This window comes from Ylistrum balloti, unplaced genomic scaffold (assembly GCF_031769215.1).
Source record: "Ylistrum balloti isolate Yb309-2 unplaced genomic scaffold, AGI_CSIRO_Ybal_v1 Utg370792, whole genome shotgun sequence".
Classification (NCBI taxonomy): Eukaryota; Metazoa; Mollusca; class Bivalvia; order Pectinida; family Pectinidae; genus Ylistrum; species Ylistrum balloti.
Genome location: NW_026782462.1, coordinates 262,004 through 406,182, shown reverse-complemented (window position 1 = coordinate 406,182; position 144,179 = coordinate 262,004). Strand labels below are relative to the sequence as shown.

At 36.2% G+C, this 144,179-nt stretch overlaps 1 protein-coding gene across 1 annotated transcript; it reads left to right on the top strand.

The window, feature by feature from the left end:
• The first annotated feature begins 86,411 nt into the window (after positions 1-86,411).
• On the top strand, positions 86,412-131,860 carry LOC132558497 (growth hormone secretagogue receptor type 1-like). Its single transcript, XM_060223062.1, has 2 exons — positions 86,412-86,455; positions 130,312-131,860. The coding sequence occupies exon 2, from the start codon at positions 130,316-130,318 to the stop codon at positions 131,450-131,452; it is 1,137 nt and encodes a 378-aa protein (XP_060079045.1). The 5' UTR covers positions 86,412-86,455; positions 130,312-130,315; the 3' UTR covers positions 131,453-131,860.
• Positions 131,861-144,179: the final 12,319 nt, after the last annotated feature.

Here is a 144,179-nt window from a genome sequence, read left to right as displayed (position 1 = left end):
TCGGGTTCAAAATGTTTGCCGAGCTGGCCTGGTACGGAAAAGTCTTTGCTAGAGGCTATTTAGTGCGACTTCATACCACATGTTAACAGTATTTCAGACATATTCAGGCCCTTGTCTAGCCTCATTGTTACATAATCAATCTGTTTCCCATTTCTGATTTTTTGCAGTTTTCTAGTAGAAGCCTTATAAAGCCCCTAGTCAGCCAGAACAGACTCCGGAAGTTCAGATTCCGAATTAATCAGTAGGACGCTATGAAAACACGCAGACTATTTTTCCGGAAAGCTTTATAGGTTGGCCATCATTTATCGGTATGGCTTGGAAATTAATTACTAAAATTGTCCATTCTACGGCGCACATTGATACTTTTTTCGCATATGAATTGGTATATCAATTAATCTGTAATATTTAGATTTACGCACATCCGGGAAGTCTCGTTATCGCCGGTCGCCGTGACAGGTTCCGTGTCGCTGTGTGTGGTACAAAATGTAAGACGAGACCAGTGCTAATTAACATGTCAATATTTCAATAGAAATTGAGGACTTGAATGTTACCAGTGATGACATTTAGTCTTTGACGAATCCGCTGATTTTGCAGTGTCAACCAAGGTTAAACTATGTTAAATGAGTCATTTGTTTGTTTTTTGTATTCTGTAAGTGACGTTTATCATTCATTCCATATCTGGTTTGCACGTTAGGATATTGTCAGCTGCTGTGAATTCTGCAATTTACGCAAAGATGAAACCATCGACCAAAATTCCATCATCTTCATGTTGAATGATTGCAATTCTTATTTGTAAATAAAAATTGTAGCATTTTCTCTTTCTTTCTCTGTGATGAAATGCAGGTCATTACTTCTAGGGAAAGACAAACCTTTGTTTGGTCATTAAAAAGTAAAATGTAAACTCTGACAAACAAGTTACATAAATAACACGAAAATACCAACATGCGAACAAATCATAATCAAAACTTAAATCAAATAAAAATAAAAACAGCAAAATATGGAAAAGGAAAGATTTACGTGGAGACTTTAGCACCAGGTGTTTCGGAAGAGTAAGCGTCATTTGCTTCATCGACGACACCAATCATGTAACTCTTGGTCAAGCCAAGTAAGTAATCTCATGTTTTCAAATAAAAACAAATTATTTAACAACGGAACCAACGGGCAAACTGACGAACATCAAATAAAATCCTACATAGCGAATAGGCTTTTGAATATTGAATAAACAGCGACATATAAACACCACAGGTTTGGAATGGATAAATGTTGCTATCAAGAAATAAAACAAATCACAACAGAGAATTTTGAAATCATGACGCTTAACATACATCGCAATGGAAAGCTGTCCATGTTGTCATTGTAGGAAAGTATTGAGATTAACGAATGATGTAGTAGTTCGTGTCCTTGATTTACAAACACATGTTTAAACGAAAGCAAAACAGAGGCCTTAATTACGTTGACGGATTTCAAAGGCTTTACTGAAAGACAGTTACATTAAAAACTATGCTAAAATATATGTCGGCAGTCTATAAGAGTTGGATCATATATGGCCAGTGTGTAACACATGGTATGATTTTTATATTGCGTGCTTCTAGATATTCCATTGCTATCTCATCTTAAAGTAATTAAACAGGCTTCCTTGTTATGGTTGTGTATAAAATGAATTGGTTTTGAGAAAAAAACATACAGACATTGCTCTCTAGAGGGACAATATGTAATGCCACAGATATAGAATATATTACACTTGCATAACGGTTGTTATCGATGAAGCAGGAGACGCTTACTTTTTGGAACACCTGGTCTTATCCTTGAACGTTTAAGGAGTCTCCGTGTAAAATCTTTTTTATGATATTTCCCTAGTTTTATTGACGCTGATCTTAAATTGACAATATATATGAAAGATGATACATTTTGACTTTTCCGTTAATCAGTTTGGGACATAGCAGTACTGACGAATCCTAGAAGGGTGAAACAGCTGTGTGATGTACCATCACTGACGAGTCCTAGAAGGGTGAAACATATGTATGTTGTACCGTCACTGCCAAGTCCTAGATGGGTGAAACAGATGTATGATGTAACATCACTGACGAGTCCTAGAAGAACGAAACAGTTGTATGATGTAGCATCACTGACGAGTCCTAGAAGGACGAAACAGCTGTATGATGTAACATCACTGACAAGTCCTAGAAGGACGAAACAGTTCTATGGTGCAGTTTAATTCATTGTTTGTCCGCTGTATTAACCTATCAAGTTGTATAAAAAGATTCTATTCACTCGTGTGTCTTTTTACAATCATTTGATAGTTACGACGAAGAAATGATGTTATATATATGCTATCTTGATCTCTTCCTATCTGCTCGGGGCCGCTAAATCACACGAACTCGCCTCTTGTCCTCATTTCTGTTTGTTGTTATTGCTGAAGAACTGGAGTAATATAAAGGAAATGCTTTCCATCTTCCAGCAGGGGCAGACGAAAATAGATATATAAAAATCCAATAAAAGTTTGTATGTATGTTTTCTCTTGACGCTGAAGGTGATTCTAGCCTTTGGTAGAAATTTCCTTATTGGTTTAATTGATTTGAAGTTATCTGTTTTAAAAAATGTGAAAAAAAACACTGTGAATAGAAACTAAAAACCCGCGAATTATTATCAATGATTTCTGCTCTTCGCACTCTGCCAGCGAAATTCCATACTCCTTTGTCAAATCCATTTTAATTCGCGTGAACTGGGGACAACATAGTGAAAGATCCCTATCAAAAAAAACCCAACACTCTTGACAGAAATCAAAGCAACTACTATTTATAATCGATTTGTATTTAACTCAAACAGGAAGGCTGTCAAATGTGTTCTGGTTAAAGAATGAATTATTTGACCTAGAAGTATTTTAACTAATGCGCAGAATCCAAACATACAGACACAACTCTCCATAGGGACAACATGTAATGACACAGATAAAGAATATATCCCATTAACATAACGATTGTTGTCGATGAAGCAGAAAACGCTTACTTTTTGGAACACCTGGTCTTATCCTCCTTGAACTTTTTATGAGTCTCCGGTAAAATCTTTTTATGATATTTTCCCTAGTTTTATAACATATCGCAGTGTATTGATACGGAAAGCTGTGGTTCTGTCTGGGGGTTCTATAACTTGAGCAACTTTCGAACCTGCGGCTCGGCACCAATAAAAAAGTTGTAAGTGGTTATTTTTAACTTGGTAAACTATGATGTTGTTTGCCCAATCAACTCTAACTGTGTGGTTTCTGGTATAATTGGTCACATCTGTGTTCACTTATTCTTGAAAGTGATATATGCACCGCAAAATACACACTGCTATTAAGGGGTCTGTTTTGGTGATATTGTTAACATAATGTGCAGTATCTCTAACCTATATTTTTCTTTGATATAATACAAAATCTTTTCAAATTCACAAGTCAAAAGTGTTACTGAACAAGTAGTTAACACATGACAGAGAACCGCACAGGGATGATAGCAAACTACAGAAACATTGTTAGTTGAACTGCGTTGCGATAATGATTGAGAGCAGGAGTATGCCTACCTCGTGTAACCAAGCTGTTTGTGTTTGTGCTATCTTTGTAATATTAGGTATAGCCTTTTTGACACATTAATTAGTAACTATATTCAGACGCGGGCTGTAGATTGAGGACGACGACCGACTCTACTTCGCATTATTTTTACATTTTTATATACAAAACATCTTTATGAAGCACCTATTTACACTTAAATTCATAAAAAAACGTCTCTATATTTCAACAGCTGCAGAACATCTTGAAAATAGGGATATTGTGAAACACAAGTATATTGTGGTCTCGAGAGGAATCTTGGAAATCAAATTGAAAAGTAGATATAAAATGTTTGTAAACAGTGTCAAATTTCTAATAATACGCAATTCATTATTTTTTTATATCTTTTTATCCCCTTTTACGTGTTATAGGTATGGCTGTTCTACACTTACTCCACACTACGTCTGTAGTAGTGTTTATAGAAAAACAAAGTACATCTAAACTAACAAGAAGTGATTCATCATCATACATGTCACATTGTACTAGTACGCATAAAGCTTTACAAAAGGCAACATTATTCCTTCGTCAGATGTTCTTTTGAATGCATTAGTTGAAGGAAGACTGAGCAGAAATACCAAAAGAATGTTATTTTAAGTGAAAAATAGTGCAATTATTGATAGGACTATTTCTTTGTGAATGTTTGTATTATCAGTGGTTATGTTTACAAACAGCACCCGGCCCTGATGATACTCGACCGTTAATCAATAGTATATAGGCCGGATAACATCGGAAGTGGCCAAGCCGTCAAAGGAGCGCAATATTTCATGCCATATATATCACTTTCCATTCCTGCTTTTGATATCGTAAAAAGCACTTTCACTTTTAACGAAGCTAAAAGTCATAATTCACCTTTGTGTTTAATCGAGCATTAAATATGATTTTCTGATTGACTGCAAACGGTGTATATAAATAGCAGAACAAACACAATTGTTGTTTTCCTTTATTGACCTGCCAGCCCGAGAAACAATCGGCTCGTGTTCTGTCTGTCCCACAGACCACAATTAGTATTATGAGCTAAAGTAGTGACCCGTTATCTGCTGCCAAGACTTGGGGTAAGTCTTTATATTTCAATACTTTATATTCGATATTACTTGGGTTGTCTTTCCTAACATCCTCTTTTATTTTCCTTACGCATGAGTTTAGATATTGACCGACACATGTTGAATAGACACAGGTAATGCACGTTTATTTGAGAAATACCAAATCTATTGATGCTGTTTTGAAATTCTTAAATCTTGATTTTTTAATCGTGACTTTTCACTCCTAAATCATTCCTATATGTTTGTATACCGTAGTGTTTTCTTTTTTGTACTCATTTTCTGTTTGTAAAGTAGTAATGCCCGACAGCTCAGAGTCACAAATGAAACCATGTTATAACTAATGTTGTTTTGTTTTATATAAGTGTTTTCGATGTAAATAATCGTCAATTTAAGTTAGTGAGATATTGCAATTTCATGTTTCATCGTAACCGGTGTATTGTTAAAAAGATATATATATATATATATACATGTAAATACTGCTTTAAGTAATCAAGTTTTATCGTTTTTATCAATGATTTACCAATGTACACATCATGCTTACTGAAACTAACCATAATTGAAACAGAGTTCTTAACTTCGCTAAAAATCTATAATCTAAGAACTACACTTGTAATTTAAGAACTACTTTATAATTGTAGAATTCTTAACTTCGCTACAAGTTTGTAATTTAAGAACTACTTTTGTAGTTTAAGAACTACTTTAGAATGGTAAAGATTTCTTAACTTCGCTAAAAATTTGAAATTTAAGAACTACATTTGTAATTTAAGAACTACTTTAGAATAGAGTTCTTAAATCCGCTCTAGATATCTACACACTGTGGCTATTGCAATTTTATAATACACGAAGACTTGCTTTATACAAGCTGTTGATCTTCACGTTTTGTAAACATGCTTCAATTTACGATCGCTGCCGCAGCCGGAACAACCTTTAGACGTTCATTGAGAGGTTGGTTTATCTATTTTGATATCCCCACAAAGAGCTTCATAATAGATCCTGCACGGCATAAGTTTGTTTAAATCTAACCTTTGCATAATAACCAAGTGGAAGCATTCTCAGAAATATTCAGAAGCTCGTAAATTTGCCTTACAATGCGTATATTGGGGCTTTGAATCCGCTCCAGATAACTACACAGCCTGGTTATTGCAAATTCTGAATCTATAATCGTGGAAATTTGTCCAAATCTTTTAGGAATATTTTCCTGCCTATACGTCTTTTTATGCAGTAAACAGGGAAAGACAAGGCTGGAAGATACCTTTATTAGGAAACAATTAATTCAAACTGTGTAATTCTCAAACTACGATATCAGTTCAAATGAATAATCTGAAGATAACAATGAGTTTATACATTGTATTTATTGACAATATTACTATGTTAAATGCATTTAGCTCAAATGATAGATTTTCCCCGAAACAAATTTCTGATAAATTACTGGTATGGATTAGTATCAAGTCGTTTTACATAACAACGACGATGTTATAAAGTCAACCCTTTCTAGAAGTTATTCATGATAAACGACAGATGTATATGGTGTTATAGACAAATTCAGGAATCCCTGTAGCAATGCTTGGTCGCATTTGCTCTTTAAGATAGCAACTTGAATATATAATGCTTATTTACCGTACTTCCCACAGATCCCTGTGATCAATGACTACCAAAATAGCAACTGTTATTTAAAATTAACTTTATATCATACAAACATTCCGTTGCCTTCTTCCTGATAACACTGTTATGTATCAAATGCTTTGTAATACCACTGCTTCTTATCAGTACATATTTGTCTCAAGAAAACAAGTTCTCACACCTCAGACAGGGATATCCCACGTAGAACCCAATTCTAGATCTAGATCTAGATTTTTTTTTCGTGGATTTTTTACGCATCGGTGTATTCATCCGCGTGTAGGCGTACATGGCACCTACACCCGTGCATTTCAACAAAACACGTAGGCTTTGGTTTGGGTTTAAATTTTAACGATATTCTATTTAAATAATCATATCTAAATTGAAGTAGAAAATCTTCCCTGTAAAATGTGTTGTATTTTGTGAAACTGCGGCCTACATTGTTTACGCGGCACTATCCAAACGTTGTTTAAAAGTGACGAGAATGTATGGGTAGTTTGAGGCTCGGCCGGGATATGCCAAACTCTGATGAAATATTGAATAATTCTCAGAGTGGTAAGTGCGAGAAAAAAATATTACCTGTAACTGAGCGAGATCGGGGTATCTCATTCTCGGGCTAGGATCCTGTAAAACATTCCCAACCGAAGCGTTATCATCCCATTTTTCAGAGACCTGTTTTCTGTTCTTCAGATCACTAAAGCCTTACAATGCTTCTAAGTCAATACAAATGTGCGGATAGTGCTTTCATCTACAGGCGGGGTATTTGCTATAAGAACAAGGTGGTTACTGTTTCATGTTACGGTAATATGTATATGATATATTACAGATATTGCAGTGATGTAGATTCACTTAAGTATTAGTTGTAGCTGAATCCAAAGGTATGCATCTTTAATGTATATTTTAACATAATATTAATGTAAACTACTGTGAACACATTTTGTGAATAATATACAAAGGTGTCCGGAGAAGTTTATATATACGCTTCCATGAAAGTGGTATTAAAATTCACGAGTCCCTACATGGGAAATAATGTAACAGAGGTCATTATCCATTTCAATGTCTCTGCTAGGATTCGAGTCAGGGACCTCTGGTGGACTAGTCTGATCCACAACCGATCGCGCTAAAAGTTCGCAAACAGAGCGGTTTATTGGGGCTGGAATTTACCACGGTTACATACTCAACCTTGAGGGAAAACTCGTCCTGAGTTTCCATGAGTTACTGCGATGTCTGCGGGACATTGCTAAGTATCATTCCCGAGTCCCTACATGGGCGACAATGTAACAGAAGTCATTATCCTTTTCGATGCCTCCGCTAGGATTCGAACCCGGGACCTCTCGTTAAATAGTCTGACGCTTAACCGTTCTTTCAAGTCAAGCGTGTTAATTGCGGCTGGTATTTATCAGGGTTACATGGATTACAATTATAACAAATATACCTTGCCCTGAACAGATGTATCAGTAATGTTGTATTAATGACCGGCCCACCCGCTACACAAACAATCCCATCGTTTGTAATATTCTGTGCAATGACCAGCTATCGTGATCTGTAGTATGCATGATTACACCAGAACTGGCTTCCCGACATTCATATTGAATAAACAATATTATTTCAAGTGAATAGCAAATACATTCACTTTTTTTGGAAATATGATAAGTTGTGTTTTCATTAATATAAATACACGTACAAGCATTCATTACAGGCCAAGGTAGGTTGTTTACTTCTCATCCCGACGACCCACGGAGTGTTATTGAGGTCTACTGCAGTACATATACAGTATGCAATTTTGTAACTGAAGTATATGCCTTTATCAGTAAACATATAACATAGCATATATATGTATTAAGACATATGTCTATTATTTCATTTAATATGAGATGAATCTAGATACCAATGTGCTAGTTGTAGCCATGGAAATAACACATTGCAACCGTAATCACGTTATATCACTTGTAAAGGGAGAGAGACCGGGGTCAAAGGTTAGATCATATTAAGACTCACTTGCTGCATCTGATGACAGTAAATGTGAGGCAAAATTAACAAAAAAAATCTTTTTTCAGTTTATTTTGAGTTTATATCAATTTCTGATGAACGGGAGGCGCAGTGGTAGCGCTTCTGCCTTTCACCCAGGCAACCAGTGTTCGATTCCTTATAATCAAAACTTGTTAAAGTTAAATGGAGAAGCAATCCTCTCACTCTTCCGATCTCTGTGTGTGTTTAGATGTTAAACAGGAAACACTGAATAATGCTACCAGTATCGTATCAATCAGTCAAGAATACCTCCAGATACATGTACATGACACGTTGGCCAGTAATACTAAAGGTGTTTTTGACAGAACCAGATGGTCAGGTTGTAAGCAAGTCATCAGCTATATAACCATAGGGCCTATACGTCTTATATACTGATGAGGAATATATTTACAAGCCTTTTTTTCAAATAAATCAATTACTTAAAATTGACATAACAATGGCTGATCCCTTTCCTTATATTTCATTAGTTACCTATCAGACATCAAGGGGCTTTCCTTCCTCCGTAAAATCCCTTTCGCATCTCAATTTGGGCAGTTTATTTCAAAATTCAGTATGATAATCGCTAATACATGTCTGTTTTCGTATCCACCATTACCTCTTCAGCTAATCTAGATTTACTTGAAGAGCCTGACATGCTATAAGTTACAACACGATCGCACTAACTAACAAACACGTGTACGTTATGGTAATGAGCTCTTACAGGAAGTTGTCCGTTCTCCACTTACTATCACAACATGCACAGCTTTAATTTAAATCTATTTACAAAGTTTCCAACTGCATTTAAACAGTTTGTTATTGCTCAGGGTTTTATTGAGCCATGCATTCAGATCGTTACCCAGTAATTTGAGTATTATTGTAAGGAGTGTAAAAAATAGCCTTCAAAGGTTTTGGACCATTTGTTTACAAGACCGCTTAAACTTGTTTGTGGTTATAAAGTTTGATTTATGCAACTCATTTGGATGAATTCAATCGATACAATAATGCACAAAGCAGCTGGTTCCAATTTAAATACAAAACTAAAGTCATGCCGGGTAGTTAGTGTCGTCCATGGCTCCTCACTCGATACATCATCCTAAGTAATTTCTGATGTTATTTTACCAGGAATATAAATTAATGTTAATCCATACAGTTTGATTGTTCAACAGTAATTTAGCTTTGTACTATTACACGTGTTTATAAGATATATTTATTTATACCTACTGGTCAGTGTTTACTCATACAATATGATTAATCTAATTATGGTTAAGTCATTAGTACACGAAACACAATATTTGTTTTGTTTGATTGATACTTGTAACTAGGCAATTATTTTTAGAGAAAATACTACTTGGCAACAGAAGTATAAAGGACTACATAAACTGTGATATTTGTCATTTTCTACGTCTGTAATTTGTTTTTAGGACTTATTTCGTATTTTGCTTGATAGGTATGTTCTGTAATATTTTGCTGTACCTTAATATTTTTTACGTTTTCATTAAGGATCGGATTGCATTGAACAAACTGTCGTAATTAGATGTAAAAATGTCCTCTTTATTAATTTCATTCCGATGGTATTTTACGTGACAAAAACCAAACAAGCGTATAGAAATTGATGTTGTTTATTTCGATAAGCTATTTGTCATTGTAATGTCATTACGCCATTTAACATGGCCACAGTTGGCAGCATCATAGTACTATAGAAATGACACATACATGATGTATAGATTCATGTTAAAACATTTAAATTTGTTGCGAATTTTACTTATCCTTTAGTAATGCGAATTTTCTCCAACTTCCTTGATTCCTTAGCATTTTAAAACAGTTGCGATCTAAGGAAATTCGTGTTTTGTTCTGGATGGTAAATGGTTGAGGAACTCATCTGAAACATGTCTTTACCTGTATGTTTATGTCATTATTGAAACATTGTTTTGCTATAAACATTCATTATTTCCATGTGCAGCTACGGAACATTTGATGATTCCGATCGCCTATCGTTGATGCAGTTGATTATATTACTGTACCGAATACTCTACTACCTAGACACCTATTACCACCACAGGTCCTGAGAAGTAGCTAATGAATCACTTTTACAGAAACTGGGGGTTTCGTGCATATCTTCTGGACAATAAAACGATTACGTTGTATATACAGGACTGTTGCTACAATTGCGCAGAAGAACCTCTATCGTTCTTTCATTCCGCTTACGATGTGTCTTCCCCCTCCCTATAAAGCACGTCTTTCTGTTACTTCTTACGTCTATTACAATACATGCATCAGCAACTGATATCTACATTGGAAACTCAATTACGACTAGAGAAAACCAGAATTCACATCTAGTGTTGATATATATCTAGTGTTAACAACAAATATATTGCAACTGTTTCCAATTCGAAAGTTGTAACATGTAATGAAACAATTTAATCTTTTAATTAGCATTGTTCAAAGTTTCTTCATACTATTCTTAAATAGCTAGTGAATAAAATAATTTGTTTCCTTAAAATTTCAATTGATTTCTCCTTTAAAGATATCACGTTAGATAATGACATATTTCTCCTTTAACGATAACACGTTAGATAATGATATTTACCTGATGATACTAGAACAGACTCGTCATAATGTGGTGAACGTTTACCATGTTATTGGTTCCTTTACCACACCATATCTGTTAAACATATTGATGAGTATATGTAATGGTGTTTTATAAAATAAGTAAATAGTATACCTGTGCGAGTCTAATAATAGTAATTCTCTAAGGAATGTGATCTAAGTTGCTATTTAGAAGCTACTTCCTGTTTGATTAACAATAGTTCGTTATATTTGTACTTGTCAATACCCTCCCACTTAAATAAGTAATTAATTAACATAGAAATGTTAATGTAAACACGAGATGGCCTGACATTATGCTGTCAAAAACGAAAAACGCGACGTATCAGAGACACGAATGTGTACAGGTCAGTGTTAATGATAAGTTGGTTTAGGACGACATGTCGATACAACTGGATGTAGCTGTTGTGTTTTTTAGACAGATCGATGGTACCTGGAATATTATGTAGGAAGACGCACACACTCAAATCAACGTTAATGATTTTGAAATGACACGTTTCAGAAAGGATCAGGTCCGGTGACGTTTCCTTCTGTCTTTCTTTTCTTGTAAAGTTTCCCTTCGTGTATCTAATGGTAGTGAAAGTCTATGACGTCACTAAGGGGTCTTTGATGGTTGGACATATAGGGTTCTGTTACAATTGTAAGCTTTACACCTGTGTGTCTTAACACAGTCCTTATACCCTTTAGATTTGATATCCGATTTACACGCTATTAGAACAAAGTTTTGTATATAAAACCATCAATAATTAACTTCATGATCTGGTGTGATGAATAGCCGCAGTGTCTTAAATCTTAATTATTTGTCACTATGTTTAATGAAAATATGTTGTGATGGATATGTGTTAATTTGGTAATGAAATGGTGGACATAAAATATGTCTAAATAGATATACAGATTGGTGTTGGTGACATACCTTATCATTATCACTTATGTCTGTTAAATACCAACCCAACAGTAATTTCTTCTAAACGGAATGTATCACTCCCGTAGTGCAAATATATTGTTACTGTATTTGGCATTGTCACAAAGCAGCTGTAAGTTTTTGAACAACAAGGAGATTAAATTGTTCGTAAATGAATGTAAGAGTGAGATTGTTTGTCCATGGAGACACATTACTAAACGTCACGTGACAAACTTTAGTGTTCGACGCCAACTTCAGTTTAATTTGATACACAAAGTATTTTCAAGTTTTTTCTATAATTTTTTCAGGAGAAATGCAATACACTGTCAACATTGTGCATACTAGGACGACTACAGCTGATTTTCAATTCTTCATGTGCATACTCACATGTTTGTTCCACCAACCCACATGTAACATTCACACTGGAGTACGTGAAATATTCACGTCCAGTGTATATCTTGTTTCGGAACGATTTGTTTCAGGTTAGAAATAACAATTCCCTAATCATTGAAATATCACACTTAAATCTTCCACAGGCTGTTATAAAATCTCCCATATACAGCTTGGTTTATTGACAACGCTCAGTAACATCACGTTACATTGTCTGATACGTATTTACTTTGAATAGTTTGATGAAGCAGTTAGTTATGTATGTCACACGATATACAAACAAGGCTTGGACACACACACGACGAAAACATTCAAGACGTATTGTAACGTTATGCAACCAAAGACAAACTAATGGCATTTACTGGTCGTTTCAGTGAAAAACCAGAATGTACACCCCATGCCTCTCATGTAACTAATTCCTTCAGAACTCCATAATACAAATCTTGTATCTTATCGTTTGTATAATGGTTAACGTTTCACCATCATTCGGAACGTTCACATCTATTCTCGGTTTGTTTGAACTGAACAGTTCTAATTCATTAACATGTATCGGTATTTTACATTTTAACAAAAATAACCCTCATCCACTGTAAAGGAAAAAAGAACTGGCATTCAATAATAAATGGAAATTTACTGGCGTGAGATTTGTCTGTTCGGAAACGCCATTTCTCGGCGCTTTGAATTCCCGATAAGGTCTCCTTCAAAGTCGAACGATTGGAATCATTAAATGCGGTGTGTTTTCTGGTGACAGCCCTTCTATGAGTTATATTAGAGTTACTGAGTTGTATTTTTGTATAAGCGAAAGCAGGAATCGCCGAGAGCACGGATGTAGGTAAGGCAATAGCCGGAACTTTATGGCTGCACTGCGTCGGATACACGTAGTGAAGGAGTTGTATTGTTCCAAGGCCATATGATAAAGAATAGCTTTTAGAAAACAATTCAGTAAATCTCTTAATATCTTACGTCCGTCCACGAACTCAACAGAATAGCTGGTATCAAAGGCTTGCCCCTGAAAATGTATAATCTACGTTATAACGTTTGTAATATTTAAACGCGATGTGTGGCCGATCTGGCAGGGAATCATTCCTTAGCACATCAATTATGTACATAACCTTAATGTTTCTTGCTTCCTATCTCTGTTGTTTTGCCGCCATTGTAAATAAATATTAAGAGAAATGGTGAGGCAGAATACCTTTTTACCATTATTCTATCTGATTGGTTATAAACGAAAACTAAAGCGGCTTTGTTCTAAAATTTTGAATTATTTTAGCATTGTTATCACAAAGAATGTAATTACCGTTATCTATTATTCCAATTATACGAGGACTGAAATCAACAGACGGGAAAACAAGAAATGCTGCCAAAACATAGACTAGGTCTTCAAGCCAAAATAATTACCTGTACATACTACAACAAAAACCCGTAAATAATTATTAGATATCATTTATCAGGTTCTTTATCTCATCATTGTGAAGTAAGAAATAATATCTCGAATATATTTCGTTAAACAGACGATTCCACTGGCCGTGTATTAAATTACAGTGATATCGTAGTGATGTCCGAGTATCCACTATTTCTGGTTGATTTTCTGTTTTACCATACAGTTAGTTGTTTGAATCTTGAATCAAACTTACAACCAATTTTTATTCCGTTACAAACGAAGTTATTTTCATACTTGTTTAATGATAGAGTTAGTTGTTTGAATCAAGATTCAAACTTACAACAATTCCGTTACAAACGGAGTTATTTTCATACTTGTTTTATGATAGAGTTAGTTGTTTGAATCTTGAATCAAACTTACAACAATTCCGTTACAAACGGAGTTATTTTAATTGATAAGATCATTTCATGATAGTCATGTATCTTATCTAAGCAACTTTCCTGGTAATGTGTCTTGATAATGAAGAATCGCGACCATAGTCCGAATAGAAAGTCTCACAACCAAATCGGCGTTGATCAGATGAACTAAAACTGTGAATTGCAATGTATTTTCTAAGATCTGCTCCAATATTCTTAGTTGTTGGGTTTGTATGTTTGTGATAATGAGAATTAGCTGACACGACACATTATGGATCAATATCCTCAGATATTAATGCATTCCAGTTTAATACCACTGCGTCAATAAAATTGACTCAACTGTCAAATTCTTTGACACGGAGTTCTGCGTCTACGGAATATTAAAATCAAGAGAAGGAATATTAAAAACAACAGCTGTTGGCGCAATAACGAACCTTAGTATATAATTAAAATCATCATTCGGAATCAGAATGAATGGTTTAACATCTTCCTGTATGTTTGTGTTCTTGTATAAGCTCCTATGGATGACTTTCTTAACACAATTTATACTTAAGCAAAATACGTCATTCTGGTATTGTTGTTGAGGCTTGAATATGAATGACGTATCTGACACTTTTATATGTATAACTAAATAACACAATAATTCGGCTATATGTATAAATAACACAATAATTCGGCTATATGTATAAATAACACAATAATTCTGCTATATGTATAAATAACACAATAATTCGGCTATGTGTATTAATAACACAGTAATTCAGCTATATGTATAAATAACACAATAATTCGGCTAGGTGTATAAATAACACAATAATTCGGCTATGTGTATAAATAACACAGTAATTCAGCTATATGTATAAATAACACCATAATTCTACTATATGTATAAATAACACAATAATTCGGCTATATGTATAGATAACACAGTAATTCGGCTATATGTATAAATAACACAATAATTCGGCTATATGTATAAATAACACAATCATTCGGCTATGTGTATAAATAACACAATAATTCGGCTATATGTATAAATAACACAATAATTCTGCTATATGTATAAATAACACAATAATTCGGCTATATGTATAAATAACACACTAATTCTACTATATGTATAAATAACACAATAATTCGGCTATGTGTATAGATAACACAATGATTCGGCTATATGTATAAATAACACAATAATTCTGCTATATGTATAAATAACACAATAATTCGGCTATGTGTATAAATAACACAGTAATTCAGCTATATGTATAAATAACACAATAATTCGGCTACGTGTATAAATAACACAATAATTCGGCTATGTGTATAAATAACACAGTAATTCAGCTATATGTATAAATAACACCATAATTCTACTATATGTATAAATAACACAATAATTCGGCTATATGTATAGATAACACAGTAATTCGGCTATATGTATAAATAACACAATAATTCGGCTATATGTATAAATAACACAATAATTCTGCTATATGTATAAATAACACAAAAATTCGGCTATATGTATAAATAACACAGTAATTCTACTATATGTATAAATAACACAATAATTCGGCTAAGTGTATAGATAACACAATGATAAGGCTATATGTATAAATAACACAATAATCCGGCTATATGTATAAATAACACAATAATTCGGCTATGTTTATAGATAATACAATGATTCGGCTATATGTATAAATAACACAATAATTCGGCTATATGTATAAATAACACAATCATTCGGCTATGTGTATAAATAACACAATAATTCGGCTATGTGTATAAATAACACAGTAATTCAGCTATATGTATAGATAACACAATAATTCGGCTATGTGTATAGATAACACAATGATTCGGCTATATGTATAAATAACACAATAATTCGGCTATATGTATAAATAACACAATCATTCGGCTATGTGTATAAATAACACCATAATTCGGCTATATGTATAAATAACACAATAATTCGGCTATATGTATAAATAACACAATAATTCGGCTATATGTATAGATAACACAATGATTCGGCTATATGTATAAATAACACAATAATTCGGCTATATGTATAAATAACACAATAATTCGGCTATATGTATAAATAACACCATAATTCTGCTATATGTATAAATAACACAATAATTCGGCTATGTGTATAAATAACACAGTAATTCAGCTATATGTATAAATAACACAATAATTCGGCTAGGTGTATAAATAACACAATAATTCGGCTATGTGTATAAATAACATAGTAATTCAGCTATATGTATAAATAACACCATAATTCTACTATATGTATAAATAACACAATAATTCGGCTATATGTATAGATAACACAGTAATTCGGCTATATGTATAAATAACACAATAATTCTGCTATATGTATAAATAACACAATAATTCTACTATACTATATGTATAAATAACACAATAATTCGGCTATGTGTATAGATAACACAATGATTCGGCTATATGTATAAATAACACAATAATTCTGCTATATGTATAAATAACACAATAATTCGGCTATGTGTATAAATAACACAGTAATTCAGCTATATGTATAAATAACACAATAATTCGGCTACGTGTATAAATAACACAATAATTCGGCTATGTGTATAAATAACACCATAATTCTACTATATGTATAAATAACACAATAATTCGGCTATATGTATAGATAACACAGTAATTCGGCTATATGTATAAATAACACAATAATTCGGCTATATGTATAAATAACACAATGATTCGGTTATATGTATAAATAACACAATAATTCGGCTATATGTCTAAATAACACAATCATTCGGCTATATATATAAATAACACAATGATTCGGCTATATGTATAAATAACACCATAATTCTGCTATATGTATAGATAACACGATAATTCGGCTATATGTATAAATAACACCATAATTCTGCTATATGTATAAATAACACAATAATTCGGCTATATGTATAAATAACACAATAATTCGGCTATGTATATATAAATAACACAATAATTCGGCTGTATTCGGTATGAGGACGAGTACTGTATATTTTATTTTGATTTTTGCTAAAGATACAATTAATTTAGTGCTAATTATGCTACAAATTTACAACAGTCTTAGCTAATTCTTTTTATACGTTTATTGACGTGATCGTAGAATCATGAAAATCCTCTATATTTATATCATATATATATGGCTGCTTAAATATGGTTATCCCTTTAACTCGTGCCTCTTGGATGATATATAAGCTTGGCGCTTACATGTTAACAGGAGTCAGAGATCACACAAGCGCTATGGTGATTAATTCCTTAAAATGCATTGCTAGAGAACCTCTCCAACGTTATATCGAGATGGAAAATGTGATTACTGCCTCATGTTACAATGAATATTGCTTCATTTTCTAGGAAGAGGAAGTGAAGCATAGGCCCCAATTCATGGATTTAGACCGGTCAATTGGCTATTTGTCATGAAGTCTATACCCACGGTCATAGCTTACAAAAAGGAAAAGAATTGATCATGTTTGTTTCTTTCCTAAAGAAAAACTATCGATTTTTTATTGTTCCCTGTGCCGACTTTATCAACATAACCAGCCATATATGTAAATAGTATTGTAGAACCCATCAAATACTTGAGTACTCTACTGATATTATACACCAGTTTCAATTTCCTTGAGAAGATTGTCTCTCGGAATACCAATGAAAGATGAAAATGCCCACTGTTTGGTAACTAATTTGAAGACTATGATTTCTATTACTAAATAAGCAATCATGATGTGGTGGCAAGGACAAAGTTAGTTCCCATGAAATCTTAGGTATTACCTAGAGATCTAAGGACCAGCATGACAAAACTGTATACATATTGTCGTTAATGTGGATCAATTAAAATACTCGTCGTTATTTTGTATTTATATATAAACAGTATACGGGTGATGATTCGGGACAGGTACCTTTATATTCAGGGCAGCATTTTGACGTCATTGTCAGAATTAAGTCGACTGGTAAACACCAGATCATGAAGTTGATGTTTGTATTATAGCACCTTTGTTTAAAAGATTAATAATGGAATCGTTTCAAAACACAGTATGTATTTTCATATCTTATAATGTGATTGTAGGTTGGAATTACAAACCTTTATTTCATTAACCTACTTGTGTTAGCAATTTTTAATTGAATTGTTCCACAAGTGTGTATGAATTGGTCTATGGGAATAGTTATCAAATAAAAGTTTGGTCATTGTCCCCAAGGTTTCACGAACGAATTGCAATATTGCTTTCACGCGCTGAAATATCAGCGACGGATATAAAGTTTGTAAATCAATATCGTCAATCACGTCTTAGGTCTTTAACTTAAAATCAAGATGCATAATCATAAATAGACTAATGTTGGTAACATAAGTTAGGGTCATTGGTTACTAAGTGACAGTTCAAATTAAAAAACAAATCCAACAAGAACGCCCTTAATCAGCCACCGTAAAATACGGTCGGGTGTTAATTGGGCAGGGCCTTTCGTTCTCTGTTTTCAATGAACTTCAACGAATAGCATCGAAAGGTATTGGAAGACAGTGCAACTATTTAGCTCATAGGCCATACAAGGAGACACCAATTACGAAAAGTGTATCATTTTTGAAGATGTAAGATGACATTTCAAATATCAAATTTAGTTTAATTTTTGTTGAAACATTATATTATGTTATGCAATCAGGATTCATTCCTCTTCAAATATATTCTCTGTTTATTCAATATAAAGTACATGTATAGTCAAAGACTTATTTTCCAACTGATTCCTATTTTTCCCGTTGGTATTCGTCAGCATGACCTACACTGTTCGACAGTTTCATACTATCGGAAATAAAATAGAAACAAATGATGTTATGAGTGTTAATCACATGATTGTTATCCACATGATTGCTATCCACATGATTGCTATCCACATTTGTCTGTAACGTGTACCTTTTATCACATCATCCTCATGCTATCTAGTGAATTCGCCATTGTAATATTTTTGCTTGTTTCAGTCGTAATATAACCTGCAGCGTTTTTCATCTGCTACGCCAGCCAACAATCGACTGTGATGTCGTAATATGAACGAAGACGTTACGTTATGAATCAGAAAAGGCATAACACCATGACCGTTCCGATCGATTTTGTCCTTCACATTTTCACCTTTAACTTGTCAAATTCCAACTTTCCTTAAGTATGTGATAGAGAAATTAGAAATTTATTTTTCTCCCCCAGAAAACCATCTTACAAACTTACGTCTATACTGTTCGCCTGTTTGGTGATTTTTTATACGAATAATCCCCGACTACAATTATTTATTTATCTCATTTCTAATTTGGTTTAAATTATTAAAAAAACAGTCGATCATGCAGTTCTGATGTCTGAATTCTAAATATAGTTGGCCTCTCCATATCCATAGCAACACAGTTGTCTTAACTTTAGCCTGAACACAACACGAGTGGTCAATGGCGATAAATCATTGCCAAGAACAATAACTCAATCGGAATGGGTTACATGATAATACTGATTAATAACAACCTTAAAATAAACCGAGGTTCATAACATTTATCAAAGTCAGCTGACTTAATCTGCTAATGAACATTATCTGACTAACGCATGAATTGATTACCAATCGATATATTACAAGTACTTATGTACTTCCGGTCGTGGAAACTTTCCCTGCCCCGTTTATCTGCTTATCCTACAAAGCAGCATTTTATCAATTAACTAGTCATAGAAGTTAAGTAGCCTTCAGTGGGGTTTCAAATACACTATACTTTGTATGTAATGCTTTTTGTTGTACTTTTTTCACAATTTCCTGTGTGAATATTGGAGTTTGCCTTTGTTTAAAGACATTTCCGACACTTTGACAGAGTGTCATGGGTTTACCACTGCTGGTTTCCACGCATATTGTTCTAAAATTCTATAGCAGGAAATTGATATAGGCAAGTAGAATTCCCAAATGCAGCCACTGTGTCAAGTCTGAGCTCTGTAAGGTTTGTAATCTGTATGTTGGTTTCTGATCCAATACTTTTACTGTTACAAATGAACAACTGCTGCATAGAACATTAATTTACCAGAGGAAAAAACAAGGATATTTGGGAGTGTCTGAAAGGGGTTTCGCATTATATAGATGTTGAAGCCGTTTTAGTGATAACAAGCAATTAAACGTTTCAAAGTCCACAAACGAACTATAATGTGCTAAAAACAACTGATCAGTAGACATAGTGCACTCAAATTAAGAATTCAACTGTATGATATGACTACGTATTATTCATATTTGGGATAGATTTGCAAGAACATCAACTACATTGGTACATGCACATTTTACCAGTACCACTATATGAATGAATCCAACGCATACTACCATTTACGAGGATTAATGTTCCACCAGCAGTGTCTGGCACCTATAATCAATTGTACAAACGACACACAAGTAAATATCACCTTAAAAGACAAAATAATTAGAGTTAACTACAACTAAATAATGAATTGCATTAAGTGACAGAAGAATGTATCTTATTGAGCAATGTTATCAATATACAATTTTTTTCTAAAATATACCCAGCATTCATTTGTGAATGGACCAACAAATATTTCTGGATGTATGTGTTGTCTTTAATGTTTACTTACATCGAAAACAGATTATACATTTATTTTTTTTCAATTTCAAATAGTTTAGATGACGTGGCAGATGAACAATATATGATTACTACATGAATTAATTACAATATGGCAGCGATGAAATCGCTATAGAAATGATTGAAGCTGCATGTTGAGATATTTTTAGAAATGACATTTTCTTTAGTTGCAGTCACGCAATTCACGTGACCGTTTTGTTGGTACAGAGATCTGTTCGGTCTGAATAGTCACGGTCTGAATTAAAGCACATTATAGATGTCCAAAACTTGTTCTGAAGTATAACAGCTGTAATGACATTACGTTATAGTGACAACATTGTATGATGACATGTCAAACCAAATTTTCTGACATCCTCTCGAAATAAAACACAAAGATACGAGACAATTCTTGCACGCAAGTCTTCATTCTCTTTGACCACATAAAATGCAAAAATATAAAAACAATTATCGGGAAAAAGACGTATAGCATCAATTCCCTATATAGTTAGGTACAATGTGTATATATATTGACATAAAAATGTATTTTTGTTAACATATTCATAGACTGAAGCTTGCTTTGATGTAACAGTTGTATTTACAAAAAACCCATTAAAATGATATTTGTTCGAAGATCATTTATTAATGACATGTTAATTCAATCATGAAAAAGAGATAAACAAAGGATTGATATTTTCCAATTTTTCCCAATATTACCGTACTGGATGACGATAACTAACAATTATGCCGTACAACACAGGGCTTTGAGAGATGCAGGTATATGCAGTCAATGAGACAGATTAATTATCGTTGGCAAGATCTCCTTGGAAAATATTGTATTTCCGTGTGCGGTATGAAGTAAGATGTGTTCGTTAATCTTACGTTTACGTCCATTCGTGTAAGTCTAGTTATTTACCATGTTAAACAAGTAGAACCCGGCAACATATGGATAGAACAGGATTTACGTGATAGAAAATTTCGTTGAAGCAATAAATGTATACCCTTGTTGTTCGGACAACATTCTTAAAATTGATACATTTATTTGTTTAACCCCAACCCCACCCCATCCCGTAACAAGTTGATTATATAATACCAATGATAGTGTTATGAAATAGAATTAATTTTTTTCACAAATGAAGCACTTCCTTGAAAGACTTCTTTAAAACATGGTTCGTTTTTATACGTCATTATTTCTTTCCTTGATGCTGATATTCATATTGATTTTACAAACCATTACATATACAAACAGATATACTGTTGATAATGAAATGGTGTGATTCATGTTTTCTTTTAGACCTAGTTTTTCCCAGACAAATGGGAAGAACATAGCATGGTATCAAGCTATGTCGACATCTTAGGATGAACTGATTGGTAGAGTCACCATTAGACTGGCAAATGCTTTTAGAATTACACTGATAAAACCTCCATTAAACACCCCGATGATCTGGATGTCTCGATTTCTTTATTATTTCTGTAAAAGACGTAGTATCTTAATATTAATCTAGTTGGTTACCTTCACGTAATACAGTGCTGCGATTAAACTATTATTTCCTGTCGGGAACCACTACTATCGATATATTACATTCATTGCAAAGACGGAAAAATGCCACGTTCATTGGCTATGCTTGAGGCTATCTATGTACACAGTCACACGATCAAACATTACCAGTACGTAATGTCTCTTCCATGGTCTCAGTAACGCCTACTATTTTGGACAAGAAAAGTTTTCTTATTATAGTCGTTGGATGAGTAATATATATTTCACACTATAATTGTTGCATCTATTAAGTCTAAATATGTATTTTAGCTCAAACTGTGACGTATGTTACACAATACCACGTGATTGTCTCGTAAGTCGTAAGAAACTATGACAAAGTTATATATGCACGTCCAATCCAAACATTTACACTTCACTCTCGGAAAATATTTTTAAACTTTCTTTACAAAGGTATTTACATAAAGAAAAATACATCCCTGTTAGAAATGCAGTCAATTGGCGGAACAGATGTTTCGCGAGAATGTCAGACTGTTGTCTTGTCGAATTGACAAAACAGGCTGTAAAATGGACACCGATATACAATGATAATATATTGTATTGGAAGTATTCCCAAGTTTAATAACGAACATGTGTAATAAATATATCGCAACCTGTTACTTTATTTTTTCAAAATTGAAATATCATTAGCATAAGAAATGAGACTTACTGATGCCATTTGTGACAAGCAATCTGTATATCATTACACAAGTCGAATAATTCATGATTTCCTTATTAGGAAATAACAATTTGTTTCGCAAGTTCATACCTGCGGCGTTTACTGCAAATGTCATTATTTCCATGTAAAGGTGTATCCTATAATGACAAACGACTGAATTGCGTGACGATACATAGAAAATTAAAACCTTGTCAGTAACCAGACATCATTGATGTATGATATAAGTATGCAACATTAATATTTCAGTTTTCAGCTGCCCTTCAGGTGTGTTGTAAGAATCTTATCAGCTCCTCCATTGTATGACCGTAAGAGGCGACTTAACTTTGGATCTTTATGCTTCATTCCTACAGATCTCTTATGTTAGCAAAGTTCTATGTTGTAGAGTGTCCTACAACATCATAATTTATCAAATTCCATAAAACAAAATAAGAAAAAATAAAGGATTTACACTCCATCAACAACACCCGCCGTGTAAACATTGGTCAATCCAAGTAAGTAATGCCACGATCTCAAATGAGAGCAAGGTATACAACAACGGAACCAACAGACAAACTAGCGACCATCCAATACGTCCAGCTTCATGTCGCACAGAGAAATAGAATATTTCTCAATGAGATCACTATGGAGACCGTAAGACTTCCCATTAATTTTGATCAACCTGCATATCTAATAGACCTCTAGCACATACATGTGTAAATCGTGATTATGGAGACTGGTACTTGAATATCGAATCAACTGTGAATGAATATTGCTATCCAGAAATGGAAAATTGGCAAAAGGAAAATTGAAATCATCACATTTATCATACAGCTTGATGGAACGTTTCCGTGTTGGTTTTGTTGTAAGAAAATATCGACATAAATAGTTGATATAGAAGAAATACGCCTTCAGAAAACATGCGCTCAACACATACACTCACCTCGCATGCACTGAGAGGCCGTCATGAAACAACCTTAGGTTAACGCATTCGTCTTTCACCCAGGCGTCGCGGGTTGGATTCCTCAAATAGACATGAAACGGTATAAGGTCACTATCCTGCCATCTTCGCTTTCCTGTAGTACTCTTGTTTCTGCCCATAATCAGACCGTTCTCGCCATTATGAGTGAATAGTATAAGCTGCAAATACCTTTTTCGCAATTGTTGCAAAACAATTTAAGCTTAAAATATCACAATATTAGAATAAACTACACGCGATCAGATGATTTTGTGTTCCTATACAACGCGATAGCGTGAGTTCTAAAAACAGATTGAATCACGAGTCCAGGGATTCAGTTACAGTCAGTCCAAAATATCCACTGATTATATTTCATGGAAGTTTGAAACATGATACTACAGCGACGTAGTTCAATATTCAATCATTAAACCCTTTTTGTCATTCTTATACATTTTCAGCAGTATCTCTGTAAATCTTTTCTCCCTATTTTGCTTTTGTGTAAGATTGAATCTGGGTTTTGATTATGATGATGTTGACGTGTTTTCTTGTTGTTTACATTACGCTACTTTATACATTTCTGATATGACTCTTGTGGTTGATTAAATCAAACCAATAAATCACATGTATTACATCTTATTCTACTCCTGTATTCAAATGGGTATTGCCTAGATATTCGGTAACTTTCGAGTACTTTAGTGTCAACCCGTTACACTCTTTTTGCCATGAGTACAGAAAAACGATGAACGGCTGTTTGATATGAGAGCTGCATTGTACGTTCGAGTACAGAGCTATTTAAAAAGAGTGCTAAAAATGAACATTTGTATCCGAGGGCGAACATGCTATCGTATAGGTACGTCTTTTAAAACGTTGTGTATTTTTGCTTAAGTATTTTGTTTCCTAGTTAAACTGCACAATTACGATGAACTTTTGAATATAGAATATGATACATGTAAGTGACACTTCTAGGTGAAAGGGTACATTTTTCAGACCCTTAAAAGAAGATGAATCATACATTTACATTGGTTCAAAAAGTTAATCCAGATATCGCATGCCAACTTCAGTGTAATAACACTAATAACAATTCAACCCTGTGAACAGTGAAATAACACCCGTTACATAACTACCCTGTTATCAGTGTAATAACACCCATTACATAATTTTTATGATATTCATTCAATGTGACCTAAGGAAGCTGTGATAGACGTCAGGTTCTCATTGTTGTCATTTTTGACGTCATAAATCCATGACGTCTTATAATTGTGATACCAACGAAGATACATGTGGGAGAATCTCGTCTTTGATTTTGCGCTAGTCTGATTAAATGTATTTTAACGAAGATATGTGTTAAACCGAATTTCACAACTGTTTTTATTTCAGATGCGATATGTGACCTTCGTCAAGAGGTTACTTTGTGCCTGCCCAGAGGCTTGGCGACTGATAAAAGAAACTAATTTCGTTGTATCAATCTGACATAAATGGAAAAACAGGTGCCTCGTCATATCAAACAACCTGTGTGGAGACTTGTTAAATAATGCAACACTATGTAATCACGTCATCTTGATATCATGATGTTCATGAAAATGCATGTTACACTAATTACAGCTGATATTGACCTATTGTTATTTCAACTGCAACTAACAACTACCGTGTTCTCGCTCATACATTTTTGCTGTTGTATATATATTTGAACAAGAAGGTAACTTGAAATAACTTCTACTGTTAACACTTTAAAATAATGCTGTTTCAGTCTTCCTGTTTGATTCCCTACATTCTTACCCTATCTGTCGACAATCAGAAATCACTTACTTCACCGTGCCATTATTAGGGATTAAAAATGATCCTGACCCGTTTCATATCCTGTTTCGATTTTATCGTTCTCGGCATTGTAGTCCTCACGAATGCTACTATATTTAGAAAATTGTTTCGACGGTCGAGATACTTTGCCTTGAACATAACCAAGATATTACCTGATACCAGTATACCAATCGGCCGCATCGAATAAGCTAAATGCCCATAATATATTTCAGCTTTCATGAAACAAACCACTACAAATTCTAAATCGAAGCTGGGTGTAACGGATGTGACTAATATATCTTAACATGGAGTCAAAACATGGTAATTAAATGTCGGTAACACTGTAACCAGTTAACAAAATCATTTTATATCAACATGAAATGTTTACATATCAGTTTTATTGCTGCTAATACAGCCTAAGCGTTTATGCTACACTGAATAAGAAATGGGAAAGCCAAAACAACATCAATCTTATCAATCTTCATCTCACATAGAAAAGAATATGTAAGAGATGTGCAATTGTACAAATGAAAATAGATTTACAGAATATTTTGTAAAACGACAATGTTTGCTTATAATCAATGTACCCCCTTTGCTGTTGGTAGTATTATCATATTCCATGTTACAATTAATTTAAAGATAATTAGAACGCTAAATACGTCGGTGATCACTACAAGTTTCATTACATAAAAAACCAAATACCTTTATTCCATATTTATTTGTAATCAAGAAAATCACTCGAAGATTACCATCCTCCGGTCTAAATCTCTTTGTCTCGTTTGACATCACCAATGTTATCAATATTTTGACTTTCGTGATATCTTTATTGATTGATCAGTTATACAATACTACCTATTCAGTATAAGAAGGAACACTTATTTATTTATATTGATATATGCAAGTTATGGTATCTATATCATCATTACAAATATTAGCGGTCTATCGCTGAACTGAATGAGTAATGATTTCTAATATTCGATATGATTTTTTCCATTTCTTGATAGTAAAGATTCTTGTTCTTCCACCGTTTACACAAAGTATACTGATTTCATGTGAAGGGTTTGGTCCAAACATCAGGATATTTGTAATATATATTGAATGTTGACTACAGGAATACCACGCAGAAATTCGACTTATACATGTTGGAGTCTATAGAGAAACGTCGCTAGTTTTTTTATTGTTTTCTTTTGTTTTTTTATCACCGTATGCAGGGACGGTGTCAATGTTTCAATTACTTCGTTTTCTGTACATGATAATTACCAAGCAGTTTCAAAGATAGTTTTTTGGAAGAACTCTCAAAACAATTTAATTATCTTGGACAAAATTCATTTTAAAAATCTAAATGAGATGGGTATTCCTTTATTTCACAGAAGATTAAAATCATTCAATTTGTATCATCAAACGAAGGCTGAAAGCGGAATTATGGGGGATTTTGTTCCTGTGGTAGTGCCCCGCAGAGGGACAACTCGCCTTGAAGTCATGATTAACAACAGAAGTTTGTGAAGCAGTAGCTGACGTTGACACTGTGATGCAGTGGGTGGTCCACACTTTCTTGGTATCCACAATCTAGCACGAGTGTTCCCAAGGAGTGATTACAACCAACTATCATTCCTTCATATCACTTTCCACTTATGACATTTTTAAGCTATATATACACTATTCATAAAAGTTACAAACCCTGTCAATATCATACCAAGGAAGCTTGACGTACAATCAAGACTATTTTGGGGCACAATATGTACACGTATCTATATAACTTTGTGAGGCACAAAATCTGGCCTTTGTATTCGTGTAACTAATATCTAGTTTAAAAATTCAGCTTAACTGACAATATGATTACACGGGTATAGTATCTAGTCCGTGAGCCATGGTGAAGTCTAACGAATGTAAAAGTGGGTAAGCGGTGCGATAAACATTGTAAAGGGTTCCTTCTCCTTGACAGTACCACTTCGGAGCCATGACGTCTTAAGGTGGATAGACGTAACCACGAAGAGAAAACCTCCTAGAGTTTATGATGATTGGCCATAAATTATAATAAGGAAATACAAAGTTTATCTTTGTAGCAGTGTTTTCATCCCAACGTAAACAGACCTCGCTGAATCCCTTTACCGTAGAAAGAGTTTACAGGACAGATATTGGTTAATAGGTGGCTGTTCTTTGGAACGATGGTTATATGACTTGTGTTCCTGCTGTTGGAATCTGAGAGAGGATAAATATCGGCGCTACAATATAGTGACAACATTATCATACTCTGACATGCGATGGACTTGCTTTAAAAGTGTGTGGACCTTGAAGAACTAAACATCGTATACCTTAATGATCAGTATAGTTCCATCGTGTCAGAGGTGAGTTGGATTTTGTTGTTCTATTTTGTGTTGTTCAAATTGATTTTAACTAGTGTATTTATCATGCAGCCTAGAGCAGATGTATTTACAGCTTACATGTTTAGACAGTGATAAAAAAAGGTTAGGATTGATTTAATTAATACCACATCATATGTATACTCTAAAAAAGAACAGCCAGAGCGAAATAATGTCATTGTAGGAAGTGGAATATGCTTTCTTCAGGTGCTATCAATGTTAACACAGGATATGAGTAGTCTTTCATAGCTGCAATATCGGTTAGGGAAGCGACTGTGACTACCTGAAGGCAAATACATGATTTAACAGGAGTGTCAATGACAACAAGACTTCCTGTTCATGACAGAGATCTTAGTCGATAATTAGATGATCAGGAGGAGACACAATAAGCAGCCTTTACGTTAGTAACTTAAACAATATAATACCTTCACGGCCTACATTTCTCCTGCATTAGCATGTTCAGCGGTTATCTTAATTATCATCAGTCGTCATCCTGACCCCTATGAATAGCAAATAACACTTCTGTAAAGGCCTGGTATATTATTTATATCATGTTTTTTTCTCCCAAGAACAAAATAAACATAATGAATAAACGAAGAAAATCCTTTGAGCTTGATTTCTCCAGGTCAACACAGTGAGTGATAAACCTGTTCGACGTAATTACAAAAATGTCGGAGTTACCAACACTGGTTTGAAAGATTTAAACGAGAAGGACAACGATCATTGAATTGATACTGTATTGGTAAACAATTTATCCCTTTTTGCTAGTTTTATATAATCAAAGAGATTCAAGAAAAAAAACTATTGCAGGAGCCAATGATGAAGGGGAGGAAGTCTACTTTTCAGGAACACCTGGTCTTATTTTCCTTTCACTTTTCAGTGAGATTTCATGTAAATATATTTTGTTCATACTATATTTTGCAGTACTTTGCTTAAATTTTGAATTGAATTAAGATCCCGTTGAGATCTCATTTATTCTTCTTGTTGATAGTTTTTTAGGTTAGATGTGATGTACGAATACTAACTTTCAAATTAACAAATGTGATTTTTCAATTAAACATTATGATATATATATATTATTACCTTATTTCAAATTAACACTACCAGCGAGTGCAAAGAGAATTCGTCAATGCCAGCCTACAATATTACCTCTTTTGAACTCTGATATTAAACATTCTATATATATATATATATATATATATATATATATATATATATGATCATAATAATGCATTGATCTGGTGTGAAACAGTTGGTAATAGTAAGATGATAAATAAAATGTCATACGTAATACAATTTTTAATTAACACAGAATGATAATTATTTTTTTAATTGTTAAAAACTTATCATCAGTGAGCGGTTGTATCTCTCGTATTTTCATCAGTTCTGTTGGTCCTTACTGGTGGCAGTGATACAATGTATTTTACTTAGGCACTTAACTGTTACTAGATGGTACATAAAGTATAGTGTTGATATGAATCCAGTTTGTGTGACAGAAAAATAGAATATAGCCCATTAACAATTTAAACCTTATATTCCTTATATCTATGTAGATACTGAAAAATAATGCATTATGTCAGCTAAAAGTTCTCGTATATATAACGATTGTCTGTACACTTAGATTGGTTACCTGAGGCACTTTGTAAACAAATACTCTAGATTAAAAAGCATATATTTATTCAATCTATATAGCAGTTATTTCGCTATTTTTACACACAGTACCACATTTGATGATTCATCACGATAATTGGTGTTTCTGATATCTGAAACCAAACTATTCCAGTTCTCATTGATGTTATAAATTTACCCCCAGTTCAACAATTCATGATGCTATAAATTAAGTAATGCCACTAGAATTGTAATTTAGTTTATCTGATTAAATATATCGGACATTCGGTCATGATTTTACAGGTTATATATACTCTGTCTGCTGGTCTTCGACAGGACATGCTCAAAAAGATGTTTCATATATAATATATAATTTAGATTGAATATATACAGGGTGCGGGGAAATGTGAGAACTGCTGGTTTTGTTGGCCTTATTTACAGCATATATACAGATATACAGCTAATATCTGTATCATATTTTTACTTCTAAGTACAGGCATTGTAATAGCTGATATGTACATTTAAAAATGAGCCCAACATCGCACTATATCATTTACATGCAAATCTATAATACTTTGGGTATACACAACATCACAGGTATCCACTCCACGATCGTTGTTGCCCAAGTGTAGCCACCCATCGTGTTATGTGGTTGTGCTGTATGTATGGAGCCAGTCTAGGCCGGGCACTGCTGTCTTTCATACCGCTCCACTTGGTCCTAACTTTGCTGTTATATTTCTGATAATAAGTATACTTCTCTACAAAAGACGTCTACTAAACAACTAATGTATATTTTAATGGATTGTGTGGACCATCGACCAAGGCGCTGCCGTGGAGAAAGGCAGGCTACAAGTCTGTGAACCTTGCTTGATAGTATGGAATGTCCATTATATTGTAAAACCTGATAATACTCGCTATTGATTGCATGTATTACTTACACCTGACATCTGAAGGAGTATTCTGATAACACACTCAACTCCAAAGCTTTAGATACTTAATGGAAGACAAAGCTGTACAGATATATCTGTTTATTTTTATTTGATATACGTTTACAATAGATGCATTATTTTCTAAATGCACATAAATATATACGCCAAAAATGTTAAGTATTTATGAATTACTTTGATTTGATTTAAATCTATTTCCGTTGTTTTGTTCTACCAAAATAGTTGGTGACGCATATCACATTTAAATTACCCGGTATGTTCATTGTAAACATATATTGTTGATCTGTTCGCGCCAATCTGATTACTTGTATAATCACCAGTAACTTTATTAGTAATTACGATTCCAGTGTTCCTTTGAGGTGTCGTGCTAATAAAATATTCAATCATTTCTATTCGTATTATTATAGTTTTATTTTCTATAAATAGTAACATTCCATTTATGATTAAGATGAATGGCTGAAACACTAACGCCCCTTTCCTTTGAAACAGTCTCCTTCCATTACTGTTTTATATGATATACACCACCTAATTCCCTTCACCTGCTAGACGTAGTTATCTACTCTGTCTTTCGTAAACAACAGATGATGTATTTTGTGATGGCAGAGATACGGTAAAAATGACAATATTGTCAGTGTGAACTACAAATTACAATGTTTAACCTGCCTCATGTTAGATCACAGTCGCTGACAGGTCACACATGTATATCAGCTTGTTGACATCTGGACGGAAGATGTATTCCGTGTACATAAACATGTTTGGTCAGTAACTTTTGGTTATAAGTGTACATAGACATGTTTGGTCAGTAAAGTTTGGTTATAAGTGTACATAAACATGTTTGGTCAGTAAAGTTTGGTTATAAGGGTACATAAACATGTTTGGTCAGTAAAGTTTGGTTATAAGTGTACATAAACATGTTTGGTCAGTAACTTTTGGTTATAAGTGTACATAAACATGTTTGGTCAGTAAAGTTTGGTTATAAGTGTACATAAACATGTTTGGTCAGTAACTTTTGGTTATAAGTGTACATAGACATGTTTGGTCAGTAAAGTTTGGTTATAAGTGTACATAAACATGTTTGGTCAGTAAAGTTTGGTTATAAGTGTACATAAACATGTTTGGTCAGTAACTTTTGGTTATAAGTGTACATAAACATGTTTGGTCAGTAACTTTTGGTTATAAGTGTACATTAACATGTTTGGTCAGTAACTTTTGGTTATAAGTGTACATAAACATGTTTGGTCAGTAACTTTTGGTTATAAGTGTACACAGACATGTTTGGTCAGTAACATTTGGTTATAAGTGTATATTAACATGTTTGGTCAGTAACTTGTGGTTATAAGTGTACACAGACATGTTTGGTCAGTAACTTTTGGTTATAAGTGTACATAAACATGTTTGGTCAGTAAAGTTTGGTTATAAGTGTACATAAACATGTTTGGTCAGTAACTTTTGGTTATAAGTGTACATAAACATGTTTGGTCAGTAACGGTTGGTTATAAGTGTACACAGACATGTTTGGTCAGTAACTTTTGGTTATAAGTGTACATAAACATGTTTGGTCAGTAACTTTTGGTTATAAGTGTACATAAACATGTTTGGTCAGTAACCTTTGGTTATAAGTGTACATAAACATGTTTGGTCAGTAAAGTTTGGTTATAAGTGTACATAAACATGTTTGGTCAGTAACTTTTGGTTATAAGTGTACATAAACATGTTTGGTCAGTAACCTTTGGTTATAAGTGTACATAAACATGTTTGGTCAGTAACTTTTGGTTATAAGTGTACATAAATTGTTAACAATACAATGGAAACCTAGGATGTAACTATCCATGTGTTCAGGTGTGTACAAACTAGAACGTTATGCTTTTCAATTTTATATATACCTTCAACTACAATTGTGAAATATCACAAATAGAAAAGTCCTGTGGCTGAGGAGACGAAAAACAAAGGGAGATAATACCTGGGGCTAAGATCACATATACCGGTGTACGGTCATGTGTTGCCTTATGTTTTGTTTATCTTAAGCATCATTTTTTTATTAGTGATTTGAAACTGTAGTGCAATTCTTGTTTCTTTCTTGCACAGACACATGTACGCAGATTAAAAAGTTCGATATTCCTTGGTGCAGAGGGGGTGCGACGATGTTACGGAGTTGGTGTAATGAAGTGTTAAGATGTGTTAAGTTGTGATGTGTAGATGAAATTGGTAAGAGGTTAACTAGTTATAGGTAAAGCATATATTGATGAGGTATATTGCAGATGTTTCATAAAGTATGCAAAAGAAATATTTATAATCAGCAAAATAAGATAAATATGTTCTTCTCATTTGACTAACACACTACTATTTCACTTTTTGTGTATCGATTGCCGGCAGCGAACGGTAATAATTTTCATTTCGGGGTTTCAAATGATGCAAATCACGATCCCGTATATTTTTATGGACCATCGCTCGGTTTTTTGTTCAAAATTTCCAACAAGACGGTAGCTTTTATTGTCTGCCTTATAAACTTACAGCTCAACTCTTGTAATAAAAGTCACAGCCAGAATTCCGCGCTCTTTAAGTGTCTACCAGGCGCTGTGATGTGGTCATCAATCTGTTAGAGTCGTTCCACTTCATTTGAAGCGCGTGCTCTACCGTGCGCAAGTTACCGACTCCAACCTCTAAAACAAATAACTCATGGAACATCTCTGGCTGCTCCGTACACTACGTGATATATTTCTACAATCATATTACCAAGACAAAATGTGGATGTGATGCGTAATATGTTGAGCGGAATCTCGCCAAATTGCAATCGCGAGCAAACTGTATTTCGAGAATTGGGTGGCAATGTAACAATTTAGACTTGTGTAGACGCCATAAAATTGTTTTTTTAACATTTTTTTCACGGCGGTGATTCATTCGGATGATATTAAACTCTGAATTCGCTCGACCATTATGGCAATGGTCATGCCTAAAATCGAATAAACATTTGTAAATCGGCGTCGTGATGACGGTATACTTTATGGTCGGTGGAAGATATATAGTCATGATACTGTATTGTCTAAAAAGACGATCACCAGCTAAATAAATTCCCAGCCAAAACATCGCTAATGAAGCCGATTTGTAAATATGTTTTCAATGGCGTACATTACTTACCAGGAGGGCACAAAAACTTTCAAACATCTCTACTTTTATACAGTTATGCATTAAAACCATACAATTCCTTACTGTCTAAAATCTGCAAATTTGTCATAGAAAACGTAGTACTGCTATTGAAATAATATTGGGAACAAATCTATCTAATCATTGACGACATTTTGAAATTGAAAAATATAACATTCCGAATAGGCAAGTCCGTCCCGTCTATGTTGACTTCTGTGAGTTTAGATGTTAGATCCAAAGTTGTTCGCCTTAAAGAATAATGTACCAGATGCATAAAACACCCCAATAATGTCTTACCTGCGAGCCCACCACTGATTTGGCAGTCTATTTGTTATAGTGTTCTATTTTATAAATCCCAGCCTCTTGTAAAACGTACAACAATGCTATCTTTTGCAGGGACTCGTTTAGATTTTTCTCCGTGGAAAGCTATGAGTCCTATAGAAATGTCTTGATAAAATGTTGCTTACCCAGGAATCCTGCCTTCCCATGTTAACTCAGATTGAGGTAAAGGGATATTCCACATAAGTTTGGATTTCACGGGATGCTTTTGGAGAATACTGTACAAAATCATCCACTTATATTCTTATTGAAATCGTACACCTCAGTTTACCACTTAAACAAGGACGTCATATTTAATCTGTGGAAATTCTTTATCGATCCAGCTACATCGATTAACAAACGTTCGTGCAGTCCTGATTGTGCCATAACAGGTCTAGATATATAATGATGCAATATTTGTGTAAATTACAAAATCAACATTAAGTAAGCCAAATGAAGTAATGAAATGTCAGCAAATTACTTTAGTGAACATCATATACACTTGTGTATTTACAAAATACTCTGCATGAAAGCTATGATCCGGTGACCTTTCAGTTCCGGATTTCCCGATGCACTATATTTAGGCGGGGTATTGCCACTAATTTCACCTGTCTGAACTGACCACAGGAGAGATATTTTGATGTTAATCATAGTTTTAAAAGTCACTGGAATGACTTTTTTAAAACGTACAGAACAATCGGAGGTTTTTTTTTTTTTTTTTTTTACAAATTGTGTACATCTCAGAACCTCAGATATCCTTTTGTTCGATCGGTCTGTTAAAAAATAGATTTTTTTTTTCAAGAAACCTTTTCAATTCTTTAAATATATATATAGTGCGTTTACTACTTACCTTTCATTATTATCAGAGTAATTAAACTATAAAGTTTTCGCATACTCCGACTATTGATCCGACAGATCACGATATAAGCAGAAGCACAACTAGTGCCATGTTTCGATTCATTCATTAATTCACCTCCCAAGGTTAAATATCAACAGTGCTTTTGATCAATCTATTTTCATCCAACGCCTCCTAGGCACCACCATTTAGGTCCTAAGCATCACTGACGAAACCTAAAACAATCGTATGACGCAGTTTTATCAATTGATTGGCTTTACTGTATCTGCAGTTTAATCCTAATTTGTATTGTTATTCAACTTTTACACGATCCTCGATAGACCAAACTTACTTCACTCTGACGTAGGACAAAACAGCTGTATGATGCAGTTTTCTACAGTGTAATTCTAACCTAGTCCTTGTTTGCAAACATTCCTAGATTTCATGTATTAAAAAGAACTCGGCTTGCTTAAAAACGAAGGAAACCCCACCTATACATTATGCAATCTTTCAAAAGACGAAAATCATGCTTCGGTATTACAATCATTTAGAATGCCCTTTGATGATGGTGGTGATACGGACCTCTTCCGTTTATACTGGATTTCTAAACTTTACCAGAATCCATTGAAGAAACGTTTTATAGCTGGCTCGTCAATCTGTTCAACCAAGCCTTTTTCTAACCGCCAAGTACTATGAAATCTGGGTTACAATCTTTCTGCTATCCTGTTTACTCAAGAGGTTGAATCGATAGTATGTGGCTTTTAAAGAATTCTAATGAGCTTTTGACCAATCTTTAACACATTAAAAAAATTTCTTCTATCAGAAATTTGATTTTCCACCCCATTCTAAACTGAAGGAAAGCCTTCGTTCTCTTGTTATGAGAGCTTTCCTCTCCAAGAAAGATGAACGGCGGTATAAATATATAGCTGTGAACTATACTGAAGCGTATTCCGTTAAATTTGCGTATAAAACAAAGAAGAAGTATACAGAGGGCGAAACATGAAAATGATCGAGCATAAGTTTTACAACATCGGGTTTGGTTGTAAGATCTTTCAACCGACTATTAGCATACATTTGGGAACATATTGCGCCCCTCTGTTGGCTGACTTGTTTTCATGCGAGGCTGAATTTATTGAAAGCCTTATCAAAACACAAAAAACTTTACAAAGTTCATTAATTTCACCGTTAAATAAATTGATGACGTTTTCTTTTAAAATAAAAACGAAATTTATTGACCATCGTATAACAGAGATACGACAGACTCTACTACATCAGCTGATTATCTTGATATTTTCCTCCAACTACACCAACATGGACAACATTCCATCTCATTGTATGATAAACGTGATGATTTCCATATCCCTATTGTTAATTTTCCATTTCTGGATAGCAATACCCTGCATCTCCATCCTATGGTATTTACATATTATAGTGATCTCATTTCATGCGACATGAAGCTGGACGTGTTTAACGCTTGCTAGTTTCCATGTTGATTTCATTGTTGAATACATTTCTCTCCTTTGGGAACGTGACATTACTTCATTGGATTGACCAAAGTTTACATGGCGGGTATCGTCGATGAAGCAGAAGACGCTTACTATTCCGAAGCACTTGGTCTTACTCTGTTTGTACTTTTCAGGAGTCTCTATGTGTTTTCTTTTGTTTGTATTTTGCCCTAGTTTTATGGAATTTAAGTTTGAATTGAGGAGTGCTTTTCACTTGTGTGTCTTTTGTACGGTTCTCCATAGACCAAACTACTTGCACTCTATTGTTGTGTTTTTTTTATTATGTTTTATTTACTTTCAGTTGACAATATGTAATAAAATACAATGTGTTGATTTGACCCAGTATTGTAGGAGAGATGTCGTTGCCAGCTCATCATATATATTATATGGTTCTGGATTGTCTGCATTAATCAAGGCAGAGAAGCGGGACACACACACCTATGGTATACGTAATTGACAAAATTCGCTTTGGTATGCATATTTCTAATTACTTTTTACGATAAAGTTACATTAGCGAACTCGTATGCTGGAGTATATTGCTGAGTGTTCAACCTAATTCGCCATGTGTGAAAGTCTGTGCTTCGGAAAACACCTTGGAATATATTAGAAAGAAACATTCTCTTGCGTAAACTTAACGTTTTCAAACTTATATATCTCCATTACTTCACTCGAAAAAACATCGGAATTCAATTTAATTGTAATGAAGTTGATCCTGCGTGATTCTTTATCTTTGTATATATGATACGGACATAGTCTACGCTGGGAAATCTTAGATGTGTGGCACTGTGCTGATACTACTGCTTTTAACTTCAGATAAGTTTATGGTATCTAAAAAGAGTTTAACAACATCTTATGGGAATCCGATAGCCTCTTTTTTCTTAATGGGTTTTACCATTCTTTATCGATCTTAAGACAGACCTGAAATGGACATAATTCCCTAGTAGCTCCTCTCCTGTCTACTACCGCCAACATTTAAGTACTTCGAACACGGAACATGAAATATACATGCCTAAAGATATACTTCGTTAGAGTGTTATCTGTCATTTCCAATAATTTGAATATTTCGGTTATAAGCGTACAATCTTTCTATATAGTGAATGTTTCTAATGATGTCTCCTGACGTTAACATCATCCTAACGGCCTGATGTAGTGTAACAGTTTATGTATCGGAACGATTCGGTGGTCATGTTAAAGGTTAAAGGTTAACTCGAGGAAAATGTGGATGGTTCGTAGCGATATCAGTGGTATCCGATAAGTGAGATCAACAAGCGAAACGTTTTTCTGACAAAGTTACTTAGCAGTGATAATGTTTGATTTCTTTTTCAATATCATTTCATTTGGTACTGATCTTCTGCAAACGGCCTTTGATTTGATAGGACTCTTATCCTGATTCTGATAATTGCTTTTTGGTCTCCTGTAAGTCAATCTAATAATTTCCCATGTGTTTATCAATTAAGAGAACTCCAAGTTATTCGAGGCAAATATGTATGATTTGTCTTTAATGTATAAAGCAGTACCTTGCAATTCTTTGAGTAAAAGATGGGATATGACATTCCAGCAACATCTGTAAATGTTTATTTACATTTATATTAACGAAATGTTATCAGCGTTTCAAGGAAATAAGGGAATTGATTCTTTTTAATTCCAGAATCACAAGTACATTCGAAAAAGTATTTTAAATGGACTTTTGTAAGACGTTTTCACCAATCCATTATCATAAAGTTTCGTGAAGTATTGCGTGAGACTGGTCTAATGTTTTATTATATAGTAACTGCAACTGCATTACATGTATAAAATATATTACTCAAAGTGTGGTTATATATATATATATATATATATATATATATATATATGTATTTCTGTCTTTAAATACTTAATCCCACAGTACAACAGCTTATCTGACGACCGGTAATGGCCAGCTGCCAGTCAGGAGATGGGATAACAAAGACAGGACATACGAATAACTCACAGAAATAGCGCTCCATTAGCAGAGAGTAGATGATCCAATCAGTCTATAGAAGGATGTAATGTACATGTGCCCTTGTACAACAATTTGTATACACGGTCCTGTATCTGAAATAGGAATACTAATGGGGATGCATGTTATATATTGGTATGTAACGTGTGCTTCTATCATACAATATCAGCTACAATAAATATGATATTTTATTTATGTATACTGTTATCTGGGAGTTATATAAAGTTATGACATCGTATTTTATGATGTTGTATAGTATTTCTTGGTTTGATCACAAGATTTACACTGTATATGTTCGTTTTTTTATGGGGTCTCCATGTTGTAACTTGTGGCCGACTCATTGACAGATAAACAGTGGTCTTATCGAATGTCATACAAAACGATTAAGGTAAAGTGTCTTTACTCATGGACGCAACCATGACAGCAAAGACCAATTTGTTTTAAGCTTCTTGTGAAACACGAACCGCCACGGGTGATGAGTATTAAACAGCATACCTCGGATCTTCACCAAAGGTTACGTAAATAACGAGCACAACGAAAAAACTATTGCGTCTCTATCGTATCACGTGTGTCAAATATATTCCTTTATTGATTTAAAGAGGTATTTTTCCCTCACCAATGTAAAGAATATTTAAGATAACAAAGTGACGGACAAACTCGTGACGCAGTGTTGTACAATATGCAGGTTGATGAAAAATCTTACGGTAGTCATGGTGATCTCATTAAAAAATCTATTTTTCATGCGATTTAAAGCTGGACGTGTTTGATTGTTGTTAGTTTGCATGTTGGTTCCGTTATGGTATACATTGTTCTCATTCGGGAGTGTGACATTGTGACATTACTTACTTGGATTGACCAATTTACATGGCGGGTGTCATCGATGAAGCAGAAGACGCTTACTCTTCCGGAATAACTGGTCTTATTATCTGTATACTTTTCCAGGAATCTCCGTGTAAATCATTCTTTTGCTCCTATTTTTAGTCCCAGTTTTATTGAGTTTGGGTTTTTATTGTGATTATTTTGCCGCGTTCATGTTTTCGTCTTATTTGTATGTATACACTTTCAACGCTCTGTTAACAGCAAGGTGTGTGTTTTGCCAAACGGAGAATAAAAAGTAAATTGATTAACAATTTATTTTGCAGGTTTTGGTCTTTTTGCACTCAAGATACACATGTGAAACATATCTTAGACTTATTGGAGATGAATTAGTTTGACAATTATATTAGTATTGTTCTTTAAATTTAAGACTATATTTCAGCAATGCCTCAAGACAGGTGCTATTTGACCATGCTCACTAATGTGTCTCGTGTTCTTCTGTTCACTCCTTGACACGTAAATGACGGGCGCCAACGATGAAGACACTTATCCTTTAGACGCATGTGATCGCATTATCCTTGTACCATTGAATGAACACGTTGTGTATTCATTATTGTTAATATTTTTCGCCCTTGACATCGGGTTTGAGCTTGAATTTCTTTTTCTTTTTTAATAATTTACGTCTTTTATAACGTAGGTTCAACCATTGTAAGCATAACTAAATAGTGAGCAAAACGTACCTAAACTGAGGTATATGATCAAAGTATACTATGTCACAGACTGCTGAACATTTCCTGGCCTACATATGAGACACTGGTAACTCGTTCATATCAAAGTAGGTAAACATTTTAACTTTGACTAATGATCTGACACACAAAAAAAACAGTGGCATCGATCTGGCTAGAAAAATATGTACACGAGGTTGGTTAAGAAATAGTTGTTTCGCAACATTGAAACAACAGCCTGTTTTATTTTTCTGCATTTTTCTTAAAACAGTAATGGCAATTAATCTTCTTGATTCGGTTTCTTTAGGTGACACTGGTGACCTAGTAAAGTTAACACATTCATTTTGTTTAATACTATCTCCTAGTTACACCGTCCATCTCTTTGATTAACCTATTAAGGCTTGGAAGCTATGCATGTCCTTCGAGACATCATACTGCACCCCATTCCTTGTACTGCTTAGACGACAAGAATGAGTGTTAACATTATAATGAAATGATGCCCCATGAGCTTTCGAAGGCACAGATTTCCGCTCGAGTCGCCGATCTGTGCTTTATCACAGCTGATTGTTTGCATCTCATCCAATCTCATCACACTAACAATAGTGCAGGCATTCATCTTTTCAATGTTCCGTAAATTCATAACGTGTTTAAGTACAGCACGTTCGTTTTTGAAACTGGTATCAAACTTTAGCTGAGTGTGCATGATGCCAGATGAAGTGTTGTTATTTGGTCATTATTTTTTTAACTGAAGAAATTGTTCGCATTTCATGCCTGCTTTATCGTAAAAGATAATGAAATATATATCCAGGACGTGTTAATAAACATATTTATCTTCATTAATAACAAAGGATAAAAACGTTACTAACTTTTTGTTGTGTTAACCTTGTTCTTGTGTGAAACTGGTCTTTGTATAGCTTCCTTGTTGTCTATCAAACAGATAATTAGTGGTTTTATATCATGGTTACTTAAACCTGAGTCCGTGTCTTTTTATAAAGAGTAATTGTTGTCTATCAAACAGACAAATAGTTGTTTTATCTTAAGGTAACTTAGGCCTGATGCCGTGTCTTTATCTTACCAGGTATTTGTTATATATCAAACAGGTAATTAGTTATTTTGTATTATGGTTACTTAGGCCTGATTCCGTGTCTTTATTTTACCAAGTAATTGTTGATATGTGTATATTTTCTATAAGTTTATCGTATACCTCGACCTTGTTGCCATATGATATTATCTAATATTATAATACATGCATTTCCTTTGTGCCATTTCATTTTAGTTTAGGTAATGAAGTAATTTAAGCAGCCATACGTGCGTTTACATATCCAGTCTTACAAACCACTTCAACTATGTAATGGAGACACTGCGTTTTACATTAACCTTCTGCCGTTCAGTAAGTTACAAGCGTTTATTAAGAGTAAATTGTACTCTGAGAGGCGCATTGTTAGATCACTCAATCTATAATAGGATGACAAAACTAGTGTATCCTATTTCTTTTAGGTAAGGTGCAATATACGTTGTAAGAGCCCTTATCTTAGTATATCAAAAGTGTGTAGGAGATATGGCATTACCAAGATAATTTCCACTTCATGATTATAGAGACCAACGCCGGAAATTGAAGCAGAAAAATATCATTATCCCCAAAGTATTATCGACGTTAAGAACATGAAGTGATTAAAGTTGACATCACCAGCCTTTTCGCCATGTTCTGAAGATACTAAAATGAAAATATTAATACGAAAATTGCACAGGGAACAATTACGTAAAACCTCCTCGCTGATCGATTATTTTCTAGATAGCCCGGTCACCATGAGTACAAATGGTGGTAGGTTAGAACGTTAAATGATACAATATTGATATAACCTTGGTCAATCCAACTAAGTTAATGTCACGTTTTTAAATGAGTTATATATACAACAACGGAACCAACAGACAAACTATCGAGCACCAAACACGTCCAGCTTCATATCGTACAACGGAACCAACAGACAGACTAACGAGCGCCCAACACGCCCAGCTTCATATCGTACAACGGAACCAACAGACAAACTAACGAGCATCAAACACGTCCAGCTACATATCGTACAACGGAACCAACAGACAAACTAACGAGCATCAAACACGTCCAGATTCATATCGTACAACGGAACCAACAAGTAAACTAACGAGCATCAAACACGTCCAGCTACATATCGTACAACGGAACCAACAGACAAACTAACGAGCATCAAACACGTCCAGCTTCATATCGTACAACGGAACCAACAGACAAACTTACGAGCATCATACACGTCCACCTTCATATCGTACAACGGAACCAACAAGTAAACTAACGAGCATCACAGACATCCATCTTCATATCGTACAACGGAACCAAGAGACAAACTAACGAGCGTCAAACATGTCCACCTTCATGTCGTACAACGGAACCAACAGACAAACTAACGAGCATCAGACACGTCCAGCTTTATGTCGTACAACGGAACCAACAAGTAAACTAACGAGCACCAAACACGTCCAGCTTCATATCGTACAACGGAACCAACAGACAAACTTACGAGCATCAGACACGTCCAGCTTCATATCGTACAACGGAACCAACAGACAAACTAACGAGCATCAGACACGTCCAGCTTCATATGGTACAACGGAACCAACAGACAAACTAACGAGCACCAAACCCGTTCAGCTTCATATCGTACAACGGAACCAACAGACAAACTAACGAGCATCACAGACATCCAGCTTTACATCACATACAGGATATATTCCAATGATATCACTATGTCGCTACCGTAAAACTTCCACAACATTTTTATCACCCTTATTGAAAACCCTGCGTTACCAGTCTTTCCGTCAATTGACGACACCTTGCACGAAATTCGTGATAAGAAACAAGCCCGTAAATTTCGAATCAACTGCTACATGTTAACAAATAGAATGGAGATGCAGTGATGTTGCTATCAAATAATGGAAAACATGATGTTTACTATACAGCTTGGCAGGAAGTTGTCCGTATTTGTTTCTTTGTCGAGTAAGTTGTTCCGTAATACATGTATATAATACATCTTGTATATGTATCGATGTGTTTTCGAAAGCAAACGTAACGGTCCAGTGGACATGATGATGACGGGGTTGGTTGTAATGTTTTATTGTATCTATGGTAAGTAGACCATGCTTATTAGCTAATAAATGACTTGTTGAAAAAGTAGATATTAGTTGTCGGAAAGAGGGGGAGGAGGGACAGAAAACATTCCATTAGGCAGAAACTATTCACGTTGATCATGTACGCTACATCCACTGTCCCAGAACTCTTTTAATTATATATCAAATTGATCTAGTCGAATTTATATCATTTGTTTTGTTATTCAAGCAAACAGAATCTTCTAACTAGTTTAGACAATTAGAATCCTTCCGTCTGCTATGACTTTTATAGCCCTATTTAATAGCCTTTCTGACTAACCAAAACACCACTCCTTCATCCGACATCATAACAAAAAACATACGCTGATTGGTATAGTCCATTAAGCACAGTCGGAGACAGAGCCGAGTTGCTGTGTCATTTGTTTGTTTCACGTCTCCTAGAAAATACTTAACATTCGATTTGTAAAGCCTACAAGGGAGAATTATATGCATACAACTATATATGTTACACCATGCTTTATATTGTACGTTTGTTTATTACGTTCAATGCTACACCATGCCATATATTGTACTTTTGTTTATTACGTTCAATGCTACACCATGCCATATATTGTACTTTTGTTTATTACGTTCACTGCTACACCATGCCATATATTGTACTTTTATTTATTACGTTCAATGCTACACCATGCCATATATTGTACTTTTGTTTATTACGTTCAATGCTACACCATGCCATATATTGTACGTTTGTTTATTACGTTCAATGCTACACCATGCCATATATTGTACTTTTGTTTATTACGTTCAATGCTACACCATGCCATATATTGTACTTTTGTTTATTACGTTCAATGCTACACCATGCCATATATTGTACGTTTATGTATTTAACGTTCAATGCTACACCATACCATATATTGTACGTTTGTGTATTTTACGTTCAATGCTACACCATGCCATATATTGTACGTTTATGTATTTAACGTTCAATGCTACACCATGCCATATATTGTACGTTTGTGTATTTAACGTTCAATGCTACACCATGCCATATATTGTACGTTTGTGTATTTAACGTTCAATGCTACACCATGCCATATATTGTACGTTTGTGTATTTTACGTTCAATGCTACACCATGCCATATATTGTACGTTTGTGTATTTAACGTTCAATGCTACACCATACCATATATGGTACGTTTGTGTATTTAACGTTCAATGCTACACCATGCTATATATATATTGTACGTTTGTGTATTACGTTCAATGCTACACCATACCATATATTTGTGTATTTAACGTTCAATGCGTTTGTGTATTTAACGTTCAATGCTACACCATGCCATATATTTGTACGTTTGTGTATTTTACGTTCAATGCTACACCATATATTGCCATATATATATTGTACGTTTGTGTATTTAACGTTCAATGCTACACCATGCTATATATATATATTTGTGTACGTTTGTGTATTTGTGTATTTAACGTTCAATGCTACACCATGCCATATATTGTACGTTTGTGTATTTTACGTTCAATGCTACACCATGCCATATATTGTACGTTTGTGTATTACGTTCAATGCTACACCATGCCATATATTGTACGTTTGTGTATTTAACGTTCAATGCTACACCATGCTATATATATATTGTACGTTTGTGTATTACGTTCAATGCTACACCATGCCATATATTGTACGTTTGTGTATTTAACGTTCAATGCTACACCATGCCATATATTGTACGTTTGTGTATTTAACGTTCAATGCTACACCATGCTATATATATATTGTACGTTTGTGTATTACGTTCAATGCTACACCATACCATATATGGTACGTTTGTGTATTTAACGTTCAATGCTACACCATGCTATATATATATTGTACGTTTGTGTATTACGTTCAATGCTACACCATGCCATATATTGTACGTTTGTGTATTTTACGTTCAATGCTACACCATACCATATATTGTACGTTTGTGTATTTAACGTTCAATGCTACACCATACCATATATGGTACGTTTGTGTATTTAACGTTCAATGCTACACCATGCCATATATTGTACGTTTGTGTATTTAACGTTCAATGCTACACCATGCTATATATATATTGTACGTTTGTGTATTTAACGTTCAATGCTACACCATACCATATATTGTACGTTTGTGTATTTAACGTTCAATGCTACACCATGCCATATATTGTACGTTTATGTATTTAACGTTCAATGCTACACCATGCTATATATATATTGTACGTTTGTGTATTTAACGTTCAATGCTACACCATGCTATATATATATTGTACGTTTGTGTATTTAACGTTCAATGCTTCCTTAAAAAATAAAATTGTTAAAACCCCTATCATACAATGCATGTTAAATGTCTGGAAAGTTGACACATTTTATTTACATTCCATCTTCTTATACAAATTATCTACTTTATCATTTCATCTTCTCTCGTGTAATCTTGGATCCTGTCACGGACGTTTAGTGGTGTAATGGGTGTTCGAGACTAAGGAATAATTATGTAATATTTACCTCAAACGACATGTCACTTTACAAAAAGCCTTCCATCACCATTTGGCCATCACATACTCCATTATAATTCTGGCTGATGTTAGTGAAATTAAATGTACAGCTGTCTCACTTTACACGTAAAGGACAACACATGACACTAATTTGTTATATCCCTAGTGCTTTTGAAATTTAACCGATTCTTTCGTTTGAATTACCATGCATCGCTGAAAATAATCTTCAAGCCGTTTCCTCAAAGTTTGTTTTTTGTCTCTGCTCACCACACCTTCTTTGTATTTTGTGACATGTGTCATCCACTACGGTGAAATATATTTCAATGGATCAATTTATAACGGGGGTCTCTATCTAAAGTCAAGGTATTATCAGATAGATCACCCTATGCGAGATGTTTCTGATACATATCGGCCGATTATATACGTTAGAATACACATAATGCTGTTCTGTTAGAAGTCTACAACTGTTCATTGTTTACTGGTGGCACTGAAAGTGGAGAATCTTGATTAATTATTCTAACACAACTTTCATTTAATTTGTTTCATCTGATAGATACTCGAAGACAAATATCATAGTTTTAATGTGCATCCTAAGTTTTAAGTTTTGAAAATTCATAATAAAGGGAAGTCACTTGGGTTTTTCTAACAGTAAGTGATGATAAGATATCCGTGGTTTTTTTCAATATTTCATTTCTGGTATTTTGACCTAGCAAGCTGACATTAAAAAGCAATACGTAGCAACAACCTCAGCATTCACACCATTTTGTAGATTTCGGAAAATGTTGATGCTAACTTCCGTTCTGATCTATAAACGTTAACAGTATTTGTTCCGTTATGGTTTTGAGTTTGGTCACCTCGATTATTATACTATAACTGTTTTGATATGGTTTTGATAAAGATACTAAGACATTTGCATATTCAAGGTGTAATACCTTTGCACAGTGAAATGTTCGAACACTTCTTCCATTCAAGCTACAAAGACAACTTACAAATTAAGACACTACACACTTCTCTTCTTATCTACAGAAAGACAGTAATATGCTGTCATTACTGAAGTATGTTACAAACGTGACGGTTTTAATTCCTTCAGCTATGATTTTTCTTATTTTAGACAGAGTTAACGTGCCGCCCTCCCCCGCATGCCTAATTTGTCCTTTATTGCCGATTCCCGAATCCGGAATTTGTTCTGAAAATAGGCATTTTCTATATACATGTCTTTCAAACATGTACACTTAAGCAACACAATGAAGACTTTTATCTACCTTGTAATAATGGTCGACATTAAGGGGAAATGTAAATATACGACAGATGTACATAAGTAATAGAACGAGAGCCAAATGTGATGATGATATCCTTTTCCTTCTCAGACATTGGATTGCATTCACCATTTACCCTTTTAGTCTACGGTTTGTACTGGGGCCCCTTTCTTCTCCTTTATATTTCAATAATTTGTTTCCTTGGGGGCCGAGAGGTTAAGGCGTCTGATCGCTTTTATCACTTGTCCCTCACTTCTAGGTCTGGGTTGGAGGCCTACGCCGGGCAGTCGCCAAGCTTTGGCCGTTTGTCGGGTGTCTCCAGTAAGTCTGGCTTTCCTCTATGACCCAACCCGCCACTTCCTTAGATGGACGTCATGGCTGGACGTAAAGAACGTGAAGCAAGCAATAAACTTGTTTGTTGACATCATCATTAAAGTTAAATCTAATTATACATGTGTCATTCATTGTAAGACACATTTCAATATATGGAGATTAAATGTACCAGAGGAAATGGAATATGAAAACTCATCCATTTTTATTCCCACTCATTCATACATTAGATCAAAGCATATCTATTCTACTTAACTTTAATACATAATAACTCTTAGTGCCTACGTGGAGTGGAACTCGGAAAATAGGTGTAATCTAAATATAAATATAATAAGCGAGTATTATTACATTTACAGCGTCGTTCATTAAGTAATATAATTTTTAATGTTGGCAGAATATCAGTGTGAGCGCGCATTATATATGTATTGCCTATATAGATGATGGACAGACGGAAAGACCCTGTGTGTTACGGCGGAAATGAAAAAACATGAGTTAACTATATGTCTTCGTAAAACTATTTAATTGTTGTCATATTCAAATTTCATAAATAAGAAACCATAAAGTTACTTTGAAAAAAGGAACATGACGATGTGTTACATTATAACTATGGCTATCAATGTGCAATCTAGTCATTTTTAAAGGCAGTAGTGTAAAACTAGGTGGTATATCTGTACAGTATAAAACTAGGAGGTATATCTGTACAGTGTAACACTAGGAGGTATATCTGTACAGTGTAACACTAGGAGGTATATCTGTACAGTGTAAAACTAGGAGGTATATCTGTACAGTGTTAAACTAGGTCGTATATCTGTACGGTGTAACACTAGGAGGTATGTCTGTACAGTGTAACACTAGGTCATATATCTGTACAGTGTAACACTAGGAGGTATATATGTACAGTGTAACACTAGGAGGTATATCTGTACAGTGTAAAACTAGGAGGTATATCTGTATAGTGTAAAACTAGGAGGTATATCTGTACAGTGTAAAACTAGGAAGTATATCTGTATAGTGTAAAACTAGGAGGTATATCTGTACAGTGTAACACTAGGAGGTATGTCTGTACAGTGAAAAACAAGGAGGTATATCTGTACAGTGTAAAACTAGGAGGTATATCTGTACAGTGTTACACTAGGAGTTATCTCTGTACAGTGTAACACTAGAAGGTATGTCTGTACAGTGTAACACTAGAAGGTATATCTGTACAGTGTAACACTAGGTCATATATCTGTACAGTATAAAACTAGGAGTTATATCTGTACAGTGTAACACTAGGAAGTATATCTGTACAGTGTAACACTATATCTGTACAGTGTAACACTAGGAGGTATGTCTGTACAGTGAAAAACAAGGAGGTATATCTGTACAGTGTAAAACTAGGAGGTATATCTGTACAGTGTAACACTAGGAGGTATATCTGTACAGTGTAAAACTAGGAGGTATATCTGTACAGTGTTAAACTAGGTCGTATATCTGTACGGTGTAACACTAGGAGGTATGTCTGTACAGTGTAACACTAGATCATATATCTGTACAGTGTAACACTAGGAGGTATATATGTACAGTGTAACACTAGGAGGTATATCTGTACAGTGTAAAACTAGGAGGTATATCTGTATAGTGTAAAACTAGGAGGTATATCTGTACAGTGTAAAACTAGGAGGTATATCTGTACAGTGTAACACTAGGAGTTATCTCTGTACAGTGTAACACTAGAAGGTATGTCTGTACAGTGTAACACTAGAAGGTATATCTGTACAGTGTAACACTAGGTCATATATCTGTACAGTATAAAACTAGGAGTTATATCTGTACAGTGTAACACTAGGAAGTATATCTGTACAGTGTAACACTATATCTGTACAGTGTAAAACTAGGATGTAAATCTGTACAGTGTCAAACTAGGATGGATATCTGTACAGTGTAAAACTAGGTCGTATATCTGTACAGTGTAAAACTAGATCGTATATCTGTACAGTGTAAAACTAGGAGGTATGTCTGTACAGTGTAAATCTAGGAGGTATATCTGTACAGTGTAAAACTAGGATGTAAATCTGTACAGTGTCAAACTAGGATGGATATCTGTACAGTGTAAAACTAGGTCGTATATCTGTACAGTGTAAAACTAGGTCGTATATCTGTACAGTGTAACACTAGGTCGTATATCTGTACAGTGTAAAACTAGGTCGTATATCTGTACAGTGTAATACTAGGACGTATATCTACAGTGTAACACTAGGAGGTATATCTGTACAGAGTAAAACTAGGTCGTATATCTGTACAGTGTAACATTAGGAGGTATATCTGTACAGTGTAACACTAGGAGGTATATATGTACAGTGCAACACTAGGAGGTATATCTGTACAGAGTAAAACTAGGTCGTATATCTGTACAGTGTAACACTAGGAGGTATATCTGTACAGTGTAAAACTAGGAGGTATATCTGTACACAGTAAAACTAGGTCGTATATCTGTACAGTGTAATACTAGGAGGTATATCTGTACAGTGTAACACTAGGAGGTATATCTGTACAGAGTAAAACTAGGTCGTATATCTGTACAGTGTAACATTAGGAGGTATATATGTACAGTGTAACACTAGGAGGTATATCTGTACAGAGTAAAACTAGGTCGTATATCTGTACAGTGTAACACTAGGAGGTATATCTGTACAGTGTAAAACTAGGAGGTATATCTGTACACAGTAAAACTAGGTCATATATCTGTACAGTGTAACACTAGGAGGTATGTCTGTACAGTGTAACACTAGGTCATATATCTGTACAGTGTAACACTAGGAGGTATATATGTACAGTGTAACACTAGGAGGTATATCTGTACAGTGTAACACTAGGTCGTATTTCTGTATTATATACAGCAGGTATAAAGAGGTTACACAAAGAGTTGCCGCGGGACAAGCTTTCGTGACCTGTTCCTGTCACAATAGAAAAAGCTATTCCGAAGCTGAGTTGACCTGTTCCTGTCACAATAGAAAAAGCTATTCCGAAGCTGAGTTGACCTGTTCCTGTCACAATAGAAAAAGCTATTCCGAAGCTGAGTTGACCTGTTCCTGTCACAATGGGAAAAGCTATTCCGAAGCTGAGTTGACCTGTTCCTGTCACAATGGAAAAAGCTATTCCGAAGCTGAGTTGACCTGTTCCTGTCACAATGGGAAAAGCTATTCCGAAGCTGAGTTGACCTGTTCCTGTCACAATAGAAAAAGCTATTCCGAAGCTGAGTTGACCTGTTCCTGTCACAATAGAAAAAGCTATTCCGAAGCTGAGTTGACCTGTTCCTGTCACAATAGAAAAAGCTATTCCGAAGCTGAGTTGACCTGTTCCTGTCACAATAGAAAAAGCTATTCCGAAGCTGAGTTGACCTGTTCCTGTCACAATAGAAAAAGCTATTCCGAAGCTGAGTTGACCTGTTCCTGTCACAATAGAAAAAGCTATTCCGAAGCTGAGTTGACCTGTTCCTGTCACAATAGAAAAAGCTATTCCGAAGCTGAGTTGACCTGTTCCTGTCACAATAGAAAAAGCTATTCCGAAGCTAAGTTGACCTGTTCCTGTCACAATAGAAAAAGCTATTCCGAAGCTGAGTTGACCTGTTCCTGTCACAATAGAAAAAGCTATTCCGAAGCTGAGTTGACCTGTTCCTGTCACAATGGGAAAAGCTATTCCGAAGCTGAGTTGACCTGTTCCTGTCACAATGGGAAAAGCTATTCCGAAGCTGAGTTTACCTGTTCCTGTCAAAATGGAAAAAGCTATTCCGAAGCTGAGTTGACCTGTTCTATATTCACATGCGAAGAAATCGCTTACCCCTCTTTAACATTTGGTCTTATTCTCCCTGTACGTTCAGAAATCTTCGTGTATATCTTTTTTTCTTTCGTTTTTCGTATATTTTGCCCTATATTTATTGTTCTTTACGGTTCGCTTGGTCATTTTTACCATACAAGAATGTGGCTCAACCAAAATGAAGCTTTTAAAAAAACGTTTTATATAATTTTGAAACTATCGGAAAATGACGAAGATATGAAATCATCATTTTGATCACCGTGTCATGATGCCTCAAGTAAGAGCACAATGTTGTTGATTATGAATGAAAAACACTACAAACTGTTGTTCAACAGTAAAGACAACCAGAGCTAACACAGTCGAACACAAAGCAGATACAGAAACGTGTGAAAAGATTTGAAGATATTAACTCGGCATGTTTCCAGCAGAATGATGTAGCTCTGCACACGACAACTGCTGCCCTAGCATGATTGGCAGAAACGTTTTGACGTCGCCTCATCTCCCTCAAAACTCGCAATGAACGGCCGACGTACTCCCCAGCCCAGAAAGCACAGGACTTTTCATTTTCTTTCGAGGATATCTCCAGCAAATACTGATGAGCTGAAAGTTTTCATTAGGAAAGAAATCAGTTCCATTAGCAAAGAAACATGTGCAAATGTTATCAATTCATTTAGAGAATTGACGTTGCCAAGGTGCAAAGAAGACGTTAAGCGTAGGCAGGGAATGTTTTAGAAACAAACTACTGGCTGATGTTGAATATTTCTTTTATTACACCCTCAACTTCTACGTCTTCATTTTCCTGCATCATTTTAACCATGAACCTTACGGGCCACTGTTATAGAACAGCCCTATATTTAGTGTAAAGAAGCTTACAATCAGAGTTGATAAAATTGTTGTAAAAAATGGTAGTATTCGTAAAGTCTTGAAGCGCGATCATCGACTATGTTCAACTACAATAAACCACAATACCAATATGTCAACATAATCAAGATCGAACTCAAATTAAAAAAAACGAGGGCAAAGCATGAACAAAATCAAGGTTTACACGGAGGCTCCAGAAAAAAAGAACCAGGAGACCATGTGTTCGTAAGAGATAGCATGGGAAACCTAAAAAGAACTAAAAATTGAATCAACCGGATCACAAAAAAAAACTTGTCATTGTATTGTGTTGATCTGATATTGTTTAATTTCCAGGTGCCATAGTTAGATAGTAGCCCGAACATGTTATAAAGTTCAAACAACTACGTACATTTACAGCAGTATCTGGCGATTCCTCAATACCAGTGGTTTCCAAAAATAGCACTCCGTCTTCTGTGCATTGTACAATGTCACACTTATTAGATTAAAGTAGAAGAGTACATGTCTCAGTGGAGTGAAATCTAATCTATTTTATCATTATCTATTGAAACAGTTTACGTGTTCCAGGATTTGGTGAGAAAATCCCATATCAGTACTCTCTCACCTTCTAACACCATAATTAACACAAAAGGAGTACTTATACTATAAACATTTCTGTGTAAAACACAACCTACCAATAGCTAGGCTTTCTTTTTCTAATTATTGTTTTTTGTTGTTTTTTTAGATCTGAATAATTTTATGTATTACCAGGAAACGTAGACAACAACGGCGGAAAACTCTAAAATATGTGCATTTCGCTGATTCTAGTGTGATCTAAGTTCAATATTAGGACATTATCAGCACAATATTCCCTTAGGTATCCCTAATATTCTTGGGTTTTTATTCATCCTATCAAAAAGATGAGATCACATATTCTTAATGGCGCTGTTAATGATGATTTTATTGGTTTAACCTCGTCATTGAGTAAACATTGAATCACACCTCGATTCTCGATAGCTCTGTATTCACTGTTAATTTACAGGCTAATTGGTGCAGCTGCTCGCAAGCATGGTATATAGATTCAATGTCACGCTATAACTGGTTTCGTTTGAAGGCAACACTTACATTTGAAAGAAGGAAAATTAACTTTCTCCCGAAACATAATTTACATGTAAAATACTTTAGAAAAAAATCGATGTCAATTAAGATTAATTAACTTGCTTATAAGTAGTCAATACACCACGAGAACATCATGGTTAACATACCATTACATTTTACATCCACTTTACGCTACAGATATATACTGTATATATACACATAAGATTATCCACAGAAAACGTGCAATATTAACTACATGTGCTGACTTACTTATGATTTACTTGGGAGTATCGGGAGTCTTACTTTGTAAATAGATATTTACTGAATTGATTATTCAGATCTTACAGAGAGATATAATGATACATATCTATTTCCTTACTTTCGGCGTTAAGTAGATTTGTTATCACGATGGTTTTAATCAAGTTCCTTTAGATAATACCTAAAACAGTGAAGAGTACGTAAGACGTCGATTGTACTGTCTCTCTTACCAATACACCCCATACCTGACATTTAGCCACTGTGACGGGTTTAACACAAGGAAGTTTTCTGCCTATATGCTACTCACGTCGACCTATCCAATCAAACTGTACTGTGCGGTATACATGTATGACAGCGAGACGTACAGTTTCTGCACACAAGCTCTCGTGAGCGCGTGGGATGCACACGGGCATGTCTTGTCATCGGGCATGATAGAAAGGGTGCTTGGAATATATATATATATATCTTGAGCTTCTTAAAATGACGGATTTAAGTGATGTCTAAAGTGTCAGATTCCAGTTAATATCAGCTTATCACTGCGTAAGTATTACAACTTTTTTCTCCAACAACGGTTCCTTCTACTCGGTATTTGTTTTGATGCCTTGTTGTATTGATTTAAATCATTATTTGATATAGACACAAGGCGTCCTAACTATTTTTCGGACATTTTAGTTTTCATGAAGATGAACTAGTCATGTTTACAATTTTGAGTGAGTCACGTGTGTATATGACTGAACTTTCCCGTAGCCCTTTACCTGATACTTGATAGAAAGTCCATCAGTGATGATTCTGACGTACTCTTAACAGCATGTTTTAACTGAATATAGTGCCTCAATAATCATCATGTTATATCTTTGTAACCGACAGAAAGTTTGTGCGAAATTTTGGTTTTCACTTTCGGTTGTTGGTTTAATTCTGATCTGTTTCGGGTTGAACTAACTCCGATAACAAATAAACAAATATTTCGTTGTTGAAGCTGCAAGTTTCAAAAATGCCTTTCCTGTCTGCAATTGTGCAATTCGATAATGTATATATATTTACTTTTACAAAACACGAGTATGAGTTTCAAACTTGGCTTTATAAAAGCGATTTGTATTTCGTCTTCCATCTATTAAACGACAGCGGCATTACATATTCATGGTTTCTATAATACTTAAAGTTGTATATGCTTGATGAACGATCGTGATAGCAAATCCGTTTTCTCTTTCTCGCTTTCTCTCTGCAATCATTTACAAAATCTTAAATTGAAATCTTCAACAGTTAGGTCTCCTCTTAGTTGTGTGTGTTATGTAGCTAACATAAAAACTATCATTAGACTTGTGTGCAGTTGACAGATCATTAAATGTTCTTTGATGTTGGCGTTCATTGTTGAATATATACGAATATAACAAAACCATGGTATCAAGAGCTAGAGTCAGTCTCTCGGTGAAATGTAACCATGTGTAACATGTTAAAAACGTGTCAAAATACTTTACAATACTAACACGTTTTTGTCAATGGTACAGCCAAGTGCCCGATTTTGTCATAGAGGTGTGTCTGTCATCCGTGTATCGTTTACTGAACATATATGTGTGCGATCAATAGTGATGGTTATTGAAACAGATTTCCAAGTGTTTATGATTCAAATAAACACATGTCTCCATTGTGAAACCAGCATATACGGAGCTTTTAATTAACATAACATTAGTCTTGCACTGCATGTATTCGCGATGTTACAGGCGGCAGCAGCAAGATAAAAATCAACATGAAAGTGAAATGTATCTATGAGCGATTAAGATATCGAAATATGACCGAAATTGGTTTATACTTCAATTCATCTTAACAGAACATACCTTTGGCGAATTCTGAAGCATGTGTGATGCTAATTCAGAACATTTAAAGAAACAATAATCACCTGATCTTTTCCTGTTAAGTTCGTTGTTGATATACTATCTCACAGAGCTAATAATTAGACAGGGATTTGAGACATCGGGGTCATGAAGGACATATCATTATATCCCTAAGACATAGGAACATTTCTTTTCTCCGTGCAATATTAAGCTAGACGTGTTTCATACTCGTTAGTTTACATGATGATTTTGTTGTTACATACTTGTTCTTATTAGAGAAAGTGACATTACTTACTCAGATTGCCACAAATTTACATGGCGGATGTCAGCTATGAAGCAGAAGACGCTTACTCTTCCAGAACACCCGGTCTTATTTTCCTGTACTTTTGAATCTCCTTACAAATCTTTCTTTTGTTCCTATTTTGCGCTAGTTTTATTGAATTTAAGTTTGGATTATGATTACGTTGTTAGTATTTCCTTATTGTATTTTAGATGTGTTTGGTATCCACTAACACATGCTCTTATTCTATTTTTAGGGGTATTCGTTCGTATCGTTATCAGTAAAATTTGAAACGATAATGAGTATACATTATTGCATAACGGAATGATGTATGTAATATCTTTAACGGTGCTCTTGTAAATAATTTAAAACACACATATGTGATACTTATGATCGAAACAGATCATGTGTAAATCATATCATTACAAATGAAATGTTTGTAAATGAGATTAGAACGTATAAAAACAACACAGTGTCGAGGTCTCGTGTTGAATTATCTAAAGATGGCAAAAGAAAACAAAGGAAAGAAGGTTTGAATGCATCTTTGATTCAATAAATGCAGCAATCACCCCACCACTTCCACGCTGATTGTATATGACATACTCCGGTTTACTATTATATTTTATTGGGAAAACAATATTTACACAAAACGTATTTGGTTCCCTTTATACAGACCTTGCAAACAGTTGAACATATGTCTTTGTCCTCGTGGCAAGTCGCGACTACATGTTAAAGAATCACACATATTGTTACAACAAAAGACATGCAAAACAGAATCCCGTTTTTTATCATGCAAGGTCACGATGTGGCTCTTCGTTCTTTCTTGCTCTAACCTCTTTTCGATTTTGATTCAAATGGCATGCTTTCTCAGAACGTCTCCGGGTAAATCGAGGACTCTTCAATTATGAACATCAGTTACTTCAAACAGATAAATTATGCTTTGGTTTGCCGTGTGAAATGTTCTCCCCCAGCGAATTTCAGTCACTGTAAATTAGATTTTATATGATCAGATTTTGTCTCTGTGACATCAAATGCGCATTTTTTCATTTTCAATTCCACATTACATTACATAACTTCTCAGACGATCCAAAAAGAGTGAAAAAAAAGACTACCTCTTTGTGTCTGTAGAGGGAGCATGTCTCCTGGTTTGTTCTTTATGTCATGGTAACAAGCAATTTCTGTGGGATTCTTCTATACATCATACTATGGTGAGGAACAACTGTCGGAATTACAAAGATTATACAGTCAATTACAAAGGTTAGTGTAAATACATATATTTAGGTATATTCCTGTTAAAGTGACATGTTTAGGGATATTCCTGTTAAAGTGACATGTTTCGGGACATTTCTGTTTAAGTAACATGTTTACGTATATTCCTGTTTAATTAACATGTTTAGGTATATTTCTGTTAAAGTGTCATGTTTAGGTATATTTCTGTTAAAGTGATATGTTTAGGTATATTTCTGTTAAAATGTCATGTTTACATATATTTCTGTTAAAGTGTCATGTTTACATATATTTCTGTTAAGTGACATGTTTAGGTATATTCCTGTTAAAGTGACATTTTTAGGTATATTTCTGTTAAAGTGTCATGTTTACATATATTTCTGTTCAAGTGATATGTTTAGGTATATTTCTGTTAAAGTGATATGTTTAGGGATATTTCTGTTAAAGTGTCATGTTTACATATATTTCTGTTAAAGTGTCATGTTTACATATATTTCTGTTAAAGTGTCATGTTTACATATATTTCTGTTCAAGTGATATGTTTAGGTATATTTCTGTTAAAGTGATATGTTTAGGTATATTTCTGTTAAAGTGATATGTCTAGGGATATTTCTATTAAAGTGCCATTTTTAGGTATATTTCTGCTAAAGTAAAATGTTTAGGTATATTTCTGTTAAAGTGTCATGCTTTGGTGTATTTCTAATATCTTTGAACACTTAATCAACCTACAAAGTTATGTCGTCTATATTTTTCTTTGGATATGACATATGACGTGTAAATCTAGATGATGGCGCCAAATGTTCACGTGGAAACCTTGTGAAAATGACTTTCATTACGTCTTTGATTATCCCAATTATGAGCAGCATAGAAGTTTGCTTTTCCTTAATCTTGAAAATGTAGCTTTTTTTTCTCTGAATTTAGACTTACATCTTTCTGGAAATGAAAATCTGTCTGTAGACACTAATGTAATGACATTTAGGAATGAGTACAACATCATTAAATCAAGCAAAAAATCTAAATTACAAAATATCTAATGATTTTGTTTTCTAAGTTCGGAGATCATTTAGCATTCCAGTTTTTATATAATTAATATTCAAAACCTTTTTTTGCCAAATACTGTAATTGTAATTTGTTTTTGGAGAGGGCTAAGATAATTTCTTAATAACTTGTGCCCAATCCTGTTGCTGATAATTATAGAAATAAAATAGGTTAGAATCAATGCTAAACGTGATGATTTTAACTCCATATTGTGATTTCATTCACACACATATATATGTAACGTTTATTAACATCAATATCATTCTTTGAGATCGATGCCTTATTACTTTCTACGGTCATTCCTGTTAATCGTTGTTTACTGATAATGCCTTATTACTCTCTACGGTCATTCTTGTTAATCGTTGTATACTGATGATGCCTTATTACTCTCTACGGTCATTGTTGTTAATCGTTGTTTACTGATGATGCCTTATTACTCTCTACGGTCATTGTTGTTAATCGTTGTTTACTGATAATGCCTTATTAATCTCTACGGTCATTCTTGTTAATCGTTGTATACTGATGATGCCTTATTACTCTCTACGGTCATTGTTGTTAATCGTTGTTTACTGATAATGCCTTATTAATCTCTACGGTCATTGTTGTTAATCGTTGTATACTGATGATGCCTTATTACTCTCTACGGTCATTGTTGTTAATCGTTGTTTACTGATAATGCCTTATTACTCTCTACGGTCATTCCTGTTAATCGTTGTATACTGATGATGCCTTATTACTCTCTACGGTCATTCTTGTTAATCGTTGTATACTGATGATGCCTTATTACTCTCTACGGTCATTCTTGTTAATCGTTGTATACTGATGATGCCTTATTACTCTCTACGGTCATTGTTGTTAATCGTTGTATACTGATAATGCCTTATTACCCTGTGGTGATCATTCTTATGTCGGGTACTTCCGGTCCTTTGATATGTTTTTTTTTTTTTTTACTTTGGTTTTTCTCGTGCATTTCTTTCACGGGAGGAATATATTAAACGTGTTACATGGTCCCCTTTTATATTTCTATCTACACCATGCAGGAAAATTGAACTTTATTATTATATTAGTCATATGTATTGGTATTGGTTTATATAAAACATTTTATTGAAGGTGGGTCGCGTCTCTTCCGGTTATTGCGATTTCATCAGCAAATCAGTTCCTTGATCACGAGTTATATACACCCAGAACGTTAAGATATGTTCATATTTGAAATCAATCCTTTAAAAGCATTGTTCAAATTGTATAAATCTATGTTTCCTCTTTTTCTCCTGATTTCGTTGAGAATTGAAAATGACTGTATTAGTCATTTGGTACGTCGATCAACTTGCATCCTATGTCTAAATGATAAAGGATTACAATATAATGACTATTCAGAGAATGTAGACTGAAAATGTATATGTTTATGGGCCAGGTGTGTTTCGGTGTTTGGAGGAGAGAAGATAAATCTGTAGTTAGAGAAAGGACAGCTATGACACCACATCTATTGGGATAACGTCGAGTAAGCATGTCGCAATTTGATACAGGTACTGAATATTCAGATGTCATCGACCCCTTTATGGGCGACGAAGACTTGGTATCGTCGACGTGGGTTCTAGATACTGACTATATAGATAATTCCAACCAGCTTCAGTACTTGGAGACTTCATCTCATGTACCGACTATAAATAGATAATCTGTTAACAAATGGCCAGAAATTCACTCATATTTCAGGCAGAGTTTCGCCACACTCATGACGTTGATATCATCGAATAGCTCTAGACGATGTTATTGTCCAGATGCTGACCTCTGGGTAGTATAGGTAATTCACAAGTCTTTTAATTAAACCTGTCAGCTGTGACGGATCTATAATGTTTTTATTAATAAGTGACGTGTTCCGGCAAATCCGTTCTTAATCAAATTGGCTGACCACGGCGATAACAGGGCGGAAGTGGCCAATTTCAGGTCAGTTAGCAACTTGGACATTAGCTTTGAAGAATCAAATTACCTTCAGAGACGATAGCACTTTTGCGACAGTCGGACATAGCTAACCTCTTCCATCTGATGTCTATAACCAATTTAAGACCAACACGTACGGTATAATGTACAGGTAGGCAAGAACATATTTATCTCACTCGCAAGGAATATCTTTTCTTGAACATTATACCGTTACACTTGATGTTCAATCTACTGGACAGTGTGCGCTTTATGAAACATTCAGTGATGCGCCGTTACGGCTGCCAAACGCTACAGAGACAATTGCCTAATTGGAATAATTTTCCAAGCGTCGCGGTACCGAACAGCTAATCAGTCTGACGTGATCCTGAACTATTAGTGAACGTTGTGAAATGGAACCCCACTAACTGGAGTGACAGTTTGATCCCCATATCGCGGACATACGTCAGCAGATCTGATCAATTATTAACGGTATGGGATTGTGGTCTGTAAGTGTCCTAGCTCCGTAACTACTACTGACCTCGGGATTACATATATATACGTGTATCTATATAAATAAAAAAAACACGAACACTTGACTAAGTAGAAATGCAACAGTTCTCTTTGTAGACAGGAAACGAACGCTAAAGTGATTTTGTGCAACAACAATCAACAAAATGTTGTATATTGTGGTGATGCTAATGTACAGATACGTGAATATATTTGGACTCATCATTTACTTTGATCTATTGTAATTTAATACATTTAACAAAACTGATATTACAACGCTGGTTGTTTTTAAAGAATCATTGGTAGTTTGGGAGTTAATCTAGCTAACGGTATGTATCAACGGCGACTCAGCTAAATGTTCCTAAATAATAATTATATATGTAGGTAATTTCACATATACATCTCCCAAAAGTCAATATCTAACAGAATTGAAGTTCAAACTCAAATTCGACAAAACTATGGGAAATTATCAACAACGGAATGATGTACACCGTCATCCCTGAACATGAATTTACACGGAGATCGAGTGTTCCAGAAGGCTTAGCTTCTCCTGCTTTTACGAAGACATCAGCCATTTGAATCGTGGTATTCCAAGTAGTGCAAGTAGTACACAAAAATGGAACCACCTCATCTAGATATATGTTGTAATATAACTCATATTGTTATACTTCTGTTTCCCTGTATCGTGTCAGTGTTTCCTCTAGATATATGTTGTAATATAAGTCATATTGTAATACTTCTCTTTTCCCTGTATCGTGTCAGTGTTTACTCTAGATATATGTTGTAATATAACTCATATTGTGTTACTTCTGTTTTCCCTGTATCGTGTCAGTGTTTCCTCTAGATATATGCTGTAATATAACTCATATTGTGTTACTTCTGTTTGCTCTGTATCGCGTCAGTGTTTCCTCTAGATATATGTTGTAATATAACTCATATTACTTAACTTTTCTTTTACTGGTTTTGTGTCAGTATCTCCTCTAGATATGTGTTGCAATATTAACTTCAGCTGGCATAACACTGTTAAACTCCAACAAACCAGGAAAACCTGTCAATTATTCTTAAGTAATACTCATCATTCACAGCGTATATAACGCGATGTAAGGCAAAAATTATTGTTCACTCGTAGCTTAACCACGTGATGGAAATCGAATCGTTTTGAGCTTTTTCTGGCACCACGTTGTTTTCTTTTGAAGTCTAGAATCACTCACATATTCACACATGGTAGTCCAAACTTGTTGACAAATGATATTTCATTCTGGCTGATGCCAGACAGTGTCAGTTTCATCACTTCTATTTATAGATTTAATTGTCAATTTAATACCCCTGAGAGAGATTGTTGATGATCGTGTTTGAAGTAAATAACCGTATGGATATCGTCTCTGTTCTGGGGAATCCCTCATGAATCTGTAGGGTTCCGAGTTCCTCCGTAGAAGCCTTCTGACACCCTACGTTGTTGACCCTAAGATGATCCCTTTGTCTATAAAATGTCTGGACTATTGCCTTGTTTCAGGTTTCGCCACATGTCCATTTCGTAAGCCAATAATATCTGATGTTTGGTTCACTTAAGTCAGGCCATCGTCAAGTATAATGGAGGATGATAATTTTAGTGGTTACATTGTAAATCATTTGAATCTTGTGATCAGTAAGCTGGCATTGGAATATCTAAGCTTTATTATTTGATTTATAGCTAAAATTGTCTTTTTGTTATAAATATTTCTCAATTTAACACTAAACAGGACAGATGTATCGGATGTATCTATCTGATTCAAACAAAATCGGATGACAAATCCTTAAATCTTAGTACAGTGATTTTTAGTATCTTAACCATAAATCTACTCCAACAATACTTCTAATGGGAGAAGGTACAATTGTTTCCGATAATGAAAGTGTAAGACATGTTCTAATATTGAAATTGTATGTCCACCGATATTGAAAGTGTAAGCCTTCCGATATTGAAAGTGTAAGCTTTCCGATATTGAAAGTGTAAGCCTTCCGATATTGAAAGTGTAAGCTTCTGATATTGAAAGTGTAAGCTCTCTGATATTGAAAGTGTAAGAAAGCCTTGTGATTATGAAAGTATAATAATCTTGTGATATCTAAATTGAATGCCATTCGATAATGTAAGTGATGTCCCTTACCTTCCTTTGTTTAACAATCTCCCGTTTCGCATTTAACATTGGAATATGTATGTTCACTGCTTATTTAAAATGTCTGAGTTGAACGTTCTTCTATATTTTCAAGAAGGAGATGTTACATTTTCTGGCTATATGACCGGTGATAGGCCACAGTTGGCTCTATACACATACACATTAAATTCTTTACGGAAACATTTTGAGTCGGTATATAGCCAATCGTGTGTTTGTGTTACCTCGTTTTTGGTCACGCTTCATGTTCGTTATATTCTCATGATAATTATATTACGTGTTTGTTTCCGGCCTCAGTTTTAAGAAATTTAAGAAATAATTCAATGCGTAGCTCTCTACATTATCAATGCATCTTATTTAGTCACGTACAATGTATAAAGTCAAACATTGACTAGAAATCCTGAATCCTTCGAGTCTATCTTTGACAATTTTCCAGGGCAATTTTTAGATTTCACAGATTTGTAGACATCCCCGTAGGCCTGTATGACACTGTGCAGTGACAGGAAATTCCAGGGTCCCAGACATCGTCTTGGCGATCTGACAATCGTCAGAAATGACAAAATCATGTCATTTTATGGCAAGTTAATAGTGTGTAAAACTGAAATTATATTGACAGAAAATACTACCGGGATTTAATTTTCCAAAGGAAGTGTTAACCTACAAAAAAGTTGTCTTTTGATCAGATTCGTTTTTATATAATTAGTACAATCGTTTGGGACTTGGCTGCTGTTAAGTCTCTTCTGTACTGGTCGTCAGTGCCACGTACAAAAAGATAGTCTTTTGATGTGTCCATAATGTTTATAAGAGGAATGTTACGATCGCCCACAATCAGAATTGTACCGTGTTTGATATTTATATATAACAACTCGAAATAAGTATTCTGGCATGCAATATTTACATACTACTAACTAAAACACTGCTGTTGTTCTTAGTTAATATGTTCCGTAACTCAATAATACACACCGTTTTGGCTGATGGTTCTCTAACTTTCCATTCCACAGGAATGTACCGACTAATTCTAGTATTTTACCAACCCCACAAAGCGAGGCAGTTTTTTTAAATCACATGGGTAAAAGCGCAGTAATTCTAAACGAAATGGAGACGGGAGGACTCACATTACGATATGAGACCAAATCGATAATTATAATAGGTCAATTGCCATGTTGAATGAAATCCTCAGATACATGTACATTATTTAATGTAATTCATGAAAACTGATGTGATAATAGGTATCAACCTGTTTGAATAAGGTACCCGTAATTACAAAAATATCATGTATCGTTATTGAATCCCGGATAGATGTTTGAGACCGGTCACAGTAAGAACATTACAGACCGGTCACTGTAAGAACAATACAGACCGGTCACTGTGAGAACATGAGAGACCGGTCACTGTGAGAACATTAGGGACCGGTCACTGTAAGAACATTACAGACCGGTCACTGTGAGAACATGAGAGACATTAGAGGTCACTGTAAGAACGGGTCACTGTGAGAACATGAAGACATTACATTACCGGTCACTGTAAGAACATCAGAGACCGGTCACTGTAAGAACATCACAGACCGGTCACTGTAAGAACATTACAGACCGGTCACTGTAAGAACATTAGAGACCGGTCACTGAGAGACCGGTCACTGTAAGAACATTACAGACCGGTCACTGTGAGAACATCAGAGACCGGTCACTGTAAGAACATTACAGACCGGTCACTGTAAGAACATTAGGGACCGGTCACTGTAAGAACATTACAGACCGGTCACTGTGAGAACATCAGAGACCGGTCACTGTAAGAACATTACAGACCGGTCACTGTAAGAACATCACAGACCGGTCACTGTAAGAACATTACAGACCGGTCACTGTAAGAACATCACAGACCGGTCACTGTAAGAACATTACAGACCGGTCACTGTAAGAACATTACAGACCGGTCACTGTAAGAACATTCACTGTACAACATTACAGACCGGTCACTGTAAGAACATTACAGACCGGTCACTGTAAGAACATTACAGACACTGTGAGAACATTACAGACCGGTCACTGTAAGAACATTACAGACCGGTCACTGTAAGAACATCACAGACCGGTCACTGTAAGAACATCACAGACCGGTCACTGTAAGAACATCACAGACCGGTCACTGTGAGAACATTACAGACCGGTCACTGTAAGAACATTACAGACCGGTCACTGTAAGAACATTACAGACCGGTCACTGTAAGAACATTACAGACCGGTCACTGTAAGAACATTAGGGACCGGTCACTGTAAGAACATTACAGACCGGTCACTGTGAGAACATCACAGACCGGTCACTGTAAGAACATTAGGGACCGGTCACTGTAAGAACATTACAGACCGGTTACTGTAAGAACATTACAGACCGGTCACTGTGAGAACATCAGAGACCGGTCACTGTAAGAACATTACAGACCGGTCACTGTAAGAACATTAGGGACCGGTCACTGTAAGAACATTACAGACCGGTCACTGTGAGAACATTACAGACCGGTCACTGTAAGAACATTACAGACCGGTCACTGTGAGAACATGAGAGACCGATCACAGTAACAACATGAGAGACCGGTCACTGTAAGAACATTAGAGACCGGTCACTGTAAGAACATTAGGGACCGGTCACTGTAAGAACATTACAGACCGGTCACTGTAAGAACATTACAGACCGGTCACTGTAAGAACATTACAGACCGGTCACTGTAAGAACATCACAGACCGGTCACTGTAAGAACATTACAGACCGGTCACAGTAAGAACATTACAGACCGATCACAGTAAGAACATGAGGGACCGGTCACTGTAAGAACAATAGAGACCGGTCACTGTAAGAACATTACAGACCGGTCACTGTAAGAACATTAGGGACCGGTCACTGTAAGAACATCACAGACCGGTCACTGTGAGAACATTACAGACCGGTCACTGTAAGAACATCACAGACCGGTCACTGTAAGAACATTACAGACCGGTCACTGTAAGAACATTAGGGACCGGTCACTGTAAGAACATTACAGACCGGTCACTGTAAGAACATTACAGACCGGTCACTGTAAGAACATTACAGACCGGTCACTGTAAGAACATTACAGACCGGTCACAGTAAGAACATGAGGGACCGGTCACTGTAAGAACAATAGAGACCGGTCACTGTAAGAACATTAGGGACCGGTCACTGTAAGAACATTAGGGACCGGTCACTGTAAGAACATTACAGACCGGTCACTGTGAGAACATCAGAGACCGGTCACTGTAAGAACAATAGAGACCGGTCACTGTAAGAACAATAGAGACCGGTCACAGTAAGAACATTACAGACCGGTCACTGTAAGAACATCAGGGACCGGTCACTGTAAGAACATTACAGACCGGTCACTGTGAGAACAATACAGACCGGTCACTGTGAGAACATTACAGACCGGTCACTGTAAGAACATTAGGGACCTGTCAATGTAAGATCAGAATTTTGCAGTCACACAATAAACCATTTTACAGCGGTGTTGATGTACTTCACAAAACATACAAAAACAAATCAATCATGAAGACCAATATATCGTGTGGAGTTGTAGTTTCGTTCTCATTCATTAAAATAATCGTACATGTGACAAGAGAACAAATGTACATGACATCTAGTTTAAGTGTACACTGCCGTAAATCGATCGGTCGGTATCTGTAAGATACAGTCGATATCCTGTAGACATACACTTGTTACACAACCACTAGTAAAAACAAACAATCCCTGTTTGTGTTGTCAACACCGGAAAAGATTAGCCATCACAGAAGTTTCTACTCCTCCAGCAAAAACAATAACTGTCACTCCAAACAAAATTCATCCTCGTCTCCAGACATAATTGCGACACTCTGGAACAGAATTTTGCCGGAAGAATTAATACAGTGTGATGAATATGATGTAACGTTTCACTCGCTGTGTATATGACATCACGTATTAAACGGACCAAAAATCATCGATGAATGAAAATCAAATTCTCTTACTATTGATGCCAGTAAACGCACGACTGAGCGTACTTAATCTGCCATTAGTACCATACTCCTCTGCTAGAGGGTTGCTCTCGAGTCGGCGCCGCTGGCCGAAGGTTCGGTAACACAATCACTATATGGCACTGGAAAAGTAATATCGTATTTGATCTGAATAATGCATAACCTCTGGACTAGACAAGAGTATTTAAAATTGTAATTGCGGATTGCTTACAGTGTATTTGTTACAATACATGATAAGTAATGTACCGACTTGAACAATGTATACTGATTGTGTTGAGGCCGATTAACAACGCTTTATATATCAAACTTTACCCTATCAGATCACTACACGTGCTTTACCCTATCAAACTGATATCACTACACGGGCTTTACCCTATCAAACTGAGATCACTACACGTGCTTTACCCTATCAAACTGAGATCACTACACGGGCTTTACCCTATCAAACTGAGATCACTACACGTGCTTTACCCTATCAAACTGATATCACTACACGGGCTTTACCCTATCAAACTGATATCACTACACGGGCTTTACCCTATCAAACTGAGATCACTACACGGGCTTTACCCTATCAGATCACTACACGGGCTTTACCCTATCAAACTGATATCACTACACGGGCTTTACCCTATCAGATCACTACACGGGCTTTACCCTATCAGATCACTACACGGGCTTTACCCTATCAAACTGAGATCACTACACGGGCTTTAACCTATCAAACTGAGATCACTACACGGGCTTTACCCTATCAAACTGATATCACTACACGGGCTTTACCCTATCAAACTGAGATCACTACACGGGCTTTACCCTATCAAACTGAGATCACTACACGGGCTTTACCCTATCAGATCACTACACGGGCTTTACCCTATCAAACTGATATCACTACACGGGCTTTACCCCATCAGATCACTACACGGGCTTTACCCTATCAAACTGAGATCACTACACGGGCTTTACCCTATCAGATCACTACACGGGCTTTACCCTATCAGATCACTACACGGGCTTTACCCTATCAAACTGATATCACTACACGGGCTTTACCCTATCAAACTGAGATCACTACACGGGCTTTACCCTATCAAACTGAGATCACTACACGGGCTTTACCCTATCAAACTGAGATCACTACACGGGCTTTACCCTATCAAACTGATATCACTACACGGGCTTTACCCCATCAGATCACTACACGGGCTTTACCCTATCAAACTGATATCACTACACGGGCTTTACCCTATCAAACTGAGATCACTACACGGGCTTTACCCTATCAAACTGATCACTACACGGGCTTTACCCTATCAAACTGAGATCACTACACGGGCTTTACCCTATCAAACTGATATCCCTACACGGGCTGTACCCCATCAGATCACTACACGGGCGTTACCCTATCAAACTGAGATCACTACACGGGCTTTACCCTATCAAACTGAGATCACTACACGGGCTTTACCCTATCAAACTGATATCACTACACGGGCTTTACCCCATCAGATCACTACACGGGCTTTACCCTATCAAACTGAGATCACTACACGGGCTTTACCCTATCAAACTGAGATCACTACACGGGCTTTACCCTATCAGATCACTACACGGGCTTTACCCTATCAAACTGAGATCACTACACGGGCTTTACCCTATCAAACTGAGATCACTACACGGGCTTTACCCTATCAGATCACTACACGGGCTTTACCCTATCAAACTGAGATCACTACACGGGCTTTACCCTATCAGATCACTACACGGGCTTTACCCTATCAGATCACTACACGGGTTTTACCCTATCAAACTGATATCACTACACGGGCTTTACCCTATCAAACTGAGATCACTACACGGGCTTTACCCTATCAAACTGATATCACTACACGGGCTTTACCCTATCAAACTGAGATCACTACACGGGCTTTACCCTATCAGATCACTACACGGGCTTTACCCTATCAAACTGAGATCACTACACGGGCTTTACCCTATCAGATCACTACACGGGCTTTACCCTATCAAACTGATATCACTACACGGGCTTTACCCTATCAAACTGAGATCACTACACGGGCTTTACCCTATCAGATCACTACACGGGCTTTACCCTATCAAACTGATATCACTACACGGGCTTTACCCTATCAAACTGAGATCACTACACGGGCTTTACCCTATCAAACTGAGATCACTACACGGGCTTTACCCTATCAGATCACTACACGGGCTTTACCCTATCAGATCACTACACGGGCTTTACCCTATCAAACTGATATCACTACACGGGCTTTACCCTATCAAACTGAGATCACTACACGGGCTTTACCCTATCAAACTGATATCACTACACGGGCTTTACCCTATCAGATCACTACACGTGCTTTACCCTATCAAACTGAGATCACTACACGGGCTTTACCCTATCAGATCACTACACGTGCTTTACCCTATCAAACTGATATTACTACACGGGCTTTACCCCATCAGATCACTACACGGGCTTTACCCTATCAAACTGAGATCACTACACGGGCTTTACCCTATCAAACTGAGATCACTACACGGGCTTTACCCTATCAGATCACTACACGAGCTTAACCCTATCAAACTGAGATCACTACACGGGCTTTACCCTATCAAACTGATATCACTACACGGGCTTTACCCTATCAGATCACTACACGGGCTTTACCCTATCAAACTGAGATCACTACACGGGCTTTACCCTATCAAACTGAGATCACTACACGGGCTTTACCCTATCAGATCACTACACGGGCTTTACCCTATCAAACTGAGATCACTACACGGGCTTTACCCTATCAAACTGATATCACTACACGGGCTTTACCCTATCAAACTGAGATCACTACACGGGCTTTACCCTATCAAACTGAGATCACTACACGGGCTTTACCCTATCAGATCACTACACGGGCTTTACCCTATCAAACTGATATCACTACACGGGCTTTACCCTATCAAACTGAGATCACTACACGGGCTTTACCCTATCAGATCACTACACGTGCTTTACCCTATCAAACTGAGATCACTACACGGGCTTTACCCTATCAAACTGAGATCACTACACGGGCTTTACCCTATCAAACTGATATCACTACACGGGCTTTACCCTATCAAACTGAGATCACTACACGGGCTTTACCCTATCAGATCACTACACGGGCTTTACCCTATCAAACTGAGATCACTACACGGGCTTTACCCTATCAAACTGATATCACTACACGGGCTTTACCCTATCAGATCACTACACGGGCTTTACCCTATCAAACTGAGATCACTACACAGGCTTTACCCTATCAAACTGAGATCACTACACGGGCTTTACCCTATCAAACTGAGATCACAACACGGGCTTTACCCTATCAAACTGAGATCACTACACGGGCTTTACCCTATCAAACTGATATCACTACACGGGCTTTACCCTATCAGATCACTACACGGGCTTTACCCTATCAAACTGATATCACTACACGGGCTTTACCCTATCAAACTGAGATCACTACACGGGCTTTACCCTATCAGATCACTACACGTGCTTTACCCTATCAAACTGATATCACTACACGGGCTTTACCCTATCAAACTGAGATCACTACACGGGCTTTACCCCATCAGATCACTACACGGGCTTTACCCTATCAAACTGATATCACTACACGGGCTTTACCCTATCAAACTGAGATCACTACACGGGCTTTACCCTATCAGATCACTACACGGGCTTTACCCTATCAAACTGAGATCACTACACGGGCTTTACCCTATCAAACTGATATCACTACACGGGCTTTACCCTATCAGATCACTACACGGGCTTTACCCTATCAAACTGAGATCACTACACAGGCTTTACCCTATCAAACTGAGATCACTACACGGGCTTTACCCTATCAAACTGAGATCACAACACGGGCTTTACCCTATCAGATCACTACACGGGCTTTACCCTATCAGATCACTACACGGGCTTTACCCTATCAAACTGATATCACTACACGGGCTTTACCCTATCAGATCACTACACGGGCTTTACCCTATCAAACTGATATCACTACACGGGCTTTACCCTATCAAACTGAGATCACTACACGGGCTTTACCCTATCAAACTGACATCACTACACGGGCTTTACCCTATCAAACTGATATCACTACACGGGCTTTACCCTATCAAACTGAGATCACTACACGGGCTTTACCCTATCAGATCACTACACGGGCTTTACCCTATCAAACTGATATCACTACACGGGCTTTACCCTATCAATCACTACACGAGATCACTACACGGGCTTTACCCTATCAAACTGATATCACTACACGGGCTTTACCCTATCAGATCACTACACGGGCTTTACCCTATCAGATCACTACACGGGCTTTACCCTATCAAACTGATATCACTACACGGGCTTTACCCTATCAAACTGAGATCACTACACGGGCTTTACCCTATCAGATCACTACACGGGCTTTACCCTATCAAACTGATATCACTACACGGGCTTTACCCTATCAGATCACTACACGGGCTTTACCCTATCAGATCACTACACGGGCTTTACCCTATCAAACTGATATCACTACACGGGCTTTACCCTATCAAACTGATATCACTACACGGGCTTTACCCTATCAAACTGAGATCACTACACGGGCTTTACCCTATCAAACTGATATCACTACACGGGCTTTACCCTATCAAACTGATATCACTACACGGGCTTTACCCTATCAAACTGAGATCACTACACGGGCTTTACCCTATCAGATCACTACACGGGCTTTACCCTATCAAACTGAGATCACTACACGGGCTTTACCCTATCAAACTGAGATCACTACACGGGCTTTACCCTATCAAACTGAGATCACTACACGGGCTTTACCCTATCAAACTGAGATCACTACACGGGCTTTACCCTATCAAACTGAGATCACTACACGGGCTTTACCCTATCAAACTGAGATCACAACACGGGCTTTACCCATTCAGATCACTACACGGGCTTTACCCTATCAAACTGAGATCACTACACGGGCTTTACCCTATCAAACTGAGATCACAACACGGGCTTTACCCTATCAAACTGAGATCACTACACGGGCTTTACCCTATCAGATCACTACACGAGCTTTACCCTATCAAACTGAGATCACAACACGGGCTTTACCCTATCAGATCACTACACGGGCTTTACCCTATCAAACTGAGATCACTACACGGGCTTTACCCTATCAGTATTTTTCATAAAGCGATCATTTCTATAAATAAGAGTTACTTATATATCTCTTAAAGGTTCTTGAGTTCTATGCTACTGTGTATTTGTACATCTCTTCTCAGTAAAGTTTAACCCTAATTTGTATTTCTACTGTATTGATAAAGTTTTGATACTATAGGTGTTTATTATTTGCTGGTCATCGGTCAAGATAAAAAGCCAATGGTCAACATTTTGTCATTTTAAAAAAATGTTTCTGTTCAAGATATAAAATACCCCATAAATGTCTTTAGTTGAAGATTTTACTTTGGATTTTACAACAAACTGTTTTTATACATCGGTTCATTGTGGTGGTCTTCAGTAAAACCAAAGGATCACACTTTGGAGTATAAAGCTTGTGTGTAAGACATCCCATGAACCCCTCAATAGATTTATTCATAAAGAGATAGATCTGGGGTTGGGAGTATCTATATGAGCCTGTGTTCACGGCTTTTGTTACTCTTTATATGCAATGATGTATAATATTAGTATGCAACAAATGCGCAGTTTGTAAAACACAAAGAAAGAAATCTGAGAGAGTACTATCAGAGAAGAAACTGCAAGAAATTAGAAAAAATCAAAGCTACAAAAGATGTAATTACAGAAGATATTTATCTACATAATCAACATCTTATGTACATTATATATGTATATATCTAATATTCTGTTTCTAGGGAAGAAATTTTGTTGCTAAGGCAATTTTTGTTAATATTTGGACAAAGGATAACCATATGTTAAGTGTCCGTAAGATATGTTTTATGTTTGATATAGATAAATTCAAGAATGATACGTTTATTTCTAAAGATCTTATTGAATAATAACTGTCTTGATGTGGTGTATATTCCCGTAGTATCAAAAAGTGTAAAATTTCTGCCGGAGTCTAATTCTCACATCATTAACATCCTCGACGATACATTTTAGAAATATGGACCCCAAGCGGTGGGTGTTCTGAAAACAGAGATGGTGAATCCTCGATATAAAACCATTGTTGTTGGACCTTTGACCTCTTAACGAGCTGGTTTATAAATGACCCGCACACAAGATGACATGTCGAAACGTAATACCCATGTCAAACCTAACGTGTATATTCCTACCGTGAAAAGAATGTGCAGAATGATGTAGAATTTTTTTCACTTTCCATATGGAGAGATATTGTATAGAGTGACCAAACTCACATGTGTGTCAAGCATATCAGTCTGTTCTGCAGTATAAGGTTATACGACACTGTGAACGACTGCCAGCACTTTCTATGCTGTCTTAATATCATTGGCCAAATATTTCCCGCTAGGACAACTACAGATAATGGCATCTACTGACCCGGACAGGTCTGTAATCAGTACAATGGATTGTTTAGTGTTACATATCCGTGGTACACATCAGGGAACATTGTTCATGGGTAATAACCCGAGAGTAGACCCGTAAATTGTTTACAGGCTCGTAAAAGTGTCGATAGTTTAGTTTTTAGCCAACGATACGTTCTTGTCAGTAATAACAATGCTTTGATAAATCTATTTCTGATATGTATGTTTAGAGGGGTTTTTTTGGTAGTATCTAAGGGTTTATGGTCAAATTGAATTTCACTTAGACGGAATTCCTCTGTTCATGCTTTGTCGACTCTGCCTTCTTTAAATAGTGTCATTATTTTCAGCCTAAAAACTTGCGAAAACGATTAATATATTTCTGACCTGTCATTGTCAGTGACGCAAGCTATTTGTGTTACATCTATCGGTTCGTTGACAAGGTATCAGATATATATTCATCTACCAGGTACAGTACAATATTTCTTTTTTTCAAAACTAACCCGATTTATTTGTTCATCAACATGCTAGCCAGCATCATTAATTATACCGGGGTAACAATGAGACCATGTATTGTCCATAGTGAGATATTAATACTACAGGTTGGGTTAGTTTCCAGCACTACAAACACATCAATAGAAAATTAATGATTGGCACCTGTTATATACATAAACACCTCAATTAATTATTCATGATTGATCAAAGAAACATAACAGCCTACGTCATAAGCCCAATACATTTATTAATTCTTTCCATTTAAACATTTTAATCCCGCAGATTTTTGTTCTCGTATAGTGGTTTAACACACAGAGAAAATGATATCAACCATTAGAAACGTTGGATGTCCGCTGGACGATATTGACATTTGCTATTTATTTTCTAAATGTTCTCTTTTTAATGTATTTAATTCTTTATAAAAAAAGCAAGTGACATGCTATGCGACTGCTGACAAACTCGAACAACATTAACACGAAATTGAAAAATTTTCTACTTAATTGGTTCTCTGCGTTGACCTTACAACGGGTCACAAGCGCACAGCTTCGTGATCCAATAGAGCAACTGGTGCTGAAAGCGAAAGGTCACATGAGCGATGACCCCGATACTTTAAGTATTTGGCAGATATTTACAAAAGACTATTTTTAGCACAAAGTAGTTTCACAATTGGGCGTATATTTATACAAACTGTCTGAACGTCATGTGTGTTCCCGGAAAGAAAGCCTTGAGAATTATATGTTGGTTTAATCACCAGGGAGATCCCGGGTACATATAAAATTCATGTTTATGTTTATAATTAATATTGCCAGTAGCTGTACATCTATACTCCATTACAGGAGAACAGCTGGAGCGAACGGCTACCATACAAGTGGGACGAACACACATCACACCACGCGACGATCTATCGAGGTGAGACAACCATTTCTATTATTTTTTTGTTATCTAATTAATTCACATTGAACTTACAAAACTGTTAGAAATCATTATCAGTTACAAAAGTAATATCCTTTTATCATTTGGCGACAAATCTGTTCTGATACCATACTGTCAGCAGCTGACCTATTTTATATCCCTAAAGTGTCGCTAAGTCCTGTTTCTACTGATAAGTCAGATGTATTTACTATGCCCTTTAATCATCGATCACGTGTACCGTAGATCTTATAATAAATCACCTGATATCTATTGATTATCGATCGTCTATATCGATTTTCGACAATCTATCTATCTTTTATTTGGAATTACATAGCGATAGTCCTTATATTTTCACACAATGTCTTTTGACGAACAGGATATTTAATCATTCTGGATGAACTGTAGCGCACTTCCTGTTGGAAGTTTAAGTTTGATCTTGTCGTAACTTTGGATGTATAAAGACACATCACTGGGTTATAAGGGCTTCAACTTCTTACAGTACAATGCATATGGTTCGTTAGACTTTCATAACAGTAAGTAGCCACGCGACCCTCTACATCACAGCATTTGTACTTAAGAACGTGTCGGATACCCATCGGATATAAATCTGGTGGCGTATTAGTATATACAGTCTATATATAGAGGACAATGCTTTTGATGTCTATAATGACATTTATATGGCTGAGATACGGCGTTCAGTTATGTCGGATTCAGATGAAATGTCTTTGTTAAGTGTTTCCTGTCATTACATATTTTGCCCTAGTAACATACAATGTTTCACATTCACAACATAATGATACAAAGCTACAGTATCCAGAAATATATAGACATATAAAGTTATACATATACAAACATAAACGTATCATTTAATGAAGTTACGACGATGACAAAATCAACTAAAATAAGATATAAATAAAATACAAAGTTGTCATTATTACCGATGTACTGGCTCCATTAGGCTGCCTTGTACAGAAACTTCTGGATTTTCTGCCAGTTACAATTGGTTTGAACAACAACAGAAACGTGCTTCAATGCTGGTAAATAGTTTACAGTATCAATCTGTTTAATTTTCGAGAAAGTTACATATATATACGTCATGTACATACATTCAATATGTAATCACTATCTTAGTTATGGATTCCATACATAAAATACCAGAAAATCAAATACGTTACAATAGGAATCATCCTATATATAAACATAGGTGGAGTTAAACGCTCAGGACACATAGCATGCATTACAGAACACAATAGTAAGTTTTTGGCTGAAGTCAACCCATAGATTGTGCTATTTGTGTTTACAATGTAATAAAAAGCGGATTTAGAGGTAATGAAAATACTTACTATTATCTTATGAGAAAGTCAGCATGTGTGTCGAAGATAAAGTCATGAGAATGAGTCATGCATTCTTTAATTGACATTACGTGTGTTGAATTTTGATGTTATGAATGTTACACTGACTGGTGCCATCTCCGTTTGGGAGGAGGCTTGGTCATAAGTTAGAATCGCAAGTTATTTAAGGTAGTGTGGTTATTTCCATACTTGTACTTCATCACAGGAGCAAGAAAGACATTCTAACGATAATATCTAGAATTTAATTCCAATTTAACGGAGAGGTAACTGGGACATTCTACTGAATGTATCTCGAATTCTATCGTACGTTAGCGGAGAGGTAACGGGGACATTTTACTGAAAGTATCTCGAATTCTATCTTAGTTAGCGGATAGGTAACTGGGACATTTTACTGAAAGTATCTCGAATTCTATCGTAAATTAACGGAGAGGTAAGTGGGACATTCTACTGAATGTATCTCGAATTCTATCGTAAGTTAACGGGGAGGTAACGGGGACATTCTACTGAAAGTATCTCGAATTCTATCGTAAGTTAACGGGGAGGTAACGGGGACATTTTACTGAAAGTATCTCGAATTCTATCGTAAGTTAACGGAGAGATAACGTGGACATTTTACTGAAAGTATCTCGAATTCTATCGTAAGTTAACGGAGAGATAACGTGGACATTTTACTGAAAGTATCTCGAATTCTATCGTAAGTTAACGGAGAGATAACGTGGACATTTTACTGAAAGTATCTCGAATTCTATCGTAAGTTAACGGGGAGGTAACGGGGACATTCTACTGAAAGTATCTCGAATTCTATCGTAAGTTAACGGGGAGGTAACGGGGACATTTTACTGAAAGTATCTCGAATTCTATCGTAAGTTAACGGAGAGATAACGTGGACATTTTACTGAAAGTATCTCGAATTCTATCGTAAGTTAACGGAGAGATAACGTGGACATTTTACTGAAAGTATCTCGAATTCTATCGTAAGTTAACGGAGAGATAACGTGGACATTTTACTGAAAGTATCTCGAATTCAATCCTAATTTAAACGGAGAGGTAACGGGGATATTCTACTGATAATATCCGGAACTGAATTGCAGTTTAACAGAGAATTAACAGGGATATTTTACTGAGAATGTCCCTGATTTAAGATACATAATGTAATAGCGATTATACCTAATATTACGTGGATATCTCTTCTTATTCCACAAGTATCTTATTCTAATATTCTAGTCCCATAGATAATTGGTAATCTAACAGCCAAGGTAAAGACAGACTAGTGATGGCGATTGTTGTCTACGCTATTTCAAATTATACTGCGTCAAACTTTAAACCGTTATAGATAGCGTATACAACATACAATATAAAGTCAGTGTTTGGCTATTGATGTCGAAAGACAAAATTATTTTAAAATGATAACTGGTGTGGGAAAATCGTTTCTACAGTGCAAGTATATGAATGCAGACTTGATAGAGATTGTACAATTGTCACTTAAGGTGATGGCGTCTTTTACGCATTCTGAAAAGCGAATTAACGTGCCCCGTAGAACGTCTTTCGAGGATTCGTCAATGATTCTGTCGAAAGCAGGAAGGTCATATTTCAATCCAACCTAAAAAAAATCCAAAAAATTATCTGTTTGAAGAAAATGTTGTATAATATTAGAACAAGTATAATCTATTTAATTATTACAATCCCTATGTGTTATAGATTAAACTAGGTCTGGATTTGTTTTAGAAGTTAACATATGTAACTTATCACTAACGTATCTGTACGTCTGGCAGAAATCACTGAGACAATGTTTGATCACCTCTCTTTGAGCATAATGTAATTTCACATTAATAATCGCTATGATTATAAAACATTTCATGGTAAATAAAGTTTCCATTGTAATTCTAGAAGAATGCACTGGTGTTAGCATAAGTTATTATCTAAATGATCCCTCTTTATTTTTACGACTTAGAAGGCGTGCGATAACGCATTTTAATAACATAGATTATTCACTGAGAAAACGGTCTTTATGAGTCTGTAGCTGGGTATTTTAAGATTTTAACATCTATAAAATTAATTTTTGACAGATATATGTATTGGTGAAGATAGGCAAATCAGTAGCTGTGGGCGGTAGTTCTTGATCCATGGGTTGTACTATGCGCGTGCATTGTACATACAAAGTAGGCATTGAACCTGTCCGTGTTGAACTGGTGTTGATACATCGTTAGTTGTCTTAGAACTCTATGTAATTTATTTCAGATTCAATCCTAATGCAATTTTAATGGCCAACTCCGAGTTGACCATTTTCTCGCACGTGTTATCAAAGTAGATACCATACATTGTGTTTACTATCGATCTGCCTCTGTCATAATCGCTGTCCCGAATCAAATATCTTTCATTAATTAAGATATGACGATGATCATGTTAAATAAGTAATTGCTTCGTGGGATGTGTACCAATTGACTCCATGGGACAAAAAAGTTAATAAAATAATGAAAAAACGTGATTTCATTCCAAAAATAAAAATAGTGTTATCTCTACTAACATCTAAGAGACAACAAAATGCGATGTCATTTATAATTGTAAACCGTACTGTTTAATGTCACTCAGTATATAACATAACTGTACTGTTTAATATCACTCAGTATATAACATAACTGTACTGTTTAATATCACTCAGTATATAACATAACAATACTGTTTAATATCACTCAGTATATAACATAACTGTACCGTTTAATATCACTCAGTATATAACATAACTGTACTGTTTAATATCACTCAGTATATAACATAACTGTACTGTTTAATATCACTCAGTATATAACATAACTGGTAAACTGTACCGTTTAATATCACTCAGTATATAACATAACCGTACTGTTTAATATCACTCAGTATATAACATAACTGTACTGTTTAATATCACTCAGTATATAACATAACTGTACTGTTTGATATCACTCAGTATATAACATAACTGTACTGTTTAATATCACTCAGTATATAACATAACTGGTAAACTGTACTGTTTAATATCACTCAGTATATAACATAACTGTACTGTTTAATATCACTCGGTATATAACATAACTGTACTGTTTAATATCAATCGGTATATAACATAACATTACTGTTTAATATCACTCAGTATATAACATAACTGGTAAACTGTACCGTTTAATATCACTCAGTATATAACATAACTGGTAAACTGTACCGTTTAATATCACTCAGTATATAACATAACTGTACTGTTTAATATCACTCAGTATATAACATAACTGTACTGTTTAATGTCACTCAGTATATAACATGACTGCCATCGTCTAACAGATTATTGTATAACCAAGGTTACCAAGAACATAGAAAACGGGTCATCACTGATATACACAGTGTCTTTGTTAAACATGTTTTACGATATTACTATTAGATACAGCATTCACTGAGAATAGATCTGTAATATACTCTTTGTTCTTAACTTAGAAAAGGAAGACGAAAATTGACTGATATTATATCCGGTATGTTGAATCTGAATGAAGAATATACATCATTTGAACTTCACCGAGATAGTATTTTTTTATTAGCTTACAATGTAGGTACAATATAGTTAAAATGCTGTTTTATATATAGATAATGAACGTATAATTCCTGATACTTAGATGTAAAGAAAGTAAATACCTTCTGATATCAGTTAGATTATATACATCTCGAACGCTGTGTGAGAAGTGTTTTACATAAAATGTTCGTGTCGCAGGATTGTTTCCTCTTGTCTGATGGTCCCGTTTATTTAATTATTTTAAATCCCCAGTCGGCCATTCTCTGTGGTTCACTTTATACAGCTACGCTCGTGTAAGACAAGAGGTGACTGTATTGACACAATGTACCGACGCGTGGTATTATAATCACAGTATCGAAGTTTGAGGTCCAGGAGTAACATCAGCCTTGCATGTCTAACAGATCAAACTTCATTATTCATAATGAAATGATTATTGATCATTGTTTATGCTTAATCACAAGATTGCATGATAGCAACTATTTTTCTAAAACCTTATAGCGTTTTTATTCTCTTTACAAATTGTTAGACAATATAAACAGTTATTCTCACACATTCCATTCCAACTTGAATCATTTGGTATTGAAACAGTGACATTTTGATATAATGTGGAATGGAAGTTAAATACGACAGGTGACGACAGTCTATAAATAGCTGCCAATGAGTAATATGAACGAACAGTGAACCTGATACAATGGAAGAGGAGTATATCCGTATCAAAAAAACCTTAAGGGTTAGAAAAGTAAAACAATAATGCTATGTTCAAACGGAACTGCCCTATTTACAATGGAACTGAATTCATTATTTTCTTCAATTGTCTGTAACTTCTGGTTTGTTCTGACAAATTGCTTCTTCATATCAGTATTTGTATCGTTATTCACCAGCGTATTAAATGTGTCTTACTCTGATTTTGAAATAAAGATGTGCTTTAAAAGAGCATATTATAAATATGGTAATACAAAGTATACACGGGTGTCTTGCCGTAGCAAGCTGGTGATGTGATCAAATCATATAACATATTTACGTATTTATACACTGCATACGTTTTGAAGAACTTTTTATCACAAGAATATATCATAAACTTCTACGTTTCGCCCTCGTTTGCGGTGATGTACGAACACCCGTATCCGAACCACATTATGGTGTACACTTTTGTGTTAATATGTCTTAACAAAGCGAATACAAAAATGTAAAAACGTGTACCTTATCTACATCCAACTGAGAATCTCCACCTTATCTGATTACTTTCTATAATTTGTCCAAATGCAGTGTAACTGCAGTCGTAGACCGATCGTACCGTCATGTGTTGAAAGGTAAGAAATCAAATCAAATTCCAAGACGCTGTAGTAATGGCTAACAAGATTCTGCGTGAAGTATCGCTTTATAAAAAAGACAGCAAAGAGAGACGTGAACGATACATTCAAAATAGTCAAAACAAAATGTGGCTTATTTTAAGAAATAAAAGCAAACAAAACAAGATTTGTTATTGTACAAAGTTGTAAAGTTCGGAAAATAAATGTAGACTAAATTACACTCCGGACTATGGATTCATTTCTGAAATTCCCACCCACCCCAATTCCTCCATATGACAAACACGACACAAATATCTTTAAACTGACCCACACTTCTACAATTCAAGGCCTTTGACAATCTATATGTATACATCGAACAACGAAAACGTGCGGTGCTGTTTTAGGTCTTTTTCGGGATATGTTACAATTTACACCAGAATTGAATATACAAACATGTCTAGGTAATTAATTGATTCGTTCTCTTTGTAACATTTTGCAAACCACTGTATTTTGCGAGTTTAATACTTTGAATATCGATATATTGATCGAGCCTGAAAAGTATTCACGACCACAAGGTCCAGTCTAGTGGCGACAGTGTTCAATTACAAACGCGTTATAAACGATTGGAGCTTGTGAGCAGACAAACCAGATTGTACTTTCATTTTTTTTTGACTAATCAAAATAAACAGGCGACTGGTAGCATTGCTAGAGTGACTGTAACTATGCAAAGAAAACAGCCGCGATGTTACTGAATTATTCTGCCATAAAAATCTGATCAACAAATCAGTGTAAACGTTTATGTTTTTGCTGAAAATAATGAAGTACCCTCCACAGCCAGTGTACATCACACTAGACGCTTATCCTTGAGTTCATAACATCAAATCTCGGTTTAAATCCGAAACAGATTGAAAATTTTACTACAATGAAATTCTCGATAGATAAAGCTTTCATAAGAAACGAAACTAAAATGAATCATCAGTGAGGATATGTAAAAGCCCTCGGAGAATATACATACAGTGTTGTATCACTGAAGGAAATCAAAAATGCAAGCTTTCACGGTACATATGATAGTGAACATTAGATTAATGTTAGCACTTTATCCGTCAGACTGTATTACAGAAAACGTAATGTTAAGGGATGATGTAAGCCCACCACTGAATAGACATCACTTTAAAGTTTACGGAACGCTCTTCACATGTTTAATCACACACTCCGTTATCCATCTTTTTTCACATCCAGAATGCTGTACTTTGCGACATAATACCTTTCCGACTGCGACACACCTAGCCGTTGTTTAAATATATCGCAATCATCTGGATTACAGATTTCGTGATTAAGTAAAACTTTATTTCAAGTTGTACGATATATATATACAGTTCTGCCGCTGTAGTCACGCACATGTGGAATTGACGGAAGATATAGTCCTTTGAGAAAGTTGGTGAACGCAGAAAATTCTAAAATCAATTCTAGTCATATTATATACAAACGCTTCGGCCAAAGTTGTAACTGACTGTAAGGATAAGTATCCTAAATGTCTGTAACTAACCCCACTGCGAGAAAGAGAAGTGAAATCCATCTCATGAACCTTCAGTTATCTTTAAATACGCTTTAATTTGTCAGAGCACCTGTTCAGAAATCGAGAACCGCATTTAAACTCGTCATCTATCCTAACACGGATACATGGTGTTAAACTGTTTATGTGATGAAGCATTTCTCCTATTTCACGAATAAAAATTGTTAAACTGTTTATATGATGAAACTTTCCTTCTATTACACGGATAAAAATTCTATCTATCGCATTCTAATCCATTTAGAGTAATAAAATATGCAGGCGCTCTTTGATAGAACAAGCAACACTGCACCCTTTGCACTTCCTCAGAGCTCCAATATAATTTAGGAAATGTATTCTTGTATTGCTCACAATGTATCTGATCATATATCCCAATGCATTCCTTATTTCATTTACCTTTGAAAGTTGCAGACAAAACACATGCAAGTACGATGAGGTTTCCTGAAACAGTGAAACACTGAGACCATCCACTGCACTACAGGTACATGAACCTCTAAAATAACAATTTACCCCTGGGGGCTAACGCATCACTGTATAATTCCGAACACGAACAAATATCAAAGATAAATTCATTATTCAACTGATAAAATACTGTATCTTTATACAACAACCATCCTTCCCACTCGCGATCAATTGAGTGGTTAAGTACAAACATATATATATGTACGTCTATGATCGCTGATGAAAATGTCTTAGCTTTATAAAAGAAACCCGTCATGTTATTCTCACGACAAATCCAGATTACATAGTATATTATCCGTGACAACAGAAATAACTAAACAAAAACACCGAAATCTGCAGAAAAAGTCAATTTTCATACCGCTCAAAGCCAGACGATATTTCAATAGAAATCTTAGATCGACTCTCAACATTTTCATAGTCTTCATATTTCTTGTTCTCTCCAAACCCTTCTTAAATCTGCTCGCCAGCAGTCACAACAATAACGGCTACCTACTGATTAATATTGATACATGTTTACAACACTGGCGTATACACTTATCATCACGCCTTGTACGGACATCAGTAACCGCATTGTGTTAACCCTGTTCTAGACAAAGATCGAGGCACACTGAAATAAAGTGATTATAAAATTATGAATTCTCGGAGGTACTTTTTGATCAAGGTAACCGGTATCTTGATATTTAAAACAATGGCGTCTTCCTTCAGAAAAATAAGTCACAAATCCCGTAATTCTCAGTAGATTCAATAAAGACTTATCACGTGCACATATATGGTTTAATTACCTGTAGCAATACTTATCTGTTCACGTCATTCAGCTATTTAAAATCAAATTATTCATTTGTGAAACATTCTTACAAATATAACTATCTTATATTTCGTTCTATATATTCACATCAAATATACATTAAGTTTAACATTATAAAGTAACTTATACTTAGGAATGAGTGGTTGATATAAATATCGACACTAAAGATTTATACAAGTCATGTTACTGCACGTGTAGTTTATATATAGAGGTAAAGGCAGAAGAAAAACACATCTATATAAGGAATTATATTGGAAAATGACATGCACTGGTATGTTTTACACGAAGGAGAATTTGCATTAATTAACACGAAATCCAAGCAAGCGTCGATCTCGTGACGTAACAGCGCACGAGCTTTGTCTTATTTATTAGTAATACGATATAGTGGTGTTGATAGTATTTTACACTGATGGTCTTGTGAACACATACAACGGCTATGGACCCGAAGGAATACCACTACCACAGATTCACGACGTGTCCTCACCAGCCAGCTTCACTGATGCAGCCGTTGATGGAATATTGATGGACGACATGAAGATACTCGGAGATAAATTTGGTGGCAAATAGTTTGGAAACAAATAGAAATTATTGATTTAAGATTATAAAATTAATTAAGACTCATCGAGTTTGAAGCACGTGGAGTGTAAATATCTTTTTTTAAATTCTAGTAATTGTAGATTATTTCTGTATCCTGTTTTTATTGGAGAATCTTAACAATGTGTAATCGTATCAAAATCATTAAAAGAAAATAACTCAAATGAACTTAATTCGCTGGAATAGTTCCAAAGCAAATCACAACGCTGCATTAAATGTTCCCGGTCAAAATGTACCGCTAGCTGTGCTACACTGAAATGATTCCGTCGCTACCTGTGCTACACTGAAATGATTCCGTCGCTACCTGTGCTACACTGATATGATTCCCCCTGTGCTACACTGAAATGATTCCGTCACTACCTGTGCTACACTGAAATGATTCCCCGTCACTACCTGTGCTACACTGAAATGATTCCGTCACTACCTGTGCTACACTGAAATGATTCCCCGTCACTACCTGTGCTACACTGAAATGATTCCCCGTCACTACCTGTGCTACACTGAAATGATTCCCCGTCACTACCTGTGCTACACTGAAATGATTCCCCGTCACTACCTGTGCTACACTGAAATGATTCCGTCACTACCTGTGCTACACTGAAATGATTCCCCGTCACTACCTGTGCTACACTGAAATGATTCCGTCACTACCTGTGCTACTACCTGTGCTACACTGAAATGATTCCCCGTCACTACCTGTGCTACACTGAAATGATTCCGTCACTACCTGTGCTACACTGAAATGATTCCCCGTCACTACCTGTGCTACACTGAAATGATTCCCCGTCACTACCTGTGCTACACTGAAATGATTCCCCATCACTACCTGTGCTACACTGATATGATTCCCCATCACTACCTGTGCTACACTGAAATGATTCCGTCACTACCTGTGCTACACTGAAATGATTCCCCGTCACTACCTGTGCTACACTGAAATGATTCCCCGTCACTACCTGTCCTACACTGAAATGATTCCGTCACTACCTGTGCTACACTGAAATGATTCCCCATCACTACCTGTGCTACACTGAAATGATTCCCCGTCACTACCTGTGCTACACTGAAATGATTCCCCATCACTACCTGTGCTACACTGAAATGATTCCGTCACTACCTGTGCTACACTGAAATGATTCCCCATCACTACCTGTGCTACACTGAAATGATTCCGTCACTACCTGTGCTACACTGAAATGATTCCCCATCACTACCTGTGCTACACTGAAATGATTCCCCGTCACTACCTGTGCTACACTGAAATGATTCCCCGTCACTACCTGTGCTACACTGAAATGATTCCCTGTCACTACCTGTGCTACACTGATATGATTCCCCGTCACTACCTGTGCTACACTGAAATGATTCCCCATCACTACCTGTGCTACACTGAAATGATTCCCCGTCACTACCTGTGCTACACTGAAATGATTCCCCGTCACTACTTGTGCTAGAGGGAAATGATTCCACAACACTATCTGTGCTACACTGAAAAGGTTTCGCATCTTTACATTGCTACATGTATAAAGCAAAATAAACACAAATCGCTACTTTAACCAAGATGGCGAACAAAGCCGACTTACCCCACCTGTGGTTTAAGGAATAGTCGACCCGATGTTTCTAAGTATATCACTGTTTTCTATACCGAAGAGATCACTGTCCTTTCTGATTTTACATAGTGTAACTTTCTGTCTAATACTGAATACCAATCTACATTTAACTTCTAGTATAGTACTGTGTTGTTAGTGTTCCTCTGGGTGAATCGCAATTACATTTGATCAAAAACGTTTTCATGCTGCTAAAATTAGTTGTCTTTTTTCTGGAGACGTTTAGAGAACTGTTGTACATAACAGTCAGTTAGGCATGAGACTTGATGTTCTAAGTACCACTTTGTATATTCCTTAGTATCAACTTGTCACTTTACGTTCGAACTAAACTCATAACCTAACATCCGTTCTCCCAAATCCTCACTCGAGGTGTTATGTTTAATTACAATGGCGACAAACGACTGTCATTGTCGACACCAGAGGCAGATTGTCATTACGATTCGAGGAAGTAAAATTGTCTTAAAATCTATTCTACACTACTGTGTGTGAGGAACGTGGTGCTGAAATAAATCGACTTTTATCAGAAGAGGAGTATGCCGTAAGCTACAAAAGTCTCTGTAATTTGGTTGTCAAGAACAAGGCCATCATCTTAGAGTGAATGATTGACTTTTGTTCATCCTCTGAAACTTATCGCTTTTTTTGTTCTCAAGAGAAAGCAAGGATTTAGTGAGCCCTAAGACGCTGTCGATGACAGTGTTCATGATATCATTCCCCAAATAAGGAGAATCGTATTTAGTAATACTGCGACAGTTATAATACCAAATAGTTATAAGACGCCCCAGTATAAGACGCTCCAGTATAAGACGCCCCAGTATCAGACGCTCCAGTATAAGACGCCCCAGTATAAGACGCCCCTGTATAAGACGCCCCTGTATAAGACGCCCCAGTATAAGACGCCCCAGTATAAGACGCTCTAGTATAAGACGCCCCTGTATAAGACGCCCCTGTATAAGACGCCCCTGTATAAGACGCCCCTGTATAAGACGCTCCAGTATAAGACGCCCCAGTATAAGACGCCCCTGTATAAGACGCCCAGTATAAGACGCCCCAGTATAAGACGCTCTAGTATAAGACGCCCCAGTATAAGACGCTCCAGTTATTGTGAGAGTGATCAGGATTGAATTGTTTTGTAGCTAATTGTTAGGATATTTTGTGTTACAGCAGATGGTTTGAGCCAGACGCCGGCCATGTACGTTGCTGCCCCCTTGGGCTGTTGAGACAAGTGACCAGAGTTTGTGTTACAGTGGCGATGTATTAAACTGCCAGTCTTTTGGTGAGTAAGAGTAAACATATTAATTTTCTATCCATTCATAAAATGGTGCCATATATTTCATGACTGTCAATATTCGACAAACGTTTAAAACTGCTTGATTTTTCTGTTTGAACTGGGTAAAAATGTATGTCATTATTTGCTGTAATTTTTCAATCATCCTTTGTCTAAATTGTCATTGAAATGATCCAAGTAAACAACGAATAGAAAAATACACACTGCGGGGTATGTATACTCGTTGGACAGAAAATTGAAGACCGTATTTTCTGACCTCACGCTTGTCCGGAGAGTGACCCCGGCGATCACCAGGGGTTATCTATGTCGCTTATTTACTGTCATTTCATTTAGTGATAAATTCATGAACACACAGATGGCGATTCCGAAATGTGGACGACTAGTCCGAAAATTAATGGAAACAATCCCACACTAAGCTTAGACTTAGGAGTTGAACTGTTGTAGACCTAGACTATGGTATAACGATCCTGAAAGTCTTTATACCAGTAGATAGACAAATACCACTCACATACATATTTTATACCAGTAGATAGACAAATACCACTCACATACATATTTTATACCAGTAGATAGACAAATACCACTCACATACATATTTTATACCAGTAGATAGACAAATACCACTCACATACATATTTTATACAAGTAGATAGACAAATACCACTCACATACATATTTTATACCAGTAGATAGACAAATACCACTCTCATACATATTTTATACCAGTAGATAGACAAATACCGCTCACATACATATTTTATACCAGTAGATAGACAAATACCACTCTCATACATATTTTATACCAGTAGATAGACAAATACCACTTACATACATATTTATATATATATATACACAGTTGTAAATATTCATTTTGTGTTAAATTATGACTTCACTTTCTCCAAAACGATCTAATAGTAACGAACGACAAGTGTCTTACACTCTCTACTCACTGGTCAGGTTAGAGCCTGCTAGCTGGTGTCGTGAAATCCTGGCACTATTTACATTTACATGTATAAAGACGATGACATGCTGCTGTACCAGCTAATACACCGAGAAAGGTTAATATATCGTCTCTCTTCTTCACGACTAAAACACCAAAAATCTTTGGAGAAACCTACATGTGGGTCCCTTAAAGAAACTATCCAGAGGGACTTGTCTCCTAAGCTACTGTTATCATGGCGCCATGTTACATTAGCTCTGTGTTATAATAAAGTTAACTAACCGTTAAGTAAAGTCAATGACGCGACCATCCATATAATGGTTTGTAAATGAATCTGTTACAAACGTTATGATGTATCAGATGATGTAGAAAATTCGCGATCCTCTTAATGTACAGACTACAGCTCACGTTGCTTTCTTCGTGTGGTCGGTGCCAAGCCAGTCCATGTTGCTTTCTTCGTGTGGTCGGTACCAAGTCAGTTCTTGATGCTTTCTTCGTGTGGTCAGTACCAAGTCAGTTCATGTTGCTTTCTTCGTGTGGTCGGTACCAAGTCAGTTCATGTTGCTTTCTTCGTGTGGTCGGTACCAAGTCAGTTCTTGTTGTTTTCTTCGTGTGGTCGGTACCAAGTCAGTTCTTGTTGTTTTCTTCGTGTGGTCGGTATGAAGTCAGTTCATGTTGCTTTCTTCGTGTGGTCGGTACCAAGTCAGTTCATGTTGCTTTCTTCGTGTGGTCGGTACCAAGTCAGTTCATGTTGCTTTCTTCGTGTGGTCGGTACCAAGTCAGTTCATGTTGCTTTCTTCGTGTGGTCGGTACCAAGTCAGTTCTTGTTGTTTTCTTCGTGTGGTCGGTACCAAGTCAGTTCATGTTGCTTTCTTCGTGTGGTCGGTACCAAGTCAGTTCATGTTGCTTTCTTCGTGTGGTCGGTACCAAGTCAGTTCATGTTGCTTTCTTCGTGTGGTCGGTACCAAGTCAGTTCATGTTGCTTTCTTCGTGTGGTCGGTACCAAGTCAGTTCATGTTGCTTTCTTATTCCATTTCAATGCTACCTCAGAACAAATCAAATGCTTCTCAAGAAATGACCCCTAAACCATTCCATAAAATAACTGTCATTCGAGGTATTTTGTGCTTTTTAAAGTTAAGAAAGAATCTCCTTTTCTTTTTAGAATAGTATGCTCCCCACTATACTAGTACCTAGTCCATGTGAGGCCTTATGGCACGGAAGAGATAAAGAAGTAATGTCTGTTTTCTGGAGTTATGATCTCCAGCCAGCTAGATACACTTTGTTTTAGTATTTACAAGTTGTTGTTGCTGTATGTGACTATGTAAGATCAGAGAATATTTGACTATATGTCTGTTTTCCGATGTAATGATCTCTAGCCAGGTAGATACACTTTGTTATAGTATATTCAGCATCTATGTGACTATTTAAGCTCACAACAACTCACCTGTTGTGGATTATAAGTAAATAAACTTTAATTTACAATAGTTTTTTTTTCTTTTTTTTTTTTTTTTTTTTTCATTTTTTAATAATCATAATTGTTGACACGGGTCGAAGTGTGCAAGATTTTTTTCTATTGAGGAAACTAGAGTATCCGAGGAAAATTCATATGGTCGGGCAGGTGTCCCTACATCTATATACGCCCACCCAACCACCGAATTGTTCCTATGTAATGTTTCTACTGTTTACGGACGCCCATGCTTCTTCACTTTTCTAGCACCATCTCATTCTGAAGACAGATGAGTCTACAAACCAAACAGCTGTCCATTATTAACAGTTCAGTAGATAATTGATATAATCCACGTGGAGTGGTAACCTAATACACGTCTTTGTAATATTCCATTGTTAACAGGGGGATTATTTAATGATGTACCATTTAGTAATTATGATTTACAAGTTTTCGATTACATTTTGTGATAATGAAGGTAATAAACCAACGGATGCAGAACTATATCCCGTCCTACATGTATTCTCGCGAGAATGAGGTAAATACATTATCAAGCTCCTCCGGTAACGAAATATTTGCATAAGTAAATAATTTAAATTCAAAACATTACACATTATTCATAGTATATTCTATTCAAACAAATATATATTGCTATATTAAACATTCTTGTATCAGTGAATGTAGTTGTATCTCGACTTTATCAAATAAAATTGGGATACAAGTCACATCAACGTTCGTGGCACTTTCATATAAGGGAGGCAACTCTAACAGAAGATGCCCCTTAATGTAGGTATATTATCATTAAGAGAGCTACTTTCCTCTACGAGACGATAGTAACAGTAATGCAGGTGTCATACATGTATATATGTGTGTAACATTGTATTGATATCAACACTGAACAGGTCCTGCTTTTATAGGCTTTGTTTGCACCCTATTTCAACCTTTTCAGTTATTATACTGTGTGTTAGGGAATGTCTTTACATATTAGTTATATTCCGTGACGACTGTTTTTACGGAAACTGTCCATCAATTGTATGTTTGTAACTAACACAAGTTTTTTATTGGTTTTGTATTACGGATCTTTCTCCGAATGTCTTTGTAAAGTCCATTAAAACGGCATAAGTTCAACATCAATGGCAAAAATTCCGGTCATTCATTTACAGCGGGTAAGATATTTTCTACGTAAAGAACTGTTGTTTAGTAAAGCAAACTGTTTCCACTGGAAAAGCTAATCTCTCTCTCTCTCTCTCTCTCTCTCTCTCTCTCTCTCTCTCTCTCTCTCTCTCTCTCTCTCTCTCTCTCTCTCTCTCTCTCTCTCTCTCTCTCTCTCTCTCTCTCTCTCTCTCTCTCTCTCTCTCTCTCTCTCTCTCTCTCTCTCTCTCTCTCTCTCTCTCTCTCTCTCTCTCTCTCTCTCTCTCTCTCTCTCTCTCTCTCTCTCTCTCTCTCTCTCTCTCTCTCTCTCTCTCTCTCTCTCTCTCTGTTCTGTATCCGTGTTTATGGTACGTTTCCGGCCTGTATCCGTGATTATAGTACGTTTCCAGCCTGTATCCGTGATTATAGTACGTTTCCAGCCTGTATCCGTGATTATGGTATGTTTCCGGCCTGTATCCGTGATTATGGTATGTTTTCAGCCTGCATCCGTGATTATGGTACGTTTCCAGCCTGTATCCGTGATTATGGTATATTTCCAGCCTGTATCCGTGATTATGGTATATTTCCAGCCTGTATCCGTGATTATGGTACGTTTCCAGCCTGTATCCGTGATTATGGTACGTTTCCGGCCTGTATCCGTGATTATAGTACGTTTCCAGCCTGTATCCGTGATTATGGTATGTTTCCGGCCTGTTTCCGTGATTATGGTACATTTCCAGCCTGTATCCGTGATTATGGTACGTTTCCAGCCTGTATCCGTGATTATGGTATATTTCCAGCCTGTATCCGTGATTATGGTACGTTTCCATCCTGTTTCCGTGATTATGGTACGTTTCCACCGCGCGAGACCTTTCCTTTCAATCATGATTGTTTTAAAGTTAATTTCTTACTTGATGATTGTTTTTAACACTTTCCTCTACATTTTTACATACTTGAATTTAAACTCGAGAGAAAGAATTTGTCCACCAGACACGGCGTATAAATATGTCACTGAAGGAGTTGAATGCAACAGTCATTTAAACACGATACTCTGTTGTGTTATCTGAAGATTTTTAATCTACAAACTGTCGATAAGACGAACCCATTAACTTTATAGTCACGAAACACTTGGTTATAGCAGAAAGTAATAAACAATGGGAAACAACGTATGGTAAAAATGATCTCTAGAAAATCTATTTGTTATGTGTGATGTGGGTAGCCGTCGTCTTTTAAAACATCGATGTAGCTTTATAGCTTATCTATCTGATTATATTAACACGGCAATGCCACACTACTGTATAACTCATGTATACTGTGAAGTGTTGGCTACATCTAACGTCACACACGTTTTGAATAGTAACTATTGATAACGGATATATTTAAATTCACCAAACTTTTCCGCATGAGACATGCGAGCTACATCAGGGGACGCGTATCAGGGACAACAGTAGGTAATCGACACAGATCAATATATTTCAGGATTGAGTGATACTACAACAGATGGTTAAAATGTTTACTAAATACAATAAAACTTAAGGATTTAAATTGTCAACCATATAAACACCCTATATAACACATCCTTTGTATAAATAACCGAACAATTATGGTTTTACATTTTGTAAACAACACTTGAAAAACTTCAACACAGCAAATGCATACCTGAATGTTAACTCTCCCTCCAGTGAAAATTACCCTCCATATTAATAACGACAGATAAAATAAGTTTATTGATAACAAGCTGGATTAAAACACGATTGTTTATGTAATTTGTCAAGAGAAAGAGTACATAAGTTAAAATGGCTAGAACACTGGACAGTGATATAAGGCACCGTCTACCACTTTGGGAGGAGTTGGGTTAGAGTATCATCACCTTCATATATACTTGTTACTGAAAACTGAACCGCAATTCAGGCTCAAAATACTTGTTCTATCAACCTTGGGAAATAGCTTTCCCAAATATTTACTATGTAAATCGTAAGTAAACAATTTGTTTATATCTAACTCATGTATATCATGGCTGCCTCGGCAGCTGGAGGCAATGTAATTAATATTCTATGTAGCCTATCTATATTGTAATTTCCATTAGAATTTCAAGGTCAAACTGTGATAAATGGTATGTTCTAATCATATACATTATGTAACTGTGATCGAATTTACATGGTAACATCTGCGATTGCTTTCGTTTTTACTTTTGCTGTAAAGGTTCTTGTTTTCTCTCAGCCTTTTGAAGTCATTCACTAAATTGTTCGGTTTGATTACGACATGTCGAGACGGTGAAAACCAAGTTATTTTCCATCACTAGAACTGTTTTGAGTTTTTTTTCTCGGCATCACACTGTCATCGGTCCCTAGAGTCCTATGTACTGCTTTCCTGTCACGAGGAACATGTCGCGTCGCTAGAACGAAGGGTCCTTTCCAACGCTTACATGTTTATCGTAGGTGCGATATTATTACGACATAAAAATATCGTGTCTCCTGTGAACACGATGAATGGTCTCACGATTTCAACATGTATGACCACACTCTCCCTTCTATGTCTCTATAGCCTATGTACGTTACAGCTACAAAGCTAAACTTATGTAAATTAGCCCTCATTTAATCAACATCATTATCATATTACATACACGTAACTTCTACATCTCATCTGAAGTGTTCTTACAGTGTAGATAGTTATACAACATGTAGTTGTAACATATGGTATTTCTTTTCATCCAGTAAGATATTTCGAAAAAAAATTGAAATCTGTAGTACACTATAGTGTATACCTAATTATCTCACGTCTGTAATACACTACAGTGTAGACCTATTATCTTTGTAACATATGGTATTTCTTTTCATCCAGTAAGACATTTCGAAAAAAAATTGAAATCTGTAGTACACTATAGTGTATACCTAATTATCTCCCTTCTGTTGTACACTTTATAGTTTAGATTAAGTTACATGTATCTCCCTTCTATAGTACACTTTACAGTGTGGACCTAATTATCTCCCTTCTGTAGTACACTACAGTGTAGACCTAATTATTTCCCTTCTGTAGTACACTACAGTGTATACCTAATCATATCCCTTCTGCAGTACACTACAGTGTGGACCTAACTATCTCCCTTCTGCTGTACACTACAGTGTGGACCTAATTATCTCCCTTCTGCAGTACACTACAGTGTAGTACTAATTATCTCCCTTCTGCAGTACACTACAGTGTATACCTAATTATATCCCTTCTATAGTACACTACAGTGTGGACCTAATTATCTCCCTTCTGTAGTACACTACAGTGTGGACCTAATTATCTCCCTTCTGCTGTACACTACAGTGTGGACCTAATTATCTCCCTTCTGCAGTACACTACAGTGTATACATAATTATATCCCTTCTGCAGTACACTACAGTGTGGACCTAATTATCTCCCTTCTGTAGTACACTTTACAGTGTGGACCTAATTATCTCCCTTCTGCAGTACACTACAGTGTATACCTAATTATCTCCCTTCTGCAGTACACTACAGTGCATACCTACTTATCTCCCTTCTGTAGTACACTGTACAGTGTGGACCTAATTATCTCCCTTCTGCAGTACACTACAGTGTATACCTAATTATATCCCTTCTGCTGTACACTACAGTGTGGACCTAATTATCTCCCTTCTGCTGTACACTACAGTGTGGACCTAATTATCTCCCTTCTGCTGTACACTACAGTGTGGACCTAATTATCTCCCTTCTGCTGTACACTACAGTGTGGACCTAATTATCTCCCTTCTGTAGTACACTTTACAGTGTAGTCCTAATAATCTCCCTTCTGTAGAACACTTTACAGTGTAGACCTAATTATCTCCCTTCTGTAGTATAATTTACCGGATAGACTTCCCGTTGACTGTCTTCGGTCCCACAATTCCTCAACACAAACTATCTGTCATAGAAAGCATATCGCGTGACGAAGCAAAAGAACTCTGACCACAGATCGCGTCTGGTAAAATTGAATGGCTAGACGCCTAAAAGTCCGTGTTTCTATTGATTAGAGAAGTTGGAGAAGTGCGACAAGAAGGATGCTTACTGATAGATAATTAAGTATAGGGAATGTCCCTGTCACTTTAGATCATGAAGTCTATCTACAAATGTTATTCTACAACACAGATATATCATTCGTATTTAACATTTTATATAAATCGTATGGTTAGTGTTTGTCTTTTGTAATCATATATCATATATTGTTGACAATGGTATTAGCGACCGTTTGAGGAGTCAGTGCGATGTTACATAAATAATTATTGTTGGTGTAGATTGATATAATTTTTACTGGTAGTAACAATGTAACTATACATGTACATGATAGATTGATTGAATCTTTATTGGTAGTAACAGTGTAGTAACAATGTAACTATACATGTACCTGATACATTGATTTAATCTTTATTGGTAGTAACAGTGTAGTAACAATGTAACTATACATGTACCTGATAGATTGATTTAATCTTTATTGGTAGTAACAGTGTAGTAACAGTGTAACTATATTAAGTATTCGCTCGTCTTCAGGACTTTGAAGTCAAATGAGCAGAAATGAAAAAGCAAACGAGACGAAATTAGCACAATACCTGAAGTTCCAACAATAAAAAGCATGACCGGACACACCATATATAATTGTATTACCAGGTCAGAGAACAGTAGGGTCAGTCCGATCTGTTAGAATAATACAAACTGTCAAATGATCGGGTTATCTAAATCGATTGGTAATGACGTAATACAAGATGTTAATAAATGGTGTAGTATTGTATTGTAATACAACACGCTAATTGATGGTGTAGTATTATGTTGTAATACAGGACGGTAATTGATGGTGTAGTATTATGTTGTAATACAGGACGCTAATTGATGGTGTAGTTTTATGTTGTAATACAACACGCTAATTGATGGTGTAGTATTATGTTGTAATACAGGACGGTAATTGATGGTGTAGTATTATGTTGTAATACAGGACGGTAATTGATGGTGTAGTATTATGTTGTAATACAACACGATAATTGATGGTGTAGTATTATATTGTAATACAACACGATAATTGATGGTGTAGTATTATATTTTAATACAACACGTTAATTGATGGTGTAGTATTATATTGTAATACAACACACTAATTGATGGTGTAGTATTATGTTGTAATACAGGACGATAATTGATAGTGTAGTATTATGTTGTAATACAGGACGCTGATTGATGGTATAGCATTATATTGTAATACAACACGATAATTGATGGTATAGCATTATATTGTAATACAACACGATAATTGATGTTGTAGCATTATATTTTAATACACCACGATAATTGATGGTATAGTATTATATTGTAATACAACACGATAATTGATGGTGTAGTATTATGTTGTAATACAGGACGCTGATTGATGGTATAGCATTATATTGTATTACAGGACGCTAATTGATGGTGTAGTATTATGTTGTAATACAGGACGATAATTGATGGTGTAGTATTATGTTGTAATACAGGACGATAATTGATGGTGTAGTATTATGTTGTAATACAGGACGCTGATTGATGGTATGGCATTATATTGTAATACAGGACGATAATTGATGGTGTAGTATTATATTGTAATACAACACGATAATTGATGGTGTAGTATTATATTGTAATACATCACACTAATTGATGGTGTAGTATTATATTGTAATACAACACACTAATTGATGGTGTAGTATTATATTGTAATACAACACACTAATTGATGGTGTAGTATTATATTGTAATACAACACGTTAATTGATGGTGTAGTATTATATTGTAATACAACACACTAATTGATGGTGTAGTATTATATTGTAATACAACACACTAATTGATGGTGTAGTATTTTATTGTAATACAACACACTAATTGATGGTATAGTATTATATTGTAATACAACACACTAATTGATGGTGTAGTATTATATTGTAATACAACACGATAATCGATGGTGTAGTATTATATTGTAATACAACACGTTAATTAATGGTGTAATATTATATTGTATTGTCTGTGCTGCATACCTCTGGAACGGAACAACTAAGATAAGGAAATATGTTACCCTTAACATTCATTTAATTCCAAAGTGTTTTGGATTAGCAGAAAAGTCAGATAGTCATGCGTGTGTCAGCCTAAATGTCACCTAGAGGTGTGATAAAGGAATTGACGAGATGCCCGCATCTGTGACCATTTTAAATAGTTGTGTCAAATAAAGGTGCGCGTCCAGACACAGGAGAAAAGACAATCCGTAATTGTATGCACAGCAAATCACTTGAATCTCCTGTCGGTATTCCTATAAGGAAACTGACTTTCACGGTTTCATAACGAATGCATTCTTTCCTATCCCCAAGGGCCATACACAAAATCTGTACACGCGGAGGTGACATTTTAGGGTCTGTTACAACGTCACCATCCCCAAGGTCATTACACACAATGTGTACTGGCGGGAATGACAGGGGTCTGTTACACCGAAAATATCCCAAGGTCATTACACACAATGTGTACTGGCGGGAATGACAGGGGTCTCTTACACCGAAATATCCCCAAGGTCATTACACAAAATCTGTACCTGCGGAAGTGACATTTTGGGGTCTGTTACAACGTCACCATCCGCCAAGGTCATTACACAAAGTATGTATCAGCGGGAGTGACGTACTTGGGGTCATTCCTATTCCTTCGATAAAACGCCGATTTTTAAATATATTCGATCAATATATTCTAACAATCAATACGTTTCTCTCTGAAGTAGAAAAAGATGAAGAACAAACGAGTTCTAGTAGTATCCAGTGTGTTTTGACTGTATGCACATTATTTTCTGGTGTCAGATTATTAAGAGGTTAAGTGTTGTCTGTCATCACATGACCTTAATGACCTTTCCGCGGTGTCGTTATGTCCGTTTACACTGGCGATTCGTGTCTGTATACACTACCTATATTTTATCATACTGACAAATATGTGTCTATGAAAAGCAAAACGCCATTATATACACCAGTAGGTTTAACTTCTGCAGACCTTCTCTAACCAGATCCAAGCGGTAGATCATACAACGTATGGACAAAGTCGGACAAAGCAATCAGCCTGACACTAATATGTAGAATAGCTAACTAGATTTGAAACATGTTCACCTATCAATGACTCATCACAACCTCCGGATACATCAAGCGAACATTTCGACTGATGGTCAGTCAGTGGCTTGACCATCTGTTGACTGTTAACAATAAACATGACTTGGATCGACCAACTTGATTTTAACATCGACATTCGTGAGGATGATGTCGAGTTGAGGCAACTTTTCCTTCAAATGCTGCCATATCTTCACAAAAGGTAGGTGGGATGATGTCATTGGTATCTACGGGTCGCCATGGTAACGACGTTGTCAACATAACAACTGTGGGGTGGTGAAGTCACGCTGTTTTTTGCACTCTTCTGTGATTGGGAACCAGTGCAAATAGGATTAAAATTCAGACAGTTTACATATATCTGTGTCGGTAAACTACTACTTTGTACCTATACGTCTTGTTGGTGAGTCCTATCCGAGGTTATCGTAGTACTTACTGGATGACCGCTATACTTTGTCAAGTAGGATTAGATATATATAAAAAAAAAAACGCCCTGGTACTTTACTGACTCTCATAACTATCTTACATAAAACAAACATTAACGCTAATTACTCAGATCTATAACCCAATTGTTTAATTTGGATCACACAGATGCAATAGAAGCGCCCCGAGACAAACGTTCCGGCGCTTCGTTACACGTCCAGGCCGTAGATATCGGTAATCACATCGAATTTGATGATGAATTATTTTAAATGAATATACAGTTACTATAAGTAATCTTGTAGACCTTATCACGTCTAAAATTAACTGTACCAAGACGTCTCATTCCGACTGCTGTTCCGCGCCGTGGCGGGCCCACCTTATTAAATTAAGCGATTTGTGTGTCAGGGCCATCATCATTCCGCAGTCACGTTCGTTGTCAATTTTACAGAATGTTTTTGCTGAGTATTCCGAATGCGTGTGGTTCCCAGTCACCCTCCAAGTGTACGGGTCGTCCTTTGTCACCCCACATGTTGTGTGCATAATTGGATGGTAAATATCACTTTTCATCACCCACTGGTTCTAATAATGAATTAATTTCTGTCTAAACTTTGTTACTATTTGATTCTATGAGAAAGTTGACATTGAATTTGGTGGAAACTGTTATGTATTCATTATGCACGTATTTTCCTATTACGGTGTGTATTTATGTGTGTTATACTTACAATAGTAGGTGTAAAGACAGCTTATTCTGACAAAGTTACCTAAATATCTATATTGTATTCCGAAATGATTTTCTTTAGAATTAAAAAATATGATTTACACTACAATAGACATACGGTCACGAGATCAGCGCCAGCTTGAGGGTTCCTCTTGGTCGCTTTTCAATTGGCCTGTAAGCTTTCGTGATCTATATAAGAACTGCAGCCACAATGTCACGTGATATTTTATACAAAAAACATATCTGACTGATGATCATGTATACAGTGTGCCTATATGAAATCAAGTATATTACAGTCAATGCATACTTTTGGGATGTTTGTAACGTTTAGTTAGAGAAGATGTCGCGGGACACGTACACAGTCAATGTGTCAGCAATATTGGCTGTTAATTGGTAGAAGTTTCAACAAAACTTTGAAAATAGTTTTATTTCCAATATCAATTTGAACAGGGGGATTGGGCACAAGTTTTGTTCAGTACTTAAATTTGAGTACAGAAAGTTTTGTTACTTGGCCTGTATAGAAATATTTCAAGGCTGTTACAACTTTTATAGTCGAATGTTCTCCTGTTCGGGAAACAATCGCCTTAAATTATATTTACATATTTACATGTTTGTTTAAAGTGTATCCAGAAGATGTCCCCTCTTTTTGTCCTTTTTTTCACACATTTCCAAAACATGAAGTACAAAACGATTGAAAGACGGATAAACTCCAAATATATATCGTATTCTATCGTTTCACGCACCGATATAACACGCTACATTCCGCTTCTCCACATTTTGGCCCAGGCCTTTTCGGGATTTGTTTACAATTGAAGGGAGAAAACTCTTACGGAAAAATCAATATTGTTGGTCATACAAATGTTATTACTATTATGCTAACAAACAAGGAGAAAGATAGAAGAAAAGTTATCGTGATTACCACATCCTACCGCTGTTTTGAAATATCCAGACTTTTTTTATTGAAACATAATTAGAGATTATTTCTGTTCACTAAATTCACCCCAACTCTGAATTCACAACACTTACATGTTAACACTCAGTCATGGAGAAAAAACATGTCGAACCTTATGAACTTTTATGCTGATATGGTATAGAGATTTTTAAGAATCTAATGACTTGACCATATGAAATGTGATGTTATGCTACTTCGCCTCTCATTTACAGTATTATCAATACCATTGTTTACTTCTAGTCATGATAATGTTTTATTGGTATGTGTCCTAGTGTTACCATAGACCTCGTGTTTGAATAAAAAAACAACAACATTAAAACATTAGCAAATATTCCATTTAATACTGACATGTAACCTAAGCCTGTATATATTTTATACAAAATAAGTACCTATTAAAGAAACTGTTAAACATAAACCCACCCCACTCCTAGCCATTCAGAAAAGCCAGTACCGACAGAAAGGCGTTTACTCTGTTCACAGACATGCTCCTTTTGTAAACAGACGTATACACACAGTGAAAGCTAATTTATTCATGAGCATTTGATGACGATCATCGGTGGTTTAATTTCCACACGTATCTCACATTGATTAGCACCTGTGATACCCATGACCTTGTCATGCTCAGTGTAAGCTTCCGGTCACTCAGTCATAGTATAGAGTTTATATATGTATATAGTCGGAAAGACACCCTGTCAACAGTCTTATTGTAGCTACTGTAGATAGTCATACCGTCACTCTGTCAACAGTCTTATTGTAGCTACTGTAGATAGTCATACCGTCACTCTGTCAACAGTCTTATTGTAGCTACTGTAGATAGTCATACAGTCACCCTGTCAACAGTCTTATTGTAGCTACTGTAGATAGTCATACAGTCACCCTGTCCACAGTCATACTGTAGTTACTGTAGATAGTCATACAGTCACCCTGTCCACAGTCTTATTGTAGCTAATGTAGATAGTCATACCGTCACTCTGTCAACAGTCTTATTGTAGCTACTGTAGATAGTCATACCGTCACTCTGTCAACAGTCTTATTGTAGCTACTGTAGATAGTCATACCGTCACTCTGTCAACAGCCTTATTGTAGCTACTGTAGATAGTCATAGAGTCACCCTGTCAACAGTCTTATTGTAGCTACTGTAGATAGTCATACCGTCACTCTGTCAACAGTTTTATTGTAGTTACTGTAGATAGTCATACAGTCACCCTGTCAACAGTCTTATTGTAGCTACTGTAGATAGTCATACCGTCACTCTGTCAACAGTCTTATTGTAGCTACTGTAGATAGTCATACAGTCACCCTGTCCACAGTCATACTGTAGTTACTGTAGATAGTCATACAGTCACCCTGTCCACAGTCATACTGTAGCTACTGTATATAGTCATACAGACACCCTGTCCACAGTCATACTGTAGCTACTGTATATAGTCATACAGTCACCCTGTCCACAGCCATACTGTACCTACTGTATATAGTCATACAGTCACCCTGTCCACAGTCATACTGTAGCTACTGTATATAGTCATACAGTCACCCTGTCCACAGCCATACTGTAGCTACTGTATATAGTCATACAGTCACCCTGTCCACAGCCATACTGTAGCTACTGTATATAGTCATACAGTCACCCTGTCCACAGCCATACTGTAGCTACTGTATATAGTCATACAGTCACCCTGTCCACAGTCATACTGTAGCTACTGTATATAGTCATACCGTCACCCTGTCCACAGTCATACTGTAGCTACTGTATATATTCACACCGTCACCCTGCCTTGCCCAGAGACACAACCACGACAGTCCGATCCGTTTCTCAGCTCCCTATAAACCACGTGTAGGGAGGTTCGGACCACCCACATCATATCTTAGATAGTCATACCGTCACTCTGTCAACAGTCTTATTGTAGCTACTGTAGATAGTCATACCGTCACTCTGTCAACAGTCTTATTGTAGCTACTGTAGATAGTCATACCGTCACTCTGTCAACAGTCTTATTGTAGCTACTGTAGATAGTCATACCGTCACTCTGTCAACAGTCTTATTGTAGCTACTGTAGATAGTCATACAGTCATCCTGTCAACAGTCTTATTGTAGCTACTGTAGATAGTCATACCGTCACTCTGTCAACAGTCTTATTGTAGCTACTGTAGATAGTCATACCGTCACTCTGTCAACAGTCTTATTGTAGCTACTGTAGATAGTCATACCGTCACTCTGTCAACAGTCTTATTGTAGCTACTGTAGATAGTCATACAGTCACCCTGTCAACAGTCTTATTGTAGCTACTGTAGATAGTCATACAGTCACCCTGTCCACAGTCATACTGTAGTTACTGTAGATAGTCATACAGTCACCCTGTCCACAGTCATACTGTAGCTACTGTATATAGTCATACAGTCACTCTGTCCACAGCCATACTGTAGCTACTGTATATAGTCATACAGTCACCCTGCCTTGCCCAGAGACACAACCACGACAGTCCGATCCGTTTCTCAGCTCCCTATAAACCACGTGTAGGGAGGTTCGGACCACGCACATCATATCTTCACCTTAGATTAAGGACGACAACGTCTAATCGGTTTGAGATATTTCCCTCTAATCTAATCCTATTTCCCTTTTGCTATAACTGATTCGCACACTTAAAGACATGGAAATTAATAAATGCATGCATTATTTTTGCTCCGTTTCTGCCTGTATATTGTGCAACAAAACATGAAATAATTTGCCTTCATTAAGCTAGCCACAATGACTGATGCCTTACAGTCGTACAATCTCCTGATTATTGCAATGCATAAACGCCGGGAATGTTATAAAATAGTGCTCGCACTACAGGATTGCATGAAAATACGGAACAAATGCGAAATAAACGGCACGATGTGACAACGAGATTGGTGTAATTTTACCACTGATAATTTACATGGGCGAGTAAATAGAAAGGCGTTGTTCTTTCCCTGCGTTCTGGCCAGAACGTACTGATGAGTGTTGAATTCTGGGTAATGGATGCCTTTGTAGTCCCTAAATCGTACTAATAAACACTGGGACTGGCCCCACAACATCACATATCCTTTGTTCTAATATTGCTTTATGCCTTGATTGGCGGGTTATAGTCTCTCCGTTCATTACGTGGTCTACCGTTGGTGCTCCGTGCATCAATTCGCGCGCCAGGGCAGCCGCCTGTACTGTGCCAACCCATTTATAAATATGTACCAAACATGTACCACGTTACGCACCCTCGCCATGTCACAGGCAACTGCACTTAAAGTATTACATATAAATGTATTGCTTTGTAATTGTTATTTACAAGTGTGGACGAGATTCGATTAACTCCATCTTGCTTGATTGTACCTTTGTGAGATGATGTTGTCATCTGGCCGTGGGGACGATGGAGTTGACAATAGTGTTATCCACTTCACATAATCATTGGCATACCTAAGGGGCACTTATATATATTTTTTTTAATTCGTAGACATAAAATGTGGCATAACGATCTGCTCGTTTGAAGCTCTTGACAATAACGATCAGATTAGTGGAGATAAAGATGTGATTGTTTTCATCACTCAGTACCTCCCGGGAACGACTTCCACCGAGGATGTAGCTCTGGTACACTCGTAATTAGTGGGCAACTCGCGATTATGACGTCAGAAGTACGACTTAAGCGTTATTTTCTCACCGAAAATGTTCAAATATTTTTACTGGATGAGTTCGTTCACACCGGAAGCTGTAAATAAGAAAATGTTATTTTTCCTTGGCTGATAAGGATGTTACCCGAATTATACCATTAATCCTTTGACATTGCCTTCAAAAGTGTTTCGTGCACATTGAGAGTTAAGGTAAGTATATCATCTGCATGTTACCTTCAAAAGTTAACAGAATTCAGTGTATAGATGTAAACATCTGTGAGACCGGTGATCTGAGTTGTTTGTTGGCATGGAAAACGAAAGTAAGTAATTGATGTTATATAAACACTGAAGTATATAGTTGTTGTAGTGCCTCTATAACTGATGGGAATAGATAATGATACAGTAAAGTATCTCATGTGGTGCTTTCAGTGTTGAAGAATATTAATTGATACCGTGTGGTGCTCTCAATATTGAAGAATATTAATTGATACCGTGTTGTGTTCTCTATATAGTATATTGTTAATTGATACCTTGTGGTGTTCTCTATATAGTATATTGTTAATTGATACCGTGTGGTGTTCTCTATATAGTGTATTGAAGGATGAAAATTGATACCGTGTGGTGTTCTCTATATAGTACATTGTTAATTGATACCGTGTGGTGTTCTCTATATAGTATATTGTTAATTGATACCGTGTGGTGTTCTCTATATAATATATTGAAGGATGTTAATTGATACCATGTGGTGCTCTCTATATATATATTGTTAATATTAGTATATTGTTAATTGATACCGTGTGGTGTTCTCTATATAGTATATTGTTAATTGGTGTGGTGTTCTCTATATAATATATTGCCAATATATAGTTATTACGGAGATTAGAAAAGTTACAATCGGAAACACGTGACTAAATATGTTGTGATTTAGCCACTTTATGTGTCGTTGTGTTAATGGGAGATATGGTATGACAAAGTGGTTTTAACAATGTTAAGTAGCTGTTTCAGTGGTATGAAGAAACCATCTACTTGACGGAATTTTATCGTAATGGGTGACCAGGACATCGACTGACCTCTGACCTTTCGGACAAGTAAAAAAGTCGTTGGGAACATTGTTGTAGAAGAAGTGTGTATACATTAGATAACACCCGGTAAAATATCGCCACCGTCATCTCAATCCGACACAATAAAAGTATATACAATGTACTTACTGATGACGACTGGAAAAATCAAGATACAAGGTTAGGTATAACAGTGGACAATAGTATACAGGTTGTTTACAGTGATTGGCTGTCCATGTGTATTTATAAGATTACCTGAGTGGTCAGTTTTAAGTGGCCGTACTAACATTATTCAAACTGACCACCTAACGTGTAAATGTGTTGAGGAATTAGCTATAATGATAACGGATAGGTGACGAGTACCTGTATAATCTATTGATGACCACACTCTCGTGCAGTTCACATCTATTGTGTGACCTTTGACATGAGTTGAGACACTGTTTATTTCGCCGCTGGGACATTGATAACCAACACCCGTGACCTTCCAATATTTCCATGGATTTTATGCTGATAACCAATGAAGACAGATCGTATTCCCAAGTGTATACAATAGTGATAGCCCTTGGTCAGTGTAGAGGTCTTCAGCGTGACGGGCAGGTAGTTATCTGTTGTAGTACTCTCTAACACAGACCTACGGAAACCAAACATCGAGAGGTTAATTATAATATATACTTATAACGAGGATATTGGTGAACGAGTAGCATTGTCGCGTTACGTATATAACTTTCATTATACGCCATATAGATAGTTTTACATAATTGTGATTACAAATGGTGAAAGAAGACTTTGTGTACCGGAAACGCTAGGTACAAACCGGAACTGGTTATAAACATGGATTCGGACGCAACGATATATATTGAATTTATGAAATGGTGAGTATTAATTTTACTATTGATAAATGATTTATCTTCATATCAGGAGGTCAAGTAGCTGACAAAAATACAGACTTTGTACCAGAGGACCCGCCAAACCGTAAGGTGTACGTTACACAACCTACCTATAATATATAGGTAGGTTGTATTACCTGTACAGTACGTGTTGGTTATACTTTATTGTCTTTTTTAAAAAAAACCCGTAATATTTCAGTGATTCAGCTTACCTACAATATAGCGTTCGTACCAAAGAAAACGTAATGTACATGTTTCCGTAGAACAACCCTAACGATAATCAATTCTCCATGTTAATAATCATATGTACAATGTAGATAATCAGAGATGTTTGTAACTCCAAGATCAGATGTGGTTCTTCCACCTCGCCTACAGTTTGATTGTTTGATCTTCATGTAGAGTATAGTACAGAACAAAGGAGACGGAGACACTTTAACAATTTACCGAAACTAACCGATATTCGAACCCGGAGTAGTGAATTTAGTCGAGCATTCCAGAAACATTTACTTAACTTAGTTATAGATGTTCGTCCATGCGCTCAATCTTACAGACACAGGGGAGGTTTAGCTGGACACACCCAATCTGATCTCCCAAAGTTACTTCCCTTCGTATTCCTCTGTCAGAAGATGGTAGAGCGTACAGCCGATTGGGGCCGGAAGTGGACACACCCAGCTTCCAAAGAATGGACTTTGGCTTTGTCTGTTCCTTGATTTCTCTTGTCTGTAACATCATAACAATGAAATACACTCTAATAACAATTAACTTAGTTTATATGCAGTTTCACTACTAATGATAAACAGCATTGTTTATCGAGCCAAATAGAAGTCACACCTGACCACTGTTTACGTGATAAGAAATAAACAGTTGACTAATGATTGATGTCGTGTGTCACGGGCTCTGACCAGATACTGACCAGATACTGATCGGTCACTGTACAACTTACATAACACCTGCCATTTACTTACATATATGTATTACAGATAATTACAAGAAATACCTGTTGTAATGCCGAACAACAATTGTACGGAGGGGAAATTTTAATATGTTATTTTCAGTAATGCATGTATACCACGTGACCATGAGAGTCTAAACTAAAGTCATGTCTTATTATAATTATCCCAAGTAAATGTCCCTCTAGGACGAAAAAGAAATGTACCAACAACTTCAGAAAATCTTAAATTATCGCGTGAAAGTCTATCTAATTATTACTGCCTTACCTAGTGAACACCTGTATGAAATATTAAGGTTTAAGTTTAGAACATATCTCACGTACATGTAGCTAATATCTGATCTGTATAACATATATCATGTTTTTACACACTGATAATTATGGGAGAAGATCTGACGCAGGCCACTTTATTTTGGTGTCTAGATTTGCTGGAAGGAGATCAAATAATTCTATTTTCGTAACGAAGTCAATCAAACTGGTTAATTTGTATTAACCACAAGTTATGTATATGTTCTCTCATTACCAGCAATTTCTGAAAACTTGATGAGAAACAGAATAACAGACACGTTACCTTCTAATCTACCTCGACCGTTTAACTGACCAGGCATGTTAATTTACCGAGACCAGTGTGACCTGAGGTTTAACAGATGTTATACATATACAACAGTCATCGTGAATATCGAGGTCAAGACAATTCCCAAACACTGATCAGCACCATTCGGTAACCTTCTCAATGGAGGGGTGAATTCCAACAGAAATCTCCCACACCGTAATAGTACACATTCTATAACTCCAACCATTTCGGGATTGGGAAGTCAAGAAACCAGTCTTAAGAGTTGACTTCGGCACAGTATGAGGTTGGATTCCTAATTGTCGACGGTTCACCGTTATTGACCTTGGCCGCTCGTCAGCTTTCCGGGAATGTGCACACCATATGGTCTAATTATGTATGCCTCAATTAACACACAGGATTTGTAAATAATGTATCGATGTGATGACGTCACTGCTCTTATTGTTCCTTTAACCTCTACCATGTGTGATCATCACAGTCCTTAATTAGATAGCAGTGCATTAATCCTCACTACAGGACTAGCCAGGACAAGATATCACATCCACACAACCTTCAATGTGTGATCATCACAGTCCTTAATTAGATAGCAGTGCATTAATCCTCACTACAGGACTAGCCAGGACAAGATATCACATCCACACAACCTTCAATGTGTGATCATCACAGTCCTTAATTAGATAGCAGTGCATTAATCCTCACTACAGGACTAGCCAGGACAAGATATCACATCCACACAACCTTCAATGTGTGATCATCACAGTCCTTAATTAGATAGCAGTGCATTAATCCTCACTACAGGACTAGCCAGGACAAGATATCACATCCACACAACCTTCAATGTGTGATCATCACAGTCCTTAATTAGATAGCAGTGCATTAATCCTCACTACAGGACTAGCCAGGACAAGATATCACATCCACACAACCTTCAATGTGTGATCATCACAGTCCTTAATTAGATAGCAGTGCATTAATCCTCACTACAGGACTAGCCAGGACAAGATATCACATCCACACAACCCTTTATGACCTCTAACGTCGAAAATGGAGAAGATATTTCCCTCATCATTATGGCGGAAATTTGGGGAGGACATGTTCGATTTTATTATTCGTCTGATATAGTGCTGTATGTTGACATCATGTCTTTTTTGTTCTTTTTATGGTATTTTCTTATACCGATAGCACACAGCTATTACTAAAATATCAGACCACTAAAAGCATGTTTATTTCACAATTACAATAATACCACATAGTTCGGACACTTGTACCTGTAGAGTCGACTCCAAGGTACATTATACCGACAACAGACAAAATATACACGAGGACATCTAGAAAACATTGTACAGTAGTACCTGTACAGGTTAACAACAGGGTACATTATACCGACAACAGACAAAATGTACACGAGGACATCTAGAAAACATTGTACAGTAGTACCTGGACAGTCGACTCCTGGGTACATTATACCGACAACAGACAAAATGTACACGAGGACATCTAGAAAACATTGTACAGTAGTACCTGTACAGGTTAACAACAGGGTACATTATACCGACAACTGAAAAATGTACACGAGGACATCTAGAAACCATTGTACACTTGTACCTGTACAGGTTGTCAAGAGGGTACATTATACTGATAACACACACAAAGTAAGTACAATTTTTTAAAGTCAAGGAAAAGGCCTTGAATATACAGTCCTCTAATATTTTATCTAAATATGTCTGGACGTTTTGAGGATTCGGTCAAAATAACAGTATGTATGCTAAATACGCAGAAGGAAATAGAGATTGTGAAACGTGCTTTACACCAAAACATGCACATATATCTCCTCCGTGGTAATAACTGAATAACATAGTAAAGGGAGTGGTATTTCTAATAATTACAACTACACTTTCCATTTTACTGTCTGTTTGGACCTCGGAAACCAGACGTTTCTCCTTAGGCACTCTTTCCTTATCAATTAAGTGTTGTCAACCTCACACCCATATACTGCCCAACAGTATAGCCTCACGGGTAGGGAGCTCTGCTTTCCCTTGATGTCCTTTACCAATGTTGAATGTAAGGAACAATATCTGAAGTTACAGGTTAAAAACAAAATGTAGAGGGCCTTTTTATAGTGATGAAACAAGGCGAGGAAAAATGATTACCGTCGCTAGATTATCTGATTTTGCCGCAGTAAGAGTGATTAAGGATTGGCTTTGTGCTGCCGATGTTTAGGTTGCCTAAAGGAAAGCTGAAGATTATTTCTGTTCTAAAGATGGCATGTTAAGGTATAAGGTGGACCATCAGAAATATGTTTAGCTATTAAATGAAAAAAAAAAGCTGTAAATTTCTGAACTTCGATTGTTTTCTCTGTTGAAGTATATTTTGTTCGCTTTCCCTCTGGAAATTGAAGCGAAACATACGAACAGTACAGGCAGGCGAAACCAATGAAAAATTCAGGGTACACTCGAACCTATTCCTAACACCGGCATGCTTTATTTATCTCCTCTGGTAATCAACTTATCCAACTTGTCTAGCTTGATACTCATCCTACATAGAAAATAAATCTACAGAAATATACTTCTGATAAAAACGTATGTATTTGTTACTTTGACTGTGGTGACACAGATGTTCATTTTTAATGTTCGTGGTATGAAGTATATGAAAACTTTATGTTGTGTGTTTGTAATCCTTCCTGATCGCATTCAAAGTAAATGTTTAATTAATACAACAACAGCGATCATATACTAATCATCCACGCTCTACTTAACCAACTGTTAGTACATGTACATATTTCCTGAGATATGAGTCCACAGAGTGCTAGAGGAAGTTAGGGATGTTGGTACATTGTAAGATATATATATATATATATATATATATATATATATATATATGTGTGTGTGTGTGTGTGTGTGTTACACAACATATATGTGATTGTGTTTAGTTTGTGAGGAAATAATTTCTTAGGCACTTAATTCTACAAGGCACCTAATTCTACAAGGCACCTAATTCTCTTAGGCACTTAATTCTACAAGGCACCTAATTCTCTTAGGCACTTAATTCTACAAGGCACCTAATTCTACAAGGCACCTAATTCTCTTAGGCACTTAATTCTACAAGGCACCTAATTCTCTTAGGCACTTAATTCTACAAGGCACCTAATTCGCTTAGGCACTTAATTCTACAAGGCACCTAATTCTCTTAGGCACTTAATTCTACAAGGCACCTAATTCTCTTAGGCACTTAATTCTACAAGGCACCTAATTCTCTTAGGCACTTAATTCTACAAGGCACCTAATTCTCTTAGGCACTTAATGTGGCACCTAATTCTCTTAGGCACTTAATTCTACAAGGCACCTAATTCTCTTAGGCACTTAATTCTACAAGGCACCTAATTCTCTTAGGCACTTAATTCTACAAGGCACCTAATTCTACAAGGCACCTAATTCTCTTAGGCACTTAATTCTACAAGGCACCTAATTCTACAAGGCACCTAATTCTACAAGGCACCTAATTCTCTTAGGCACTTAATTCTACAAGGCACCTAATTCTCTTAGGCACTTAATTCTACAAGGCACCTAATTCTCTTAGGCACTTAATTCTACAAGGCACCTAATTCTCTTAGGCACTTAATTTTACAAGGCACCTAATTCGAACAACAAAGAAAACACCAACATGTCAACAGAATCAAACTCAAATAAATAAATCAAGAGCACAACGAGAAGATAGATTCAGATGGAGACTTATAAAAAAGGGGGAGAATATGATCAGGTGTTCTGAAAGAGAAAGCGTTTTCTGCTTCATCGACAACCCCTGTCATGTAAATCTTGGTTAGTCTAAATGAGTAATGTCACGTTCTTAGTTGAGTACAAGGTATACAACATCGGAACCACCAGGCAAACTAACGAGCATTAAACACCTGTAAACTGATATCACATAATCAAATATATCTCGATGAGATAGATATGATTGCCGTGAAACTTCCTCATCATTTTCATCAATTTACATCCCTCGAAACCCTGTGTTATGTGGGAGTCAGTTGCCAACATCTTGCAGGAAAATTATGATATTAAAAACAAACGCTTGAATATCGAGCCAACGGCGAAACGTAAACACCCTAGTTTGGGGAGGCAGGATATTGCTCTACAAAAATGAAAAAAAACTAACAGTGAAATTAAGCTCATCACGTTTATCCTGCAGCTTAGTAAAGAGCGGCTGATGTGGAAGAGTCTGTGTCCTTGATTTCCACTCTAAGTGTGCATACATGATGGGCACATTCAATAAATTTCTTGATATTTAAGACAAGACATCAAGACAGTAATACATCTGAAAGTGAAATTGAACAATGTCTTTGTGACCAGTTTTGATAAGCTCTTTGATATAAAGTCAGTCAAAAGAGGGATGGAGTTTGTTCCGATAGGTATTCCAATAGTTTAGTGGAAAATCTAAATTCACAACTCGACGAAAGTATTAATCTTTTACAACCAAGGAGGTCGCATGTAAGAAAATTTCCTAGTATTCTGTGTCATATGTAAGTTTCTCCTTTAAATAACACGTAAGGGGACATTCTAAATAGAAATCGGACATCGGTTTGTTTTAATTACCGAACAGCTGATTAAAATGTTGATGGCGCCGTATAGAGAGTAAGCTTTAACAAATATGATTATTTATAATAATTAGTTAAGTTATGTGTGATTAAAGGTTATATATAAAGCTCTTTAACTACTGATAATTACTAGCAGACTAACTATGATAGAAGCGAACCTTTGTTTGTTTCTACCGATAACTTCTCAAGGTGACCTTTGTTAGTGTCGTTTTCATTAAGTACCGAGAGGTCTCGGGATTAAGGAAGTGAAGCCCCCTGAGGACAAAGACTTTGGCTATCACTCTCATTATCACAATGTTATTGACGTTAACGAACGGATGTTGTCTAAGACATATTTTGAAGGTTGTCGTGACTAACATTGAAATGGAACATTTATCAGTCGGACTTGGGATGAGTCCTGAATGTTTAACAAGCTTTCTCTGTTAATATACGTATGCTTTAGATTTCAGTAACCGGTGTCCTTACGAAGTGTGATTATACATAAGTATAAGTTCATTTAGGTCATAATTTGTGTAGAAAAATTCACAATTGCCATACGAAAGTAAAAATATCCTCTGACAGACTCACTCAAGTCATCGTCTCTTCTTGGCGTTTAGTCGTTTCCAAGCTGTTTCTGTTTTTATGAAGATTATCAGCAAGGTTATAAAAACCGTCAACGTGTCACTTGGTGCAATATTTAATACATAGTAATCAATAACAGACTGGGCGCCCCGGGACCATCAACACTTTATATGTGTAACATGTATTTCGGCTTTCTTTTTTGGCAACGTACATCCATGTATCTGTCCTGATTGTAGAGATAAAACGCTACCAGCCTAAATATATAATTTAAAAAGAAAGAAATATTCATATATAGAAACGTTGATGGGACCCGAGACACGTACCGGTAATTCACCAGAGAGAGTGCAGTTGAAAGAACTCTCTAGAGCTTTTAACCAATCTTTAACGCCCTCTTCTAACAACATTTCTCCTACATTAACATTTGAATTTTTTAAATCTGTACATCACCATACCCAATTCTAAACTTCTAAGCGATGAACATTTTTAGGTGCTGAGTTCTTGAGAGTACTGAGTTACTTAAACTCTAACGATCATATCCCCAGCGTTTACGTTAGACCTGTTTAGTTTATATATATATATATAAATTAATGGTCATTAAAACATGTGTAGACAGCTGCTGATCATTTGTAGATTCTCTATAACACGTTGTACAACAACATTTTTACTGTACATCAAGGTCTGCCATTTATACTGATCGTCGGAGCGATCTGTTATGTTAACATAACGTTTTAATGAATAAACTGGTCACCGTTGTACTTCTATTGAATTGTGTTAATCCTCTCAATTAAAGAGGCTTTCACACCTTACAAGACTATGACCGATTTTGAGGGATTGAAGTTTAATGTATAAATCTGTACGTCTATAATCACTACCGTGAAAAACATTAAATTATTACGCACGCTTATCATACAGAATGGTAGTGATGTTGGTTAATCATTCCATGTTAATTTAATTCCTTGTAAAGATCTAGGTAAGCGACACATGAAAACATTCCGTTCAGCAATCGACATCTGGAAGTATACTCGGCAAATTTTGTTAATAAGCCATTAAAGTATCCAACGATTAAAGTGAAGGATATAAAAAAGGTCAATGTTTGTCTGTTCTTAACAATTGGCCGATAATTCAGCCGCTGATGAAATACAAAACAAGTCGCCAAGTACACTGAGCCTTCAGCTGTGGTTTATAGAGGATGTAGGTAAGTAATACTAGATGAAAGGTTTATAGAGGATGTAGGTAAGTAATACTAGATGTAAGGTTTATAGAGGATGTAGGTAAGTAATACTAGATGTAAGGTTTATAGAGGATGTAGGTAAGTAATACTAGATGTAAGGTGGTTATAGAGGATGTAGGTAAGTAATACTAGATGTAAGGTTTATAGAGGATGTAGGTAAGTAATACTATATGTAAGCTTTGTGGTTTATAGAGGATGTAGGTATAGAGGATGTAGTAATACTAGATGTAAGGTTTATAGAGGATGTAGGTAAGTAATACTAGATGTAAGGTGGTTTATAGAGGATGTAGGTAAGTAATACTAGATGTAAGGTTTATAGAGGATGTAGGTAAGTAATACTAGATGTAAGGTTTATAGAGGATGTAGGTAAGTAATACTAGATGTAAGGTTTATAGAGGATGTAGGTAAGTAATACTAGATGTAAGGTTTATAGAGGATGTAGGTAAGTAATACTAGATGTAAGGTTTATAGAGGATGTAGGTAAGTAATACTAGATGTAAGGTTTATAGAGGATGTAGGTAAGTAATACTAGATGTAAGGTTTATAGAGGATGTAGGTAAGTAATACTATATGTAAGCTTTGTGGTTTATAGAGGATGTAGGTAAGTAATACTAGATGTAAGGTTTATAGAGGATGTAGGTAAGTAATACTAGATGTAAGGTTTATAGAGGATGTAGTTTATAGAGGTAAGGTTTATGTGTAGGTAAATAATACTAGATGTAAGGTTTATAGAGGATGTAGGTAAGGAATACTAGATGTAAGGTTTATAGAGGATGTAGGTAAGGAATACTAGATGTAAGGTTTATAGAGGATGTAGGTAAGTAATACTAGATGTAAGGTTTATAGAGGATGTAGGTAAGTAATACTAGATGTAAGGTTTATAGAGGATGTAGGTAAGTAATACTAGATGTAAGGTTTATAGAGGATGTAGGTAAGTAATACTAGATGTAAGGTTTATAGAGGATGTAGGTAAGTAATACTAGATGTAAGGTTTATAGAGGATGTAGGTAAGGAATACTAGATGTAAGGTTTATAGAGGATGTAGGTAAGTAATACTAGATGTAAGCTTTGTGGTTTATAGAGGATGTAGGTAAGTAATACTAGATGTAAGCTTTCAGTAGATGCATTTTATGTACAAGGGCAGTATGAACAGGTTTAATTTACAAGGACGTGGAACATCACCTGTTTACAATCTATCGATATATGAGAGGTAATTGTAAGATATTCTGAATTCAAGACTTAGATATTTAGGTTATGAAGTTTGTAAGCTTGGTGAGATCACGTTTACAGGTTCCGAAAAACAAATTTAATAGAAGACACAGTGATGTTGAATTAAACTATATCTACACCTGGCGTGTCTTTCAAGGTCTCAAGAGTGATCTTAATTATGAAACCTGGGATGCGACTGAGGAAAATCTAGTGATCGAACAAATTTAGTATTTTTTTTTTAAATTGATAATTTCGAAATTTCAAGTATGAACTGGGCTATTATACCGAATGAATCAAGATGTGGTATATTGTTAGATTTGTCTGTCATGCTGTCTGTATGTCTGTCTGCGACGCCTTATGTAGTGTATTAAACAAGGCAACATTTACACCTTTTTGTTTACATAGACGTAACAGGAATATTGATTGACGGTTTAGTCGGCGTGATGAACCATGTCATTGAGTCGTTTTCATTGTAATTTGGCCCCATCGAATGGCACCATACCCGAGTTCTGGTGACGTCACCATAAGGTGTGAAGTGTCATTCTCTGGATGCTGAACTAAGTGGGGTTTACTTTTTTGACGTCTCGTGCTAACGATACAGTACAGTAAATCCCATGCTCCGTAACGCTGGGGGCAGTGGACCGCGACTGACTTGACTCCCAGTGTTAAGTCTCTATATATTATACATGAGTTTATAAGGTATATCTACACATTCTCGCCACGCATGAGTAGTAATTAGAAGACAACTCTAGATTATTGAGTACAATCACACGGTGCAATCGTAGATGGCTTCAGAACCAATAATGCGCTTGTAATGCCTCTCGTAAGGATATTGGACATGATATTGATGGCCTCCTGCCTGTCTGGTCAACCTTATAGGTCAGCGTCGTCTGACATTAGGCATAGATTATTAGGATGTTTTATCTGTATATAAAGTTACTGTAATCACGTGAACTGTCCCAATCAGGAACTTCCAGGAAAGTGTCTCTTCAAAGGACGTTATACTATCACAGCTGGATTTGAATGCGTGTGATGTCGTTAGTTTGCGAAATAGAGCTGAGGAAATATAGCATAAGCGGAAGTGGAAATTTTTAATATGAATATATATATTAGGAACATATGATACTTAGTGGGACGCTTTCTTGAACAGTTTCGGGTGATGTTTCTGGGATATAGTGACAGTTCAAACATTGCCGATGACGTCATTCAATCCATCCATGACCACGTGAGGTATTTTGTGGTACGGAGTTGACGACGCAGTAATGATGGATTCGGATTATTTATTATCGTTACTGGCAGAATTTACCAGGTAAGCTTGTTATCAGTCAGTTGATCACTGACACCACAGTACATTAAATATGTATGTTTCCAGGACTATCCTCTAATGAAAGTGTCGTCACCCAACGTGTGTCATACATGTATACCCGTGTGTTCTGAAACGGGAATTAATTCAAAGAGTCCAATCGACGTTCGGATGCAAGCATGATGGACATTGATTGACCGTACAGTTGTCAACAATAACATGCATTTTGTCCTGCACATGGACAAATGTCTTACGCGTGCATTAGCGCATGGGAATGTGACACCAATGCTATATATAGGACTGTCACTCTTTATATAATGAACATATTAGATCATGTATGAGCGAGTGAAACATACGTTAAATATATGATCAGGTACATCGTGTCGCACCATTAGCTATGTCTGGGTGTGAAAACACTTATCTCGCTATTAAAACCTACAGTACATTCCGTTATGCTTAAAAGAACTTAAAAAGTCCACGTGCTTCAAACTCATTTATCAAATTGGTCTCTAGAATTCGGTTTTTTTCCCCATTTCCTAAATTGCCCTGTTATTTTTTTATTAGATCAAGTGTATAACGTTGCACTGGGACGCTTGTCAGCACCGTCCCTCTGATGTCACTGGCAGGTAAACACGGACTAACATTTACTGCTGTTCTACAGGTGATCTTTATGTGTCGGGACAATTTATACAAATCAAAAATACATATAATGTACACATATAAGTTCCTTTAGTGATGACCCAGCCGATATAGCTGGAATTTTAACTTTTCCACTTTAATGCAGAAATCTTAGATGGAAATATAGTCAATATTGGATATGTTTGCTTTGCGTCAACAAAAAAAAAAAAAAAACAAAAAAAACGTGTAAATCAAATTACGAGAGAATCGTGATTAATAAGGACTTACTGTATTGATTGTATGATTGAAGGGGAACATTTTCGCTCATATTTCAGTAGAAATGTTACTGGTTTGACCGCTTTAGACTTTGGTTGGTGTGTGGTCCTTCATTGTCACACCATTAAGGTTAAATACTCGACTGCGTACATTAGCAGTGACAACTAATTTGTATTAATATGACCTTGAAACTAATTTGTGTTAAAATGGCCCTTGAACTTAGTTTGTATTACTATGATCTTGAAAGTGATTTGTATTGATATGACCTTGATACCAATTTGTATTAGTATGACCCTTGACATCAATTTGTATTAGTATGACCCTTGACATCAATTTGTATTAGTATGACCCTTGACATCAATTTGTATTAGTATGACCCTTGACATCAATTTGTATTAGTATGACCCTTGACATCAATTTGTATTAGTATGACCCTTGACATCAATATGTATTAGTATGACCCTTGACATCAGTTTGTATTAATATGACCCTTGACATCAATTTGTATTAGTATGACCCTTGACATCAATTTGTATAAGTATGACCCTTGACATCAATTTGTATTAATATAACCTTTGAAATTGATCCGCTAAAACTCTCCTTTTACTGCTGAATGCAATGTACTGTAACTGTCATCTCTTTATAATCAAACTTTAAAAGCGTTATACAATTCTGTTTAAAACCCGAACTACTTACATGCCAGTTGAGCTGACATTGTAAAACATTTGGCTTGAAGACGTCTTTTTACATGCCAGTGGAGCTGACATTGTGAAACATTTCTTTTTACATGCCAGTGGAACTGACATTGTGAAACATTTCTTTTTACATGCCAGTGGAACTGACATTGTGAAACATTTCTTTTTACATGCCAGTGGAGCTGACATTGTGAAACATTTGGCTTGAAGACGTCTTTTTACATGCCAGTGGAACTGACATTGTGAAACATTTCTTTTTACATGCCAGTGGAACTGACAGTGTGAAACATTTGACTTGAAGACGTCTTTTTACATGCCAGTGGAGCTGACATTGTGAAACATTTCTTTTTACATGCCAGTGGAACTGACATTGTGAAACATTTGGCTTGAAGACGTCTTTTTACATGCCAGTGGAGCTGACATTGTGAAACATTTGGCTTGAAGACGTCTTTTTACATGCCAGTGGAGCTGACATTGTGAAACATTTGGCTTGAAGACGTCTTTTTACATGCCAGTGGAGCTGACATTGTGAAACATTTGGCTTGAAGACGTCTTTTTACATGCCAGTGGAGCTGACATTGTGAAACATTTGGCTTGAAGACGTCTTTTTACATGCCAGTGGAGCTGACATTGTGAAACATTTGGCTTGAATACGTCTTTTTACATGACAGTGGAGCTGACATTGTGAAACATTTGGCTTGAAGACGTCTTTTAGGTGCCAGTGGAGCTGACATTGTGAAACATTTGGCTTGAAGACGTCTTTTTACATGCCAGTGGAGCTGACATTGTGAAACATTTGGCTTGAAGACGTCTTTTTACATGCCAGTGGAGCTGACATTGTGAAACATTTGGCTTGAAGACGTCTTTTTACATGCCAGTGGAGCTGACATTGTGAAACATTTGGCTTGAAGACGTCTTTTTACGTGCCAGTGGAGCTGACATTGTGAAACATTTGGCTTGAAGACGTCTTTTTACGTGCCAGTGGAGCTGACATTGTGAAACATTTGGCTTGAAGACGTCTTTTTACATGACAGTGGAGCTGACATTGTGAAACATTTGGCTTGAAGACGTCTTTTTACATGCCAGTGGAGCTGACATTGTGAAACATTTGGCTTGAAGATTTCTTGTATCCAAACATGTGGTGGCATTGTTACGTAAACTTACTAAGTATAATTCATTATCAATAAATAACAAACAAGCTGGGCTACCTAGAACGATTCACATTACCGTACATCCCTACAGTATCCTGTACTGCCATCAGACCTTGTATTAAATTATACAAAACGGAGCTAAGGTAAAAAACCTAACCTTGGTCATTTCCTAAGCAGCTAGACACGTTTCATCTCTATGTAGCATTCTGTATATGACTCATAGCTCACAAATGATGTTGTACAATAAACCAGAATTGATGAGAAGGACGTTTTTGTAAACGATCTAATTCTACAAGACTCTACTAGTTGTAAAAGAATAAAAACATCTATAATGTGATCATTTGATGTGGCGTGAATACGTTTTCCAAAATTATGATAATGATGTGACATTTAAAAAGGAATTACCAAGGAGTATTCGTTATTGTTAAAGAAGACGAAAAACATGGTTTCAGTATAATTTCAACATACTTTTAAATTAATAAAATACCAAAGTACGTGGAACATTAGCCGAGAGGTGCAGGATAATCTCTACAAAAATCCTCCAGACACGGCTACATAAAGTCTCCTTTGTGTAACATATCCAGATTTATTGTCATCCATCGTAAACCTCCGCTTCACTGGCGAATTGGGAGGGGAACGACCGGGTGTTCAACTAAGTTACATGTATATAATAGAAAGGAAAATGATGGAGAGGAAAGATATCATTTTCAAGATATTAACAGTAAATCACATTATGATGACTAGGAAACACGCAAACAAGCCCCTCAAGCTCCACCAGATTTACTTCTGTAGCGACATGTTGTTAATTAAGCGAAATAAAACATCATCGATACACCAGCTGAATGACCGGAAGTCAGATCCCACCTGCATATGACGAGAGACTTTGAGTTTTATTCCACCGCGAAACGAGCTTCTTTTTGTAATGTACTTTTCTGTGAAGAAGATATTCAGTCGTGTTACTTCTAGAGAGCTTGTTTATATATCATGTGTTGTGTTACGGCTCCTTTGGCTATTTGGAGGATAAAGCTCGATGTGAAATTTTCTTAAGAGTGTCGACACGCTGGTTTCCAGGCATATCACAAAAGACAGTTCTCACACAGGTGTCTAGTTTAAGTAAGAGGAATAAAAAAAGACAGTTCCCACACAGGTGTCTAGTTTAAGTAAGAGGAATCACAAAAGACAGTTCTCACACAGGTGTCTAGTTTAAGTAAGAGGTATCACAAAAACAGTTCTCACACAGGTGTCTAGTTTAAGTAAGAGGAATCACAAAAACAACTCTCACATAGGTGTCTAGTTTAAGTAAGAGCAATCACAAAAACAACTCCCACACAGGTGTCTAGTTTAAGTAAGAGGAATCACAAAAACAACTCTCACACAGGTGTCTAGTTTAAGTAAGAGCAATCACAAAAACAACTCCCACACAGGTGTCTAGTTTAAGTAAGAGGAATCACAAAAGACAGTTCCCACATAGGTGTCTAGTTTAAGTAAGAGGTATCACAAAAGACAGTTCCCACATAGGTGTCTAGTTTAAGTAAGAGGAATAAAAAAAGACAGTTCCCACACAGGTGTCTAGTTTAAGTAAGAGGAATCACAAAAGACAGTTCCCACATAGGTGTCTAGTTTAAGTAAGAGGAATAAAAAAAGACAGTTCCCACACAGGTGTCTAGTTTAAGTAAGAGGAATCACAAAAGACAGTTCCCACATAGGTGTCTAGTTTAAGTAAAAGGAATCACAAAAGACAGTTCCCACATAGGTGTCTAGTTTAAGTAAGAGGAATCACAAAAAACAGTTCTCACACTGGTGTCTAGTTTAAGTAAGAGGAATCACAAAAACAGATCTCACACAGGTGTCTAGTTTAAGTAAGAGGAATCACAAAAGACAGTTCCCACACAGGTGTCTAGTTTAAGTAAGAGGTATCACAAAAAAACTCTCACACAGGTGTCTAGTTTAAGTAAGAGGAATCACAAAAACAACTCTCACATAGGTGTCTAGTTTAAGTAAGAGGAATCACAAAAGACAGTTCCCACACAGGTGTCTAGTTTAAGTAAGAGGAATCACAAAAGACAGTTCTCACACAGGTGTCTAGTTTAAGTAAGAGGAATCACAAAACAGATCTCACACAGGTGTCTAGTTTAAGTAAGAGGTCTCACAAAACAGTTCTCACACAGGTGTCTAGTTTAGGTAAGAGGAATCACAAAAGACAGTTCTCACATAGGTGTCTAGTTTAAGTAAGAGGAATCACAAAAGACAGTTCCCACATAGGTGTCTAGTTTAAGTAAGAGGAATCACAAAAGACAGTTCTCACACAGGTGTCTAGTTTAAGTAAGAGGAATCACAAAAACAACTCTCACACAGGTGTCTAGTTTAAGTAAGAGGAATCACAAAAGACAGTTCTCACACAGGTGTCTAGTTTAAGTAAGAGGAATCACAAAAACAACTCTCACACAGGTGTCTAGTTTAAGTAAGAGGAATCACAAAAGACAGTTCTCACACAGGTGTCTAGTTTAAGTAAGAGGAATCACAAAAACAACTCTCACACAGGTGTCTAGTTTAAGTAAGAGGAATCACAAAAGACAGTTCTCACACAGGTGTCTAGTTTAAGTAAGAGGAATCACAAAAACAACTCTCACACAGGTGTCTAGTTTAAGTAAGAGGTATCACAAAAGACAGTTCTCACACAGGTGTCTAGTTTAAGTAAGAGCAATCACAAAAACAACTCTCACACAGGTGTCTAGTTTAAGTAAGAGGAATCACAAAAACAACTCTCACACAGGTGTCTAGTTTAAGTAAGAGGTATCACAAAAGACAGTTCTCACACAGGTGTCTAGTTTAAGTAAGAGGTATCACAAAAGACAGTTCTCACACAGGTGTCTAGTTTAAGTAAGAGGTATCACAAAACAGTTCTCACACAGGTGTCTAGTTTAAGTAAGAGCAATCACAAAAACAACTCTCACACAGGTGTCTAGTTAAAGTAAGAGGAATCACAAAAACAACTCTCACATAGGTGTCTAGTTTAAGTAAGAGGTATCACAAAACAGTTGTCACACAGGTGTCTAGTTTAAGTAAGAGCAATCACAAAAACAACTCTCACACAGGTGTCTAGTTTAAGTAAGAGCAATCACAAAAACAACTCTCACACAGGTGTCTAGTTTAAGTAAGAGGAATCACAAAAGACAGTTGTCACACAGGTGTCTAGTTTAAGTAAGAGGTATCACAAAAACAACTCTCACACAGGTGTCTAGTTTAAGTAAGAGGAAATGAGAAAATGTCAAACCTGATTATCATCTACACGTATATAAACTCGATAATAAAGAAATAAGATTGATGACATTCCAAACTATATGTACCATTATAATTGATAGCATTGAAGATTTATTACAATATGTCTTACGTTTGGAACCAATTACTGAGATACAATGAACACACACATACATATAATGATCTGGTTAGATCAATAAAACAATAACACTTTAAACGTTTTCAAAATATGTACCTGAAGGATATCTGTAAACTACAGACGTATCTCTAGGACTTACTCCAAGGCTTGTATGTCAGTGGTTCATCAAGACTAGTAGCTAGACAGACAACCTAATTCTATAATATGTTTTATTTTACGTTAAAATATTTAGTTAAAGATGAAAGAGAGTTTACGTCGATTTTTAATGTGTGAAGACATGCAAGCTGTTACACAATTTTGTTAAAGAGGGGTCCGTGATGGGTACCGAGTTGGCTGTTTCTCTGTATAACTCGATCAGCAATCAAACTGGGTCGAGGCTCCGCTTCAACCTTGTCAAAGTAATGAGAAAATTGATTACATCTATAGCAGGTCTGAAGGCAAGACAAACATTGAAACAGAGGCGGAATTTATCGCTCTCCATGAGTAGAGAATCATTCACCAGAATGGTGTAGATTTGTATAGTATCAAATCACATGTAAGCTGGCCAAGATAATCAGAGAAACCGTGTCATATAGCGAGCCTCGATAAAGTGTCTGCTTCTTCGAATTTGTTACACTGAAAATAGGCAGGTGACTCCTTAAGATTACAAAAATATTAATAAGTAAGTATGATGAATGAAATAAAATAAAACAGAGAAAAGATTTTCCATAATCTCGGCCATTAGAGATTATTTCACGGTGAGAACAAGGAGATGACATTTAAATGTACCACAAACAGACATTGAGTGTGCGTCACTCGTGTGTGTTGTGTATTGTATTTTAAGGTATATATACATGGTATGATGGGGAGGGGGTGTGTGATATATTATTGATCTACACCCATGGGGATTGGTGATTTTTATTGATGATAACCGTAAACTCTATGTTTGTGTAAATCACACGTAGTGTAGTGAACACTTAAAGAGCATTTTAAAGTTGCACATTCCATGAAGTCAACTTTAAATTTGCACCAAGATTAAATTAGTATGAAATTAAGAATAAGATTATATCTTTCATTCTTTTTGTCTGATTTCAATCCCTTGACTGTAATCATTAATCTCGAGCGGTAAGTATTCTGAACTCCACCATGTCAGAGTCTTTCGATGTCCACATCAAGACAACCATATGTTGCCGTGTTTCTAGCACTAAGATGTACGTCTCTTTATTGTCATGATGTTAAAACTGTTAAATAGGACGTACAATCGATACTTAGCCTACAAAATACCTAATTCACGAATATCTAAACCTGTATCAAGTCGCAAAATAGTCTAACTCAGTTTGTTCGTGTTCGTGTCCGTGTACCGTGTGAGACAATATTCTCCAAGTGTCATTTCCTAACTCTTATAGACGGTCGATCAATGTTGCAAACTGATATTTGACTCGCATGCAAAGTTTGTTTAGTTTTCATATATCTTTTGTTATAAACATATAATATTTTCCATATATTGTGTTTTGTATCGTTAAAGTAACACATTGTTCATACTGATGTATAATATAACCTTGTCGATGATCGCACGTGCATCAGGAGTAGCTATTTACCGGATCTAGTCATTTCTTTGTCGTATTGATACCTACTACGTATATTGTGCACTTTGTCTTCCACTAAAAAGATTTTTATCGAATGAAAAACGCTACTTAATTGTTGAAATGATTACACCAAGTGGAATGCCTCGCCATTGCAGTCGAGTTGTAAGATACCGCCGATGGCGTGGTTGACGTTTTCTTATCACGCTACTGAACGGAACACTCTTCGATAATGAACTGATAATACTGTCACCTGACGATATTGTTTCAGTACTTTTCATGGTTATATTACTGTCTTTAAAAAGTAATATTAACGATATGTTGAAATGTTTTCTAAGTTACATAGTTTATTTCCAACCCTGATATTGACCGGAATCAAAGCTAATACAGCCATGTATAGCGTGGTGAGACTAGTTCGGAGGCAGATCACTTCATGTATCGGTCTCATTTATCACTTGGAGTGACCAGTAATTAAGATGGCAGCTCGGTCATGGACTTCATAAGACATTGTATACACACCAAAGACCCTTAACGACATGGTTAGTGACTAAATGAGGATTTATATCCGATCTGTGGATAACATTGATGCGGAAATCGATGGAATTTGTCTGATATACCTCTATACGGGCCTTGTTACTCCGAACCATCAAAGTGTGGCGTGGGTTTCTACTATATAAACTGAAAAGTAATTGATATCGTATTGACTTGGGATAGAACAATTATAAAGTAGCAGTCTTTTTATTCCGATCTAACGCCAATGTCTGTGCCATTTCGTGGCAGTTTAATGTTTGTGTGATAGATTTAACTTATTGCCGCTCTCTGTACATACAACTGTCGCATCACAACTTACGTTTAAAATCATCACGATTGACTGTTCCTTCTTTTTCTAAGCGACTTTTTGTAATAGGTAAAAATAAAATGGTACATATAAATGTAACAAGTTTGCATGTTTTGGCAATTTTTTTATGATCTGCCGACAACTTCATCAAACGCTCTAAAGCACAATGTTTAATGTAAAGAACCTTAAGACATAACTTCTCTATGACTGGTTCCGGCGTTTCACATCGGTTAGCCGGATTGATGACACAAATGTTATCAATCCTGATCTAGTTCCGTGCCTGCCGTTATCAATACTTCTCATCTATTTGACCACAGTATCCCTGATATGGCCAGAGGCTGTGAAGGCCACAGCTTCACCATCCCATCGCTTACAAGTCAAGGTCTCTCGAGAATTAAGCACCATTTCTGATTAGGACTCCAACGGGAATGTATTTAGCTTTTCCTTACTGACTTGTTAACATGTTACCATAAAAAGATAACTATAATCCCTCGTCCGTCCGTATGTGTGCGAGCGCGTTCCTGCGTCTGTGCGTTTGTCCGAAGGTTTTTTCCAGGCTATAACTTCAAAATCGTTCAACTCAACTTCACAAAACCTTTTGTAAATATCAAGTTCGTGCCCTGTTTGTGTCTTTTGCTATTGACGACATTTCAGGTTGCATATTTTCCTGTTACCATGGAAATAAAGTCGAAAAACACAAAATTAGCGTAAACTTTCTTTTCCGGACTACAACATTGAAACCATTCCACTAGACTCCACCAAGCTTTCTGTTGATATTAGGTTAATGGCCTCGTTAAATTTGTTCTGTTACCATGGAAACAGATAACCCTCATCACAAATTTCAGTTTTTCTTGACCAGTACTCTGAAACCGTTCAAGATAAGCTCAAAGCTTTTTACACTTATTAAACTAATGGTATCTTTTGCTATGGGGAAGACCTCCATTTTAATAACGTTGTTTGTTACTATGGAAACAGATAAGCCAAAACAGAACAGTTCTCTTAAACCGTTCAAGATTATTACCCGGTACTCAAAACTTTGTACAGGCATCAAGCTGGTACTCCAGTAGAAGTTCTCCATTTCAATACTGTATATGGAACAATTAAAGATATGATAATTTAGATTTAGATACAGTAGAACCAAACAATGATTCAAACTGCATCATACAGCTGTTTCATCCTTCTAGGATTCGTCAGTAATGTTACATCATACAGCTGTTTCGTCCATGTAGGACTCGTCAATGATGTTACATCATACATCTGCTTCGTCCTTCTAGGACTCGTCAGTGATGCTACATCATACAGCTGTATAGTCCTCCTAGGACTCGTCAGTGATGCTACATCATACAGCTGCTTGTCCTTCTAGGACTCGTCAGTGATACTACATCATACAGTTTTTTGTCCTTCTAGGACTCGTCAGTAATGTTAAATCATACAGCTGATTCGTCCTTCTAGGACTCGTCAGTGATGTCCTTGTTTGTCTAGGACTCGTCAGTGATGCTAATAACCAAAATTTGGAAGCTTAGGAGGAGACTGAGGAAAATCCAGTGATCGAAAGAAAAGATCTGCAGCAGCCCGATAATTAAATACATTTCGTAATTTTCCTTTATCATAGATTTCAGTACTTTTAATACTGATGTATCTGCTTATTTGGAAGGATTCTATCACTAATACAATAAATATACACATTTTTTTACCCGTGCTCTCAAATTGTCTGGTCTATCAGGATAAAACTTTGTGATCGCAAACTCAAACATATGCGAACTCATTTAAAGCGGGGAATGTCACGCGCTGTGAAAAATCAGTATCTAAAGAAATAATTGAATCTCTAGGGTCACTTATACTCTTCTGTACAACTTGAATGAAATCTACGGGCGATGTTTTTTCTGTCTGGGCATTGAGGGATTAAGGAAATGTTAAATCAATTTGTGACCTTAGTAGTATTATGTTAAAGTACATATATTAAGACACAAATGTACTTACTCACCTACATGTGTGTATTAAACATCGACTGATCATTACCAAGCTGTTTAAATCGTTCTCTATTGTCTGATATCATTGGAAAAGAATTTGTTATTCTCTGTTGTTTGATGTGATTGGACAAGATTTTGCAATTCTCTGTTGTTTGATGTGATTGGACGAGATTTTGTAATTCTCTGTTGTTTGATGTGATTGGACGAGATTTTGTTGTTTGTTGTGATTGGACGATAGTTTGTACTCTGTTGTTTGTTGTGATAGATTTTGTAATTCTCTGTTGTTTGATGTGATTGGACTAGATTCTCTGTTGTTTGTTGTGATTGGACGATAGTTTGTAATTCTCTGTTGTTTGTTGTGATTGTACACGATTTTGTAATTCTCTGTTGTTTGATGTGATTGGACGAGATTTTGTAATTATCTGTTGTTTGTTGTGATTGGACAAGATTTTGTAGTTCTCTGTTGTTTGTTGTGATTGGACGAGATTTTGTAATTCTCTGTTGTTTGATGTGATTGGACGAGATTTTGTTATTCTCTGTTGTTTGATGTGATTGGACGAGATTTTGTAATTCTCTGTTGTTTGATGTGATTGGACGAGATTTTGTTTCTTCTTTTGTAATTCTGTTGTTTGATGTGATTGGATTTTGTAATTCGAGATTTTGTTTATTCTCTGTTGTTTGTTGTGATTGGGCTGTTGTTTGATGTGGAAGATTTTGTTTTTCTCTGATTGGACGAGATTTTGTTATTCTCTGTTGTTTGATGTGATTGGACGAGATTTTGTTTTTCTCTGTTGTAAGATATCATTGGACAAGATATGGTTTTTCTCTGTTGTTTGATGTGATTGACTCTGTTGTTTGTTGTGATTGTAGATTTTGTAATTCTCTGGTTATTCTCTGTTGTTTGATGTGATTGGACGAGATTTTGTTTTTCTCTGTTGTTTGATGTGATTGGACGAGATTTTGTTATTCTCTGTTGTTTGATGTGATTGGACGAGATTTTGTTTTTCTCTGTTGTTTGATGTGATTGGAAGATATTTTGTTATACTTTGTTGTCTGATATACTTTGACGGGGTTTCGATATTTTCTGTTTAATCTGATACTTTTTTTTCAACAAGAAGACATAACTTTCATGTCTAGCATGTTGTTGGGTCGTTTTACCAAATATTTGTCGTACATTCGGCGGAGTAGCATGTTCCTCTCCTATATATATTCCCAGACATGTCATTTGAGTTGAATGTGGCTCGACTGCCACGGATATTTTCATCTGGGGAATACGAATGGTGAGGTATCTATATATTTTATGTCCCACGCCGTCTCCTAGGTTTTCTCCGTGATTCTCACACTACAAAGGATGACCATTACGTTTGGTGTTCGTCCGGGTTGGGCAATCAGACATCTGTTTATATGTACTTGGCTGCTGTGTCTACTTGTTTTCTATTGAATTTGGTTCTAAATCTGATGCTAATTGACGTGGACTGACAGAAGGTTTCCAAGTATGAATCATATTAACTTATTTATTTACTGATAGTTGAAGTTTTTTCAAGGATTTTTTTCATTATTGATAGTTCAGATCCTGTCTTCGTTAAGGTGTTTCACTTTACAAAAAATAACTCTTTTGAACATTTCGTAATATAAAAGAATCGATATGTTAATTTTCAATTAGTGGATGGTTTAATTGGTTAGTGAAATCGATCTTTGCTAATGCAATGGCGAGATTTTTAAACAACATTGTATTATTTCGATAAATGGCTGAAGCGTTACGTTTTTGTAAAGGATTAGTTCAGTAAACATGGAGTGATTTTTTAACGGAATGGAAAGGTTGTCAATGTCTTGTGAATAAGACCTCGACCACTGTTGGTTTTAACACGACGTGAGTAGAAATTAATGTGTAAACCATAGAAAAGTATTTGCTTTGTAACATTAAAGTGTATAAAGATTTGTGTTGTATGGAACCTGTAAAATTTCCTATATATATATAACTGTCTGTTGGTTTAGCATAGTAGGTGTAGTTAAACATGTACAGCGCGATACACTTCATCATGATGACCTCACGTGGTCTCTACGTATAGTGTAAATCCTGGAGTAAGTGTCGTAAACCTATGACAAGTTCGTGGTCACGTGGGACCGATAGTCTAACGTCTATGTTGTGTACTGGACACAGGTTTATAGAGAGTACCTAATGACATATCTTCAGAGTAAGACAGCAATGGTTCACAATATCGACCAATACATCACTCGTAATGTAAGATTATACATGTACACAACTCCCGGCCAGAGACACGTTACATGTTTCTATGTAGACACAACTCCTGGCTAGAGACACGTTACATGTTCCCATGTAGACACAACTCCTGGCCAGAGACACGTCACATGTTTCCATGTAGACACAACTCCTGGCCAGAGACACGTCACATGTTTCCATGTAACATAACTCCTGGCCAGAGGCACGTTCATGTTTCCTTGTAGACACAACTCCTGGCCAGAGACACGTTACATGTTTCCATGTAGACACAACTCCTGGCTAGAGACACGTTACATGTTTCCATGTAACACAACTCCTGGCCAGAGACACGTTACATGTTTCCATGTAACACAACTCCTGGCCAGAGACACGTTACATGTTTCCATGTAACACAACTCCTGGCCAGAGACACGTTACATGTTTCCATGTAGACACAACTCCTGGCCAGAGACACGTTACATGTTCCCATGTAGACACAACTCCTGGCCAGAGACACGTCACATGTTTCCATGTAGACACAACTGGCCAGAGACACGTTACATGTTTCCTTGTAGACACAACTCCTGGCCAGAGACACGTTACATGTTTCCATGTAGACACAACTCCTGGCCAGAGACACGTTACATGTTTCCATGTAACATAACTCCTGGCCAGAGACACGTTACATGTTTCCCAGAGACACGTTACATGTTCCCATGTAGACACAACTCCTGGCCAGAGACACGTCACATGTTTCCATGTAGACACAACTCCTGGCCAGAGACACGTTACATGTTTCCATGTAGACACAACTCCTGGCCAGAGACACGTTACATGTTCCCATGTAGACACAACTCCTGGCCAGAGACACGTTACATGTTTCCATGTAAAATAACTCCTGGCTAGAGACACGTTACATGTTCCCATGTAGACACAACTCCTGGCCAGAGACACGTTACATGTTTCCATGTAAAATAACTCCTGGCCATAGACACGTTACATGTTCACATGTAGACGCAACTCCTGGCCAGAGACACGTTACATGTTTCCATGTAAAATAACTCCTGGCCAGAGACACGTTACATGTTTCCATGTAAAATAACTCCTGGCCAGAGACACGTTACATGTTTCCATGTAACACAACTCCTGGCCAGAGACAGGTTTCATGTTTCCGTGTAGACACAACTCCTGGCCAGAGACACGTCACATGTTTCCATGTAGACACAACTCCTGGCCAGAGACACGTCACATGTTTCCATGTAGACACAACTCCTGGCCAGAGACACGTTACATGTTTCCTTGTAGACACAACTCCTGGCCAGAGACACGTTACATGTTTCCTTGTAACACAACTCCTGGCCAGAGGCACGTTACATGTTTCCATGTAACACAACTCCTGGCCAGAGACAGGTTACACGTTTCCATGTAACACAACTCCCGGCCAGAGACACGTTACATTTTTCCGTGTAGACACAACTCCTGGCCAGAGACACGTTACATGTTCCCATGTAGACACAACTCCTGGCCAGAGACACGTTACATGTTTCCATGTAACACAACTCCTGGCCAGAGACACGTCATATGTTTCCATGTAACATAACTCCTGGCCAGAGACACGTTACATGTTTCCTTGTAACACAACTCCTGGCCAGAGGCACGTTACATGTTTCCATGTAACACAACTCCTGGCCAGAGACACGTTACATGTTTCCATGTAACACAACTCCTGACCAGAGACACGTTACATGTTTCCATGTAGACACACATCCTCGCCAGTGAAATAGTATATATAGATCGATTTCCATGTAGACAAACCTTTCCGGAGAAATGTTTAGATGACCTATAAACCTGTGTAATGTAATAATGACAATGCTTTGTAATCAGATATGAATGATACATGTAAATTTGTTCATCCTTGACATACATCGTTCATACGTTCACTCTTCTTTCGTGACAAAGTCATCATCCTCGACCTTCTACATGCCATTTATCGTCTTTTAGACATGTGCAGTACATCTTTTCTATTTGACCTTTGATTGGCCTATCAAAGATATGATCTGATCAGTTATGCCCCCATCCATACAGTTTTACCTATGTAAACTCTCAGAGGTGTCAGATGAATATGTAATGCTATGAGATATCATACTGTGGATAGTCGTATATCACTGTATAGGAAGTCCTCTTTGTAACTTCCTATACATACGTGTATATATATATCCTTATAATGTTTGTAACATCAACAAGGAGTTTGAAATAGCGAATAGTTGGCATTATGAATACAGCCATTCAGAATTAAGTAAGATCTTGTCCTTTATACATCATAACATTTTCTGTCAAAAAAAAAAAAAAAGAACCTAATATTTTTTATCTTTTTTTCTGTGTTGGCAGGATCATGCAGAATACCAGTATGTATGAAAACGTGACTGCTAATCTCAACACTACCCAGGGAGGGGTCATAGCCCCGACTCTGTCTGAGATCCTACAGACGTTCGCCCCGGCAGTGATCCTCGTGGACAGACTGATTTCGCCTATTTGGTATGTTGTCGGATTGATCGGTAACCCTATTTCCGCGTTCATATGGCTCAATCGTCGTATGCGGAAGAACAACTCTTCTGCAATTTACCTAGGAACACTTGCTGTTGTGCACACTATTTTCTTGTTTCTTCACTTCATAATGGAGCTGAACTACGCCTGGGATACTCCGACGTACAACAAGCCGGTAATATGTGCTCTGTTTAACGTTCTCTTGATCATGCCACAGTATCTCACGCCCCTTTTTGTCATGGCGTTTACCGTGGAACGTTATATTGCGGTATGTCATCCGTTTTCGAAGGAGAAGTTTTGTACAGTTACTCGGGCTATCAAAGTATCCATATGCCTGACAACGTTCTCCCTCAGTCTGGCGTCTGTTCAGGCCTATATTTGGGGCTACAAGGAAGAGCACCAAACCTGTATGTTCGCTCCGACAGAAGACATCGTAAAGTTCGAAAAAGTGTGGACCATGGTTACGGAAATGCTGCTGTTCTTCATTATCCCGGTGTGTGTGCTTGTATTCAATGTGTGTGTTATTCGCGAGATCAAGCGTATTACTGACACAGTCCCGGTGAACAGTCCACAGGCAGGGAGTGGAAGTCCCACATCCACCATTACACTGCTGTCTGTATCCTTTTATTTTATCTGTACATTACTACCGGCGTCTATTGTGTACGCGTTACAGTCTCTTCTCCCTCAAGGGGCGTACCCGTCAACCCTTCAGGAAATGGCTGTGGACCCTGTCTGGCAAAGATACTTCACGTACCTGACGATTCGCAAAGTTGTGGAGGAGATCTGCTTATCTAACAATGCCTTATATGGCTATATTTATTACATCACGGGTCCACATTTCCGGAAAGAAGTTAATAAATTGTTCGGAATTACAAAATGTAAAAAACTAGTGAAAAAATCTTCCACGCAAAGCCCTAAAACTGAATATTCTCTGGTGTCTTCGAACGGAAAGTCACAGTATGACTGTGCGTCGACGCAGATATAGACAAATTAGATGTTATGAGAGGCGACAATGATTGGCGCTGTTCATACTGCTTGTTTTATATTTCATTGTTTAACTGTAGGCAAAAAAAAATCAATTTCAAATAGACTCGAGGATGTGAAGTAACGAAGTGTAACAACTGATCCCAGAATTCTGTATAACAGTCGTATATACTGTTTGTGACGTAGAATGTACCTCTTAGTAACGAGGCGTCGAACGCAGATGTAACATAATATATACATGTATATTGTTGTGCCTGCAGATTGCCAGCGATTATCTTATGAACTGGATACGTTTGGAAATAGTGCTAAATAGCAAACATTTGTAAATAGCATATATTGATGTACGTAGAGTTTGGGTGAGCTTCACTTACCATTGGCTTGCTGTTGTATATTAATATATGCTTGTAATAAGAAGCTTCGTTATGCATAAAATATAACAGAAATTTTTGTTACGTTTTTTATTACCTATAGTCTGTGAAAAGTACTGGAATTATTTCGGTCTTCCTTACAACATACACTCAACATCGTCAGAAATTTAGGTTTTGTTACGTTTTTGATTACCTATAGTCTGTGAAAAGTACTGGAAAAGTTTCGGTCTTCCTGACAATATACACTCAACATCATCAAAAATTTCACTCTACAATGCCTTTTTCTTGAACAGATGTTCTTATATTACAAGTTAGAAAATTATGTGTAAGGAGTCTATGACTACACCGTTTCCTTCACCAAATGGCCAGTGTGGTGAGCATTGAAATACACAATGGACGTACATGACGTACAGAGAAGGTAGTAGTGTGACGAGATGACTATCAGATCACAGCGAGAACAGGTCGACTAGGTACTCTCCCATGAAAGCAGTGTTCCTCGTATTTTGAAAGTAGGGTTACAGTTTACTCCTAACATTGTATTTATATATGGGATTGGTTGAATGCCAGGGATAAATTATTAAATTTCACATTTGTTTCATTTGGAGTTTTGTGTATGTACCGTAATACGGGGTATAGGCGAACAATGATAAAAGTCACTTCGGCTACGCTTTGTTGATAACCAAGTAATAGATGCCGAAGAGTCGTTTCCCCCCTCGTCCCTGTTTAGTACCGACCTGCTGCGGGGTATCCAGGTCCCAGTTACTCAAAGGTTCGTTAGAGGTATGTAGTTGTTAGTGAAAAGAATCAAATGGTACTATTAAACAAAATAGCAAAATTAGCACTCAACATATTCCATTCTGGTCGTTCACATACAGCCATGAAATGATAGAGAATGTTTCCACATTTGTTAAATATGTATGTGAAAATTTTCACTGACAACTGTTTATCTCTAACCTTTGAATAACTAGGACCATAAGGTTTCTTTGACCTTTCACCTGAATAGGTTGTTTCTTTTTCCATGAAATTTGTCCAAGTCAATGCTTTAATTTGGTTTGTGTTAGGATCTGTTAACTTGTTTTGCTGATCCCCTCCGATCTAGTGAATTGTATGCCTTCTTGGGTTTTCACTAAATCTCCTAACAACTTCCCCGGCATCAGAAGTGTCAAAGTTCTAACAATCGGTCTTGTAAGCCTTAGTATTGTAATGTTTGACATAAAATAGAGTACAAAGATGACATAGATCGTATACAGAGACTGTACCATAAAAGACGATTTACTATTTATAAGCAGTGTGACAATAACTCCTTGTCTATATTATAGACTTCCACTGAAGACGATTTACTATTTATAAGCAGTGTGACAATAACTCCTTGTCTATATTATAGACTTCCACTGAAGACGATTTACTATTTATAAGCAGTGTGACAACAACTCCTTGTCTATATTATAGACTTCCACTGAAGACGATTTACTATTTATAAGCAGTGTGACAATAACTCCTTGTCTATATTATAGACTTCCACTGAAGACGATTTACTATTTATAAGCAGTGTGACAATAACTCCTTGTCTATATTATAGACTTCCACCGAAGACGATTTACTGTTTTGAAGCAATGTGACAATAATTCTGTCTGTTTACACAGATTTGGAACATTGTAAAAATAATTCATCTCTTGTCATCGAACATTCTTCACGCAATCACGAGTTGAGGTGTCACCTTGAGAGCTGTGTCTGTATATTTGTATATTTTGAGCACCAACAAAAAAGACAAGCCATGATGATATTGAAATCCAAACACATTTATTGTAGACAGTGTGGATACTACTGAAACTGCTCCAGTTGTTTTAATGTCTGGAACTAGTGAAGCATTACTTTGATTAACATCCATCGAACTTTTGATGTTTAGGTCACGTCAAAGGAATCTACAACGATAAAAGTCACGTGTTCTACTGGGTGATCCTTCGTTAGAATAAAGTAATTAAACAGTATCTAATTTAAAAAAATGTACAAAAGTCACAAAATCCAACAAGGCGACAAAACCAAAGGTCGACATCATCAACAACTATTTGCACGAATGACGATCAAGACTAAAGCGTGTGTAAAATCCTGCCAGACAACACAGCATCTTTGTCGTGTGGTGGTGGATTAACACGTCCCCAAGCGTCTGATGTGTCATCTCGAGTCGACAGGTTCAGCGTTCAGATGTACAAATACAAGGACGGAGAAACTCAGGAACACATTTCTCTATTGGCAGCACACAGATACAACCAGTATCTAGACTTAAAATACAGACCAAGGTTGAAAGGAATCGCTCGAGACACATAACAGCTTGTAAAATCCTTATTTAAGAATTATGTGTGTTATTCATTTTTTTATCATATCAAAATTTCCTTTTTTTTCAAACTAAAAAGGTTTCCGTTAGTAACTTTGATAATAAGGTGATCCAAAATAAATGTTGGAGAAGACACTGAAATTGATTCAGTATACTATATAAGTATTTCTCCAAACATTGTTGAGGACTAGATAACTGTAATAACTTACGCCATATAAAGTATCAGGCCACGTCTGGATAAAATTGAACAGTTAAGCAGAGCAATATCCTATATCTACCTGTATCACCTATTCCGGAGACTAGCCGTTACATTATCACAAAGACTTTTCACACATACATCCAAATAAACACATCAAACAAATACACACGAGCGTAACTGTCTTGTCCAGACTCATTTCTGGGGGAAATGTAGAGCCGAGCCCTTCATGTGTATATACTGAATCAACATCTATTGAAATGTAAGAGGATAATGTATATAAAAACAAGCCGTTTTGAGACCATCATTTAAATAAGACTGAAATCTTATAGTCGATGGAGCAAGTTCATAATATGCAAAAATTAAACACTCAGTGACCGTGGCAGGGATACAATGCCAAAATACATCCAAGACACTCGCAATGTCCATCAAGGAGGAAAACAACGAAAACGTCATTCTCCGTAAAACAGGAAATAGACGTAATAAATTGAAGAAAACAAACTACTAGATATCATTTAATGTACTAGCATTTATCATATTTCTTTCAAACTATTCGAAACATTCCCATATTATCATTTGTAGCTCTTGCAGTCCAAGTTTTCCTCTGTCCGTTACCTGGTCACTGATATGCGATATTGCAAATACTCTCCTTCCCTGAAAAGAAACTCAAACATTATGAAAACTATTTTTTTCACAAAATAGATGTCAGTGTGAACAAGAAAAAGTGTTCTAATGAAAAGAAACGTTACCGGAGAAGGAAAGATCAACATGTCAACAACAAGTATCAGTGACATCATATCTCAAAACAACCTGTTAACACGTATCAGTGACATCATATCTCAAAACAACCTGTTAACAACATGTATCAATGACATCATATCTCACAACAACCTGTTAACACCATCAGTGACATCATATCTCAAAACAACCTGTTAACACTATCAGTGACATCATATCTCAAAACAACCTGTTAACAACATGTATCAATGACATCATATCTCACAACAACCTGTTAACACGTATAAGTGACATCATATCTCAAAACAACCTGTTAACAACATGTATCAGTTACATCATATCTCAAAACACCTGTTAACACGCATCAGTGACATCATATCTCAATAAACCTGTTAACAGGTATCAGTGACATCATATCTCAAAACAGCCTGCTAACAACACGTATCAGTGACATCATATCTCAAAACAACCTGTAAACAAGTATCAGTGACATCATATCTCAAAACAACATGTTAATAACAAGTATCAGTGACATCATATCTCAAAACAACCTGTTAACACGTATCAGTGACATCATATCTCAAAACAACCTGTTAATAACAAGTATCAGTGACATCACATCAAACTAGATCAATATGTCATAAACAGAAAAAACACGCATTTAAAGATAATCTCATCAGTTATTCATTTCCGCGTATTTTATTGTTGAAACATCTGCGTTCACTACAGCAGAGAAGAGGCTTGAATCCCGAAAGGCATTACAATAATAAAATATCATGGTTTGATTCAATAAATTTGATAAACGCCAAATTTCATGTGCAATAAAAATCTATATACAGTAACATTATAACGTATGTGTTTCATGAAAAAATTGAAGTAAAATGTCGACAGACTTTCAAATGTCTGCTTCGTGTACAGCTGCCTGCAACACACGAGACGAAATTTAATCAATTAAGCCCATTTACATCGTGATCACAAACTTAGACATCGGTAAACAAGAAAATGCGACATTTGCTGAAAAAAGAAGAAACATGTCACTGAAGATTTGGAGATGATGACGGTGTTAAGATGTTTACATGATAATGTGTGCACGTTCATTGGAGCGAGTGGGCGAGGAACGCACGCGTTCAAACATTATAAAGACATATCAAAAGACCATCCTCCCAATGTAATTGTTCTCAGCGTCTTTGTTGAGGGGATTTTACTGCAATGCATGTCCGTAATTAGGTCGCAGCCATGAATCCTGGATCAATCTCCTCAAAACCATCATACTTTTCCTAGGCTGCCTTTAATTACAGCAGTGTGGCAAGGCTTTCTACATTCCACAAGCGAAAGAATGAGTTGCATAATGGGGTTATACCGCAAACGGTGTCCCACACTGTATGTACTTCTATTATCATTAATGCATTCAGATACAAAACTCGTTTTCGAAAATGCTTCTTACTGATCGAAATGTATGGATGTTGGTAAGCGTTTGTTCTATGTCTGACATATAACTAGTAACATTTCCAAATGAAGACACGACAGGAAACGGAACCAACAAGTACATGTATACTAACGAGGATCAAACACGCCCGTTTTGATATCGTACTAGGGAACAAACTATGAATCAAACACTGTTTATCTCAATGTATCACAATATCACAAATATACACTGTTTATCTCAATGTATCACAAATATACACTGTTTATCTCAATGTATCACAATATCATAAATATACACTGTTTATCTCAACGTATCACAATATCACAGATATACACAATATCACAGATATACACTGTTTATCTCAACGTATCACAATATCACAAATATACACTGTTTATCTCAATGTATCACAATGTCACAAATATACACTGTTTATCTCAATGTATCACAGTATCACAAATACACACTGTTTATCTCAATGTATTACAATATTACAAATACACACTGTTTATCTCAACGTATCACAATGTCACAAATATACACTGTTTATCTCAATGTATCACAATATCACAAATATACACTGTTTATCTCAATGTATCACAATATCACAAATACACACTGTTTATCTCAATGTATCACAAATATACACCGTTTATCTCAATGTATCACAATATCAAAAATATACACTGTTTATCTCAATGTATCACAATATCACAAATATACACTGTTTATCTCAACGTATCACAATATTACAAATATACACTGTTTATCTCAATGTATCACAATATCACAAATATACACTGTTTATCTCAACGTATCACAATATTACAAATATACACTGTTTATCTCAATGTATCACAAATATACACTGTTTATCTCAATGTATCACAATTAACCTTGATCAAGTTGTTCACAATCTATAACGTTGCTGTATGTTGCATGTACAATTACCAGGCGGGTGTCGGCGATGAAATAGAAGACACTTACTCTTCCGGAACACCTGGTCTTATTCTCCTTGTACTTTTTAAGACGCTCTGCTTAAATCATTTCCTTGTTCATTGTTTGCCCCAGTTTTATTGAATTTAAATTTGGATTACGATTCTGTTGGCCTTATTTTTAAATCCTCATTAAGGACGGCCGTTAGAGGGCGTGGTCATATCTAAATTGTTTGTTACCATAGGCAACGCCTGAAATAATGTTCAATTACGGTTTATGTCGGTAATAGCGCGGATATTTAGTACACAATTAGGTACATATCATTCTATATCTACAGAAATAAAGGATTCCGGCCCCCTCCCATTCAATACATTTAACTAAGTAAACAAATCCTGTTTTGTTTTATGTCTGTCAGTTTTGCGCTGAACAATAGTTATGGCGTCCAAGTGGGTGTCGATGTTGAGATATATTTGTCTATAAAGATACACCAGAAGCTTCGTGTTGCATAAGTTGCAGATTTTATTTAGAATAATGAATTCTGTGGGAAGCTACAAAATGGTGAGAGTTTATGTGCTGATCTGTAAATGGGGCAACATTCACTGTTACAAATGTAGACCGTCTCGCACAGCGATAGTACCGCATTAACGATACAAATATAGGGATACTAAATGGAACTATTGAAATGATTCCTGTTCACGGAAAGTCAGACCCACAGTAGAAAGTATCATCTTTCGCCGTTTACATCAGCCCCACGCAAGTCCCATTTAAAACCAGCGCTAACATTGTTATAGAATCGTATCCATTCACAAAGCTAACATTATATACTTCCTTTGGTAATTTTGCTAATATTCGTAAGAGGCAGCAAAAGTAAGACGTGTATTAAACATGACCAAAAATGGTTAATGCAATCGAATACATTTCTTTCTGAGTAACAATATAACAACGCGATTGCGTAATTGAATTACCATTGTTATCATTGTCAGCTGATAATTTATTAACATTTTACATCTTACTGACGTTTAGAAATTCATTACAGTTTGTCTAAATAGCCTTTAAATATTTCATTTATGTTTGCTTTTTAAAAGAAGAAAAAAGTCTGAATATAGCATCACCTCGCTAGAAATCAAAAGGATTAAAATAAACTGAAAGAAAACTATATTTCCAGTAAGTAAAATTCTATAATATGTTATCTAGATAATTGTGGCTACCATCAGTGTACACTATTATATAATACTGTACATAACAAAGGTAGTACTGAGATGACCACAGCCCTAGGAGACATAAACATGGACAGTCTTGGAACATCTCACTCTGGGTTGTCAATTCCAGTCTGGTGTAGCTTTGACACCAACGTCTGTAACTGACAGGACGGGGAAAATTTAAAAGTTCTGTTAAATCCTATTGTATATTTATCAAATAGAATCAGACGGTGATTAAGGACCGTTGTTACACAGACTTAGCCATCAAACCCTCACTACAATACATATCCTGGGAATGTCTTCACCACTGTCATTGACATCGAATCCTTATATATCTACTTCAATATTGAATACAATTCCATGTGTCCACGTCACGCGAGGTTCGCATCTCCACTGTCTAATTTATAAATGTCTATTTCATTTCAACCTGTAACAATGTATAGAATTTGGAAATAAATGTTTGTAACTTAATGGTTCACAGCTTGAAACTTTAGTAAACACAGCGTCAATCGGATTCTCCCTATAATTACCGACAATTTTCAATTATACAAAGTCTTTCTTTATCAAAATGGTCACTTCCTGGTGTTTTGAAATTCACCTCAAAATATATATATTGTACGGGTAATGGAATTTTGTCAGCTATCAAAGTATAGAAATGTTTGTAATATAATGACACAAAGCTTTAAAGACATCAGTTATCATGACAGGCTTTTTCAGTACGTAATCAGATAAGTAAAATGCACCATAAAAGTAACTTTATATATGTGTATGAATTATTATGGTCTCGCCTAGCTTTTGCGTCTATTTTGCCCGACACCTTTCAAAGAAAATGAAACACAAGTGCCGATACGCATGTGCATATTTGCACGAGATCCTGTTTCAACAATTCTCATTCATCATGAATGCATGAGGTCAAATGTCAAATCTTGATATCTATTTATTACTGATATATATATATAAGTTTAATTGTAAGGTATATTTTAGTATTACATGAGTGAAGATTTCGCAGCTCGTGATGTAATCTGGGGCCTCCCTATACAAATACATTTAAGTAATTTAGATGACGAAATATTAGATAGTTCGTGATCGGGAATACTTCTAGTGCGAAATGAGTTTCAAATCCCATGTAACATCTATTTACATAATATTATGTTTATAAAATCTACATTTGTGTATATATTAGAATATATCTTCATATATCTACAACACTACCTTTAAAGTACCTTATTATATGTTCTTACAATCACGTGTATATGGAATGTCTTGAAATCTGTATAAAACTATTTACACCAAAGACATAGATGTAATCCCAGCAATAAGGAGTTATACAGGTCAACAGCTCAAGTACTTGAATGCTTCATTAAGGAACTAATAATACGTGTCGGGAGAATGAGATATTAGGGGAAGGTTGTGAAGCTTGCGACAATCTGCCAGCTCATAACACCCATGTGTCTGTAGCGAGAGACACGATTGATGAGATGTAGCGCAGATTATTGACGACAAGAGAAAGCTAGAGATTGAAGCTGGAGGACACACGGCCAGAGAATTTACAAACTATCAAGGCAACGAAGACACAAAAACGAGATTCTGACGTTGTAATTAACAATTGCACGGCGGTTTAATTATGGCATTATTTTGAGTTGAAGTATTTCAAGAGATAAGTGGCATACCTCCATCTTTAAGGCCGGATCAATACATTACAAGATATAAGGCAGTTTCTTTGATTCCGATAGCTGATCATTTTAAGGTTCGGCTAAATCAACAAATCTGCCGCCAATTTGGCGCAAATTGCCAATAGCCCCGAAGACAAGTGTGCTAAGATCTGAGGTCTCTACATGTTCTGGGTCCCCGCGTTATATACAGAATATATGTCAAGTTGAATAACTCCAATCCCTTTAATTGCAGTAAGATTAAATTCTGATTAAAGTTCAGTTTTATGTTTTCCTTCTACCTTAAATAATGAAATTTAAATGTAATTTCAAAGGAAAAACTTTGATAACGTGCTGTTTCTGTGCATTTCTAAAGCTTGCGATAAAGTAAAATGTTTGTTATCGAGTAGCAGGACTGATCGAAAACGTTTTCATTGTCAGGCGAAATTTATGTCGATAAGCTGGGAAAATATGACGTCACAATACCGAGCACGTGTTTCAGATGTCGTATCTTCATATGATAATCTATAAATGCAAAATATGGTCAAAATATGGTTAGAATTTTAATCGACAATGACGTATGGACTTTTAGTAAATGTACGTTTATTCCATCAACGTTTCAAATCGAAACTGCTTCGGTAGGTAACATCTCTTTTGTGAAGTGGGAAAAAACAAGATATCATTTAAAGCCACGAGCGATGTAAATGATTACTAGTATCACACACTTTTATATCATGAACGATGAAACTTACCGAGCAAAAGAAATAGAAACAAATACCACCAGATATAAGGATCACTGTGCAGAGTAGTCCACACAAACTGGACTATCCAGGTGAAGCCTGGCGATATAACACTGCATGGTTTCCTTGTATTTCATACACTGATGTGATGCATTACAGTTAATATGTCATTAATGTCTATTTTGTAATTTGATATCATTTACTTGTGAACCATTCTCTACATATAAACGTGTATCAGTAAATATGCTTTAATGAGGCGATTTACGAAACCATATAAATATTCTAATTCCAGTACAATATCGATTTAGGCTATAGTAAGCTTGTTGTAATGTATATACCGAGAATAGATCACGAATTTAAGTTTTTACATAAGACGAAGTGGAGTGTAAAAAACGACAAAACAAATCATTTTCTCATCTCCAGTACATGCATATCAACAAAACGAAAGTAAAAAAAACCCAAGATGTTCATATTTTTGTTTGAAACATGCTCTTTACCAATCAAAATGCCCCTTACAACCATTCATGACTTGGAAGCTACGCGGATTTTCCAATCAGGTGATAGATAGATTTGGTTTATGTCGTCATTAAAATGTCTTTCTACGTAGATTATCTATCAGAACACATACTCGAAAGTCTTCATGTCTATATCTACATGTGATATATTTTTAATCAAGTTGTGATAATACAATCGATATTGATACTTGGATTTAGCACGTGACCTTCTGTACTGAGTACCTAGTCCTGACTTATCGAATTTTATGACCTTCTGACATTACTGACAAAATAACTAGAAGTGGAATATGTCACTAAGATCAATACCGTACTCTCAACTTGACATTTCGATGACATGTTTTAGCATGAATTTCTCCAACGTCAAGGTCGATCGACTACATCCGGAAAGATGGCAGACATATTTGGGTATGATTGCCATGGTAACTACTTGACAAATCATGAGTACATTAGATCATGCAAGTTATTACAAGGAAACATGCGGCACACAACCATTATTTCATAGTCAACATCTATCAGTACTTTTTTCATTTTCATGAATGATATATTGAAATTGATGGGAAACGATTGAGACTAATATTTGAAAAGAGAGAAGACATTTCAAAGGAGATAGTGAAGACTTGTGAAAATTAACTTTTGTGTTGGTGATGAAGATTAGATGATAGTGCGTTGGTACATTTCTTTACTGGCAACAGAATATAGGTAATAGGAATTATCCATTTTCGATTATTTTTCTGATTTTTAACTCATATTCTATTTTTTCAAATTGTTCTGAAATTTAACTTTTTAAAGACTTTGTCATTTGATGGAAAGATAAAAAAAATAAATGTATCTGAGGACTTTGGTGGTGGGTTAGCAGTGCGTTATTATCATTATTTTCTCTTTTTTTTTTTTTTTTTTTGACATTTTTTACCCAAATATCCAAATATTCATTTCATTGAAGATGAAGAGAAACAGAGAACTATTTATGTCGGATCCAACAATCAAGTAAAGTAATCTAGTTAGAAATATTTCCAGTATTTCTGTTATATGTGGTCACAGTGAATGGAAAGTTTGTCGAATTCTACCACGAGAAGTACCCTATTGTTGACGCTAATAACCGGTCACGGCTTCACTACGCCATCACAAACTCAGTACACGAGCAAAACATTCTGCAAATTATTGTATAACTTTGTGTTCTAAATATATAAAAAATATGTAAAAAAGATTTCATGTTAGGATTTATTTGACATTGAATCATATCCTGCCTGATTATTTTCGGTCCAACATGACCACCTTACAGATTTCTTTACTTGCACTGTTACAGTCTCCTCTACCTTCCTGGATATTTTCGGTCCAACATGACCACCTTACAGATTTCTTTACTTGCACTGTTACAGTCTCCTCTACCTTCCTGGATATTTTCGGTCCAACATGACCACCTTACAGATTTCTTTACTTGCACTGTTACAGTCTCCTCTACCTTCCTGATTATTTTCTCGTATTCATTGATCAGAGACAAGTAATAATCTTACCATAATTAGTATCTACATAATCAATTAACAAGTATCGCCAGCGGTCCGATGCCTTCCGGGTTAACGCCCACGCGAGAGATTAAAAGTAGGCCAACATGCTGTAGCATGTTATTACCGTGTATCCACCTACATTTGTTTGATTATTACAGAGATAGATGGGGTTTTTTTTTCGAAAATGGAATTTTAAACAATTTCAGTATTTACACAACTAAATACCAATAATTCCAGTTCAGTCGAGATGAAAGTAATTTTATAACTCTATGCGAAAAAATTATCGGTAATGTTTTATTTCCCTATCTGTCCCTGATGACGATATCAATACCACTAATGTCCTCGTTTGATGCCGACTCACAAAAAAAAAACAAAAAAACATGACGTCATGATCAATAGCGTGACCACGAAAGATCGCCTAAATTGGAATATTACTGGAATCACGAAACCTAAACAAGTAGACCAAGATTTCTACAAAAACGAAGTACAGTGCAAATCATCGTGTTTTTGCATGTCAAGTTAGAATTAGAATTACGTGTTTGGTTTTCGGGGCATGTTGTGATCATATAGTTACATATATCCGTTTGACTGTTTTTACCCTTTACACAGTTAAGGGATTTCTAAAAAAAGATAAACAGTCCACCTATATATAACCTTGGTGACGTGTATACACGTCCTCGTTTCTGCTAATAAACCATACGCCTACGGTAGTAATCACGTAAAAAGACTTATTAATAAGTATATACGATAAAAAGAGGTGATTTCGATGGGTTGACTGAAGGATCAGTGGCTGCTGAAGGAGATTTTTATTTGCCTGACCTTTTAAACTCTGGAGTTTTTTGTTTTGTTTTTCGTTTGTTTTGTTTTGTTTTGTTTTGTTTTTTTTATGTAGACTGTTGTTTGGACAACCTCATCTGACACTGCGGCAACAGATACGGTCCTAAACAGCGTCATTGACCCCGCAGTCATGACGTCATCATGGCCGCCATCTTTTCCGCTCCTGCAAATGACGTCAGCCTCAATCATGATGTCTGCACCGACTCCTTCTGAGATTCTTCCACAGTCTTGACGTCGTCCAATGCTCAGCATCCCAGAAAGCTCGCTTGCTTCCGCAGTGTTACCCTATA

What these genes read in the sequence shown, in the direction of transcription:
- LOC132558497 (XM_060223062.1), top strand. Translation starts at nt 130,316, where the DNA reads ATGCAGAATACCAGTATGTATGAAAACGTGACTGCTAATCTCAACACT.